General features: G+C 45.8%; 1 protein-coding gene across 1 annotated transcript; it reads right to left on the reverse strand.

The window, feature by feature from the left end:
- Positions 1-47779: 47779 nt before the first annotated feature.
- On the reverse strand, positions 47780-121694 carry FAM169B (Protein). The gene is made up of 9 exons (XM_012764517.3): positions 121592-121694; positions 103306-103436; positions 100270-100369; positions 76750-76835; positions 71021-71198; positions 62130-62312; positions 56976-57107; positions 52726-52826; positions 47780-51412 (listed from the first exon to the last, which is right to left on the reverse strand). The coding sequence occupies exons 1-9, from the start codon at positions 121620-121622 to the stop codon at positions 51224-51226; spliced, it is 1131 nt and encodes a 376-aa protein (XP_012619971.2). The 5' UTR covers positions 121623-121694; the 3' UTR covers positions 47780-51223.
- Between the last annotated feature and the right edge of the window lie 22237 nt (positions 121695-143931).

The raw sequence follows: 143931 nt of genomic DNA on the forward strand, positions 1-143931 counted from the left end.
ATTCTAGTGTTTAAAATGCAGATTCATGTGTCTCTTCCCCCTTTGCAAGCCTCCTACCTTACTCCCTGCAAAAATAAAACAAATAATAAACACATTCAAATCAATTGCCGGGGCCCACAGGATGGGGTGGGGATAGGGGCAGGAGGGCAGTGGGAAGGAGGCACATCCTCCACCCTGCTGAGCAGGCACTTGCCAGGTCTGAATCCCAGTTTAAATTCAACCAGGGTATCTTCCCAAGTGCATTTTGCACAATTTCTGCAGGAAACACATAATACTTTTGTAATAAGAAAATAGAAGTTAGTATCTAGAGAACAAAAAAATAAATAAACAAACGAGGAGAGGGAGAGACAGAACATCCTGCAACTTTCCTCATTTTCTGATTGGACAGTGGGAGCCCCTGAGGCGGAGACCAAGGTGGCAGTGGCCAGCTGGGCCGGAAGAACAGGATGAGACAGGAAGGGTGGAGTCGCTGAGACTCCCAAGGCTCCGCCCACAAGCAAGACATCCACACAATACAAGTCAGGATGTGGCTTCCTGCTCCAAAAGGAAGAGGAAGGTGTTTTTTCTGAGTCCCTATTTCTCCATGCATGAAATTGAAATGCAAATCTCCAGAGTCAGGAGGAGAAACAACGTGCTAGCAGAATACATCAAGACTCTTCCGCAAAAGCCCTCGGTGGTGCCTCCCTTTTATGCCACACTCCGTGCTTCTGAGTTCCTGCTTCAGGGAACCCCCAAGCTCCCAACGCCATCCACAGACTGAGATAAAGAAACCATCTGCAAAGTAGAACCGCCTCAGAGCACAAAAGGTGCGTCCTTGCTAATGAACAGGAGCCTGGTTTGACAGCCCTGGCTGCTGGCCAAACTCATTTGTTTCCAAACTTTCCATTTGCCAACTGAAGTTGTTGAGAATTAATAGGCCCCCAAAATATTTCCTTGGATGCATAATGTAAGAGCTGCCAACTCTAGTCACGTTCAATAATGTTAGAAGAAGCAAAGTTAAAATGTAAGGAAAAGAAAGAGCTTCCGTGCTATAAAGCACACTCCAAACGGAAGCCATTCCAACAGGAACCGTCTGTAAATTTGCTGCATTCACAGAGAGGCATATTTATTCAAAATTAAGCTTCTGATCTCAAGTGTAAATAGGCTACTGCTGACAGCAGGAGAAGGGAAGCCTCCTTATACTGCCCTAAATAAATAAATAAGTGTTCAAATTTATAGGACTATTCACTTAAAGTAATCCAGATAGTGTGTAATAACCTTCCTTGGGGGAAATTTTAGACAGTAAATTTTAACTGAAACATAGAATAAAAAGTGAAGTAAAATGAAAGGAGAATCCTGGAATCCTGATAAAATGTTAATTCTTTAATAAACATGAGAGAGCTCTTTTTAAAAATAAACTGTTTGAACTATGGTTTTGAGTCTGGCACTTAAGGAGTTAAGAAGTAAAAAGTTGAACAAACTGAAAAATCAACAATTTTTCCTAGATCTGTCAGAGAACCTAGTTTACAGGGCAAACCGATGCCTCAAAAGTCAGAAATATAAACAGATAGATACAGAAAATCACAACTTCCCAGAACAAAAGCCCACAAGCAGAAACCTCCATGGGAACCAATACTGGAATAAGAAGCCCATAACCATAACTGATGAATTATTGAAGGCTCAGTCTGGACAAATCTGAGAATTAAAAGCTGTAGAGGGACCCAGTCATTGGAATACAGTGGTGTGATCATGGCTCACTGCAGCCTTGATCTCCTGAGCTCAAAGCACCACTGCTTTTTAACATTGAACTGAAGTCCCAGATAATGCAGTAAGACAAGGAAAAAAAAAAAAAAAACAAAGGAATACAGATTGAGAAGGAAGAAATAGAACTGTATTTACTTGCAGATGACATGATCATCCATGTGAAAAATCTGAAAGAATTGATCAAAAAAATTTTTCTGAAACTCATAAGCAATTATAGTAAGGTTGCAGGATACAAGATTCATGTATAAAAGTCAACTGCCTCCCAACATACCAGCAATAACCAAGTGGAATGTGAAATTAAAAACACATTACTATTTATATCAGCACCTCAAAAATGAAATACTTAGGTATAAATCTTTAAAAAATGTAGAAATATGAGGAAAGCTACAAAACATTGATGAAAGTTATCAAAGAAAAAGTAAACAAATAGAGAATTATTCCATATTCATGGATAGGAAGACCCAATATGGTCAACATGTCAATTCTTTCCAATTTGATCTATAGATTCAATTGCAAACCTAAAAAGATCCCAGAAAGTTATTTTGTGGATATTGACAAGCTGATTTTAAAGTCTATATATAGAGGTAAAAGACCCAGAATAGCCAACTCAACATTGAAAGAGAAGAACAAAGTCAGAAGACTGATACTACCCAGCTTCAAGACTTACAGTAAAGCCACAGTAATTAATACAGCGTAGTATTGTTGAAAGAATAGACACATAGATCAATAGAACATAGAGCCTAACGTTAGGCCCACATAAATATAGTAAATTGATCTTTGACAAAAGAGCAAAGGCAATACAATGGAGCAAAGATCATCTTGTCTACAAATGGTGCTGTAACAACTAAAAAATTCACAGGCAAAAAAAAGTGAATCTAGGCAGACTTACACCTTTCACAAAAATTAACTCAACATGGATCATAAACATAAATGTAAAATATAAAACTCCTAGAAGGTAATATAGAAGAAAAATCTAATCACAGGGGGTGGAGGGAGAAATGGATGAATAGACAGAGCACAGAGGATTTTTAGGGCACTGAAACTATTCTGTATGATACTGTAATGGTGGACACATCATTACACATTTGTCCAAACCATAGATTGTACAACACTAAGAGTCAACCCTGATGTAAATTATGGCCTCTGGGTAGTAATGATGTGTCAATGTAGGTTCATCAATTGTAAAAATGTACCACTGTGGCGGGAGATGTCAATAGTGAGTGTGCTTGGGGAGGCAGGGACAGGGGTAATATGGGAAATCTCTGTACCTTCCACTGGATGTTGCCATGAACTTAAAACTGTTCTAAAAAATAAGGTTTATCAATTTTTTTTTAAAAAGACAGATTGACATGCATTTTATTGGCTGCAATTCCTTTCAGATTATATATTTTCTCATAGCACACACTTATCCAAAAAATATTAAGCAACTTAAACTCTGGACTTGCCCCACCCTCTGTCAAAATTCTGGAGCCAAGTCTATGCAATGAGTAAGTATCTATCTCCTGTTGATAGAGCTCACTGGGCTCACAGTACAGTGCTCAGCACTTTTATATATGTTATCACTGCAGTACTTAGGAATCACATTATATTCTCACAACAACCCAGAAAGGTAGATATTTTTATCTTCATTTTCCATGTGAAGAAACTGAATTTCAGAAATGAAGTAACTTGTTCTCTGATATATAGACACAGTCTCAAATGCACTACTATTAGAGGTCAAAACAAAACAATATGAAACTTTAACTTCTATATAAGTGTGTGTGTGTGTGTGTGTGTGTGCACATGTGAGTGTGTGTGTGTGAGCACATGTTGGGTAGTGTGGTAGAAAGCTAAGAATGTGTCTACAGTTACTTCTACCGAATTATTGAGAATTCCCTATGAGCTAGATTTTTAAAAGTGGCTGCAAAAAATACAGTTCTGTATTTACAGAAAAACCCAAAGAGAAATTTAGACATCATTAGAGAAAACCCTAAGAGACTGAAGACAGAAAGAGCTAATAACTGGGACCTGGGTGCTATCTTCATGCCTTTGTGGCTCCATCCTGAAAAACATAACTGTGTCAACCATCCTCAAAGATACACATAATTGTTATAGGAATCTCAAGTTAGAAGAGAATGTCTCCACCAAATCCTTACACTCATCCCAGAATATCTGGGACATGGTTTCTCCCCACTAGCCTTCATAAGATCCAATTCAGACATCTGTGTGTCAGGAAGCCAAGCAGCCTGTATTAGTTAGAATTACCAACACTAGCTACTGTATCAAACAACCCCCAATTTCTCATTGACAGGATAGACCAATGCAAGCTGGGCAGCTCTCCTCTAGGATGTGTTAGACTTCTTTCATCTTGTGGTTCAGCCAGTGGGTCTTGTTAAAGTCCCTCTGGATCTTCTGTATTCAAAGAATCTGCATCACACAGGACATTTTAGAAGCCAGGACTGAAAGCAGCAAGAATCACTTCTTCCCACATCACTGGTGCAAACTCACTGTACGATTTTATATGAGGGAGGCCTGGGTAGGTACAGTTTAGCTGTGCACCCAGGAAGGAGTACAAACCCGGATCTGTGCATGCGAGCAGCTCAGCCAACAGCCTCCTTGATTCCTGGGGCTCCACCAAAGGCAGGAATGTCTGGAGAGGAGCAGACAGCCACGTGGAAGCACAGAGGGAGAAGAAAGAAGTCACCAGTGAATTCAGCCCAGCTCTGCCAGAGAATAACTTGGTGATCTTGCCCCAGTACTGAGCCTCTTAGAAAGCCTCCGATTCTCATATATGACATGAAGCTAAAAATAACTAGCTCGAGGATTGTTATGACAACTGATTGAAGCATTGCATCAAGTTGAGGGCCTTACATGATTCAAGATCAAATACTGGACCCTTCGACCAAGGAAGGACTTGGATAGTGTGACCAAGGAAGGACTTAGATAATGTGACCCAGGAAGTGTGATGGAGCTGATGGCTCCTGCAGGTGGGAGGGGTGTTTTTCGAGAGGTACCCAGCCTCAAGTTTGTTCCCTGTTCAGACCCAGAAGTGCCCGCTCAGCACACGCCCCTGCACCCCAGCTCATGGCCTCAAGTGCAAGCCCATCACAAAGAAGGGAAACAGGCTGCCCCGTCCGGCTTTGCCTCGATCCAAACAGTGGCACTCTAAGAACAAGGAGAGCTGGTAAGTGGAAATCCAGTCCTCTGCATCTAGACAGTGACCTTTAGATATTTGCAGGAAGAGGAACTAAATGTTTTGTTTTTTTTTTTTTCATTTCTATTAATCTAAAGGCATTGATACCAGGATGCCTCATGTTCAACTCAGAATCCATCTAGAGCAAACAGAGCCGACTGGGGCCCTGGAGGCAGGCATGTGACACACTGAGGGTGACCGAGGAGTCCCACGGGGAACGAAAGAGCCACATCCCTCAGCCACATGCCACAGAAGGTATGAACACCTCCTCCTTCCTTCCCGTGCCCAGAGAAGGTGCTAGAGCTGGCACAGACGATCATCTAAGGGGCCAGGAGGCAGACACATGTCTTCTACCTCCTGGGAGGACAAGGAAGCCTCCCACTGAGTCCTCCCAATACACCCTATTTCTTTTGGCCGTATGCCTGAAATCAGGAAAAGGATTTTATTCTAAATCTAAACCTCTTGGCTTAGGGCTTGATCAGCTAAGATGCCTGATGGCAGAGTCCCCTCGTTCCCATTTGCTCAAGGAAATCACAAAGGAGCCAGGTTCCTTCCAGCTGCTGGCTCCCCCATCCTTAGGACAGAAATGTCATCCCAGTGGTTACAAAATGGCAGCCCAAGCTCCAGGCTTTCCATTGCTGTTCCAGGCAGGGAACAGAGTGGAAGGGAGGGCAAAAGGCAAAGGGCAACAGGCACATGCCAATTTATCCTCTCCCTTTTTATCAGAAAAAAAAAAATAGCTTTCCCAGAAGATCCACCAGCAGACTGCCATTTAAATTTCTTTGGCCAAAACCATGTCACACGGCCACACTTACCTGCTATATGTCTGGGAAATGGCATTCTTTGGTCTGTGCATTGTCTCCCAGGAAAAAAAATATTTGTTAATAAAAAGGGGAAACAGATATTAGGTAGGCAGCCAATAGCATTGGCCTCAGAGTATATCCAAAAGGCTGACAGAATTTCACTTGGGGGGAAAAAATTAAATCTAGAGTTGGGACTGAGGTGGCTACAATGCCCCATTTAGTGACCTCTTCTGACAGTTCATTTCTGCCGTGCCTCAACTGCCTAGAACAAGAGCAGTGACAGAACATCAACCTGGCTCACTCAAATAGCTCAAAATGTGTGCATTTCCACATAATTACTGATTTCCTCAACAGATTTAATGTCTAAGTTTATCTTCACTTTAATCCAATTTCATGCCTGAAGCAGAGGGATTCTAGCAGAAGGTCTTTCTTAACCTTCTGATATCATTAATTATTGCTACATTGGGAGTTACTGCACAGAACAAGCAAGTTTTTAAATAGAAATCATTTGTCTCTCAGCAGGGAGACTCCACGGCTTTATTTCCGAACATTCAAACTGCTGCACTTGAGTAATCAGGTTTCATGGTGATCTCCCTGTGCTCACCTCCAAGCAGAATAAATCCTTCCTCTTTGGTTCCCAGATCAGCCCAATTTGCCACCTGTAGCGGGAGGCATCCATTTCCTCCTTTAATTGTTGAATAGGGTTTTCTAGAAGGAAAGGCCGGCCTTTCCCCGAGCTCTGGGCACTTGGTCATGCTTCCTGGTGATTTTCTGCTAAAGGAAATCCCCTAACTCATTAAAAAATAATAATAATAGATTAATTGACCAGTTCAGTAACAAGTCGCTCCAGGACCCAATAAACTTTGCAAAGAGTACATTCCAATTACAACTGCGCTCAGCGGGAGCCCTATGGGTAAGCCAGCGTAATCTTTCTCAGCACGCAGGAATTTTTATGTTTTCTTCTCCACTCATGTCACTCTCTGCTTCAGCATGGGCTTCGGGTCCATCTGCAGTCCCCGTCCTGTCGACATACCTGCCACTGGGACTCTGGTGACTCTCGTGACCTAGAGCGCCCACAAATGACCCCGTCAAAGCAATGGGGTCTCAGGAAGGGTTACTGCAGGCTGGGGTTTGCAGAACCCCCTGAAGTGGAGCATTTGGGCTGAGTAGAGACCGTTGTCCCTGGAACACAAACATCTGGGGCGCTGGAAGAGTCCTGCCTGGCGGTGCAGCTGCAGCTCGCCCCCACACGGCTAGAAGGTCAGCAGGAAGCCGGGACTTTGGTAACTCGCCTGATTACAAAAGCAGGCAGAGGAAGTGTGGCCAAGTCTGACATCACGAACCTGCTGAGAGGCGGCAGCCGCAGAGGATGCTTCTCGATGGGGCTGCTCCCTCTTGGACAAGCTACACCGTCATTCGGAACCCTCTGACACCATAAAAACATTCCCCTGTGAAAGGGCAGCAGAGTGTACGAGATTTCATGCAAGATCAAATTCCACATCAACTCAACAAATGTTCAGTAAGCGTCTCCTTTGTGAGATGATGGATATGTTGATTTGTTCCACCATTTTACCACAAATATGTGTATCTTACAACATCATATTGTGTAGCTTAAATATAAACAATAATATTTATTTTTTAAAAAAAAAGAAAGAGAGAATCAACTTTTATGTGTCAGCTGTGACCTAGAACTCATGGTTGCAAAACACCAAGCCAAGGTCCCTTGCCTGTCCTGAGTTACTGCTGAACTTTCTCTACAATAAAATATGAACCTGAAATCAGCTTATAGAACAGCTATAGCAATTCTCAACTCAGCTTCTCTTTTTGACCCTTTGCCCTTGGGATTTTTTTTTTCTCATTTCAACTTCAACTTCCCCTCACCAGTCCCACTTTCTATGCAGGACGAACGAAAAGCAGCCCCAGGAGCGCAGGAAGGACAAGGCTCGTTTTCCACACAAGAAAAGGCAAAGCAAACGCCCTGGACCCGGGGCATCCTTGGCACCGTCCATCTATGCACAGACTTGGGGGGGGTTGGGGGGGTTCCTACTTCTAAAAACCCACAGAGACCTTCAGTGACCTCTGCCTGTGCATCTCCAAGCCTGTCGCTTGCTGTCCATCTCACGCTCCTCAAGGGCATGCGTCCACTCTGATTGGTCTGCTATTCCCAGTGACGGGCGCAGTGTCCTGAAGCTCCTAGGCATCACATCAGGGACTCTAAACCCTGCACTGTTGACATTTGGGGCAGGTAATTCTCTGCGGTGGGGGCCGTCCTGTGCACTGTAGGATGTTTAGCAGCGTCCCCTGGCCTCTACTCACCAGATGCCGGTGGCACTCCCACTCTGGTTGTGACAACCAAAAATGTCTCCAGACCTTTTGTCTGGTTGGGAAACCACCCACAAAATAAATATTTTTAAAATGAAATGCATAGATGGCCACTATAGTGACCAAGCATTTAGCTGTGCCAATGTTGCTCTTGAATTCTAATTTCCAATATTATTTTTCAGATATGTGTAACCTCACAATCTTTGTAGAAGACAGACCCAGGGGCAGTGCTGAATGGTGGGAGAGGGTGATTTACTTGTTTTGGGCAGTGGATCATGGTGTATTAAATAGGCCCTTGGGCAGAGTTAGTGAGATTTTCCCAGTGTCGATGCTATGGCCCGTGGGTTGTCTAGGTGTGTCATCCCACTGCTGGAAATAACCTCAAGTGAAAGTCCACCATCCTTAGCTCCACTTGCAAGTTCTTCTATGATCTCGAGTCCCTGTGTCTTCGCCAGGTTCCTCCCCCACCCCCCACTGCCTTCCATGGGTCTCTACCTGCTAGACACCAAGCCAACCTGGCAGCATTCCCCAAGCCTGCTCCGTCCTTCCCGCTCTGCCCCTGGCTTGTGGCTGCTCCTTCTGCCCAGCCCCTTCCCTGACCCTTTCCCTGGCTCCCTGCAGAACGCCTTCTGAGGGTTCGGCTCTGGGCTCTGAGCTCACCCCTGCCTCAGACAGGATGAAATACTCCCCCTCTGAACCCCACCTGCCCCAGCCCTGCAACCCCTGCAGCAGGGCTGGGGGGACACCGCTCGGCTCCAACACAACACAGAGCCGGAAAGCTGACAGGCGCTCTGTGCGGGTCTGATGAGGGACTTCATTCATGGTCAGAGCCCGAATCACCGCTGCAAAGCCCTCATCACCCCACGTTATGCTGAGTGACCCTCTCTGTGGTCGGAGGCAGTCACACAAAGTTCACTCAGGAGCTGTATCTGCCAAACCAGTTTTTCACATCATTTACAAAAATGTAACAACCAGTTGATTAAACTGGATTTGGGGTTTTTTCTACTAGTTATTTGGGCACTGTGAGTACACCATCAGAATTCTTGGTTCTCGGAGCCCTACAGTAGCATCCTAAGCATGCTACAAATATTCAAAAATTGCACTCTGCAGTGGGAGGTGTTTTTAAAAGAAACACATTAGTAAAATTGGATCTCTAGCACCAAGTGTTAGCAACGGTTTAAAATATTAATGCACATTAGATGCCAAGTTATTTTGAAGGCTCAACCAGACTTCTATTTGGCAGGAACGATTTCGCATAGACAATTAGATACACGTGCAAATATTTAACTGTAAGTTGATGCTTACACCACTGAAATACAGTGGTGCATCTACTAGCCACCTGGTTGGCAGAGCCCATTAAGGATTTGTCCATATTGCGACTGAATACTCCCCACCTTTTCCGCATTGGGGAAATACAAACAACTGGGGGAATTGTAGGGGAAGGCAAGAAAGGATGAAAGATACCCCTAAATTCTAAATTCTCAGTGGAGGCCAAAGTGCTGGAAATACACCAGCTGTATACATTTCCCTATACATCACATTTCATGGCTTCTAAGAGATCATGAATTGATGAGTTGGCTAAACACAGTTAAACTCATTCTTCAGTTTGGCTGTATTTTCAACAATTGTACGTTTCGTGTAAGACCATGAACATCTCCAAAAAATTAATTAGCAAAAATCAATCAATCACTATATATGATCAAGTTTCATTATATATATTCAGAGGTGATGCTGATGTATGTGTAAATACACACACACAGACACAACACACACTAAAGGTATATCTTTGGAAATTTGTAATAAAGCCAGAATTTTCTAATCTCTGACTTTATCACTTGTCCTAAAGAGCTAAATGATAGGAATTTCATCATAGCATGCAGGAGTGAGAACTGGACATGGAATCAGATTGGAGGATCCTGCCTGGCTACTTTGTTTAATAGTTTGTGACCCTCAACAAGTTAACTACCCGCCCTCTGAGTCTCCATTCCCTCAGTGGCAAAGTAGAGAAAACAGTATCTGTCTTACAAGGTTGTGGTGAGAATTGAAATTGATGAATTCAAATGCTCACTTTCTTCATTTGAGGAAGGAAGGCCAGCTCTCCAATCTACCCCTGGCAGGGCCTCCTGGTCTGCTGGGAGGCGTTGTTTATAATGCAGGGAGCTTTCTCTTGTTTTCCAAGAGCACACTGTCGGGAGCGGTCTTTAAAAGCCACGCGGGCATCCTGCAACGTTTCTAAATTAATATGACATTTTATTCCAAATTAGACTGACAATGGATCAATGCTTTGATACAGCATAATATAGAGTGAGACTAGACCCAATAACATGAACTGCTATTGTAGGCATTCCAATAATTCCAAGAACCAACATTTTTCAAAAAAGCTAAAGCACATTTTAGCAATGGTGCCCATGTTTCATGTTTCTAGCTTTTAAATATACCAGTCCCTTCAAATTCCCTACCCTAAGTCTATGCAAAGAATTTTCAGATATGTATATTCTTTCTCATGAAGCCCAACGAAGCAAACTTCTACAGTACTTTTTCTCTTACTTACACGCTGTGTGCAAAAAAATTCAATCCCAATACCAGAATGGACCTTACTTTTTAATGGTTGCTCAGGCATTTTCTAAATGACAATATGATCCTCAAAAATCTCAACATAGACACCTGTTAGTAGTATCTTCACACTGAGGACCTGGGAATTCATCTCATTTTGTTTCATCACCAACACTAGACCAGGCAAACTCTCCCCATGTTCACACCCTGTTCTTTGTAGCTCGGTTTCACCTGGAAAGCAGAACGTGGGGGTGAAAGGACAAATTGCCTGCCATTAAATAAGACCAATCTTGCTGGTTACTGACTATGTAACACTGGACAGTCACTTACCCCTTCAGAGTTTCTATCTCCTCGTACATAAAATACAATACAAAATACCTGTGACTTAGGATCATTGTACCTCACTGAGTGCAGGGCACCCCAAAAAAGCAAAGCACTAAACCCCTCCCTCTGCACAAATAAAATACCAAATACAATGTGCTAACCTTCTCCCTTGCTGCCATTACTGACATGGGACCATTTTTCTGATGAACAAAAGTTTTCTTTGGAATTTTCTCCTAATGTGGCAATGAGTGGTCTTTGATAATTCAGGAAACCTTGAAAGATTTTCTGGGAACATCCTCTTCTGATATCTCACAATATGACATCCTTTTGGTGGCTGAGTCCATGCAAAAAACTGATTCCTAACTTCTCTTTCATGTGTGCAATTTCATTAACATTTTCTTTTGAAATAATTATATACTCACAGGAAGTTGTAGGGAAAAGAATGAGTCAGTGCACTTGTGTAGCATGGAACTATATAACAGTGATCTCATACAGGACAGTAGAACAATATCAAAACCAGGGAGCTGACGTAGGTATACTACTATTAACTACACTACAGATCTTATTCAGTTTTCCCTTGTGTTTACATACTTTTAATATGTGCATGTGCGTGTCTCGGCAGTTTATTCCCATGAATAGATTCCTATAATCACCACCACCATCAGAAGACAGAATATTCCATTACAACATAGGAATTCCCTAATGCGACCCCTTGATAGTCACACCCCAATACTGACTTCTAAAATTGATTGTGGCTCACAGCAGCATAATTCACAATAGACAAAGGTGGAAGCAAACCAAATGTCCGTTGGCAGATGAAATGCATAAGCAAAATGTGATATATTCATACAATGAAATACTAATCCTTAAAAAAGAAGGAAATTCTGACATATGCTATTCTACAATATGGAGCAGTCAAATTCATAGTGACAGAAAGTAGAATGGTGGTTGGCAGGAGCCGGGGTCTAGGGACAAATGGGGAGCTGTGGATGGGCACAGTTTCAATTTTGCAAGATGAAAAGTTCTGGAGATGGATGGTGGTGATGGTTGCACAACAACGTGAATGTGCTTAAGGCCACTGAACTGTGCACACACAGATGGCTGAAATGGTCATTTTTAGGTTATTTTATCATAATTAAAAATAAAAATGAATTTTTTTTCATTTTTTTTATTTTGGCATATTATGGGGGTACAGATTTTAAGGTTTCAATAAATGCCCATTTCCCCTCCTCCCCCCAAAAGTCTGAGTCTCCATCATGACCATCCCCCAGATGGTGCACATCTCACTCATTATGTATGTATATACCCGCCCCCCTCCCACCTGCTCAATAATGAATTTGATTGTGATTATGTGGCCTGCAGACACTCCAAGTGGACTTTGGTGCCATCACGAGGAGAAAGTATGACATGTGGCTAAACACACAGATCCTGGGGTAAGGAAGGCCTGGGTTCAAATCCTAGCCTGGGCCGTTTACCACTCATTTGGCTTCAGCCAGGCGTGTAACCGTGCTGTGCCTCCATTTCCCCATCTGAAAACGGCAATAATTAGAGAACATACCTCCCAGGGCTTTCATGAAGATTAAATAAGGTGATGTCCTTAAAAAGTGCCTCGCCTGTGTTTTGCACTCAACGAGTGAAAGACTTTGGCCTGTAAGGCCACCGCCTTCCTCCTGGAGGAGGACTTCCCTGCAAGGTGGGGACCCGGGGCATCCTGAAAGGGATGGAGATGAGCTTTTCACGGCGGCCTCTCCCACCAACCGACCTGTGAACCCCAACTCACCCCAAGGGCGCTCCAACTACTCACCCGCCCCACTGTAGTTTTATCACATTTCTACCGATTTTAAGTCAAAACGGTTTTGTGGGGCTTTTTTGTTTCAGTCCTAAATCCCACTTGCCCTGGATTGGTAGCTCAAAAAATGTGAAAGGTCAAAGAAAATATAGGCCAGTGAAAATAACATTGCAGCAAGAAATTAATTGCAAAGCCTGTTTAATATGACAGGGGATTCCCCCAAATCCTATTATGCCGCTCCCTGCTTCCCTCTGTCGTGCGCACGGATTCCGTGCACAAAGGCCAGGCCAGGCTCCCCCGTGCATTGCTGCATTAATTTGACATTTCTGCCTCCAATTAACCTTACATTGCAGCTATTTTCTAAAGATTGTTCTTTTAATTTATGATAAGGTTATTTTTTTTTTCTGTTGGTGTTTCACTGGCTTGTGCACAAAGGCCTACTATAGAAAATCCAGCCCCGTTTCTCCGTGTTTCAAGGTAACACACCGTTGTTTAAATTCTGCCTGCTCATAAGCAGAAGAGTGGGGTAAGAGGCAGTTTCTTGCCATGCATGTTAGCACGGGACAGGTTAGGATTCATGCAGAGCTGACAGAGTGACCTTACGCTGGCTGAGTAGGCATTGTGAGCTAGGAGCCTGTACTCCAAGGCAAGTACAAGGAAATGAAAGTGTCAAAAGAATGATGGATTCTGACTCAGTAGATGTAGATTCAAATCCCACCTGCATCTCCTACCAACTGTGCTACTATAGGTGACTTGGTTGATGGAGCCTCTGTGTTGTCATATGCCAAATGGGGCAGGGCCACCTCCCTCCATGGAGAATTAAGTAAGAGCTCAGTAGGAAAGTGCACCTCCCAGAAGAGACCTTCAGGAATCTGTTCCCTATTTGCCTCTGCTATTGTCACAGACAGTTCCAGATCAGGGGCCAGAAAGCTATGGCCCATGGGCCAAACTGGCCTACTGCCTAGTTTTGTAAATAAAGTTTTATTCAAACACAGCCATGTTCATTCATTTAGTGTCTATGGTTGCTTTCTCACTAAAACAGTGAAGTTGAGATGTTGTAACAGAGACCTTATGGCCCCCAAAACCTAAAATCTTTACAGTCTGGCCCTATATAGACAAAATTTTCTGACTTCTGTTCTAGAGGAAGGAACGGGAGAAGAAAGGCCATAGTCTTGACACCATGGGACTGCTCCTTTGCCCCTGTGATCTAGCTTGGGTCGTGGCTGAACCCTGGAAGGTTGGAGGGCTAGGGAAGGTGCCTGTGCGTTTCTGCCATCTCTGCTGTACTACAGCCCCAGAACAAGCCTTCAGCTGGTACCATGCGTGGCTCATGCCTCCCGCTCAACAGAAGACATTGGATATATAATTCTTAGTTTCAATAATCTACTTTCTGAGCTCCCCCTAACTCTAAAAATTCCTCTTTCAAATGGAAGCCCATCATGGGACTAGAGTTGACCTCTGCAAATGAGATGTTAATTCCCATAAGATAGTTTGAGCATGGAGGCCTCCTCCTGCCTTCCTTCTATAAACTCTCACCTTTTAGCCCCTAGCATGGGAAAGGCACTGCGCTGTGTAGGACAGATTGGGGGGGCAACAAAAATGAACCAGATATGAATCCTTTTCTCCTCAATAGATGCCCAAAGTCTGGCTGGAAGACACGCTTATAAAATAAGACTTGTGGAACAAAGGGCCACACAGGGGTCAAGTGAATCTCACTACATCATGTGGGATCCCGGGAGCTGGTTAGAAATGGAGAAGCACAGGCCCATGCAGCCCTGCTCATCACAATCCACACTTTAACAGGAGGCCGAGGGATTGATGAGCAAGCATGTCAGTTGGTTCTCCCGGAGCAGATGCCCAACTGGAGTTAGAGGTGCAAGAGGTTTATAAAGGGGAGAGGGAACAGGAGCAGGAAGGGGGCCTTCAACTTAGGATGCAGAGCAGTCATGTGGGCACGAAGAGGGACAAGAAAGGAGAATTGGGAAGGAACAGCCTCTCCTTGGAGGCAACTCTGAGAAAGTCATGGCCAGTCTAGCGGAAGGTTCAAATGAACTTGGGCATGTTGAGATCATTTCAGCGAGGTAACCTGCACTTCTCCATCGCTGTGCTGCCTTTTCTTCCTTTAGTCCTGAATTCTTCAACTGTCCCTTCTATTTTTTCGTTTTATAAGCTTCAAAATGTATGTGTAGACATACATATTTTTTAAATTCAAATAAATCCATTTTTATTGATTGCATTTGAGTAATCATTTCCCAGAAGATTACCCTTGTCATAAACATTTAGACCACTTTTATACCAGACCAACACTTTGATGTAACTGTTCTTTGGCTGAAATGTTCAGGATCATTTCAAAGTGTGTCCTATAATGACAGAGAGACACAAGCATCCTGTCAATGCTGTGAGTTCCCCGCTTAGTTAAGAAAAACTTTCACAGCACTCGGTGCCCACAAAAGGAATTAAAAAGATGTTTTTTTTTTTCTTTTTCACACTTCAGGCATCAGATGCTGGGTTTTAAAATACCCTGCATGGTGTGAACTTAGCTTTCAACATCAAATGAAGCTTTTCCAAGTTTGAAACCAAGTGGCTGAGAAATAAAGATGTTGGGCAGCAAAATGCACATGTGCAGAGCATCATGTTGATAAATTGACATACGTGTGGGCAAGTGTGGCCGTTCGCATCCAAATAGACAGCTGGAGGTCCTTCCCGGATTCCGAGCCCCCACAGGAGCATGTGCACACACACACACACACACACACACACACACCCCACACACAGTATATCAGTTACGGGACACACCAGCTGAAGCATTGCGTGTCTTTTGCACTCATCTTTTGTCCCATCCATATGTGTATTTGACATCTGCATAAGGTAGAGGATGCTGTGGAAATCCCTGATGAAACAAAGTTACTCTTCTTCCTTCTCTTTTAAAAAGAAATAGCCCTGGTACACCTTAGATGCCTTTACGATTTTGTAACATTCTGATTCGTTACATTTGAGCAACCAAGAATGTATTACCTGAGCCTCTGCAGGATCTGGGCCTTGCCGGCTGCCTGGAGGCATACCAGAGCATGACGCGGCTGCTGATGTGTGTCCCTGGCTCCCACGCTCGCTCCACGTCTCCAAGGTTAGCCCTTGTGAAGGGGCCCGTCCTCGTGGCTGTTCTGATTTTGCTTCATGCTAAACTTCAAAGAAGGCAGGTAAGCAATGCAGCAAAAAGAAACCCAATTTTTCGTTGTAAGATCCGGTGCCAGTCCTAGCTCTTCCTCTGGCTCCCTCTGTGTCCTGAGTGGGCCTCAATGTTGACATCTGGAAAATGGGTCCACACCACTTCCTGGAGTGGCCCAAGTAAAGATTCCGGTCGTGTAGGTGAATGGACTTCATCCCCCATGCAAGGGCTGCAAATTAAGGTATCCATCCTCACAGCAGCTGTTACAAAATACGTAACTGTCACCAAGGAAAGGGCAGACCAGAGCCTGCCCACAGTTGCGAAAGCTCAGTGCTATGGTTTGAATATTTGTCCCCCCCAAAACTAGTGTCGAAATTTAATCCCCAATGTGGTAGTATTGAGAGGTGGGGCCTTTAAGAGGTGATTGGGTCCTGAGGGCTCTGCCCTCATAAATGGATTAATCCATTCATAGATTAATGGGTTAATGGATTAATGGGTTATCATTGGAGTGGGACTGGTAGATTTCTAAGAAGAGGAAGAGACACCTGAGCTAGCATGTTCACACTCTCAGCCCCTCACCACCGGATGCCCTGCGCCACCTCAGAACTCTGCAGAGTCCCCACCAGCAAGAATGCCATCACCAGATGTGGCCCCTCAACCCTGCGCTTAGTGTTCATAGCTGTAAGAAATGAATTCCTTTTCTTTAAAAATTACTCAGTTTTAGGTTTCTGTTATAAGCAATAGACAACAGACTAAGACATTCAAAAAGTCAAGTACTTCTCTGGATCTTTCCTTGACTCCCCTTCCAAAACGCTTCTTCCCAAGGAAAAACAGTTTTAACCTTGAATAAAGTATGGCAAGGCCTTTTCAACATGAGTGCTTCCTTCCAACCCTACCAGGCCCCAGCAAAGCTCAGCCTTTGGAGAAGTCAGGCTCCATTTTTGTCATTTTTAAGCCTGATCAAATTCATTAGTTTAAAATGTTTACCCATAATTTTATAGTAGCTACAGTTATTGAGAGCTCACTATAATGCCACAAGGCACTGAGTGCTTGGTTATGTCCTTAACCCTCATAACAATCCCTATTTTATAGATGAGGAAAATCAAAGCACAGGAGGTGAGATTCCTTGCTATAGGTCACAGAGCTGATAAGGGACTATGCTAAGATTCCAATCGACGACTGTGACATGTCCCTGTGTGCCCCTTAATGACTGAGCTCGACTGCCTTCCAAGGGCTTCCTCAGAGCAATCCCTCTTTGATACTGCTTCTTTATGCATCTTAAGCCCACAGGATCATTTCAGAGAGCACTTGAAGCAAATATCAGGACAACGAAGGTAGAACCAATGAAAGAAAAGGCCAAGATTACATTGGTACCTCGTTTCCAGGAAGACCACTCCTGACTCCCAAGGGATGCCGGTTGTCCCAGATTAATTATTAATAGCTTCCTCTTTCCCTCTTGGAAGTGGTCAGCCTGGGACAATAAACTACGTGGTCATCCTAGGCTTAAAACTTTTGAAAGGATAAATAGACACAAAGTGGATAATAAAAGGAATTCCCAGAGACAACCCCTGTGGAAATTGACTGCTGTTTCTTTGCAAAAACCCTTGGCAGATTTTATCTCATGCTTTAAGGTTCTTAAATCCCAAGTCCTTAAACCTCCACTGAATTATAAATTGGAGCATTTCTCTGTTAGTTCAAACACCCGATGTCTTAGTAAGCAATACCACTCCTGCAATTCCAGGGGTTCTAGGAAATAGAGAATCATTCAAAAATTCTGTTTTAAAACCCTGTCACTTGTTGTTTTAAAGTATGAGTATTTATGTGTGGCTCTGTATTGTTGTGTTTTGTTTAAGTTACATTCTGACTTCAGTTTACCTATTTCTTTCTCATTTGTTCTGTGAGCACAGCCAATAAATAAAGGAGACAATTATTGAAACCTTATCCCAATTGTCTAGTTCATTTTAACTATGTTTACACTAGAACTGATTAATGTGTATATTTAATTGGGTTAATAAAGAGTTCCATTTTATAGAGCTATTTCCAGTTGCCTCTGTACACTATAGCCAGTTGATAAGGAAAGTTGAACATAAAAATGTAATTCCCTATATCTTAGCTACTTAAATGTGGTATTTGGGTTAATAATAATTGAGCCATATTGACTCATCAGTGTGAGGAAGATTTCTGTGTTTAAAGGCATAATTTTGTGGAAAGCCCTGCTGTTTAGTCTCCCCAGAACTATGCCTACAGGAAGAGGTCACGGTGTCCATCCTATTGTTGTGAGGTACCAGGAAGAGAATGAAGAATTTCTGGGTGTGAACCTCACAATATAAAACTCCTGGATTCCCCAAAGACTGGAATTCTCTGCAGGGACCATGAGTTTGGTCCCCGAGACCTGGAAGCCAACCAATGCCCACCCATTCCTGGTGATTAGCACAGGAACAGAGGAACGTGGCGTGGCCTCCTCTGAGCTATGGCTCTGCACGGCTCTGTCACTGCACTGTCCTCTTGTCCAAGATGGGGAAATTGCAGACAAAATTGTTGGCGAAAGCGTTTCAACTTAATCAACCTTAAATAAACCATCTATTTTCCAAGAACAAGGATCTTTCGAAGCTGCCTTTTACATAATGAAATTACCCACGTTTCAAATTCTTTTCTCAGAGCCCCAGAGCTGGAACACGAGTTTCCTGCAAAATTGGGACCTCTAACCCCTTCAACGCTGAAGTGTATCCCAGGTTGGGCTACTGATTATCTCCTTTTTATTTGAGCTAGTCTCACTCAAAGGACAAAACATCCAGGCCTTGAGCACTTGACCCTTCTGGAAATATTTAACATCTGAATTAAACCGACAGGCTTGGCCAGAAGTGCTCCTCGTATTTTAAGTCTGAGGCTATTTCCCCCCAGCGTTTAATCACTAAAACATAAGTAGATAAAGACAGCTCTGATGAATTGTGTTCCCTGAACTAAATGCCATCAAGGAAATGCCTTATTTTCCCTTTTTCACAGCAAGTGTTATAACGTGTTCTACACCCTTTGTGTCCCCACCGGATTCAATTATTCTGGAAACAAACATTATTGTTCAAAATGAAGATCGGGGGCTATTAGTGTGATCCAGCAGCTGTACGAGGGCTGAACCCTGAAGCAATGAGGCGGAGATGCGGGTGGAGGCGAGGAAGGCTGCTCCGATGGAGGATCAGAGATAATAAAATTATACAGCCATCTTTGCTTACTGCCCTTTCGGGATTAATGCCAAAAGGCCCATTCTACCACAATTGACTGCAAAGAGGAATAATGGGGCTTACTGGCCATTTCCAGAAGGCATGTCTAGACCACCTTTTTCCTAGTGAATCAGTCAACAATATTTATTAAGCACTTCAGTCATATAAAACATGCTCAAGGTGCTATAGGCACATAGAGAAGAAGGAAAACATGGTGCCTTTCTTAAAAGCAATCCGTATTCTTTTCACTGAGCTGAGTACTTATTTCATGCAAAGTAATGGGCTGGACGTAAGGAAAACTAAAATCTCGCCCTAAGCTGCAGGAGACGTGTTCTGGAGGGCCTCCCCCACTCAGGTCCTTCGTGTGGCCTTGATGGCCGTGTTTGGGCTGGGTGGCTTTGGCCATAGCTGGACTCAGTAGGGCAAAACCTACCTCCCAGGTATAAAATTAACCCTTCTGAAATCTGGCACAAACCAGTAGTCATCTTTCTTGAGAAGCTGAGCCACCTGACTCAGAGTAGGCAGAGGAGTGGTCAATGCAGCAGCCCTAAGGCGTGCAGAGGAGGCCAGACAGAAAGAGGAGACAGATGCAGAGACCAGCAAGGTCCTGTGAAGCCTGCAGGACCAGAGCTGTGTGTGACCTTAAGGCCATGGAGAAACAGGGCAAGGCCTCAGAGGGTGACCTTGAGGATTTAGTTCGTGAGGTTCTCTCTTAAAGTGGGGCTTTGAACAGAGACTTGGAAGAGCCAGGCAAGGACCCCGCACTGTGGAGTGCTGTGGTCTGTGTCTGACCCATACCTGAGAAATCTAAGGGAGAGAGCCTGGAGCCAAGGCACAGGGTGAGGGACCCAGAGAGACAGCCACAGGCTGGAGCTTGTCTTGGGAGCTTGTCTTGACCACTTTGCAAGAGGTCATACCACCCAGAGGTCTGTGCAAGGTGAGCATTGTCCCTTCATGAGGGCCCTGGCCCCTGAAGGACCAGCACACACATTTGCATGATAAACAGGTGGCTCTGGAGATAGGCCAGACCCAGAGAGCTAACAGTACCGCACAGTGGCACGAGTCAATGATGGGGAGTGAACTGTGGTCCCAGAATTCGTATGTTGAGGCCCTAAGCCCCAATGTGATGGTATTTGGAGCTGGGGGCCTTTGCTACATAATTAGGTTTAGATAGGTCATGAAGGCAGAGCCCTTGTGATAGAGCTGGTGCCCTCATAAAAAGAGACACTAGAGAGCTTGCTCTGTCTCTTTCTGCCACGTGAGCATCCAGGGAGAAGGTGGCCATCTGCATCCCGAGGAGAGAGCCCTCACCAGACCAGGCCATGCTGGCACCTCGATCTAGGACTGCCCAGCCTCCAGAACCATGAGAAATAAATGTCTGTTGTTTAAGCCGCCCAGGCCAAGCCATTCTGCAATGGCAGCCTGAGCCAACTAGGGTGAAAAGTAAAGCTGTTCTTACCTCTTTTCTCTTTCTTTCTCTCCAAGCTTTAGCCTTGAAGGAGACAGAAGGCAGAACTAGCAACCTGCATGGGAGAGAAGCAGGCAAAGCAAGTGAGCTAACCCCATGCCTTCCCATGGGGCACAAAGCCAGCCCTGGGGGAGAAGGGAAACACTTTAACTTCAATCAGATTCAGAGTCACCCCCGCCAGGCATCTGCATTCCTGGTGGAGACTGTGTTTGCAGCAGACGCTGCAGGACCTTCTGTTACTTCAGAGGAACCCATGGGGTCACAGAGTCCAGCCACCATGGGAAAATCCCCGCCGAGAAGGGACAGTGGGGAGAAAACAGAGTCATATTTTGATCACATCCCCAAGTCATGCTTGCTCAGAAAACCAACCAGAGGAGACAGAACAAGAGCCCATCGGGTGGGTGGCCCTTGAGGGAGGTCATGAGGATGAACAGAGTTGAGAAAATCAGAGTGGGGAAGGGAGAAAGCCAGGGAAGGGAACTGGAACAGTAATTTGCAGCCGGAGTGAGAAAAGGTGTAGGCAGGGAGATGGCACGAAGCAAGCCGTGTTTGGGGCAGACCTCTCTGAACAGAAGGAAAGGATTAAATTGGAAGTGAGGAGATCAGTTAAGAATTTGTAATGCTTTAGCCAAGAATTTATTAAGGCCTGAGGAACAGAAGCAGAAACGAAGGGATGTGGACATGGCTAGGGCATTCAAAGGTGGACTCACGAGCACCTGGGGATGGTCAGCCACCAGTGGGAGGTGACGGAGAACAGTCACAAGCTTTCCAGCCCTTGAGACAGAGAGGGCAAGACACCGTGGAGCTGGAGAGAGAGAAGTTTGGGGGGAAAGATCTGTATATATTAAAGTTCTCCAGAGAAACAGAGTCTATAGGCTGTGTGTGTAGAAAGAGAGTGACCACAAAGAAGTGGCTCATGTAATCACGGAGGCTGCAAGTCCACACCCGCAGGGCGGGGCGGCAGGAGGAGACCAAGAGCTGATGGCGCAGACGACGTCTGAAAGCAGCCTGCCCAAGAATTCCCTCTTGCTCAGGTCGTTTCTCTCCCTTCAGGCCCCCCACTGATGGGATGAGGCCCGCCGACGTTATGGAGGGCAATCTGCTGTACCCAGACTCAGTGTTCACCAATGTAAACATTCACATCTCCAAAAACATCCTCCATGTGGACACATATAATTAACCACCACGAGAATCAACTGAACACCCATCTGGCCCCACTGCCCATGGGCAGGGTGAGAGTAGACCGCTTCCCTCAGTGCAGAAATGTCACAGGTCTCAGCCACCAAGGGCTGGGCACATGTTTTCTTGAAGAACCATACAAGAGACTCCTGTATACACCACCGAGAGCAAACCCAGAACTACCGGGGTCCACCCTGCAGCACGCAAGTCACATCCCTTAGGTGGGGTCTTCAGAAACCTCCCAGCTGCATCCATGAGCCAACCGTGGGCTTCATCATCAATAAGAGGGAAGATCCCAGCATTCACTCACACCACCAACCTGGCAAAAGAGTCAGAACATGGGAGATCGTCTGGATTTCTATAGAGGACAGGACTTTTTCTGATGAAGGAACACTGACTTACTTAGCAAATACGGAATCTATTTCAGGACCCTGAGTTATCCAAATCCCTCGGACCACCCCAGCCTGCAAGGTTCTGTGACTGGGTGATCTAGAGGGCAAGTGGGTGATGATACATCTTTCGTCTGTTTGATGTTTCACAATGGGCAAAATGTGTTCATGCACCCCCTCTTAAGGAATCCTTAACACAGCTCTGAAAGAACGTTGGATTCATTATTCCCACTTAGAAATTTGACAATGAGTTTGGGTGGTTAATAAATGAGAACAAGTAAGGATATCAATCCACAGCCCCTGGCTCCCAGCCCAGTGCTCCTTCCCAGACAGCAGAACCTCTTTGGAGGGGAAGCCCAGCGAGTGTTCACACCCTGGGGCACCCAGGCCCAGTCACAGCAGAGACGATTGCTGATCAGGGTGTGGTACCCCTAAAAAGGGGTTCAGGAGCCCGGGATGATGCCATCAGGAGGGAGGGGGGCTGGGATTTAACAGTGGGGAACATTGTGAACCGCTTCCCAGCAGGTCATCAGAAGACACACAAAGTGACCAAAGAGAGCACCTCGTTCTTCACGTCACTGCATCCCCTCTACGCAGGGGAAATGTCTAGAGGCACACCAGAGTTCTTCCGCCATGACGAGCTCCCCAGATAGAGCTGGAAGGATACACTTGTGATAACAAGAATTGCTGTGATACACAGAATGTTAACATGGTCCCTAATTCTTCCTCTCCCTAGTATAGACACTTTCTCCCAGATACTCAATCCAACACTAACCTGGGTGCTGCCATGAGGAATTTTTTACAGACATAATTAAGATCCCAAATTAGTTGGCCTTAAAAAAGGGAGATTCTCCTGAGTGAGCCCGACCTAATGAGCTGAGCCCTTAGAAGGGACCGGACTATTCTCAGCAAAAGAGACTCAAAGCATGAGAGGGACTCCATGCAGGGGGATTCTCCATGGCTGGTTTGAAGATTGGTGGGAGGGGTGTCAAGGGATGTGGGTGACCTCTAGGAGCTGAAAGCAGCCCCAGCAAAGACACGGGGACCAAGCATGGAACTTATTCTTCCCCAGATGCAGGGGGAGGGCCTGGCCGACCCCCTGAGCAGAGAACCCAGTCATGCCATACCTAAACTTCTGACTTGTTAGTAAGTGGGTCCTTTGAAGCCGCTAAGTATGTGGCACTTTGTCACACAGCAGTACAAAATGAGTGCAACTGCTAACTCTCAGTGCCCTCTCCGTGCCAGGCAGTTACAAGTTGGGCTAATACAATTAATCCTACAGCCCTACGAGGTACACGCTCTTACCACCCTGTGTTACTGCTGGGCACCAAGGCACAGAGCACAAAGCCAGTTTTTATGCACAACTTCTAACATTTAGTCATTGTGGAAATCCCAGGGGGCTGCCGGCCGCCCTCCACAGGGCCCTGGACCACTGAGGGGTACCTGCCACCCCTCTGCCATCGGCACTCCAGGCTGCCCTGCACGGCTGGCAGGGAGGCAGCGTGATGGGTCCTATGTTAGTCTGGTGGGGCAGCCACAGCACAGTACCACGGACAAGGGAACTTTATTTTCTCACAGTCCTGGAGGCCGGACGTTCCCAAACCAGTGTCAGCAGAGTTGGTTTCCTCAGAGTCCTGTTTCCTTGGCTTGCAAATGGCTGTCGTCTCCCTGTGTCCTGTGTCTCCAAATGATCTCCCCCCTGTGCACGTCTGTGTCCAAATTTCCTCTTCTTATAAGGACACGGGATTAAAGGTCCACCTTTCTGACCTCATTTAACCTCAAAAGACCCTGTCTCCAAATACAGTCACAGTTTGAGATTCTAGGCCGGTGTCAGGATTCCAGTGTATGAATTTTAGGGGCCCGCCATTCAGCCCCTAACTGGCACCAAGTCTAAAGTCAAAAGTTTGAACAAACTTGCCAGAGCCCAAGAGAAAGGCCACCTCAGCGTTCCCACCAGCAATTGATCAGCTGAGACCCAGCAGAGCCCATTCCTATCACTTCCGAGTCCCACCTGTACCCAAGACCCTCAGCACTGGGCCACCATTCCCTGCCCCGCATTCCAAGACTGGCATGCCCCGCAGAGCACCAGGTACCACACTGCAATCAGCTGGTCCTGCTGGAATTTCAATGGAAAGCAATATTTAGCAGTTCAAGCAGGGCCAAGGGCTGACATTAAGCAAATTTCAAGGGTTATTTGAAGTTAATTGAGTTTAATCATATAATGATTTTATAATTAGTCATAGTGTTCTTGTTTCTACTTGGGTGGACCCCAAGCTCTAAAGGAAAGGGCTGAATCGGGCAGGGAAGGGGCCCGGGCAGCAGAAGGAGGTGGAGGCAGGACTGGGGAGGAGGACATGGTGTGTGCCTGAACCCACAGGGTTCACTAGCCCATCAGGCTTCAAACTGCACCAGCTGAGAGCTGGGATCCAGCAGGGCTCCCACTCCATCTGCAGGAGATTTCTGCTTTTTTGCCCTCCTTGCCAGGGGGTATGTCCCCTCTGAGTTGAGAGGGAGCCCCAGCACCAGGGGCTAGCAAGAGGAAACATCCAAAGTGATCAGACTCATCATAAACTCCACAAATACTGCTCAAATCCAACCGTGAGATTAGTAGGGCTATTAGGTCAAAACCTGGCCTTAACCTGATGGATCAATATCTTTGAACTCCTGGGCAATTATTAGTGATATCTGTTTGCCAGGATTCAATCCCTGCAGATCTCTAAGGTGGGCACTGTGAGGGTCCCATGGTCCTTTCTCCAAACTGGACTCTGTTCTGGGCTGTGAGTTTTGCTGCCAATGACACAACATTTAGCTGCTTGGGACCTTATTGCACACCTAAGTGATAGAATTAAGAATGACCACAGGGAGTCCTGTGAAAGCTTTGCCAGGCTGGGCTTCTCAGAGAAAGCCCAAGTCTCGGGGAAGGGTTGGGGAGCAAGACTAGCCAGGTGGACAATGTCCACAGCCACCTTCTGGGATCACAAATAAACAGAGGCGTGGAGAACAGAGTCACCTAGGTTAGATCCCACATTCAGTTCCAGGCTATCTGACTCCAGCACCTGGTACCAGTCTACCACCCCATCCCAACTGGTGCATATAAACAAGGCCTGGGAAACCTGGGTGGATTAGTGCAGAAACACCCCCACCACATGACAGACACCTGCACCGCCATCCACCTGAGATGTCCACTCACTGTCCTCCCCAAGGGGATTCCGGGATTCCAGCTCACACAGGAAGTGAGAGGAGCTCATCAGAGACACCCTAATGCACTAATGCTTCTCTTTGCTTTCCAAGCCCTTTCCTCACAAAGAGGTCAAGTCCACCATATGAACAGGATTCCAGGGAAATGATTCAATGAGACAAAGGTATAGAAAACTCTGGGTGTAGACCCCCAACCACTTATTTAATTATTTGATTATGGAAACACTAACAATGTACTATACAACCCAAGTGCCCACCTATGGATGATTCAATAAACCATATGTGGTCTATACATATGATGGGGCTATTATTCCACCTTAAAAATAAAGGAAATTCTCTGACACATGCTACAACACGGTGAATCTTGAAGACATTATGCAGATGAAATAAGCCCATCACTGAAGGACAAATACTGCCTGGTTCCATTTACATGAGGTACCTAGATTACTCCAATTCATAGACAAAAAGTAGAATGTGGCTTCCAGGGACTGAAGAGAGGAGGAAATTGGGAGTTATTGTCTGATGGGCACAGAGTTTCAGTTTTACAAGATAAAAAGAGTTCTGAAGATGGACGGTGGTGATGGTTGCACAATGATGTGAATATATTTAATACCACTGAACCGTATACTTATAATGGTAAGATGAAAAATTTTACATAATGTATATTTTACCATGCTAAAAAAAAATTGGGGGGGAAAAAGGCACTGTGCACTTCAGGGCTGCACTGCTTCCCAGAGCTCCTGGGTACCCCTCAAGGCCAAGCACCCCCAACAGAACCTCTACTTCTAGAACAAGCAGGGTGAGGCCACAGGGCCTGAGGCCACTGAGCAGATCCCAGCCTTTTGAGCCCCTTCCTCACCCTGCAGAAGTTTGTCCCAAATGAATGCCGAGTCCCTGACTTGGGCTTCACTGGGACAGCTTATCTTGCACGAGTCCAGAGTCACAGTCAGGGACAGATCCTCAGCGAGTGGTACCACTGCCATGGGGCCTGCCCTCAACCGTCCCCAGCCGGCACCATCTCTCCTCCCCCAGCCTCCTGTTGCTGCTAGTCATTGAGTTTCCCCCTTCCCTTCACAGGGAACCCCAAGTTGGATAAAAATTGGGATGTGTATGAGCCACATTGTAGATGTTGTAGATGGTGCTGTGACTACACACATGTAGAAGATAGTGCAGAGTGGCATTGCCTTGCTTCCTCCCTCATACGCACACTCACAGGCACACTCGCACCACAAATTACTACACAGTTCCCAAGAGCCCATACCCACAACACTGAGGCAAGAGGGTGTCTGCTGGCCTCCCCCAGCCCCAGACTGCGATTGGTGCACTCAGTCCCTACTTACCGAGGGCCCAGTGTGACGATGAAGATGACACGGCTCTGTCTTCAAGGACCACAAAGTCTCTGAGAAGGCCCAGCAGTGAGGGGCAATGCATGGCAAGGGGCAGGGACAGAGGGAAGCCCCCACCACTCCTGAGCACCCAGGACAGCTTCATCCTGAACCCTGGAAAGGGGCAGGACAGGGTCGCTAGAGGTAGCCCTTGACTTGAATCTGGAAGGACAAGGAAATTCAGGAGGACAAGGAGGGAAGAGGTGCCCAGGACAGAGCGACAGCTCCTGGGGAGCAAGGCAGATGAGAAACACCATCCCTGCTGCCCGGACTCTCCCCTTCTTCTCACACTTCTCGCTCATAAGCTGGAAGGCAAAAAGCTTCCATTTCTTCATCGATTAGGAGCAGAAGGGTATTCTCTCTCCTGCTGGGGGATTTGTCAGGAGTCCACGAGATAGTGTCTGGGGTTGTGAACCCCTTCCCTCAAAAAGGACCTTCAGCTGCCATCTCACACGCCTCACACGCCCCTACCCACCTGTAGCTCCTCATTTCTCAGCAGATGGTGTTGCCTTTGTTGCTTTTTCAAATCTTCAGGCTTCTGTTGTTTCCCCCCTCAGCCCTAGTCTCTTCACACACACACACACACACACACACACACACTCTCACGTGTACACACATGCACACAGGAATACTGTGCACATGCGTGGGTGAACAGGTGAACGTACAAGCACACACTCACATGCTTAATCCCTCAACCAATCCGATTATTTCTTCTAGCAGAATCCTGTCATCTTCCCAGCGGCTCCCACCACTGCTGAGGCTTCAAAGCAATAGTCCCAAGACTTTAGCTTAAAAAAAAAAATCTGCTGAAAACAATTGTTGAAAGTCCAGTATTCTGAACTCCACTCAAGGCTACCGTACTTTCTGTAGACTTGGGGCCAGAAGTTTGCAATTGTAAGAGATGACTTTGAGTAAGGTAGGTAGGTAAGTGGTCCCGGATCACTCCTGCCTTCCCCTGAGATGAGTTTTCTTCTCTCCCTGTGCTTCCAGATGTGGGGCTCTGCTGGGTACTGGAAGGTGCCAGAGGTTGGTCTCTGACTATCTGAGGTTGTGCAGTTTCTTAGAGAAGAAACCATTTTAAGGCACCGCTGAGTGTAATTTCCATCAGTCATGTGCTCACGACAAATCATTAAAGCATGTCGCCTAAGTGGAGCTGGTATTGTCAACTGCTTTCGATCATGTAGCAACCTGCCCACCCAGGGCTAGGGCATCCAACACCCACGCTCCTCTCCTACAGGACGTGCCCACCAAGCCCCTCCAGCAGGAGAGATGGGATGGACCCCACTGGCTTCACTGTGGGCAACACAGGGTGTTTCTTTTCAGAACTTCTGTATCTCAAACTCCCTTCCCACACCCAGTGGCCCAAATTGTGGGTTTTATACTGTTCACCAGAGCCATGTGGTCAGGATTGAAGCTTATACCCATAATACCTACTACTGCCCAGTTTGGGTGTTTTCAACTACAAGCAGCAAAACTGGATTAGAACTGGTTTTAAAGTGTGGGTATTGATTACTTCCTACAACAGGGTATCCAGGGTATTAGGTATTTGCTTTGCCAACTCTATGGTGTCTTCAAAGATTGTCCATGGTCCTTAACTTCCCCTCAACCTGGTCCCCTAGAAGTCCAATGATGGCTGCCAGCAGCAGCCTTCCATCAAACAGTCAGGCTGTGCATCCAGGTGGGCCGGAAGGTAGAATGTTCTTATACCACAAGAGCAAGAACTCCACTCACATGAGGAGCGTCCGGTACTTTTCTGATTGATCCAAGGTAAGTCTATGCTCACCCCTCATCACCGAGGGTCTGCCACACGCTGGCTCCCAGCCCACTTCCTGCCTCCCACAGCTGTACCAGGGAGGGAGCAGAGGTTAACAAAACCAGAATCCCTTAGAAAGGAAGAAGGGAGCTGGATGCTGGGTAGCTGGCACCAAGAGCCACGGCAGCTCCTGTGTCATGGACTCATCTCAACACTAACCTGGAACCAAACGCCCTCAGCTGATGCTCAGTAAGGAGCTGGCGCATGCTCCATGCAGTGCCTCCCCCCAGAAAGGAGGAGTTCATCTCGAAGCTTCATGAGCAGATCCAGGCAAAGCCAACCTCCCCATCACTGGACCTTTTGTCAGTCATAGGGGTTTTCAGGAGTTTTTTTAACTGCTTTGCTCTAAGTACCTGATTAAATGTTAATAAAAGGTCATGGTCATGATGCTAGGGACCTCCTGACACAGCCACTCTCCTCTATGCCCCAGGAACCCTCCTGTCCCAAGGCCCTGTTTTCTCTCTTCCCCACCTCCCCACTTGCCCCATGGCTGTCTGAGGGCTGAGAGGGACGTGGACAACCCGCCTTTGGTTCCTCATTGCCTTGGTTTGTAGGAACATTTTCAGGATTTGGGGCATTTGTGGCTCTAGTTTAGAGAGTGTTGCTTCCCCACAAAGCAAGAAGAGACGGATGGTCAATGTGAAGGGATTTCTGCATTCAAGGCCACCTTTCCTGTAGGTTAGTATTATTGATCACCCACACTTCAGGGCCTGACAGGTAATCAATAGACCCTGTGACCCAGATATGTGACTTGGCCTGTGGGGGCTTTAAAAACAAGAAGTGAACATGGCAACTCTGGTTCACGCTTTTCATACACGAGAATTACATTTTTTTTCCCCAGAGCTGCAAAGCTGTTTCTGCTCAAATTACCCCAGCCATCTTAGGAGAGCATAAGCAGAAGCTTCTTTTCATTTTCTTTTTTTCCTGCCAGATAGTTCCACAACCAACCCCAAGCCATTAAGAGCAAGGGACAAGCCAAACTTTGGAAAAAAAAAAAACTATGTCCCCAAAAAGCTAGGATGCCAGACCACATTCTTTAGGAGGAGCCATTAACCATCTAGGTAAGAGAAGTGGGAAATAGTAATTCTGCAGTGGGGACAAGAGAACAGCAAGGGGGTGAGAACCTGCTGGGGCAAGAGCGTGGAATATAGAAGCCATTGATACTGTGACCTCCAGAAAAAGAAGGATCATGGCTGGTGACAGTGACATTGACCTTCAGGCTGTGAATGTAGCAGAATGTGGGTGGGAAGGAGTGTGACAGACTCTCAAAGAGAAATACAAGATAAAAACCTGTAAAACTATACATAATGAGTGAGATGTGCACCATCTGGGGGATGGTCATGCTGGAGACTCAGACTTTTGGGGGGGAGGGGGGAAATGGGCATTTATTGAAACCTTAAAATCTGTACCCCCATAATATGCCGAAATAAAAAAATATATATATATATATATTAAAAAAAAAACAAAAAACCTGTAAAACTATCATCCCCTCCAGGAAGCCAGGCCTAACACAACTCCACACCCTGTCTAGACCAGGAGCTACCTCCATAGTGTGCCCACACCTCCCTGGACTTACCTGTAACTTTCTGTGTGTATGTGTGTGTGTGTATATATATATATATATATATATATATATATATATAGTGTATATATATAGTGTGTATATATATTTATACACACACACATATATATATCTTGCTAAACCCCCAAATCTTTGAGTTCATTGAGGTTAAAAGCGGAAATTATAACCAGTTCACATCTAAATCCAAGTCCCAACAAAACCCAGCACCTAATAAGCTCTCAACAAAACCTACCAAATGAGGGAGGGAATGAATGAATGAATGAGTGAATCTGTGAATAAACTTATGAAAGAATGAACTTATAAATGAGTAAGTGAATAAATGAATGAATGAATTTATGAATGAGTGAATGAATGGAAATGTGGCATCCAACCAAACACACAATATCAAGGTGCTAATATCCTCAAGGAAGGAGCACCTTTCATCCCTCTCCTAGACGTTTGCAAAGGAGAATTGGCTAGGTGAATTAAAAAATAAAATAGACATTTGCTTCCAAAGTTGAGTCCAAGTTGTGGCTCCACTAGCAAAGTGAATTTAGGCAAGTTATTTAACCTCTTTGCACCACAGTTTTATCATCTGAGAAATGAGAATAATATATGTCCCACCTTATAAAGTTGTAGCGTAATTACAAATAAGGTATACTCAGTGCCTAGCACATGTTTGGCACTCAATCAGTGGTAGCCATCAGTATTCACCAAACCCTGCAATGGAGTGGCATGGCCAAAGCTGGAGCATCTGTTTTCAAGCCAAGAAGGATTAGCCTCACAAAATATACCAAGGTCATTCTAAGATATCAGACCACTCTGCCAAATGGCCAAAGATATTAGCCCACAACATCTCTCTTAACAACTTTGAAATGGATAGTAAATTCTGACCTTATAATAGGCCATCAGTGAAAACTCCCTCAAGGAATGTGAATGAATAAACCAAGAAAGGCAAAGACATTGCCTCTGTACAAGTGAAGCTACAGTAAATATTAAGTTGCCAAAAATGCCAACACACTGCATCATTTGGGATATGCTAGGTTGTGCTGCAGTAACAAACAACTTCAAAATCTCGATGGGTTAAAAATCAGGTTGCACGTCCTTTGCAGGTCAGCAAGGGGACTCTGCTCAGACATCCAGGTGTACTGAACAGTTATCATCTCAAATGGTAAGGACCACCACTTCCAGGGGGGAAAAGAGCTCTGGAGAGTCTCATAATGGCAATCAAATATTCAGTTTGTGGGTAACATGGTCCATGCACAATCATTGTCTTGAGCTAATCACTTGGCACCACCCAACTACGAGGGGGCGGGAAGTGCAAGCCCAGCACGTGACCAGAGTGGGAAGAGAGGGCAATGGGTGGTGAACAGCACCAGTGGGCACCACACACCACAAGAGAAGGTGACATCCAGTAAGCTCCATCCAAACCAGTCCTGGCAGTGGTGCCCACAAGAACCAACTGGAAGGCAAAGGAACCACACCCCTCCCAAGATCTGTTAATAACAACTCTGAGTGGAGAGGGGGTCATTGCAAAAGACAGCTCTGTTCTGCTTTGAGCAAGTCTGAGGGAACTCGGAATTTCCTTACTGCTCTCTTTGAAAGCCAACTGTATTCACATTAATCAGGAACCCGCGTCATATCACGATGTCGCCAGTGCTGGGCAAGAACAGGGCAGAACCACTCAAAATGGTGGATTCTTGCACAGGAGTGAGAAAGTGCTTCTCTCCCTCATTTGGAAGAGAGTTTCAAAATGCACAAAGAAGCAAACAGTCCTCTGGGCACATTACCCTGCCAGGTATGTTTGAGTTGAGTTATTAGCAGGAGCTCTGCCAGGCTTACAGGGAACTTAAGAAAGGACCTCATGTTCCAGGTCAAGATCATTAGGGAGTTTTATTAGCACCTTGGATTCAGACTCTATATGTAACCCATCCTCTGAGGCCCACATAAAATTAACTGGGGCCCCCCATTCTTTGCCAGGTGGAAGGTTCAGTGCTCCCCAAGATATCTTTGGCCTCTTGGAACTTACCTGCCCATGGGCGCCTACTTTGCTGCTTCCTTTCTCACCAGCTCTTCGTCTCACCTGCCAAGGGAAATATGAGCAAAGCACAAAAGTGGGAGCAGCTGGTGCGTCTGCAACAGCGAGGGGTACGGTGCTGCAAGGACAGGACATGGGAGTCTCGAGAGGACAGCCAGCTGGGGGCCCATCAGAGGGCCATGGCTTCCACAGAAGGAAGCCAGATTTTTATCCGGTCATTGGTGCAAGGCCAGGGAAGGATTTTAAGCCAAGAATGGACACAGTCAGATTTAGAGTTTAGATGGGTCACAGGGCAACTCCAGAAGTTGGTTAGGAAGGAGGCAAAGATGGGAAGAGAGAGCCAGGAGGGGAAGCTCTCGCAGGATTCTTGATGACAAGCCACAGGTCTGACCCCGAGTGGGAGAGGGAGAGAGGGCTGGGGAACTGTTTGTGAAATAATTGAGAAAGTGAAGTCAGCAGAGCTTGGTGATTAAAAACAGGCGTATGGGAGAGGCAAGAGTTCACAGGGCTGTGGAAATCAGAAGAGGCACAGGATGGGGGTGCATGGGTTGTGTCCAGGAAAGAGCCAGTTCCCTGGGCAAACCAGACAGTATACTCTCCTTTGGGGAGCAGGAGAAGACACGGCCAGAACGCTAGTCACCTTGAAGGTTGGGAGTGGCAGGAACTTTGTGCTGAGTTCAAGAAGTAATCCCTGAAGGTTTTTAAGGAAAGACACAGCACGACAGGGTGACTTATGCTGACCACTTGCCTGTCTAGATGAGGCAAACCAACATGGAAGAGCCTCATGGACTCAATGGCCTGAAAACACAGACGGCAATGTCTATACTAGGGATGGAATCGTTTTAAAATACGTCCACACATTCTTCAACACTGCTCCTTTCAAAGGGTAGAACCTAAGTCCCCTAAAGTGTGGGCTTGCTTCCAACAAATAGAGCATGGGGGAAGAAACAGTGTCTGGCATCCAGGACCAGGTCTTAAAAGGCATTGCAGCACCCTCCTTGCTCGCTCGCTCTCTCTCTCTCTCTTTCGGATCAGCTGCTCTGAAGGAAGAGAGTCACCATGTCATGAGGACACTTGAGCAGCCCTGCACTGCAGAGAGACTCATGCAGTGAGAAACTGAGGTCTCCTATCAAAAACTAGAGAGGAACTGAGGCCTCCTACCAACAGCCATGTGACTGCGCCTTCTTGGAAAAGCGCCCCCCAGTCAAGCCTTTGGATGACTACAGCTCCCCCCAACATCGTAACTAAAACCTCACGACACACCCTGAGCCAGAACTACCCAGCTAAGAAGTTCCCGAATCCCTGACCCTCAGAAAGTGTGACATAATAAACGTCTGTTGTTTGTAGCCGATGCATGTTGGGCTAATTTGTTATGAGGCAATTGATAACTACTACAATGAGATGCCCAGAAAATATTTGGCAGATGAATGATAAAATGGAAGGGAGGAAGGACACAGGTTAGACAGTCTTTGCCAAAGTTTAGAAAAGACACCTGTGGGGCTGAAGGAGGGTGTTGGGAACAGAAAGGAGGGGAACAGCCATGTCTGACGACAGATGGAAATTCTAGGAAAGTGGGCAACTGGTTGACCATGAGATGTGCAGGAAAGAAAGACTGCAAAGATCATTCCAAGATTTGAAGCCTGAGTGACCTGAGAGGGACCTAAGTGCCTTTGGAAATGGAAATTATGTGGATCCGTCATCATCATCATCATCATAAACACCATCATGGTCACCATCATTGGTTTTGGTATTTAAAACAGTTTTCCTTTTAAAGGATACGTTCTCAAAAATGGCATGGTCTCACTTAAGAGGGTCTCCAATCTTGCCATTTCAATTATGGAAACAGCCAAAGCATGTTTTGTAACACTAAAGTTTCCAAGTAGATGTTTTATTTTCTAAAATGCCCATAATTACCCCAAGTATTTGAGGAACTTGAAGCAGGTATGGCCTTTTTCAACAGTCAAATGAGCTAGCTAAAATCCTTTCCAGCAGCATCTCATAGCACTTTAAACCATTGTGCGTTGACCAAGGAGCTAGCTCGCATGCACACGGGCAGACAGCCACCCACCAGAATTCCCAGCTTGGACAAAATTGCAAGAGCAGCATCAATTGAGCCATCACCACTTTGGAGTGGAGCAGAGAGACAGGAACTTGGCTGGCCAGGGGGAGGAACAAGCAGGGGGTGTTGATGGCATCCTCTGTAATGGATTCTTGAGTCAGACAGTCCCCTTCTGCTGGATGTTAGGGCAGCAGATGTACATGCCTTGGCCAAGGGTCAGATGCAGCCAGACTTTTGGCAGAAGCTGAGGACAGTCCCCTGGATATGGTGCAAAGAAAGCCATTTGGACCCTTTTCTTCACCTGCCCATCAGGGGGCCACAGAAACACCGAGGGACTTCAAGGTCTACTCAAAAAGTAGAAACCCCTCCAGGTGTAGGCCTGCCAAAAAATGAGACTAGTAAGGATGGCCATTTTATTCTTTATCTTATTTACAGATTCCTCCACCTACTTTTGTCGATGGCACCAAAGCAGAGCACCCATGACAAGCCGCTATGACATTAAGACAGTTCCCCCTTGCTGGGGTTTTACCTGGAGCCTGTGGTCAGTTGCTTTCTCAATAGGCAGGTACTAAACCCTCCCATGAGGTCCGCTGCCCCAGACTCTGTGAGCGAGAGGAGACCCCCAAACAGACCCCACTAAGCACTTAGACCACATACCCAAGCTGTGCAGCAGAGGCTCATTTGGTGGACTGCCCCCCCCACCCCACTGGATCCCTGGTTCTCAACCAAGGTAACTGTGACACCCAGAGAACACTGGCCAATGTCTAGCGACAGTTTTTGTTTGCCAAAAACCCAAAAGTGGAGGGAGTGCTACTGGCATCCAGGGGATAGAGCCTGGGGTGCTACTGAACCCCTCACAGTGCACAGGATAGCCCCTCTCGGTGGAGAATTATCCAGCCCAAATGTTAGTAATGCCAAAGTTGAAGAACTCTGGTCTAGGTTATAAACTCCACACAGCAGGCACCGGGCCTTTTCTTGTTCACTGTTTTGTGCCCCAAACCTAAAACACAGGGGCCAGCTCAGAGTAGGCAAAGAAGGGAGGGAAAAAGGAAAGAAGGAAAGAAGAGAGGGAGGAAGAAATACACATAGTACATTCTCTGGAGAAACTTAAAGTCCAGGCGAGGCTGGGTGTGGTGGTGTGCACCTGTAGTCCCAGCTACTCGGGAGGTGGAGGCAGGAGGATCCCTCCAGCCCGGGAGTTGGCGGCTTCAGTGAGCGCTGATTGTGCCACTGCACTCCAGCCTGGGTGACAGGGTGAGACCCTGTCTCTAAGACAATAAAACATTTTTTAAAAATTTAAAGGCTAGATAAAGGGGAATTACTAATTTTGGCTTGACCAATGTGCTGTAGTTGCTGTGTCAGGAAGTTTTATCACCCTTCCAAAATTTTTCCAGTCCAAGCTCAGTTGTTGATGTCAAGCCAGATGCCCCTCCCAGCACATTAGGCAACACCACTCTTTTCTTTTCCAGCATATTATGGGGGTGCAAATGTTTAGGTTACCTGTGTTGCCTTTCCCTCCTCTTCTCCCTGGAGTCGGAGCTTCAAGCGTGTCCATCCCCCAGATGATGCACATTGCACTCATTATGTATGTATATACCCATCCCCTCCTGCCCCCACCCACCTGCTGGACACCCGATAAATGTTATTCCTATATATCCTGCAAACTAGTGCAACCTCTGTGGAAAGCAATACGGAGATACTTTAAAGAGATACAAATAGATCTACCATTTAATCCAGCAATCCCATTAACTGGGCATCTACCCAAAAGAACAAAAGACACTCTACAAAAAAGACATCTGCACTCGAATGTTTATAGCAGCACAATTCACAATTGCAAATATGTGGAAACAACCCAAATGTCTGTCAATACATGAGTGGATTAATAAAATGTGGTATATGTACACCATGGAGTACTACTCAGCTATAAGAAACAATGGTGATATGTGCAGCACCTCTTATATTTTCCTGCATAGAGCTGGAACCCAGTCTACTAAGAGGAGTATTCCAAGAATGGAAAATAAGCACCACATGTACTCACCACTCTTAATCAGTAGTCCCAACTCTCCAGTTCCACAGAGCCATGACAGTGGTCATTCTTCCTCCTCCACCTCCAGTCTGCTCCTGCTGCAGCCCATGAGTGGTCCTGCATGTTGATCTTCACCAGCACACTAGAGCTCACATAGGTCTGACCACTGCACAGCCTACACATGTGCACACAAGGGAACTAATATGCAGAGCCACTTGACTTTACTGCCCCCTGCTGGGGCTGGTGAGCTGAGATGGTCTCATTCCCAGTTGCAAACAAAACCTGGTGAGTTCTGAACCTTTACATTCCAGAGTGGTCTGTATGTTTCACTTCCTCTTCCAAGTTGCCATCAGAGAGGAGACAAACTCCAGTGAGACAGTGTCATGCTAAGCCAGCACACCACCCGCTTTCTAAGCGGTCAGTCCTTTCTCTGGGCATCCCCAGCCCACCCCAGGCAGGCATCTCCTGGTGCCCAGGAGCAAGAAGCAAATTGAAGAGAGGCTGTTGACAAGGCATCTGCACACACTGCTCTGCCCTCCAAGCTTCATGTAACACTGGAAGTACCTCCATTCCATTGAAAAGTCCAGTCGTTCTGAGCTCACCCAGGAAGTTTGTATTTGTGTCCGTGGAGCATGAATCCTTGAAGACCATAGACACAAGCCATGGCCTTGAGCAGTGGTCTCCAACCTTTTTGGCACCAGGGACCGGTTTCATAGAAGACAATTTTTCCACAGACTGTGGAGGGGCGGGGGGCATGTAGCAGAGCAAAGCCATGGACCTGTACCAGTCTGCAACCCAGGGCTTGGGGACCTCAGGCTTTGAGGGAACAGAGAGCAGCCTCACTGCAGGGGATCCCCAGAGTGAGACTTTTCTCCTTTCAGGGGAGGGAAAGTGCCTGTATCAACCATGCCTTTTGTTTTCTCTGTTCTAATGCTTTGATATTTAGGGCTTTGCTGACCCTGAAGGGACTGCCCCTGCCAGTAGTAGCCCATTCCTACAAATAGTCAACGACTTGGCCCCAGCCCTGAGTATGTTTTTCAGATGCAAACTGACCAATCCAGAGCCCATACGCCCCCACCTCTGGCCACCTCCATCACGGGGCTCTGGCCCTCCTGGGCCACCATCCACCCGTCCCACTCACCCCAGGGCCAGTAGCAGACAAGTAGGCACAGCCCCTGTGCCCCAAAGCCTGCTGAAATTATTCAAATTAGCCAATCCTGAGCCCACACACCCTGCCTTGTCCTGTCCTTCCCGCAGAAACCACACCGAAGGCTCTTACCCACATCCCGCACCCCACCTCCAGCACCAACCCTGGAGCAGGGCAGTGCCTCCAGTTTGTGGGAAACTGTAATGATAATAAGCCACTTCTTGGTGACAAGGATTTCCGTATCTGTATGTCTTAGCATACATGATGAAAACTAACCCAGTGTTTGCTTAAAACAGTGCCAAATGTGCAAACCTTGTCCATAGGGTCATATGGACAAGTGATGGTTGGCACTCACAGATGCCAACATATGGGCCTGCACTGTGATGGCACGGTGTCCCCGTGTCAGTGCCGGGGGAGCGGGAGAGGCCGTCAGGAGGCGGGAGCCAGGGAGGACGTGGCCCTGTGGACGTACTGACAGTGTGTGAACCCCGTGCCTCTACACACATTATCTCTGCTATTGTCACTACAAACCTGGAACCCAGAGGAGGCTCCGGTGCAGTTAAAACCTCACATCAGTCAGCGGTAGAGCCAGGACTCAAACGTGGGTTCTCTTTCCACTCTTCAGGCTGCCTTCCCAATGGACACTTTAAAGCATCAAAAAAAAGTGTCATTTTTCTTTTGTGAGACCAGCTAGTACCATGCAAAAGGGGTGTCACTACAAGATGTCACTGTTGCTATCAATCCCAGGGTCCATGTGCCCCCCTGTGGTCCAGCTCTCCACCATCTCTCCCCAGCGACACCCAGCTATTGGGTCATCTCCAATAGCCAATGGCCAGTAATAGTTTCCAATGTCCCCTCTTCTTGGGACATTACCATTTTTGCAGCAATCCAAGTGCAGGGAGGGAGGCCCAAGGGCAATGGAAGCTTCCAATCCCTTGCTGTGGCACAACACACGTTGGAGTGTTTTTAAAACCATGCAGCAAAACCACCACAGAGGTAAAAAGTAGATTGTTCCCAGCCCCAGCTGCTCCGTGGGGAGGACTTTATAGCGCAGCCCTGGCAGTAGGGACAGAGAAAATGGCATTTGGGAAGCGTGGGAACCGCCAGCATCACTCATGCCTAAAGTTGGCCTTCCTGCTAGAAGCCAGGAGGCTTATTAAGGTCTTTCAACCACAGCTGAGAATGAAGTTGTTTTCAGAGCCCACATTGAAAAGAGAGCCACCTCCTGAAGTTACAAGCATTCGCACTGATCCCATGATAGCAAAGAGAAACAGAAACAGCTTGAGCTGGGAGAAGTCACTTGACAAAGGTCCTGATTTTAAATCTGCTTGGAGATGTGACACCCTGAGAACGAACAAAATCACCTTTGCTATGTTCCTGCATAATTACAAAGGCATGCTGGACAAGCACAAAATAAAGAGCATTCTATATTTTTTAAGGGTACAGGTACTGTATGCTTCAAAAATGTCAATGTCACGAGAGACAAAGAAATGCTGTGGAAATGTTCTAGATCAAGGGCCCTAAGGAGACATGACAACTAAATGCAGTATCTGCCCCTAAACTGGATCCTATTCTACAGGGAGGTATGAGGGGAGGAGGGGGTAAAAGACATTATTACATCAAATCACAAAATTAGAATATGAACAGTGGATGAGATGAAAGTATTGTCTCCATGCAAAATGACGGCGTTGGTAGCTGCGCTGTGATTACATTAGAGGTAATCTCCATTCTTAGGAAATGCCCACAGGAGTATGTAGCAGGAAGGGCCATGATACATGTAATTCACCCTCCAATGGCTCAGAAGAAAAATTACACACAAACAAATCTGGATAAAAGATACCTTTTACTATCTGCATTTTTGCACCTCTTGTAAATTTAAAATTAATTCCAAATAACAATCTGTTTTTAAAATCTCATCTTTGAGTAACTGCAGGCAGAGTTGGAGAATGTTCCTCCCTTAGAGCATAAGCTGGGGCAAGTGTGCTCGGGCACAGGTGGGGATCAGCTGCCGCCCAGGAGAGGACCCGTGCCAATTTTCTCAAGTACCCGCTAGCTTCCAGAAGCTTCCCCAAGTCCTGGCACAGTGGGGATCAAAACCAACAGTGCCAGGGAGCTTACAGGCGGGAGGAGGAGGAGGCCAAGGGCAAACCAGAAGTCACACCAGTAAATGGATGATCACAAAATGTGAAAAGCTATAAGAGAGAAGTTTAAAGGGATCTAAGGCAGTAAACAGTGAAACCTATGAAGAAGTAAAATCTGAAACCCAAATTAGAACGTGGCCAGGCGTGGTGGCTCCTGCCTATAAATCACTGCACTTTGGGAGGCTGAGGCTGGAGGATCACTTGAGCCCAGGATTTCCAGACCAGCCTGGGCAACATAGCAAGACCCTGTGTCTACAAGAAATTTAAAAATTAGCTGGGCGTGGTGATGCATGCCTGTAGTCCCAGCTACTCAGGAGGCTGAGGCAGCAGGGTCACTTGAGCCCCAGAGTTGGAGGCTGCAGTGAGTTATGATCATGCCACTGCACTCCAGCCTGGGTGACAGAGTGAGACCCTGTCTCAAAAAATATGAAAAAAAAAAAAAAGTAAAGTGTATTTCAGGAAAACTTAAGAGCTGAAAAAGGCATGAGAAGCCAGGCATCCTGGGGGTGGTCTGCTGGGTTTTACTGATACATGAGCCCCGGAGAACACAGCGAGAGAAGGGCAAGGACAGATTCCAGGGGGTCAGGGCTTGAGCAATTAGGTGAGCAGAGCCCACTCACTGAGAAGAGACCACCACTGGGAACCCCACTCAGTGCCAGGATGCCATCCACATGGCTATTTCTTGCACTTATACTTCATGCTCATCCACAACCCCTCCTCCGGTTCCTGCTGACATGTCTGGCTCTGGCCTCCCCTGGTCTTGCTGCCCTGTAGCTGTGGTCCCACTCCTCTTCTTCAGAAGATACTTGATTCTAAAGCTGCAGCCCTCAGCAATGCCTAGCAGAGGCATTTGCAGGGGAGGGAGGAGCTGAGCCCTTTCTTTTAAATCTCCTAGGTGGAATCAAAGCTTCGCCCTTTGGGAGCCTGTATGATGTCTTCAGGCAGCCCAGGGCCTGCAGAGAGAGCTGATCTGGGGAGCAGGTGGGGCCTCCGGTGGAACAATCCAGATCACGGGGGCCCTGTGGCTCCTCTCAGTCCCGGAAGCCAGGGAGGAGACGAGAATCTCAAGAAGGCCCCCAGCCGGGGCACCCCCCTCCCTTAGTCAGGACACCACTACAGACCTGCAGCCCTTCTAGCTTGGAGGTGAGGAGGCCCTGGACTCGGAGGCCTGGTTTGGAACCCTGCCTCTGCCCTTCCTAGGTGCGTTACCTGCCTCAGCCTCCCTGTGCCTCCATTTCCCACCTATAAACAGGGACACAATGATCCCTCCCTCCTAGGGGGTGGTGAGGACTAAATGAGTTTGTTTTCATTGCTGCCTTTGTGTTTCTTACTATTTTACTAGGACCTCATCCTCCAAGGAGTCTGTCCCCTGGAAGAGGTGGGTCCTGGACGTGACCCTGCTGCGGGCAGCCTTGGGGAGCTCCCTGCGGTGAGTGTCTAGCAGGCATTCAGGCTCTCAGCCCGTCCTGGGCTCTGACCCTGTGTCCACCCTGCACCCAGTATCCCGCCCAGTCCTGCCAACCCTCCTCTGCCCCACAGTGCCCACGGGCCCACATTCTCATGCCCTGTGCTGATCTCCTGAAGCCGGGCAGATTGCTCTTTCCCTCTCCCATCCTCCTGCAGGTTCCTTGCCAATCTGTGGTGTTTTCCCTTTTCCTTCTTGTCACGGCTGAGTTGATGCTCAGACACTCTAAAGAATGAGGGATGCAATCAGATTAGAGACTTGCCGTGAGAAGAAAATAGCCTGTCGCCACTTTTATGAGCACCCCCTCCACCCGACGGATACTAGGGCCTGTGACCAGAGCTCTGCCACCCCAAGGGGACTGGGCTTGGGGTGGGAGAAGCAAGCGGGGCGTGGAGAGGGAGACTTGTAAACTCCGAAAGGGCTTTCCAGTTACAATCCCGCAGTCAGCGCTCCCTCCAGGCAAAGCCTCCCGGCTGCATATCATTTCCTGGACATCTCTGGGAAGCAGGTCTCAGCTCACAGTGGCACGCTGTTACTGCACTCCGGGGACCCTGGCGGGACGCAGGCAGCCGGGAGGCGGCGGCAGGGAAGTGCAACAGCGCCATCTAGTGGCCGCGCCGGGCGGCGGCGATCCGCGCTCCGCGACCAGGGATCCTCCACCGGGCAGGACGACGTGGTCCCTACGACCCGCGGTCACAGCGCAGTCACGCGGCCTTCCGAGCTTCTTAAATAACAGGTTAGCTCTCGCTGACACCTCGGTAAGAGCCTAGGCCACAATGCTTACAGGATTTTCATCTCCTCGGCCTGAGCGTCGCCGAGAGTCCTAAAGGGGGCGCTGTAGGGGGATTCCCGGGATCCCGCGCCCCGCACCTGGGGCCTGTCTGCCGGGGCCACAGCCGGCCAGCTCCGGGCGCCTGTTTGCGGCGCTTGCGGGGCTTGCCGGCCACAAAACCGTCACGAAAAGGCCTCCTCCAACGCGAGGGCGAGGCTCGTTCTCGGGAAGATACCCTAACAGAACAGAACGTAGGTCTTTGGCCCTGAGCACGCATCAGCGTCGCCCCGGGGGCGCCTTACTACAAGGATTCCTGGGCCACCCCCGATTCTTCGGCTCCTGCGAAGGTCTGGGGTGAAAGCCCAGGGTCTGCATTTCTATCCAGTCCTCTGTTGACGCTGGCGTTGCTGGTCTGGGGCATTCTGAGACCCACACCAAGCCTAATAGTTTTTTTATGTTGGACTGCTTCTTCCTAAATATTTGAAAAGTTCCCGTGGTCTACACCTGTCTTGCTCCCGCTTTTTTTAACAGAGTCCCAGGGCCTCAGTCTGCGACTCTTTTAGAAACAGCCGGGGAGGGTGTGGGGGGACGTGGGGGAAAGGATAAACGGAGCTGAACACCAGGCCTGTCCCCTCCTCACTTCCACTATAACTGTAACTGGAAAGCCCTTTAGGACTTTACAAGTCTCCCTCTCCACGCCCCGCTGGCTTCTCCCCACCCCAACCTCAGTCCCCTTGGGGCGGCGGATTCACCAGGCCAGATTCTGGGCAGGTCAGATTCACCAGGAGTGAACGCCAGACCCAGCCCCAGGCCTGCAGAGGCCCTCGGTCCCTCAGTCCCACCTGCAGCACTGACAGTGAGGTCAGGACGCTCACACTCAGGAGGGCGGGTTTGGGGCCCTCTCCGCAACATAAATGTTGTCCTAGGATTTCCACCACCTTTCCAGAAGGACTTGTATTAGGGGCATTTTATGCTAGAGATTTATCCACGCACAACTGGGAAGCGTCTGCGCTGGTATAACCAGCATGATTTCAAGAGCGGGTCCTCCTCTGCCCGCAGTGTGAGTGCCAGGAGGCTCTGGTGGACACTGAGGTTAATAAGACCACGTGTGCCCTCAGCCAATCAGAAGTCAGCAGTACTCTTAGTATCGGCCCATCACGTTCCAGCCAATCACATAGCAAATGTATTCAGCCAATCAGAAGCAAGCATTGTTCTGAGCTCCACCCACCCTACCACCTTCTTGTTCAGGTAAGTCAGACCAGAAATGCATTCGGCCAATCAGGAGTGACCCACAGTCTGAGCGCCACCCCCTCCACTAGGATCCACAATATTGTTACACCTGTTAACTCAAGAACGGCCTCTGTTGATGCGGCTCTTCATAGGCATCAAGATCAACTGAAAAAGTGAATTTGCCTGTAACTAGGAGCTAACTGTTCATCACAAATGCATGCCCACAACAAAAATGTATACAAGCAGGGGGAAGAGGTTAACACTCCCAGAGTTGACTTATTCATTAGGCACAATAGGCACCAAGGCCCAAGGAAGTAATTTATTTTAAAATGGGAAGAAAAATAAGTTAATACAATCTTTAATTGATAATATTTGTCTACCAACACAGTAGCAAAATATAATTTTTAATATTTTCACAGGAGAAGGGGCCCATGAAGGCAAAAGCCCCTAAGACCCACAGAAGTTATGCTCCAAGCAAAGGGTAGAATTAGATCATCCTGAAGGCTTGTACAGCTCTAACCAACTGTGGTTCAATGTAACCATTCTGTTTTCCCTCCGTTATTACCAAAGACAGAGTAAATTGGAGAAAAGGAATGTGTCAGCCTGGATGCTTGGTTTCAAGTGGCAGAAAACCAACCCAAACTAACTTAGGCAAAAGGGGAGATTTTTAACTCTTGCAAGTGAACAACCTAGGAATAGTTCTGGCTTCAGGCAGGACTGGGTTTAGGGACTCAATGATTCCTAGCACCCGGTGTCTCTCCCATCTCTCAGCTCCAATTCCATGTTCTGGCCCTGCTGGGTAGCCACAGGATGGCAGCAGTCATTACACACCAGTCTCCACCAGCCTGTTTTCAGGCATGCGAGACTCATTTTGCCTGGGCCAGCTCCAGCCAACTGGACACCCTGAGTGACTCCCTGTTCAGGGGAACCCATGCTCTGACTGGCTTAGGCCTGCGTCACCTGCTCCATTCTAAGCCTGTGAGGTGAGATGCAGAGGGAGGATCCCAGGCAAAAATCAGGGGCTATTCTGGAAGCAAAGAAAATGGATTTGGGAGGCAGACAACATCCCCAGGGCACACTGCCCTCTGATCCACACAGTGGAACCGCTGCACGTGCCTTATAGCTGAGAAGCCCCCACCTATGTGCTCATTGAATTGCCCAGCAGCCCTGGGGACCAGGATATCATATCCCCATTTCAAGGATGAGGAGACCAAGGCTCGGAGAAAGTTAAAATTCCCACCTAAGATCACCTGTTTTGAAAGTGGCAGAGCCAGAAGACAAAGCCAAATTCAGACTCCAAATGTGGGTTTTGTCACTTTACTAACTTCCCAGTTCCCTGTTGTATCTCAGGCCTAAGAGAAGAGCAGGGGGAAAACCAGGAAGGAAGAAAAAGGCCCCGTACTGGCCAGTTCATTGCAATCCATTTAGTAGACTTCCTCCCGGCTTAGGTCTTTTTAGTTGCTTATCAACTATATTCATTTCCATATCACCTTTGTGATTCTGCCACTTGTATTTTCGTTTACTTATTTTTCTCAAGTCAACTCTGCCAGTGACCACGGTGCCATTTAGTCTGCCACGTGCATCCTGCCAGGCATGCCTGCAGTCTCCCTTGCACGTTCATTGATATCCAAGTGAGGGAAGGCAGAGCTCCTCTGGAGCAGAAGGCCTGGACACGCTTACCCCAAATGTTACAGCCTGGTCCGCATCCTCCCATCACAAGGCCCCTGGTCCCTGGCACCGAGTACTCAGCCTCCCAGCCGGCTGGTGTTAGTCAAAGGAGGCCAAGCTTGCCCATGAGCCCCAGGCAGCCACACCTACGTCTGTGCCACTGTCATTCTGGCCAGCTGTTGCTCAGATGTCCGCTGGTGCCCTAACTCCATAGGAAGACAGGGGAGCTACCGACTCCAAGAGCAGGAAGGGCCTTAAAGAGCACCGGAAATGAGCCACTCACTGTACAGACAAGGAAGCCAGCCCTGAAGGCTCGTGTCTTCCCACATTAAACCTCCATCCCGGGCAGATCCATCTCACTGTGAAAGCTAAATAAACATTTTTTTCCCTAAAAAGATAAAGACACTTGAGCCCCTCTTAAGAATACATCTCAATTGTGTTATCTGTCTTGCCACATCACTGAAATTTGGGGTGTGCCGTGGCCAACAGGCCCGTGTCGACACAGATGGCCTCTGTTGGTATGGAGGCGACAGGCAGGCAGGGGTGAGCAGCCTGCGCTGCTCTCTGTTTCCTTCACTTGCAAAGGGCAGAGTTTCTAGCTGCAGTTAAAGACGCCCACTCGGGCCGGGCCGCCTTGGTTTGTGCAGGAAGGCGGGCGGGTGGCCACCGCCTGGTGACAGCGACTTCACGCGGCGGACCTCTGCGGCGCCCGGGCGGGCCTCGGTCTGGGCGAGGCTGCCACCGTGTGGCCGCGCGGGGAAGTCCTGGGGAGCTGCCGGCCGCGCATGCGCGTCTCAGCGCCTGGCCCTCCGGACTCCCTGCACTGCAGTCCTCCGATCGCGGTTTGCTCCCGCCAGCCGGAACGGGAGCTCGAGACACCGACTAAACCCAGTTAGAGGACGATCGGGTTCTAAAGTTGCCGTCCGGGTCCGAGTCTTCCCCAGCGCACCTCCCGGGCGGAGCTCTGAGCCTCAACGGCGGCAGGCGGTGATTTCTCCTCTGAGGCAGGAAGAGCTTGCCTACCAGTCTGGACAGTCCCAAGTCCAAATGGTGAAGCACACCCGAGTTGGGCCTGGTCTCTCCCAGGCCGTCTTGCCAGGCCCTTCCCTGAGCGCTGCCCTCGTGCCAACTGGACGCGGCCCCCAGAGCTCCTGGAACCCTCTTCCTGCGGCCGTGGCCCTGCGCGGAGCAGGCGCCCACGAACAGCGGCGGGAAGTCGCCCCGTCTCCCGGGAGCCGGCCACTTCTCGGCCCGCTCTGACGCCACCAACTCAACCAAAGTTGAGACTGCCTGGACGTGCAGACACCTAGAATCTGAGAGGTGAAGGGAACTGTTTCTCCACCTCGGCCCGACATTTCAGGCTGGCTTATTCTCTGTTGTGGGGGGCTGTATTTGCATAGTAGGCTGTTTAGAGGCACCCCTGGCTTCCACCCACTAGATGCCAGGAGCACACCCGCTCACCCAACTGTGACAACCAAAGGTGTCTCCAGACGCGGCCAAATTGGAGGGGAGGGGCAAGTTATGGAGCTGAGAACTTAGGGGACCCTGGACAGGTGCACTAGTTTCCTATTGCTGCTGCAACAAATTGTCACAAATATAGTGTCCTAAAACTACATGGATTTATTACCATGCAGTTCTGCAGGTCAGAAGTTCAAAATATGTCTCGTCTCTCTGGGCTAAAATCAAGGTGACAGCTGGGCTGGCTCCTCCTGGAAGCTCTAGGGGAGAATACATTTCTGTGCCTCCTCCAGCTCCCAGAGGCCACCTGCACTCCTTGGTTCATGGCCCCTTCCTCCGTCTCCAAGGCCAGCAATGGCTGATTGAGTCTTTCTCACACTGCCCATTCTCCTGTAGTCAAATCTCTCTCTGCCTTCCTCATAGAAGGACCCACGTGATCACACTGGAGCCCTCCCAGTTAATCCGGGATAATGTCCACATCTCAAGATCCTTAACATATTCACACCCGCAAAGTCCCTTTTACCACATAAGGTAACACACTCACAGGTTCTGAGGATTCAGATGTGGCCATCTCAGGAGGGCTGTTACTCATTCAGCCTGCCACAAGATGATGTGTAAATAGCTCCAGGACCGGGGAGCCAGTGCAGATGAGTCACAATGGCCAAAAAAGGGTGGAGACACACCCCTGAGCCCCCAGGAAAGAGACAGCAACTTCTGGATCCTGTGTGGCCCAATGTTCATCTGTAGACTGATGTGAACCCTCCAGCTTGCCAGTTTACAGACCCTGACTCACCAGACGCCAGGCTCTTCCCAGTCCTGGGACACAAGTCCACGTCACCCACCCGCCCCCTAAGGGAGACATTTCTAACAGTGAGATTTCAAGCTATGCATGAGGCCAGTGAAGTGTTTGTTCTCTAAGACTTTCTGGAACAAAATACCCAATGCTGGGATACCCTTAAAACCCTGAAAACCAGCCGGGCGCGGTGGCTCACGCCTGTAATCCTAGCACTCTGGGAGGCTGAGGCGGGCGGATTGCTCGAGGTCAGGAGTTCGAAACCAGCCTGAGCAAGAGCGAGATCCCGTCTCTACCATAAACAGAAAAAAATTAATTGGCCAACTAATATATATATAAAATTAGCCGGGCATGGTGGCGCATGCCTGTAGTCCCAGCTACTCGGGAGGCTGAGGCAGCAGGATTGCTTGAGCCCAGGAGTTTGAGGTTGCTGTGAGCTAGGCTGATGCCACAGCACTCACTCTAGCCTGGTCAACAAGCGAGACTCTGTATCAAAAAAAACAAAACAAAACAAAAAAAAACCCTGAAAACCCTTGAAACCACTTCCTGAAAGCAAACCTGTTTGAGAGCCTGGTGCATAGCAGTGAGTATCCATCACCACTGCCAGACCATGAATCCAGATGCAAACTTCCAAATGACTATGCATTCTTGGTGTTGTTCACCCTGCCTGAGCCATTCATAACTCCATTTAGATGGGATGAAAGGCCAGGCATTTAGAAAATGCAACCATTGCTACTGTAACACTAAAAGCTCAAACAACCAAACAGAAAATAGATTAGATTTGTCAAAATTAAAAATGTGTTTCAAATGACACCAACAAAGTGAAAAGACAACCCACAGAATGGGAGAAAATATTTGCAAATCCTATATCCAATAATGGATTAATATCCATAATAGAATACAAATGGCTGATAAGAACATGAAAAGATGTCCAACACCATTTGTCATTAGGGAAATGCAAAGCAACACCACAATGAGACACCCACTAGGTTGGGTATATCAGACAGATGGACGGTGACAGGTATTGGCTGGGATGGGGCATAAATCGGAAACTTCATATGTGGCTGGTGGGAATGTAATATGGTACAGCCACTTTGAAAAATAATTTGTCAGTTCCTCAAAATGTTAAATGTAGAGTTACCATATGATCCAGAAATTCCACTCCTGGGTATATACCCAAGAAAACTGAAAATATATGTACACACAAAAACTTATGTAGGCATATGTATATATTCATAGTAGCATTATTAATAACTACCAAACACTGAAATCAATCCAAAAGTACATCAGCTGATGAAAGCCTAAATAAAACACTATACATTCATCCCATGGAATATTACTCAGCAATAAAAAGGAAAGAAATACTGACGATACATGCTGCAACGTGGATGGACCTCAAAAGATGCCAGCTGCAGGGACCCCTGTTGCATATATGACATGTCCAGCAGAGGCAGAGCTGTACAGGGAGAAGGCAATTAGTGGCTGCTGAGGGTAGGGGCAGGGGTGAGGGGAAAGGGAGAGACTGCTAATGGGTACAGGTTTTCTTTCAGGGGTACAGATGGTGGTGGCAATTGTACAACTCTGTAAATATACTAAAAATCATTGAATTATGTACTTTAAATGAGTGGACTTTATGGTTAGTAAATTATACCTCAATAGAGGCAGGAACATAGACAAACTGAATAATAAAAATGATTTCATAAAGACAATAACATGCAAACACAAGCATTACGGACAGTCCCTGAACACACTGCATGGAAGGGGCCCCTGCACACAGCTCAGAACCGACACAGACTACGCCACGCTGGGAAGGGGTGCCCAGAGCACCAGGGTATCTCCTAACTCTGTGAGGTCAGTTTATTTGTCCTCAAATGAAGCCCTCAGAGCACATCGTTTTTCTTCCTTGAGAGGCTTGTTTTATTGAATAGCAACTTCATCAAACCTCTGAGACACTTTCTCATGTAAACACAAGACACCAACCATCCACTCAAAGAGCACAGTGTTCACAGCACGTGCGTCACACGGGAAAGGTTATGTGTGACATCGCACAGGCAGCACCCTCTCGGCTGCAGGCCTGACTTCACTTCTATGGCCTGTGCCTCCTTCACAGACAGCTCACCTGTAAGGGGCAGGGAGGGCTTCATAATATCCCCGCGTGGAGTTCTAAACTCTATTTCTATTTGATTAAAAACCTTTCCCCTTTTGTAATGGGTGTAAGAGAGATTAAAAAAAAAAGAAAGAAAGAAACTCCAGTAGAATGTTCCAGAAGAAACCCCTACAGAGAGAACAGAGTTTCCTTGAAGCCACTAACCACACCTCACTTATATCCCCAGTACCTGGCATAAAGCTTGTCCCTGAGAAAGCACGATGAATGTTGTACGACAGGATGGATGGCTGGATAGATGGGTAGATGGATGGATGGATGGATGGAAGATAGATAGATGGATGGAGGATAGATGGATGGATGGATGGATGGATGGATGGATGGATGGATGGATGGACAGACAGATGGATGAACAGATGGACAGACTAGAAGATGGATGAACAGATGTATAGATAGGTAGATAGAAGGATGGATAGGTGGATGGATGGATGGAAGGGTAGATGGAAGGAAGAAAGGTGAGGAAGGGAGGGAGGGCAGATAAATGGATGGGTGATGGATGGATGGAAGGGTAGATGGATGGAGATATGAATCACGGGAAAGATATATAGATTGAGAGGTAAATAGTTGGGAGATGAGTGGAAGGAAGGAAACAGGGAGGGAGGGGAGATGGATGGATGGATGGACAGACAACTGGGTGAATAAGTAACAGAGGTCCTGCATATGTGTCCTCTGACTACACGGGAAACAGCAATAAAAAGGAAAGAAATACTGATGATACATGCTGCAACGTGGATGGACCCCAGAATTTGGGGCTTCTGGTGTCTCCTCACCACCCCAAGGCTCCAGGCCCCAGGAATGGCTTTATTACAGCCCTAAAAAGGTAAAAGCCTGTCCTCTGTCAACCTCTCCAGAATCCAGCTGCAAAAGAACAGACCCCTCAGTCCTGAGATGACCCCACCCTCCATTCCCCACAGCTAATGAGGGACAGCCCCACGCTGGCACTGGGAACACAAGGGGCAGCCAGGCAGGCCCAGAGCTGACCCTGCAGCTGGAGTACGCCAAGGACAGTCAGCGGGACCCACTGTAGACAGGCCCTGGCTTCTCCAAAGTCGGTGACAAGCCATAGAGGGGATTGAGGCGTCTGTGCTGATGTGATCACATTTGTATTTGCCCCAAACCAGGGGCTGGAACGTGTGCTGTCTGCTTCAGGAGGGCCTGACCAGCTCTCTCTGGAAAAATCCTACTACACGTCAGCGAGGCTGGGCCCCAGTGCAGAGGGAGCACCGCCCCAGCTCTCGGGGAGCAGGCTCTGGGGCTCCACGAAGGGCCTGGACTTGTGCCTTACCCTTGTGGAGGGCAGGCGGCCTGGGGTGGGGTCCCCGGCTGGGCTTTGCATCCCCTGAGCGGCCGAGCACACGTCGCCAAGCCAGCCTCGTGGGTATTTGAGAAGGGGGAAGCCAAGGTCACATTTGAGCCAGGCTGTCATTTTCAGTTACTTTTACTACCACATACCTTTCTGCTCAAGGCCACCAATAGGCTAGAAGGGCCATCAGCCCAAGTTCTCACGCAGTGGCTTCCCATCTGAATTAGGTGACGGCTGAAGCTGGCCTGGAGCCAGCTCTGCCTCCTGCACAGCAGGCCTGATGTGAGCTCAAGGCCTGCAGTGGGCACCAGCCAGCCCCAGCCCCTGCCCTCAGGGAGCTTCTGACGTGGCTGAAGCTTCCCTGGGAAAGGAATGTGTCTCCCTGGAAACCTCTTCGGTGTCTGTGTTCCCACAGTAACACCAGGCTGGCGTGCACGAACCTAAACGGGGTTTTCCTGGATCCGACAGGCACGGCCCCTCCCTGAGCTTGTCCCACTTACATAAGGAAAGAAGTAGATTCAGGAAAACATTCACGTGGTTCCAGGACAGTTGCACCAATTCTTTCTAAGGAACAGAAACCCTACTGGGCTTTGAATGAGTTTCTGAAATCTCTTGGAACTGCCAAGAAGTAACTTGAGAAAATAACTCCTCGATCCTATATAGTGTTTCATGCTTAACCTGGAACATTCTCAGGCTTTCTAGAACCTGAGCCCCACATAAGAGGACTGAGGTAGGTGGAGCTGATGTGGTCATTGTCTCCTCAAAGATGACAAGGAAGGCACAGCAAGGACAGGAGGCCAGCTCAGCTCCTGGCCACACACTGGTACGGGGAGCCCAGGCCAGGCCTCTGCGCCCAGGCCAGGCAGGTGTCTGGAGGAGTCAGGAACTGGGCCGTGGGAGCTTCCGCCATGGCTTCCCAGCCAGCCCCGCCACGGCTGCTGTCCTCTTGGCTTCCTGTGCCTTCAGCTCAGCCTGGCAGGGTCTCTCCAGCAGCCCAGCTTCCTCCTCTTTCACTCCACAATCTCGATCATTCTTTGTGTTTTCCAATTCTTCTCCACGGGTCCCTTCCTAAAGTCAGAAAAGAATTCACAAGGCATTCCAATTAAGCACTGTAACGTAACAGGTCACCCCAGACCATCCGGGGCTGGAATTCAGGACCTGCCGGTATCCTGGCTGGCTTGTCCATGCTGAGATTCAGAACAGATAAGCTGGGTTCAAAAGCCCCTGGCCAGCCACATGGAAACCATGTATTAAACATAAGAGTGAGTATTTAGTGAACAGAACGGAAGGACAGCTCAGCTGGGGGAGACCGGAAGAACGGGGCAAGGAAGTGTTAGTTTAAAAGTTGGTGCCCTGTGCTCCAACATGCAGGCTTCTCCACATACACACCCATGGCGTTACAAGACACCAGACACCTCTGCTTCCTCTAAAAAGCTTCCAAAGCTTAAGAGGAAAGTCAGGGGTCAGCGGAAGACGCCAAATTCAATACTCTGTTCAGTGCCTGGTCAGGTCTTAAGTTAGCCCATCTTTCCATGGCGACCCAAAGAAAATGAAAGCCCTCGTCTGCCAGATGGCTGGTATCAGACAGGAAGCAGCTTTCTAAAATGATCCAGCACTTACTGGGCTATTTTATGCCTTTGATGTTAAATATTCTATCCCAGAACAATTTATTTTCCAAAATAAGCAGTATTCCCCCACGATGTACAATTGTAAGTTTTGGAATTTAAAATAATTATCAAATCTTTAGGGATTCGAAAGCAAAGACCCTTCTGTACCAGAGGATTGTCACAATTACTTTGTGTGGATGAGTGCCCAGCTTGGCTTCAGGAAAACTTAAAATCTTATGAAGGACTGAATGACAACAAGCCACCAAGAAATATTCAGTAACCCTTCTTCCCCAGGACCTACTCTACAATCACTCTGGATTATACAGAAACCTAATACCATATGCATTTTCTTGCAATTTGAGCTTGCAGGGTGAGGGAGGGAAAAAAGACAAATTAGTCTTGCTTTTGTTCTGCTTGGAAGACACTGGTCCATGGCAGAATTTGAAATTCAGATTTTTCAATATTTCCTTAACGATGCATGGTTACAGCCAATTCCCATGTGTTCCCTGTTTCATTTTGGTTTCATTAGAGTTTGTCTAGCTTAGAGAAGAGAACCATGAAAAGTCTAATTACAAAGGCCTCTCCTCACATCACCCCTTCTCCCTGCATGGCCCAAATATTTCTAGTGTAAATCAACAGCCCACGACCACGCTGAAATCCACAGCCAAGTTGGCCAGGAGCTGCCTTACAGGTTCAGACAGTGGCTTCACTAAGCAAAGACAACGTGATTACTAAGAAAGCAAGAAGCTCATGGATGACACTTCATCACCGTACCTTGTTGCTTTCTCCATTAGCAGACTGTCTGGGTCCGTCACCCTGAGAAGGCTGTCCATGACCGTTCACGCCCTCCTCCTTCTTGGAATGTCCTGGGTGTGCTGCCCTCCCCAAGCAAGAGAAAAAGATAAACAAATGAGGGTGTCATCCAAGGAGCTGGACAATCAACAGGTTAATAATACACTGAGGACCCTTCTCAACATGCTGATGGCCACCACCCAATTTTATCCTTGACCCGAACTATGACACCAGCTACAGTTCTCTCCAGAGGAGGGGAAGACCTGCCAGATGTCAGGAGATGCCAAGTGGACGTTCTGCTCCAGCATGTCTGAGCTGGAATAGTGATCTGTTCTTCTCATGACTCAGGCATTCAATGGAGTGGGGTTTCCAGTTCGATTCCTAGGTCCTCCTCTGCTCACTGGGGTTTTTACTCACGAGAGAAGCCATAATGTTAATTCAGCCTCCTGCCCCTCCTACCAAATCAGTACCAACTTGGAAGAAAAAACCTCCTTGTCCTACTGTATGTCTCCCCACCCCCCACCCCCAAATCCGGCGGGGGGGGGGGGGGGTAAGGGGGGAGGGTGTTCAGATCCCTAAGGAAAAAATATGCGGTTTTGCATTTGAGCTGAAAATACATATGTAACACATTTTGTTTACTAAGGAACAAATGTATTATTTAGTTGTTATCTATGTAAGTAAATTTTTAGGTTATTTACAGAACTGTATAAATTAGCAAAATGTGGTTTGGCAAAATTTAATTGCAAGTACTTAAAAATACCAGCATGCTTTAGTTCTCTCCGCTATGTAGGGTTTTTATATCAAACAGTAGTTGCCCATGCACTTAGCTCATAGATGAGTTCAGAAGCTTGGTCAGCTTCTTTACTGCTGCATCCCTAACACCTAGGACTGTGCCCAGTGCATGTGTGGGTGCAAATGAATGAAGGAATACATGAATGAATGAATGAGAGAACAAAGTAGGTATTGATTATCAATTTTCCACCTTTCCTGGTGTTTTTGTTATGCACTACATCATGTTAACAGCGGTCAAATATTTGTTTGTATTTTATTTCTAACCAATTAATATTTAGTAAATCTTTTAAAGTGAATGCACTAATTTGGAAGCGCAAGTGTTAAGTATATGAGAACCAACCACACAGGTTAAATTAAACATCCAGAGCTGCAGTCGACCACAATGGCCACTAGAGGGAGCAACACAACACGTCAAAGAGCAGCACCAGACAGAAAAAACAAGTCCAATGTGATGGTTTCACCCTCAGCACTTCCCAGCATGAAATTGCTATTGCTGCAAGACTGTATAATGCACGATTCACCAGAACAAGCTGAAACAAAGGCAGAACCGGAGTTTGCTAGGCATAAGACTCATATCTCAAAATTTTCACCTCTTTACATACAATCCCTCTGGTTTAAAAGTTAAATGTAAATGGAAGAAAAGATTTTTATCATTCCTGTGGATGACAATTAAATCCACCAAAAGTTCATCTGGAGGAAGAAAGCAAAACTGTGACCAATAAATTGGAAAAATAAAATTTTAAAGCAGTACTCCATTATTTCCTGCCTCCAGCAACATTTTTGTAAAAGAACATTTCACTGTTGATATACTCAATTTCATTTTCTACAGTAAAGAAACTTAAAGCGTATGCAGGCTGACTGGGAAATCACATCGAATGGAATTATGATCTCATTGGTCAAGTTTCAAAGGCATTGTATGTAACCGAGTGTAGGAAGAAAGAAATTTCCCACAAACTCTTCTCGAGAGGTCTGAATAATCTGTAAATATTTTCAGGGCCATGATAAGCCACAGATGTTACCAACAGCCAGGATCATGCAAACTTTTGATGACCTGGTCCATCAATCAGGCTGCTTCGAAAATAGATTTTAAACCATTTGCAAGGAGCACAAGTTAATTTCCCTTTGAAATGTTGTGAAATGTTTATGCCTTATTTAGAGTGAGCAATTGGTTCCACTGGGCTTCTTGCTTACAGTTCTATTTCTAAGGCACATAAAATTATAGGAAGACACAAGAGAAAGAACTCGAAAAACAGAACAAGTGAGGAAAGCAACTCTAAATAAAGACTAAGATCAAATTAAGTGGCCTAGTGAGATTTCCAGGGAAGAGAAGATTCTAGAATTGGCATTGCTTGGTGACCCGTGGGAAGTTCTAATCCACTAACACTTGCTGATTTCCATGAAGGGACAAAGAGCCTGGAAACTGAAGAACTGCAGAGCATCTGGGCTGATCCATGACCGAATCTGAAGCCCCTGCTCACCAATTTGGAAAAAAATCTGGGATGTCAGCACTAACTGTCATAATGGTTGCAAGATGAAGCTGGTTGGCTGAAAAACCTCCCTAAGTGAATTAAAATTCTGACTGCAGGCCCTCGGGGAGACAGAACGTGTGGGTGAAACTGGGACCTCGCCATGATTTGAACAGGGAGTGAAAAGTCCATAACTTAGAATTACTTTCTATAAAGTAGAGAGTTTTAGTAATCTAATTATACCCTAATTATAATGATGACCCTTCTTCCTTCAAGGGACTCCAGCGTGCTTCTGGAACATTCTCTGCGCAAGTCCCCTCATTTGCTGTTTTAAAGTGAGAGTTGGTGAATCTCAGAGTGAATTAAAGTGACAGGTTTGGCATGTGACTTCCAGCTCAGTTTCCTCTGACCAGACCACACTGACTCGCAGCTCTCAAAACAACCCCCGGTGGAATTCTCTGGGAGGCAGCCATCCTCCCAATTAGGGGGAAGCCTCCTCCCCCTGCTCACCCCCTCCGGCCTGTGCGATTTCCACATTCCGATATGCAATCCGTTTTCTTTTTCCACTCCCTGCCAAGGAACTGCAGCGTCCAAGCACAAAGGCCTTGCATGGGGGCCGCAGCCTCATTTGTGAAGCGGGTCCATAAACCTACACAGCTGGTCAGCTCGTGCCCGGGGTCTGCGCTCGCTCCCCTTCCTAACACAACGCCACAGGGCAAGTCACTTAGCCGCCTCATTAGGATCAGAGTCGCAGCCCCGAGAGGGCCCTTCCTGCCCCAGTGCCTGGTCCCCCCATTAGTGTCTGTAAAGATCCATTACGCTTTCTAGCTGAAAGGCACCATAAAAGCAAAACTGATCACTATTATCATCAATAAACTCCAAGCCACTCTAGCCTGTCACCACCTAAGGTACATCAGTCAGCACGTGGAGAGAATGCCTGGCACCTCCACTGCCCATCAGCCCCCTAACGAGCCACCCACGGCGGCAGAAATGGCATTTGATACTGACAGGAGCTCGCGTTCCAGGAGGGAAGGCAAGCCAAGGCTTTAATTTGGACAGTTAATTTAAACTGTTAGAACCTCCCGCGTCTCCCACCCACAGGCAGCACCTGCAGCCCGGGGGTGTCAGCTACCCCGGGCCTGGCCCGGCCTCACCTCTAGCACTGAGCCGAGGAGGGTCTGAGATCAGACCCTCAGACTGTCAAAAAGCAACTTGTAAATCCAGAGAGGATCCTGGCTGCATTCCCCTCCGGCCATTTAAAGGACTTCCCACCTGCTGCCTCCTCTTGAAACGGGCCACCTAAGTCCCTGTTCTCCTGCCTCGAAAACACCCTCCAGAGAACCCCCGCAGGCAAACCCACTGGGCCACTGTGTGGATTGACCAGAAACTGAACATACTGCTTGCATCTGTCAACAGGGAAGTAAATAACAACACGTTCATACAACTCCCATGACATCATACTATGCTGCCCTTAAGAAGGACACAAGGGATGAGGCAGCAACTGGCAGAATGTCGTCTATGCAGCTCTGCTGTTTACGCAAGTGCGTGTTCCCCCAAGAGAGGGACGGGAGGCTTGCTTGTCACAGTGACCCCTTGTGTGTGTGTGTCTTTCAAATTGTCGGCCAAGTGAACATATTACCTATTCAAAATCATGCTTCCAAATGATCTTCAGTCAGGCAGAGGAAATTGGTCTTCTTTCTGTTTCAACAGTCCATTCTAATTGTAAAAGGGGAGCCCCTTGGTCCCGGGGAGCTTCTAATTGCCAAATTGGGAGCACTTCGAGCAAGAGGGCGGGAAGGTGTGCTTCATTCAGGACAGGGTGCCACCCCGACCAGGGCCTCACTCCTCCTTTGTTTGCACAACAACAGAAATAACGTCTACGTGGGTCTCATTTGATCACAGTGAACTCATCTGCACCAGTTCCTGACACTAGAAATGACGAGGCCAAAGTGCACTGTTTGCAGCCGGACTCACCGTCTGGAAGTCCTGCCCGGAGAAGGTGAACCTTGAGCCAGATGCTGTCGCGCTGGCCCCAGGCCCCCGGGGGCTCCACCTCCCACAGGCGCCCTCGCTCCTCCGGCCGGGCCAGCAGGAACTGCCTGCAGACTGAGAGGAAGGCAGGCATGCGTGAGTTGGGAGGACCCCCACCCAAACCTGCTTCACACGAGGCCAGCCCTCTGGTGTCCCCAGACTCGGCCCACTCTGGTCCTTCCTGCAGCAGCCCTCCAGCCCCGCTCCCTGCTGGGACCCCCGAGGCACTCCAGCCCGCCGCGTGGACACACCCTGGTGGCCTGCTTACCTGTGCGTGCCCCTCCAACATCCCATCTGTGTGCGCCTGCTCCGGCTGCTGTCACAAAATACCACAGACCGGGCGGTTTAAACAACAGAAGTTTATTTCTCACAGCTCTGGAGGCTGGAAGTCCAAGATCAAGGTGTCCCAGGTTGGTTTTTCCTGAGGCCTCTGTCCTTGGCTCGTGAATGGCCATCTTCCTCTTGTGTCTTCACATGCCGGTTCCGTGTGCACATGTCCCTGGGTTTCTCTGTCTCTTCTTTTAAGCACACGAGTCATATTGGATTGGGGGCCCACCCTTATAACCTCATTTAAGCTTGATTATCTTTTTAAAGACCCTATCTCCAAATACAGTCACTCTGAGGGCTTCAACTTATGAATTTGGGGGGACACGATCCGGTCCATAGCACCGTCTCTCCTCCTTCCCAAGCCTCCTGAGCCCTCTCTCCCACGGAACCTTCCAGTTTATCCTCTGCAGACTCCTTGATTTCTAGAGACCCTTGAAGGCTTGTAGACTTTTATGCCCATGTTCTAGGGTGAACATTTTCACGTGGCAGTGTCCCAAATCCAGGAGAGTGGGAAGCTGCTCCTGGTCCTGCCGGTGCTGCCCGCGGGGACTCCCTCAGGCCTCTCTAGCATTTGCAGGGCCCAGAGCAAGAGCACAGACGGAAGCCTGCAGAGCTCCCTGCTAAGCACAGGCAGACCTCGGAGATATTGCAAGTTAGGGTCCAGACCACTGCAATAAAGCAAGTGTCACAATAAAGTGAGTCACGTGAATTTTGGGGTTTCTCAGTGCACCTAAAAGTTATGTTTATACTACAGTGTAGTCTCTTAAGTGTGCAATAGCATTATATCTAAAAAAATGTACATACCTTAATTTTAAAAATATTATAATTTAGTGCTCAAAAAAATGCTAAGGATCATCTGAGCCTTCAGTGAGCCCTAATCTTTTTGCTGGCAGAACATCTTGCCTTGATATTGGTGCTGCTGACTGATCAGGGTGGTGGTTGCTGAAGGCTGGGGTGGCTGCGGCCATTTCTTAAAATAAGACAAAATGAAGTTTGTTGCATAAATTGACACTTCCTTTCACCAAAAGATTTCAGTAGCACGTGATGCTGTTTGATGGGATTTTACCCACAGGAGAACTTCTTTCAAAATTGGAGCCAGTCTTCTTCAACCCTGATGCTGCTTTGTCAACTAAGTTTATGGAATATACTAAATCCTTTGTTGTCATTTCAAGAATGTGCACGGCATCTTCACCAGGAGGAGATTCCATCTCAAGAAACCGCTTTCTTTGTTCATCCAGAAGAAGCAACTCCTCGTCCATTCAAGTTTGATCGTGAGATTGCAGCAATTCCATCGCCCCTTCAGGCTCCGCTTCTAATTCTAGTTCTCCTGCTGTTTCCACGGCATCCGCAGTGACTTCCTCCACTGAAGTCTTGAACCCCACAAAGTCACTCATAAGAATTGGAATCAACTTCCTCCAAACATGTTAATGTGGATCTTTTGACCTCATCTCATAAGTCACAAATGTTCTTAATGTCATCTAGAATGATGAATCCTCTCCGGAAGGTTTTCAATTTACTTTGTCCAGATCTGCCATAGGAATCACTATCTATGGCAGCTACAGCCTCATGGAACGTATCTCTTAAATACTAAAACTTTAAAGTTAAAATTACTGCTTGTTCCATGGGCTGCAGAATGGATGTTGTGCTATCAGGCACGAAAACAAGATTCATCTCCTTGTACATCTCCATCAAAGCTCTTGGGTGCCCAGGTGCATTGTCAATGAGCAGTGATATTTTGAAAGGAATCTTTTATTCTGAGCAGTAGGTCTCTACAGGGCTTAAAACATTTGGTAAACCATGCTATAAACAGATGTGCTGTCATCCCAGCTTTGCTGTTCCATTTCTAGAGCACAGGTCTAGTAGCTTCAGCATAATTCTTGAGGACCCTAGGATTTTGGGAATGGTCAATGATCATTGGCTTCCACTTAAAGTCACCAGCTACATTAGTCCCTAACAAGAGAGTCAGCTTGTCCTTTGAAGCTTTTAAGCCACGCATTGACTTCTCTCTAGCTATGAAAGTCCTAGATGGCATCTTCTTTCAATAGAAAGCTATTTCATCCACACTGAAAACCTTTTGTTTAGCGTAGCCACCTTCATCCATGACCTTAGCTGGATTTTCTGGATGACTTGCTGCAGCTTCTACATTAGCACCTGCTGCTTCACTCGCAAGTATCATAAAGATGACTTCTTTCCTTAAACCTCATGAACCAACCTCTGTTAGCTTCAAACTTTCCTTCTGCAGCTTCCTCGCCTCTCTCAGCCTTCACTGAATTGCAGCGAGTCAGGGCCTTGCTCTGGATCACGCGCTGGCTTAAGGGAATATTGTGACTGGTTGGATCTCCCATCCAGGCCACTCAAACTTCCTTCATATCAGCAATAAGACTGTTTTGCTTTCTTATCATCTGTGTGTTCACTGGAGCAGCGCTTTTAATTTCCTTCAAGAACTTTTCCTTTGCATTCACAACTTGGCCAACTGCTTGGTGCAAGAGGCCTAGCTTTCAGCCTATCTTGGTTTTAGACAAGTCTTCCCTCACTAAGCTTAATTATTTCTAGCTTTTTATTTAAAGTGAGTGACGTGTGACTATTCCTTTCACTTGAACACTTGTAGGGTTATTAATTGGCCTAATTTCAATATTGCTGTCTCTCAGGGAGTAGGGAGGCCCAAGCAGAGGGGGAGAGATAGAGGGAACGGTCAGTGAGTGGAGCAATCAGAACACACCACATTGACCTACTAAGTTAGCCGTCTTATATGGGTGCAGTCCATGGCATCCCAAAACAATTGCCATAGTAACATCAAAGATCACTGATCCCAGATCACCATGAGAGATACAATATGACCAAAAATGACCAAAAAGTTTGAGATATTGAGAGAATTACCAAAATGTCACACAGAGACACGAAATGAGCACATGCTGTTGGAAAAATAGTGCCAAAAGACTTGCTTGACTCAGGATTGCCACCAACCTTCAATTTGTAAAAAACGCAGTATCTGCGAAGCACAAATAAAACGAGGTATGCCTGTATTTGAAAGGTATAAACCAAGCTAGCAAAGTCCTAGATCGTAGACACATTCTGCCCTCCTATCTGGATAAATATAGCTTCCTGACAACAGGGAAAGCCAGTTTCAAATTTAGAATTCCTGGACTCCTTGAAGTTTTGCACCAGAATGCAACAATACCATTGAACTGGCCCCCAGCCAACAGCCCACCCCTCTTCCCTCCCACCCCAGACTCCCCACACCCCAAGGGGCTGCACACACATGTGGCTGGAGCACACACACTCCATCCACAGCCCACCAACAGCTGTCCCTGGGCTGTGCAAACCGGCGGTGTGGCCCCCTCATGAGCACAGATGCAGGAACAAGGTCCCCTCACGCCCTCAGCAGCCACTGGCAGAAATCTGGAGTCCCAGTACTCTGAGCCTATTTAGGAGTGCCATGGACACAGGCGGACACATCCCTTGGGTCCATGGAGAGGGACACAGCTGAAAGAGGGCTGGAAGCACGGAGCCCAGGGCAGGAGTCCCTCTTGTGCAGTAGGAAGGCAGGACTGCACTCAATCACTAAGCCTGACAGGGACACCAGGGTGGCTGAAACCCTGAGAGAAGAAGCCTCAGAATCAGCACCTTCACATCTTCCTTCTCTACAGGCAGAGACTGAGAAGGGACAGCCCCCGAACTTGCAGCCTGCTGTCCCCTGGGGAAATGGCTCTTCAGCTCCCTTGACAAGACAACCCTAACCCCTAAGGCAGCCTGCAGAGGGGGGCAGGGGGCGCAAGTCAGTCAGAGCTCTCAGAACTGAATCAAGAACACAGGGACTGGGACTGGCGGGCCACTGGTATGGACAGGGACCGGCCGCCTGGGCTCTGGAATGCTCCAGCACCTGAGAGTGAGCTACACGGTGCGGCAAGCCTCAAGCACTCTTTGCAGAAACTCAAGGCTCTTCAGGGTTTAATAACAGACTAAGAGTTTGAAAATATAAAGAAACGACTAAACCCACTTGAGGAAAAGTATCTTTTCATTTTGACTTCAGAGCAACAGAAGGCTCCTTGCCTTTCCTAACTTTTTGCTCCAATCTATTATACCAGAAGGACACTGGAAACTCAATAGGAAGGATTCAAAAGCACCTGCACACCAAGAAGCGAGGCAGGGCACAAAGCGGGGTGGGTGTTCTTCCGCGATCCCGGAGAGCTGCTCTCCAGGATCTCCCGCCGTGTGGCCTGGAGTGTGGCGTTCAGCGTCAGAGTTTTGATCCTCCTCTGGCAAATGCGTTATCAGGATTGTGGGAGGCAGCCGTCTCGGGCAGTAAGAGGTGCTGGGAAACTCAGCACATTCAGAGCTTGCCTTTCCGAGCGGTTCCTGCCTTTCCTTCAGTTCCCGGGCTCTCCCGCAGCTTCAAGTTCAAAGGACAAAGTGAAGAGCCATACGCTTCAAATGAAAGAGCGAGGACACTCCGAGGCCCTGCAGCAGCCTGCAGCGTGCCAGCAGCTATCTGGAGTCACCTCCTCTCTGAGGTTGTTGATTCAGCTTTGATTGTTTCTAAATCCAATTATTTCTCAGCTTGGGAAAGCTTCTTGCGATCAAACATGAAGTCTCGGCTTGTGCTGAACCGATGGGAGATTTCTCGGAAGGAAGGAAAACCCCGTGTGCGTGTCCCCATGCCAAGGCCTGCATCTGCCCACAAGGGCTCTCCGGAACCTCCCTCCCCTGAATGCACACGTGCTATCCATCACTGTTACCCAAATGCTTCCACGCAACACCAGGTGGGTTTACCTTGGTACATGGCAGGAGAAATCGGGCAACTGATCCCTAGGGCCTCGTCCTCTGGGAACGTCTCGCAGAAGTCCTGCAGCATGACCATCCCCAGGCCTTGGCGACGGTGTTTCCTCCTGACAAACACGGTATCGAAGACAGGCAGCAGGTAGCACGCACCGGTGCCATCGCCACACAGGCTGCCTGCGGGGAAAGCAAGGCATGCACGCTGTCCCCTGGGCCTGCTGCTGACCCACCACCACCCTGCGGGGCCCCTGCACAGCCAGAGCCATGCGTGGCACCTGGAAGCAAGGTGAGCGTCACAAGCTAAAAAGCCGATGCTAAAGTAGCAGATCATTTCAAACCACCAGTTCTCCAGTTGGCTGATGAGTTTTCTTTAAAATCTCATGTTATTCATTGCTACAAGGGCAACCACTACATCACTGGACTGAAATGAGAAACGAACCTGGGAGGCTAAAGCAGAGCAAGGCCGCTCAGGCACCTGCCTCCTCAGATCCCTCTCCTCACCGGGCGTGGCTGGCTGAGACCCTTGGGGCCAAAGAGCAGTATCTGGACGACACCAGAGGTCTCCCTGCAGGAGTGAAACCTGACATCAGGGGATGTGGGCTAGGAGGCCATCCCGGCCCATCATCTCTAGGGTAGGAACTTGTTTCAGTAGCTCTAACAAGGGCTCCCTGTGTCCAATTCCAGCACCAGGCCCTGCTTCCCATGAAACACGGATGACCTTGCTGAGCACAGCAAGAGAGGTGACAGCTGGCAGCCTCCTGGCCTTTCCACCCTGAACCTGACCACAACCAAGATCAACACCAGCACAACTGCCATTTCTGCAGTGGGAACTTGGCCTCACTTCTGTCATCGCCCTAACCAGAGAATCAATTCCCAGTGAAACCTACTACCTCACCTTCCACTGCACAGGTGCCCGGGCCCTGGATGCAGAGGAACGGGAAAACGAATATGTAGCATATTCAGCTCCTGTGGGGAGAGATGGTGTTTGTCCCTGCCAAGATTCAGAAAGTGGCTAACTTCCAAAACAAAACAAAAAAAAATGACTCGGATTCTAATAAGCCAAACTGAATTGCAACAATACGTACTACTACAGTAATTTGTGTGCAAAAACGGCCACAATTATTTCCCTCCTGTATCCACAAATGATTTTGAATCTGATTTTGAAGCTCCTCCCATCCAGAGATGGGGTCGGTTTCCCCTCACCTTCAGTCTGGGCTGGCCTTGTGATGCGCTTTGACTTTGGCTAACAGAATGAGGCAGAGTGACCGCATGACAGTTCTAAGCCTGGGCTCCATGGGGTCCTGTGCACCTCTACTCTCTCTCAGATCCCAATGACACACCACGAAAGCCAGCCCAGGCTAGCCTGCTAAAGGAATGTGGCCCAGGCACTCCTGTAGTCCCAGCCAACATCTAGCCAGCCCCAAGAAGCAGAGCCACCTACCTGACAGGCAGGTCCCACAGGCACACGGCAAGTCCAGCTAGACTAGAAATACACCCAGCTGAGCCCAGCCCAAACTGCCAACCAAAAGAACTGTAAACTACATAGACGATTATTAATTTATGCCAAACATAAATTTAAAAATAATCTATGGCCAACAAAGAACCTCAATTCACTTGAGACAAAACTATAGTGATGGAGAATAAACCGGTGGTTGCTAGGAATAAAGTTTTTTGGGGGGCGATGGGAGAGAATGATGAAACTATTTTTATTTTTATTGCCGTTGTGGTTATATGGATCTATACATGGATTAAAATTCATAGAACTTTAAAGCCCCCCAAGAGTCAATTTCACTCCATGATAATTTTTTTAAATAAGATTTAAAGTCGCAGGCACATAAGAAAGGAATGTGCTAAGATGCTTATAAACAATGTACACTCGTCAGTAGGTAAAATCTGGCCCCTGTGATCCTATTTATGCAATGAATTTGGACATTTTGTTTTCCTCACAGGATGAAATTATAAATATAAACCTATATATTCAGCCTAGCCCAAGCTAAGTTAACAGATATTCTGAATCATATGGATCTAAATTTAGGAAAAGAAATTGTCCTGCTGAAACGTGGAGAAGGATGCCATGTGCTGTGCCCATATCCTAAGCATCAACATATTATATAACACTGTGACAAGCACCAAAAACAGAACCAGGACTGCAGAAACATCATTAACAGCTCCGAACTTCTGAATGATGAGCCCCTCCTATAGTCAATTAAACCCCCGTATTCAATAGTGAATTTTCATAAATTATACATGCAAACTAATAAAATATTATAAAAATATATCTAACCACCATCTAAACTAGTTTTGTTTAATTTACCTGCATGCCACTAATAGCAAGCATTTTTTAATTTATCTAAAAAATAAAGCGCTCTCTCAACTTACAAAAACAGATGGGAAGGCAAGGATGAAATTCTATGACCTGTATCTAATCAGAATCTCTCTTAGGTAATGGTAGTGGAATGAAGTGGTCACGCAAACCCTCGTATGTAACAACTCTTTTAAAATAAATTAGAAAAATGTTTAAAGACACTGCAAGGCATCCAAAAGCAGATAGAAGCCAGGGGAAAATTTAATTTCAGAAAATTGCAACTGGAATAGATAAAATTTGTGAGTTTGCGGCTTACCAGCCACAGGGTATAATTCCACCCCCCAATGCTACAGAAAACATTGCTGTGAAAAACCACAGCCTTAACAGCTAAATGTGTCAGATATCAAATTCAGCACTGAGAAAGAAGCAGAAATTTAGAGAGGAAGTCCTGGCAGCATGAGAACCACACAACGAGTGAGACTCAAACTCAGAGCATAAACTTCCCAAATCCTTGGCTTATAGCTAACCTCCAAGTGAGTGAAGGAGACCCCAAGGGACCCAGCAAAAAAGAAGTCAGAGACCAGAGAGACATCCATTCTTGAAAGATGGTACTACCCAGGATCAGATCTGTGAATTTGACACTTCCTTTAATCAAAGATGTTCCTCAACATGGACAGTTCTAGTGGCACAAAGCTGAAGCCAAATGGTTTGAAGGGTCAGAGTACAGAGTTCAAAACTGGCAGAAACAAGGAAACTCCAGAAAAAGTCAGCCACATCCATGTCCAACTCTTTGTCTGACCACCAATTCTGCAGGCACAGGGAAGAGCCATACGGGGCCATGTTAAAGCAGCAGCCATGGGGAGCCATACAAACAGATCTCAACAGCTGCATATCACAAAGGAGACCAAGTTTGCAGTTTGAATCCAGGCAAGTTAAATGCCTACTAGAACAAAAGTCCAACAATCCTCAGAAAACACAAAAGAACTCAGTTGCTTCAATATACTGGCAACAATTGGTTTTCAACCGAAAATTATTAAACATGCAAAGAAACAAAGAAAAGGTGTGACCCATACTCAGGATAAAAAGGTGATCAAAATAAATGACTTCAAATAGGCCCAGATATTACCAGGTAAGGACTTCACATGAGGTTTACAATTATGTTCAAGGAATTAAAATAAAATAATTCAAAGAGTTAAAGAAATATATGTTCAATGAATAAATATATAGAGAATCTCAACAAAGAAATGAAAACCATACATACAATAGAAATTCTAGAGCTGAAAAGTACAATAAACTAAATTTTTCAATGGGCTCAGCAACGGATTATAAATGACAGATGAACCTGATTGTAGATCAAGAGAAAGTAGCTAACCAAAGGAGAGAGAAAAGTGTTTAAAGAAAAATAAAATTTCAGAGACCTGGAAGACAATACAAAGCACCCAACATACATATAACTGGAACCCCAGAAAAAGAAGAGAGTAAGTGGCATAAAAAATGTTTGAAGAAATGATGGCGAAAATTTTCCCAAATTTGGTAGAAAACAATGATTTGCAGATTCAAGAAGCTCAACAAATCCCAAAAAGAACAAACAAAAAGAAAAACCACTCCTACACTGCTATGGTTTGAATGTGCACCCCCTCCAAAATTCATGTGTAAACTGAATCCCCATTGTGACACAATTAAGAGGTGGGAGCTTTCTAGGAAGAAATTAAAACATGAAGGATCTGCCCTAATGAGTGGATTAGTGCCAGCAACTTGATCTTGGACTTCCCAGCCTCTAGAACTGTGAGAAATAAATCTCTGTCACTTATAAATTACCCAATGTCATGTAATTTATTTATAGCAGTATAAATGCACTAAGACATAGACACATCACAGTCAACTGTAAAAAAAAAAAAAAAAAAAAAAAAAAGGACAAAGTCTTGAAAGCTGTCTAATAAAAATGACACATTGTATATGAAGGGACAAAAATTAGAGTAATGGCTAACTTTTCACCAGAAATTATAAGGCGGCCCCGGGCATGGTGGTTAATGCCTGTAATCCTAGCACTTTGGGAGACAGAGGTGGAAGGATTGCTTGAGGCCAGGAATTTGAGGCCAGCCTGAGCAAGAACGAGACCCCACTTGTACAAAAAATAAGAAAAATTAGTTGGACATGGTGGTATGTGCCTATAGTCCTAGCTACTCATGAGACTGAGGCAGGAGGATCTCTTGAGTCCAGGGGTTTGAAGTTGCAGTGAGCTGTGATGATGCCACTGCAGTCTAGTCACAGCAACAGAGCGAGACTCTGTCTCAAAAAGAAAGAAAGAAAGAAAGAGAGAGAGAGAGAGAGAGAGAGAGAGAGGAGGAAGGAAGGAAGGAAGGAAGGAAGGAAGGAAGGAAGGAAGGAAGGAAGGAAGGAAGGAAGGAAGGAGAGAAAGAAAGAGAGAAAGAAAGAGAGAAAGAAGGAAAGGAAAGGAAAGAAAAGGAAAGGAAAGGAAAGGAAAGGAAAGGAAAGGAAAGGAAAGGAAAGGAAAGGAAAGGAAAGGAAAGGAAAGGAAAGGAAAAAAGTTATGAAAGCTAGAAAATATCAGAGCAACATATTCAAAGTGCTGAAAGGAAAGAAACTATCTCTAATAATTCCATATTCAGATAAACTATCTTTCAAGCATGGAAGTGAAATAAAATAAAAACATTTTCAGTAAAACTAATAGAATTTGTTGCCAACAGAACTGTACTACAAGAAATGCTAAGCAAATTATTTTAACCTGAAGGAAAATGACCACTGGATGGCAACTTGGACCTATACAAAAAAAAAAAATTTTTTCACAGTAATATATGCAGTAAAGGTAAATATTTTTAAATTATCTGTTTTTTCTTTTTTTAAAATATCTTTTAAAAACATGACTACTTAGTAAAAATTATAAAGCAGTATTGATAGGCTTACAACATAAACAGAGATCTAATATATAATAATAGCTCTATGTAAATAAAATAGGGATAAATAAAAATACAATGCTGCAAAGGCTTCTATATTTTACCTAAAGTAATTCAATATTATCTAAGTAACTTGGTATAATTTTATGAAGCATATGGAATCCTTAGAGCAAACAACTTTAAAAAATGCAAAAAGATAGAGCTAGACAGGAGGGTCACTTGAGCCCAGAAGTTCAAGGCTGCAGTGAGCTATGAAAGTAAAATGAAATATTAAAAATATTTGATTAAAACAAAAGAAGACAGAAAAAGTGAAACAAAAGAACAAAAAGATGACATGAAATAAGTTTCAAAAGGGATGACCTAAGTACAACCATACCAATAATTAAATGTAAGCAGACTAACTTCCAATCAAAAGATAGAGACTGTTAAGACTAGAGTCACAATCTAAGACCCAATTGTATCCCATCAAAAGAAAAATGCTTTGGCTGGGCGCAGTGGCTCACGCCTATAATCCTAGCACTCTGGGAGGCTGAGGCAGGAGGATTGCTCGAGGTCAGGAGTTCGAAACCAGCCTGAGCAAGAGCAAGACCCCGTCTCTACTATAAATAGAAAGAAATTAATTGGCCAACTAATATATATAGAAAAAATTAGCCGGGCATGGTGGCGCATGCCTGTAGTCCCAGCTACTCGGGAGGCTGAGGCAGCAGGATTGCTTGAGCCCAGGAGTTTGAGGTTGCTGTGAACTAGGCTGATGCCACGGCACTCACTCTAGCCTGGGCAACAAAGCAAGACTCTGTCTCAAAAAAAAAAAAAAAAGAAAAATGCTTTAAAAGACATAAGTAGACTAAAGGTAAAAAAGTAAAAGCTGGAAAATATATCTCATGTAAACAGCAAGCATAAGAAAAATGAAGTATCTATATTAATAAGACAAAGTAGACTTTATAACAAGAAATATTATTGGAGATAACTGGGTATACATCATGATGATAAAATGGTCAATATATCAGGTAGCTATAACAATTATAAACATAGATGTGACTAATAACAAAGCTTTAAAATACATAAAGTAAACTTGACACAATTAAAGGAAGAAAGGGATGAATCCACAATCACAGGTAAAGACCTTAACAGACTTCTCTCAGAAACTGACATAACTGGACAAAAGTATTGATAAGAATGTAGCTATGAATGACACCGTCAATCACCTTCAGCTAACTGACAGTTCTGGGACACTACACCCAAGACCTGGAGAATATACACACTCTTTTAAATCCACATGAGATGTTCACAGAGACCACATACTGGACTGTAAGATAACTCTCAATAGTTTTCAGAATATTAAAATACAGCCAACTATACTCTGTCACTGCAGTAGAATTAAATTAGAAATCAACAAAAAATAAAACACCTGAGTTAGCCCCCAGATATCTGGAAATTAAAAACTCACTTTTAAAGACCCATAGAAATCACAAAGTAAATTAAAAAATATTTTCAACTAAATAATAATAAAAAATTGATAAATTAGACTTCATCAAAACTAAAAACTTCTGCTCTCTGAAAAAAAGAATCACCAAAATAAAAATCTTTTCAAACATATATCTGACAAAGAACTGCTAACTAAAATATATAAAGAATTCTCAAAGCTCAGTAATAAGAAAACAAACAACCCAATTTTAAAAATGGGCAAAAATATTTAAAGACACTTCATCAAACAAGATATATGAACAACATATAAGCACATGAATACATGTTCGATAGCATTCATCATTAGGGAAACACAAATTAAAACCCAAATTAGATATCACTTCACTTTGTAGAATGGCTAAAATTAAAAATACTGACAATACCAAGTACTGACAAGGAAGATGAACAATTGGAACTCTTGTACATTGCTGGTGGTGATACATATAATGATTCCAGGGAAATATTTTTATTTTGTCTCTCCAAATATACGTTAATCCAGAAATAGACAGTAAAATATTTTAAGCTGGCAATTATATATGAAAAGTGTATTTTCTTTATTTAATTTTGTATAGGCTTGAAACTTTTCAAACCAACTACATCATCGAGTAACTAAAAATCAATTGTCACTTTTAAAAAACAGCTCATTGATGTAAACAACGTGACTTAGCTAGCAGCTTCAGAGAACTTTCCACTGAATTTGTGGAATTCATCGGAAATGAAGATGCGCAAATTCAAGCACCTAGTCTGATCTGCCTCAGCTCAGCACCTTCAAGTCCTCCTTCCACTGCCAGGCTCTGAGTTTGCCTGAGGAAGAACAGGGTAGGCACAGACCACCTCTGCCTCCTCTCCCCGGGCCCGGGAGGCCTTGGTATTGCTGCCCCCAGAAACAGCAGCAGGAACAGGCAAGACCACAGTCAAGCTCCTTCTGCGCCCTCCATGCCCGTCGTTCCCACACACCCCGCTGGAATCTGTTAACGGTTTTTGTTACTATTAGTAGGATGGTTCTGTTACAGATTCAAGACCAGCCATTTGGTAGGAAATGACAACTAATGAGTCTCCCAGGAAGGAAGAATTACGAAAAGGTTCCCTTCCATTTTAATTATTCTCCAGGCCAGTTGGTCTATCTTAACGACTGCAGGACATGACCACTCGGAAAAAGTGGAGTGGCACATCAAAATCAAAGGGCAAGTGGCTACCATGAAGAAAGGAGGTGAAAGACTCAGGTGCCTCTATGACCGAACTTGACAAATAATGAATAATGAATGAATAATAAATATAGACACTTTGAAAAAAAGTGAGACGTGCAGATTTAGTCCATCCTAGACAGGTAGAGCATACACACGACGTGAACATGGCTCCAAACCAAGCTCAGCCTCTTCCTCCCCTGAGAAAAACACGTAACTCAGAGAACAGTTCATCCATGGTGGCTTACTGGGAAAATTAATTTTTGCTAAAACTGACAAATTTATAAGAACCAAATGCTAGGGCTGGGACCCGCTGGGTGAGAGATGTTGACAGCCTTTAAAAATTACACCTGTAGACCCAGCTACTCTGGAGGCTGAGGCACAATGATCACTTGAGCTCAGGCATTCAAAGCCAGCCTGGACAACAGAGCAAGACCCTGTCTCTCAAAAAAGAAAAAAAAAAAATTAAAGAAAGCAAATTTTAAAGAGAGACCAATCCCTTCAGTAAAATGGTACTAGTTCCACATTTACCACTTGTCACTGACCCTCAAGTCACAATCTTTTACCCTAACATCGTTATTGCCGGACTCCCTCTCTTCTGAGGTAATGTCTATAAATCTTGGCATCCAGTGTGCTTTCGCTCCACAGGTCAGCTATTAGCGATAGTATTTTTCCTGACAGCCAATTAATAACGTTAAAGGAAAAAAATGAAAGAGCAACGTGCTTGCAAAGCCAGTTTACATCATTAACTGCAGCAAGTTTCTAAAGGGGGACATGGCACTGTCTGGGAATCAAAGGGACATGCTTTTCACCCTGTTTGCCAGTGAGATGAGAAATGTGGTGAACATGAAACCCACACCTTGGGTTTATCTACACCACAGCTTCATTAGTGATGCTTGCTGCGCCAGAAGATTCCCTGCATGTAGCATTTGCGCTAAGGGAGCCCTCCAAGCCCAGGCTCTCTCTAGAGAGCCCGCCCTCACCCCCAGCCTCAGATGGCCCTGGCCTGTCCCTCACCTTTCATTTTGATTGTGTAAAATCCAACAGCTGCTCCGTGTCTCCACAGAATTTTAGCTTGCTCCTTCGCAGAGTGAGGTAGAAAAAACATGTCGTCATCATCCAAATTTCTCTCCAATCTTCCAAAAATAATGACATTCAGGATGAAAAGCACAATCCTTTCCCCAAATGACTGAACCTTTGAGGAGGAAGAAAAAAAAAAAAGGAACAACAACAATCAAGTGAGACCAGAGAGGAAAATCAGACACGATAAATTTTGTGCTTGGATTGAACCCACATGTCGTCGGGGCCAGGTGTGTGCTGCGCCATCAGAGGACACTTTTTGTGCTCAAGAGCCAACGTGTGAATCATGGTGTCTCTCAGAGTTTTCACACCACTGACCGGAGCGGCTTCCAGGAGCGAGGAACGATGCCAGAGGAGGCTCCCGGGTCCCCAGGGCCCTGGACATGGAATGTCAGTGCACAGAGGACAGTCACACGCTAACGAAACAGGAGGTTAACGGCAGGAGGGCCAGGGCATTTCCCGCATTTCAGCAGATTCTCACTGGACATAAGTCCTGAAATAAACCCAATCTGCCATTTTTACAACAGCAGGGGCCCGGCCCTCAGGAGGTGGATCCACAACTGGGGCGATTGATTTTCAAGCAACTGATTTTCAATGGCTTGTGACAGATTTGGAACCAACACTGGAGTCCCCATTCCAGAGAATCACCAGGACCCAAGGCCCACCCTGTTCTAAGGCTGTGAAATGGAACCTTCTCCGGCCCACAGCGACATCATCACAAGTGAGGAAATTAAATTGTGGTCAAAGTCAGGCCCACACAGAGTTAAAAGCTTTCTCCTTCACAAGCCGAAACGACTCCATGCTTCTGCCTGTTAAAGTTCTCTGCATTTGTGTAGCCCACAGATGGCACTATGGGGCAGAAACCAAGGCCCCCGGCTCCTGTCCTCATAGCAGACCTAGCTCTCTGGCTGAGCCTAGACATGGTCTCAGAATCCTCCTAAATGCAGCCCTCCAGGCAGCCACGAGCAACTGCTAAAATGTGGCACGGTAGATGAAACCAATCAGCCATTTGCAAAGTGACAATACTATCGAATTGGAGTTTACTCGAACAACACTGCCATGTGACAGTCTGTGCGTTCGTGTGTGTTTGTCACCTCATCCCATGCATCACCACCAGATCAACAATGCCACTGACTGGGCTGTGACTTCCATCCCCATGCTACCATTTGATTCTCACCACCCACCGGGGAGGTCCCGGCTCATAGGTGAGGAAATTGGAGTTCAAAGAGTTAGGGAAGTGATCGCATTTATTGATTTCCCTGCCTCATTGCAAAGAGGACTTGAGGCAGCTAGAGCAAGGCAAGCTCAGGACGGTAGGCCAGGGCTCCTGTGTCCGGCCAGTGGCTCCCCTCCTCATCTTCATCCACCAGAAGTGAGATTATGGGAAAGGGGAAGTTTAATACAAATATTAATGCTTGGTTTTATATTTAATAGTTGGCCCTTGATCAGGTACAGTGGCTCACGCTTGTAATCCTAGCACTCTGGGAGGCCGAGGCAAGTGGATTGCTCGAGGTCAGGAGTTCAAAACCAGCCTGAGCAAGAGCAAGACCCTGTCTCTACTATAAACAGAAAGAAATTAATTACCCAACTAATATATAGAGAAAAAATTAGCTGGGCATGGTGGCACATGCCTGTAGTCCCAGCTACTCGGGAGGCTGAGGCAGCAGGATTGATTGAGCCCAGGAGATTGAGGTTGCTGTGAGCTAGGCTGACGCCACGGCACTCGCTCTAGCCTGGGCAACAAATCGAGACTCTGTCTAAAAAAAAAAGAAAAAAACAATACTTGACCCTTAAATATCATCATCATCATCATCACTTGTGGCTGTGGGTTCTTAGTGTGGATTTGCTGGGAGATCTTCAGCAACTCACAACCTCTGTGAGCCTCAGTTTCCTCCACTGGTCAAGGGAGAATATCACTTAAGTGGTTTCTAAAACACTTGCATGTTTTTCAAATGCTCTGATTATAAAAATAAGGCAGCTTGCAGTCCCCTAGCAAATGGCACAAAGTGTTCAGTGCCAATAAACTTATGCATCAGCCAGAGTATAAAATATTTCACCTTCATCTGGAGCTAAATCTCAGATGAGAAAAAGATTTGGGGAAACCACACCAGCTCAGCTCTGAGAAGCTGCCACATTTTGTATCTCAGACAGTGGCAGCCAAAGCAAGTTCAGCCTTTCAGAATAACTAGCTAGTCACAAAACCAGATCGGTGATGTGGGAGGTTATATTTTTCAACTTATAAAACCAAAACGTTCAGAGGAAAGCCAGAAGAGAAAAGCAGACTGCATCTGGCAGAAGGGAAATATCCAATCAAAATCTGGCAGGAGAAAAAGGAAAAAAAAAAAAGAAAATGCACTTAATTTGTCCAATTTCATTACAGGGGAAAGAATGTGCAATGTGATTTTGACTTAGAAACCTTTCTGAAAACACAAAACTAAAATCCAGTTCTAATCCCTCATAAGGACAACTAATTATGTTAACAGAAAGAGCATTAAGAAAGCTTTTTTTGGTGGTAATTTGTGAAGAAGAGCTGGCTAAGAAACATAATGTAATTAAAAGGAAAAGAGAAAAATAGTCTAGACCCAAAGTTCTACAAATGGAGAGGGTAAATATCCTCATGCATAGCTGGGGAAGGATAGATCTTTACAACATGGTTCATTAAGTGGAAATAACATCCAAGTTTCTTTCTGGTCACAACGCAAGCCACATTTTCAGAAAATGTGTGCAGTTTCCTCATCTAAACTTAGAAGAGATGACAAATGAAAGAAGTAACCACTCTGGTTCCAAAAAATTAAAGAGCCAATCACGTCCTTCCTAGCACGCAGAATAACCAATCATTAAACAGCTGCCTGGCCCCCCTGTAGCACAGGAGCTGGGACAGCAACACAAATGGTTCCACAGGCACCACGCTGGGTACATCATGCTCATCTTGCGAATCTCAAGCCATCATTAATTTGCCGGAAGAAAAATCTTTTCAAAATAACATCTACTGAGTCAATTAAAACCAGACCTAAAAATCACAACCCACAGAATGGGAAAAAAATATTTGCAAATCACGGATATGATAAGGGACTTGCATCCAGAATGCCATATATGAAAAACTCTTACAACTTACCAGTAAAAAGTCAAATAACACAATTAAAAAATGTGCCAAGGATCTTAACAGATATTTTCCCAAAGAGGGCATATAACTGGCCAATAAACAGATGAGAAGATGTTCAGTACGCTTAGCCATCAATGCAAACCAAAATCACAAGGACATACCATTTCACACCCACTAGGATGGATAGCATAAAGAAGGCAGACAATCATAAGTGTTGGCGAGGATATGGAGAGATCAAAGCCCTCAGACACTGCCGGTGAGAATGTAGCATGGTGCAACTGCTGGGAAGACAGTTGGGCAGTTCCTCAGTATGTCAGACATAGAGTCACCATGTGACTAGCAATTCCACTCCTAGGTTTATACCCAAGAGAACTGAAAATACATGTCCTCACAAAAACTTGTACACAAATGCTTATAGAACTATTATTCATAATAGCCAATAACTGGAAACAACTCAAATGTCTATCAAATAGTGAATGGATAATAAACAAAATGTGTTATATCCATACAATGGACTATCACTCAGCCCAAAAAAGGAATGAAATACTGATACATGTCACAACATGGATGAATCTTGAAAACATTACGCTAAGTGAAAGAGGCTAGTCAAAAAATACCACACTCTATATCAATCCATTTATATGTCATGTCCAGAATAGGCAAATCCACAGAGACAGTTGCCAGGGCCTAGGGAAAGAAGGGAATACAGGGTGACCACTAATGGGTACAGGGACTTCTTTTTGGAGTAATGAAATGTTTTGGAATTATAATAGTGATCAGTATACAATTTTGTGAATATACTAAAGGTTACTGAATTATGCACTTTAAGAATTACATTTATGGTATGTAAATGGAATTACATTATGGTATTTGTACTGATGAAGTTGTTTGTTTAGGGGGATAGGGAAAAAGCTGAATTTTATAAATTGTTCAGCAAGAAAAAAAAATGTATTGTCAACTAATTCTCCAGATTGAACCTGAAAGAATACTGATATTTGATTCAGTATTTACAGAACCCATGAAGGAGACAGAATGGCATTCCATACAACTGTGGACAGACTCACGATTTCAAGACTGAAAAGAAGCACCACTGTCTTTCTTCCCACCAAAGAATTAAGATAAATATACTACTCAAATGAAAATAGATGTGAGGAAAACAGTCCACACTCTCACCTGGTCACTGCCTTCCTCCTTAGTCTCTTCCCCTGCCAAAGTTTAATGAAGAGGACTCTGCCTGGACCCTGATGAGCTGCTGTGGCGCCTGCCTTCACCCTTGCCATCCCAGGGCTCTGCTTTACAACCACTCTACAGAGCCACAGCTCTTCGAAGATGGCCAGGCCTGATGTCAGAGAGATGGAAGTTTGTACCCAGCTAAATCACTTACTGTCTATGTTCATCTGCTCAACAAATACCTCGAAGATTCTGAAATTAGATAAACCCTATAGTCTCAGGTGGTGCATAGGGTAGTATCTGACATAATTCTGACTCACAATAAGTGCCAGCAAATGTTGTCTGAACACACCAAGCAGGACTTTCCCACAAAATAGAGTTAGTAAAGTTAATAAAGTTAAAACATAATAAAGTTTTAAAACTTAGACATGAGTGTCCACTCAAGAAAGCAAAACAGACTTACCGATAGGCAGATATATGTTGCAGACAGCCATTTCTTACTAATTTCCTTGCTGGCAGAGTGTTATGGATTGAATTGTGTTCCACCCACCTAAAAGATGCTTCAGTCCTAACCCAATTGTGATCCTATTTGGAAAGGCGGTCTTTTGTTTTGTTTTGTTTTGAGACTGAGTCTCACTTTGTTGCCCAGACTAGAGTGAGTGCCATGGCGTCAGCCTAGCTCACAGCAACCTCAAACTCCTGGGCTCAAGCAATCCTTCTGCCTCAGCCTCCCGAGTAGCTGGGACTACAGGCATGTGCCACCATGCCCGGCTAATGTTTTCTATATATATTAGTTGGCCAATTAATTTCTTTCTATTTATAGTAGAGATGGGGTCTCGCTCTTGCTCAGGCTGGTTTCGAACTCCTGACCTTGAGCAATCCAACCACCTCGGCCTCCCAGAGTGCTAGGATTACAGGGGAGAGCCACCGCGCCCGGCCTGGAAAGGAGGTCTTTGCAGATGATGAAGTCAAGATGAGGGCACTGGGGTGGTCCCTAATCCAATATGACTGTGTCCTTATAAAAAGGGAGGATTTCGACAAAGATAGACACAGGAAGATAAGAAATGGTATAAAGGCAGAGGGAGAAACCGTCTCCAAACTGAGGAACCCCTGGGGTTACTAGAAGCTAGAAGAGAGGCCTAGAATACATTCTCTCTTACTGCCCTCCAAAGAAAGCAACCCTGTTGATTCTTTGATTTCAGACTTCCAGCCTCTGGAACTATGAGACAATCAATTTCTGTGTTGTAAGCCACCCAGTTCCTGGTACTTCGTTACGGGAGCCCTAAGAAATGAATACACAAGGGTAGACTGATTTAAATTACTAACATGATATTAAGTACCGTGACTTTTAAAACTTCTTTCGCAACATTCATTTAAAATGACATCGACTCACCTTCATCAGCCCTTCTCTTGCGGGATCTGAGGTTCTCAGTACATCTTCTGTAAACCACCAGGACTTCTTTATGTAAACAGCCACAACTAAGGAAAAAGCCAGACAGTGACAATGTGCACACAGAAAATGGCCAACAGGGGGCAGTGTTCACCTCTGACAAGGTGCAAAGGAAAGGAAAGATCATTTGCGGGTTATGCAGGTGACATTTTTAGAGCTAACATTTTCTGAGCGCACTGACCAGGACATAGAGTGACCACTCTCACCAGAAGGGGACTTCACAGATGTTTCATAGGTGGCCTGTTGTTGACTCCAAAACAGGATATACTTGATCTTATTGGACAAAACAGGATACACACCAATATTGACAAATTCAATGGGTAAGAATTATTATCTCCTTTTCATGTTACAGACATTTATCAAAGTCCAATCATGTGCCACAAGTCAGAACTCCCCAAATTTAGTAAAATGCAACATTATCTAAGGGCATGGAATGAACCAACTTGGGTAACAAGCATCACCATAGTGCTAGGCCTGGCGCTGCCTTCTTTTACACGATTATCTTCCATTTTCACAGTGAAACCAGTATTGGCATTTTTCAGAGGAGACGCAGAAGCTCTGAGAGGCAAAGTAACTTGAAGGCAACCAGCAAGGGGGGCTGAGGAAGGGTCCTGGGCCACTGGACTCTATGTCCAGTGTTCTTTCCAAGAGGCTGGAACAGGGTGGATCATACAGGGCTGGTGGGCCTGTCTGTGGATAAGAAGTTTCCGCAGCTAATATTTATGGGAGGAGAAGGGTAGGGACAACTCTCCCACTCCTACTCTCTCCCATCCCCATCTAGACTATCTCTGAGACCTGTTGATTCCGCCTCACAAACACCCCTTGAACCATTCTGAGTTTAGACACGGGTCCTGCTGTGCAGAATGGGCGACCTTGGACACATCCTCAACCTCACTAAGCCCAGGCTCCCATCGGAGCTGCCCAAACTGATCACCGGAGGTGGCTGCACAGTTCCAATGAGGACCAGGTTTGAAATGCTCAGCACAGGGCCAGGCACACGGCAGTGCCCGGCGTCTGCTAATCCATGGGCCGATTCTCTCCTCCTCCCCCTCCTCATGTTGCAGTCACCACGTCCCATCAACTCCTGGGGCTGCCTCGTGACGGGATCTGTCCACTTCGCTTCCAGCCCCAGGTGCCAGGTGGGACCAGGCCACCATCATCTCCACTGATGACTGAGGCAACGCATCACCTGGTTCCCTGCCTGGGTCCCCCCCAGCCAATCCCTCCCAACTGAGTGGTCACCCCAAAGGCAAATCCAACCACAGTCTCTGCCTCTTGTCACTTAGCAACCCTCCTCTCCTTGCTTAAGAATTGCATTTTAACCACCAAAATTACTTTGGTTGTTTTCTGGCATCCTTTTCCTCTACCCTTTTTATCCTCATTTTTATACCTACTTCTCAAGCCAGGTATCTGAGCCTGAGAGTTCCAGAAACCACAGAATTAAAAGACACCTATTCCCAGTCAAACCCTTTTAGTTGAAGATTTGGAGGAAAATGTTAACATGGAGTAGAAAACAAAAGCTCTTGAACACTTAACAGAAGGCTCGAGACTTTAAATTTTGCAGGCCACTTGGGGTAAACTGTCGCAGTCTTCTTCCCCATTCCTCTCTGCCACTGGAGGAACTTTCATAGAAAACTCTGTGAAGACCAGGCTACGATTGCATTCGCCAGGTATTAAACATTAACTCTGCAGAACCGGCCTCTGCTCCCCAGAGAGCAGCAGCATCTAACCCACTGTGTCAGTTTCGTATCAGTGAACTGTATCATCTCTGACAATGGTTCCAAAATTGACAGAGCCAGCTGGGAGAGAAGGCCAATTAAATGCTTGACATCTGCCTTCATTTATTCAATTTAATTCATTTCCAAAATGGCACCTACCAGAACTTACAGGAGCTTTATAAAGCCATAAGGATTATTTTCCTGCTTAACAAGGTGAATCAATAAAAGATGTTCAATTTACTAATACGGTGTATTCCCTATAACACAGATGTTCAATTTACTAACACAGTTTCAAACAAGAAACGTGCTATGATTTGGTGTTTACGTGGTACCTTGCGAGTTTCACGGTGCACTGCAGAGCACTAATTAGTCACACACACAAATTGTCACAAAATAGGCTGAACTGTTCTTTTTTCAAAACTCATCTCAAACTGCTAAGTCTATAGCACATATAGCACATATCAGTGGAAGTGAAGTCCAATCAGCTTTACCAGTTTAAAATGAACTGCTCTCAAAAACAACTCCTGAAAAACAGAATCAGCCTTCTGGAGACAGGCAGCTTTTGATCAATAAAGTATCACACCCAGTCCAGAGGAAACACCAAGGGGAAACGGGGGCAGAGAGGCTGTCCCCAGCTCAGCAAGGACAAATGATGGATCCTGGGCAGCTGACAGTGCCACAGTGCCAGCCGCAGGGCATTACTGCTGAGACCCTGGAGCCAGCAAACTTGAAAAGTTAGAAGATGGAAACCACGACATCCATGTTTTTAAGAAGGAAAAATATGATCCTGACTAGTATCCTCTGGCCTGCCACCACCTAAGGACCCGGAAGACACCGGACAGCCACAGAGTGCTGTGCTGTGCTGAGAGCAATCAACAGGGCGCTAGAAAGCGCCAGCCTCACTGTGCCAATTTAATCTCCCTGTCCCTGTGAGTGACAGGTGACTTGGACCACACGGAAGATGTTGGTAATGGATTTCATTCTATGACACTCCAGGGTTTCTTAAACAAGTTAAGACAGCGAGGTCCCTAAGGCTAACTCCCAGTGGCCTGGATTCATCCGAGGCTCAGCAGGACCGACTGAATTCAGCTCTCCGTGGCCGAGTTCCCCTGGGGCTGATGATTAAGCCCCCATCCTTGCCCGGGGAGCTGGGAGCCTGTCGGGGAAGAGAGAGCTAAACAAGCTGCCCCAGTACAGGGCAGGGCGTGACAGGGCGTGGCATCCAGTGTCATGAGAACCCAGAGGAAGGGTTTGACTCTGCTGAGGGGAACCAGGAAAGTGTCCCCAGAGAGCTCCACTGGCTCTGGATCGCTGCGTTAGGTTTCAACAGGCAGAGATGGTGGACAAGGCCGCTGCAGGCAGGGGCACAGTGACCTACAAGTACAGGGCCACATTTGGGGCACCCCAAGTAGCAGGCATAGGAGGGTGAGGACTGAACAAGGAGGAGACAGGGCTGCAAACAGCATCTCAGCAAAACATTAGCTTCATTCATTCACAAACCTCTCACGGACTTCAGCACCAATCGGGAGCAAGAAGTATAGGCATTTTAGGTACAGCCCTACGTACTGTGCCTGGTGTAGGAAAAAAAATTTGGACCTCAGAGCCAGGCAGGGCTCAGATTCTGGCTCCTCCAATAACTACCTGCATGGCCTTAACCCATTCTCTCCCCAGCCTTGATTCACCCACCTGACAAACAGAGACCACAACGTCCTCTTCTCTGGTTATTTATGTAGGTTAGGTGAGAGTTCACCTCACCAAACTGCTTTTCCTAAACTGTTTGAAGCTTTCCAGTAGTTTCTAGAAACTTCCTCCACCTGTTTCATGCATTGCTTTGGGATTACAAAGCAGTATGAAAAGGCTTTGCTATTCCCATCGCGGGTGAGACAGCAGAAAGTGTTCTGTAACACTCCATCTCTCCCCGGGAGATCCTTCTCCAAGCCGTCTTTCTGCTCCGGTTTGCACAGCTTGAGATCTGCCGTCCTGCCTGTTCCCTCTGGTGGACAGATGCTTCTCACACCCATTTCCTCATGACCGCTCCTTTTACTACGAGAGACGGTGAGCTAGCCACGGGGTTCCCCGTTTTCCTCTCCCAACGCAGTGCACCCACAGAAGTGCCAGATTCAGGCACACACGGGATGTCCCAGCAAGATTTCTAATCCTTTTATCTTGCAGAAGATTTTTCCAAAGAGCTAAATCCTTTTTTATCTGATTTTTAAACCAACATATAAACAAAATAATCATTTGAAAAAGTTAGCGTGATTTTTCCACAATACAGGTCCGAGAGACCTGGTTGTGTCACCTGTCACCTTGGATGGATGGGCTGTGACAGCCAGGAGTGCTGCCCTGAGAAGGACTTTGAGGCCACAGCAGAACTCAGCAAGGAGGAGTGCTGTGACGAAGTAGCAGGGTCCAGCAGGTGACAGTGCACCTGGGGCTGTGCTTGCCACCCTCTCCACCTGCCTCACACAGAGAACAGCAGGAGGCACTAGAGTGGCACACACTCTCTCCAGAGGTCGCAATTCTGTAGCACACGCTGCTTACTCAGCCCACATGTAGATCAGCTACTACATGCAAAGCACATATTACAGCCACTCAAGTAATCAAATTAGACCCTGGCTTAAGAAATCCACAACTTAGAAGAAAAGCTAGTGCCAGGGACATGAAGCAGAATAGACCATAGGCTGTGTGCTGCGGGAGGGAAGGGATGGGGGAGAAGGTCATTTGGACTGAGGGACTGGGAGAGTGTTCAATGGCGTCTGCCCTATGCAGGTGGGAAGAATGAGTCAGGCCACAGTAAGGGAAGAAGGCAACCAATCTCTCCCTCTCCCTCCCGCCTCCCTGCCCTGCCCTGCCTCTACTAACCACTATTCTACTCTTTACTTCTATGAGCTCAACTTTCTCAGCATCTACATATGAGTGAGAGCACGTGGTATTTATTTTTCTGCACCTTGTTTATTCCACTTAACATAATGTTCCCCAAGCTCATCCTTGATGCAGCAAATGACAGGATTTCATTCTCTTTTATGGCTAAAGAGCATTCCATGTGTATATACTACACTTTCTTTATCCGTTCACCTGTTGAAGGACAGTTAAGTCGGTTCAGTATCTTGGCTATTGTGAATAGTGCTGCAATAAACGTGGGAGTGCAGATTATCTCTTCAGCATACTGGTTTCATTTCTATTTGATATATAGTCAGAAGTGGGATTGCTGGATCTCATGGTAGCTCTATTTTCAGTTTTCTTTTCTTTTCTTCATGGTATAACACAATGAACCTTTTTTGAAAAATTTCAGGGTAGTACAGGGGTACTCACATCTTGGTTACATAATTTGCTTCTGTACAGTTTTAACTGAAATTATAAGTGTGTCCTTAACCCAGATAGTATGCACTGTACCCATTAGTGTGAATTTTCCCATCCCCTCCTCCCCCTCCCACCTGCTTGATTTCCGTTGAGTTTTACTTCCATATGTGCACATTAGTTTTGATCAATTAGTTCCAATTTAGTATTGAGTGCATGTGGTGTTTGTTTTTCCATTTTTGTGATACTTCACTTAGAAGAATGGTCTCCAGTTCCATCTATGCTGTTACAAAACATCCTAGGTCACCATTTTTTTTTTACAGCTGAGGTGAACTCTGTGTATGCATATGCCATATTTTATTAATCCACTCCTGTATTGGTGGGCACTTGGGTTGTTTCCACATCTTTGCAATTGTGAATTGTGCTGCTATAAACATTTGAGTGCAGGTGTCTTTTTTATAAAATGTCTTTTTTTCCTTTGGGTAAATACCTAGCAGTGGAATTGTTGGATCGAATGGTAGGTCTACTTTTAGTTCTTGGAGTTATCCCCATACTACTTTCCATAGAGGTTGTACTAGTTTGCAGTCCCACCAATACTATTTTTTGATTTTTGAAGGAACTTCCATACTGTTTCTCACAATGGCTGTATACTTTACATTCCACCAATAGTGTACCAACATTTCCATTTCTCCACATCCTCACCAGCATTTGTTACTTTTTGTCTTTTTCATAATAGCCATTCTAACTAGGGTGAGGTGATATTTCACTGCAGTTTTGACTTGCATTTCCCTGATAATTAGAAATGTTGAACATTTTGTCATACACCTATTAGCCATCTGTATGTCTTCTTTTGAGAGATGTCTATTCAGTTCATTTGCCCATTGTTTAATCAGATTATTTGGGTTTTTTGCTGTTGAGTTGTTAGAGTTCTTTATATGCACTGGATATTAATCCCTTGCTGGATGAATAGTTTGCAAATATTTTCTCCCATTCTGCAAGCTGTCTCTTCACTTGGTTGATTGTATCCTTTTCTGTGCAGAAGGTTTTTAGATTGATAAAATCTCATTTGTCTATTTTGCTTTTGTTTTTTCTTTTGTTTCGTTTTGCTTTTTGAGACAGAGCTCATAGCAACCTCAAACTCCTGACCTCAAGTGATCCTCCTGCCTCGGCCTCCTGAGTAGCTGGGACTATAGGCACACACCACCATGCCTGGCTAATTTTTCCTATTTTTAGTAGAGACGCGGTCTCTTTCTTGCTCAGGCTGGTCTTGAACTCCTGACCTCAAGTGATCCTCCTTCCTCAGTCTCCCAGAGTTTTACAATTACAGGCGCAAGCCGCCATGCCCAGCCTATTTTGCTTTTGTTGCCTGTGCTTTTGCTTTTGAGATCTCCTCTATAAAATCTCTGCCCAGATCAATGTCCTAAAGCAGTGGTCCCCAACCTTTTTAGCACCAGGGACTAGTTTCATGGAAGACAATTTTTCCATGTTCCAGGGCACGGGTTGGGGGGATGGCTTCCGGATAATTCCAGTGCATTACGTTTATCGTGCAGTCAAACCTCTCTGCTAATGATAATCTGTACTTGCAGCTGCTCCCCGGCACTAGCATCACCACCTCAGCTCCACCTCAGATCATCAGGCATTAGATTCTCAAAAGGAGCAGCAACCTAGACCCCTCACGTGCAGTTTACAGTAGGGTTCGAGTTCCTATGAGAATTTAATGCCACAGCTGATCTGACAGGAGGTGGAGCTTATGCCATAATGCAAGGGAGGGGAGTGGCTGTAAATAGATGAAGCTTCACTGGCTTGCCTGCCGCTCACCTCCTGCTGTGTGGCCCAGTTCATAACAGGCCATGGACCAATACCTGTCTACAGCCCAGGGATTGGGGCCTCCAGTCCTAAAGCATTTCCCAATGTTTTCTTCTAGTAGTTTCGTAGTTTCCGGTCTTACATGTAAGTATTTAATCAATTTTGAGATGGTTGTTGTATATTGTAAGAGACAGGGGTCTAGTTTCATTCTTTTACATATAGATATCCAGTTGTCCTGATACCATTTATTGAAGAGATTTACTGTCATTTACTGTCCTTTCCCCAGTGAATGTTCTTGTTCTAGTCAAAAATGCATTTGTCAAAAATCAGTTGGCTATAAATACATGGACTTATTTCTGTGTTTTCTACTCTGTTCCATTGTGTCTGTTTTTATGCCAGCACCATGCTATTTTCCTTACTATACATTCGTATTATATTTTGAAGTCTGATAGTTTGATGCCTCCAGCTTTGTTCTTTTTGCTCAGGATTGCTTTAGCTATTTGAGGTCATTAGTGGTTCCATGTGAATTTTAGGATTGCTTTTTCTATTTCTATGAAGAATGTCATTGGTATTTTGATAGAGAATGCATTGAATCTATAGATCACTTTTAGTAGTATGCTCATTTTCATAATATTAACTCTTCTAATCAATGCACATAGGATGTCTTTCCATTTTTTAGTGTGTCCTCTTCAATTTCTTTCAGCAGCGTTTTATAGTTTTCCTTGTAGAGATCTTTCACTTCCTTGATTAAATTTATTCCTAGTTATTTCTCTTTTTTTGTAGCTATTGCGAATGGGTTTGCTTTATTCATTTCTTTTTCCTCTAATTCATTGTTGGGGTATAGAAATACTACTGATTTTTGTATACTAATTTTGTATCCTGCAATGTTACTGAATTTATTTATCATTTCTAAGAGTCGTTTGGGGTAGAGCTTTTAGGAGTTTCTATAAATTATATAAGATCATATCATCTGTAAACTGGGACAATTTGATCTCTTCCTTTCCAATTTAGATGCCCTTTATTTCTTTCTCCTGCCTAGCTGCTCTGGCTAGAACTTCCAGTACCACACTGAATAAAAGTGGTGAAAGTGGGCATCCTTGTCTTATTTCAGATCTTAGAGACCAAGCATTCAACTTTTCCCCATTCAATACGATATTAGCTATGGGTTTCTCATATATAGCCTTTATTATTTTGAGGTCTGTTCCTTCTATTCATAGTTTGTTGTGAGTTTTTATCATGAAGAAATGTTTAGTTTTATTGAATGTTTTTCTGCATCTTTTGAGATGATAATACCGTTTTTATCTTTGATTCAGTTGATGCAATGTATCACATTTATTGATTTGTGCATATTGAACCATCCTTACATCCTGAGGATGAATCCCAGTTGATTATGGTGAATAATCTTTTTAAAGTGTTGATGAATTCAATCTGCTAGTACTTTGTTGAGGATTTTTGCATCTATGTTCATCGGTGATACTGGCCTATAGTTTCCTTTTTCTGTTGTGTCCTTGAATGGTTTTGGTGTCAGGGTAATGCTGGCTTCATAGAATGAGTTTGAAAGAATTCCCTCATCCCTAATTTTCCAAAAGAGTTTGAGAAGAATCAGTATTAGTTCTTTAAATGTTTGGTAGAATTCAGCAGTGAAGCCATCAGGTCCTGGGTTGACTGGAGACTTTTTATTACTGATTTAATCTCATTACTTGTAATTAATCCATTCAAGTTTCCTTTTTCTTTTTAGTTAGATCTTGGTAGGCTGTATGTGTCCAGAAATTTATCTATTTCTTTGAGATTTTCTAATTTGTTGGCATATAGTTGTTCATAATAGTTTCTAATGATCCCTTGTATTGCTCTGGTTTCAGTTATAATGTCTTCTTTTTCATATCTGATTTATTTGAGTCTTTCTCTTTTGTTCTTGGTTAGTCTAGCTAATGGTTTGTCAATTTTATTTATCTTTTCAAAAAGCCAACTTTCACTTGTTGATCTTTTGTATTTTTTAATCTCAGTTCAGTTTACTTCTGCTCTGATCTTTATTATTTCTTTTATTATACTAATTATGGGTTTGGTTTGTTCTTTTTTTTTCTAGTTCCTTGACATTGTTAGGTTGTTTATTTGAAATCTTTTTTATTTATTTATTTTTTGATGTCGGTGTTTATTGCTATAAACTTCCCTCTTAGGACTACTTTTGCTATATCCCATAGGTTGTAGTGTGTTGTGTTTCTATTTTAATTTATTTCAAGATATTTTTTAAATTTCCTTCTTATTTTCTTCATTGACTCATTGGTCATTCAGGAGCATGTTGATTAACTTTCATGTTGCACTATTTTGATGTTCCTCTTGTTATTTATTTCTAGTTTTGTTCCATGGTGGTCAGAAAAGATACTTGATATGATTTCAATTCTTTTAAATTTGTTCAGGCTTTTTTGTGGCCTAACAGGTGGTCTATCCTGGAAAATATTCCATGTGCTGATGAAAAGAATGTGTATTCTGCAGCTATTAGATGAAATGTTCTGTGAATATCTGTTAAGTCCATTTAGTGTGAAGTACAATTTAAATCTAATGTTTCTTTGTTGATTTTCTGTCTAGACAATCTGTCCAATGCTGAGAGTGTGATGTTAAAGACCCTACTTATTATTACACTGGAGTCTCCCTTTAGATCTAATAATATTTGCTTTATATATCTGGGTGCTTTGGTATTGGGTGCATATACATTTATAATTGCCATATTATTTTGTTGAATTGCTCTCTTTATCATTATATAATTATCTTCTTCATCTCTGTTTACCATTTTTAATTTAAAGTCTGTTTGATGTAAGTATACTTATTCCTGCTTGCTGTTGTATTCCATTTTTATGGAGTATCTTTTTTCATCCTTTCACTTTGGGTCTATACGTGTCTTTAAAGATAAAGTGAGTTTCTTGTAGGCAGCATATATTTGGGCCATGTTTTCTAATCCATTCAGCCAGTCTATATCTTTTAACTCTTTGCACTCGCTTGCTTTTTTCTCGATTCCTTTATTCTACTCAGGATTTAATTTTTTAAATACCCCATATTTTACAAAGCACAGCAGTAGAATAAAAAACTGGAGTTTCTTTTCATACAAACTCATTTATTTGGATTTTTTTATATTTCAAATTATTGATACATTCAAAGAGTAATTTTACTCTTTGAATAAAGAGCTCCACTTCCACTTGGCCCCACAGGGATTGGTGTAACAGCTACTGGCAGCTCTGCATAGGGACATCAAGCTAGCAGCTGAGATGGTTCTGTGGTAGCGTAGCCTCAGGGACATATGGGAGCCATGGTCACTCACCCCTGGAGCAAGACACACTCCAGCCTTAGTCCCAATTCCAAGATAGCATAGCGCAGTAGCCATACAGGCCACAGCAGATGAGGCACAGTGTCACAGCCTTCTCTCAGGGAAGCACAGCTATGAAGACTCCAGGCAGCTCCCTCAACTGGACTTAGTCTTATGAAGACTGCAGTGAGGTCTTTCCTCATCCCAGGTGGGGACGTGGGTTGCTGGGCTCCTCTTGCTCTCCTTGCCACAGGAAGAAGTTCCTCCTGACTCCTAGCTGGTCCCAGTGGGGACAGGATGGTGGAGGCCTAGTGTTTCCTTCCATTCTCTGCACGGCCATCCTGAGTCTCTGGGCTCACAGAGGTTCTGTTACTGCCCTGATGCCCTGCAGCACTCTCCTTCAAATATTTTCATTAAAATGAAGTTGTTTATTCATTGCTCCGGCTGTCTTCATGAGGGGACAGGAGCTAGGGGCTTCTAGCTGGCCATCTTGCTGATGTCACGCCAAGTACTCCAGTATCTGATGCAATGGTTACCACAGTAATTCCTTTCTCCAGTGAGGCTCAGGGGGGTTTAGAAACCTGCTCAAGGTCATGTGCCTGTAAACAGCAGGATTGGAACTGGATGTGAACCCGAGTGGGTCTCATTGGCTCCAAAGCTGCTGTTCTAAGCACTATGCCCAGGTGAAGAGTGAACAGAGAGACAAGAGGGCAGAGCCAGGGCCAGGCCCAGGCAGGAGGCCGGCAGAAAGAAAGAGGAAAGTGAGAGACAGGCGGGGACACACCAAGAGACTGCGCTGAGAAAGCTGAGGCCAGCAAAGGAAGACCTTAACAGAGGTCCTGCCTCCATACCCTGCTTCACACTGTGGGATGGGGAACAGGCCTGCCATTTATTCAGCAAACACTAAGTGCCAGGCACCGTACTTGGCACAAGGGACCCAGGACAGAACACACAGTCCAGCAGGGGCAGCAACAGGCCACCTGGCCATGACCACACACCATGACAAGCACTCTAAGATGTAATCAGCAATCAGGAACCCGCTCAGGGCTGTTTCGGGGGTCTGCGGGCAGAGTTCCAAGACCAGGCCTGGGCCAGAAAGACGGGTGGCCAGCCAGGGACTGGACTGTGGCAGTGGAGGTGGCTCCAGAGGCCAGGCCAAGGCAGCGGGAGTCATAACAAATCACTATAAGAATCCGAGCAAGTAAGAGGCATGATCAGAATGGTGTTTTAGAAAGAGAACAATTGGGTTATGTCCAGGTGGGAGGAATTAGCTCTTTTGAAATTAAAGAAGAATTATTAGAAAAGAAGGACCATATTCTATGTGATACCATATGGTAGATACATGTCACTACACATGCGTCCAAAACCACAGAATGTACACCACCACCAGTGAACCCTATGTAAACCATGGGCTCTGGGTGACCGACAATGATGTGTCAATGAGGCACATCAACTGCAGCGAAGTCCTACCCTGGGGTAGGATGCTGATCACCTAGGAGGCTGCTCCGGAGGTGGGGGGAGGGGAACACAGGAAATCTCTGTACGTTCCTGAGCTTGCAAATGTGAAACCTAAAACTGTGACCCTAAAACTGCTCTACAGAGGTGAAGTCTTGAAAGGAAAAAAAGTAGGACGACACTGACCGAGGATGGAGAACGGATCAGGGCTGCGGGGATGCCGCCTGGAAGTGAGGAGGGATGGCTGCAGCAACCCTGCTGGTGCAGAGGAGAAACTCCGGGCGGCGGCCCAGCTGGGGTTGGACTAGTCCCCGGCAGGAGAGAGAAGGAGGTAGAGGGCAGCCTACCCTCAAGCTTTGGTGGAAGAAGACAGGCGCCTCACCCAGGAGGAATGGAGGAGGAGGAGGAGCAGGGGGGAGAAGAGTACAGGTTTCAGTTTCCAAGCGCCTCTTAGAGACAGCAGAGTGAGAGTGGCCCAGAGCTGAGGAGAGAGAGAGCCATGCCACATGCTACCACGGGAACCAAGGAGGGACTGTCACTCACATACATCTTATCTCCTCAAACTACCTGCAAATTGCCCTACCCTGGCCCTGGTCTGTAGCTCTTCACCATAGCTGAAGGGCTTCAAGTGCCCTGGCTGCCCCCCCCTCCCCACTCTCTCGCTCCCTTGGAGTCTAAGTCGCCACTGTCCCGTTACAAATCTAAGAAATATGTAGTTCCACAAAAGAAAAAAAAAAAAAAGCACACAGTTAAACCAAAGTGACAGGCCATCTTCCCAAAAGCAAAATACACGTAGGAAAAAAATGCTGAAAAGTTCTGGCAGAGGCCGGCACGTAAACACATTCCAAGGCATTGCATGACTTTTATGCAACACTGACTGAGCTGGTCAATAATTTAAGGGGAGGGGAAAATCTGCGAGTTGACATAGCAACTGTCACATCGCATTACTCGGGCTACCATTTCCATACAGATGTCTTCCTTAAAGACAAACACTTCCCCAGATGCCTGGTGAACTTGGGTGCCTCTTTGCCGTGGAGAAGGAGACATCTGGTTTGCAGTAGATTTGCATCAGCCTCCCTGTGTTTCTCAGGCCTTTCTTGCCTTAAGCAACTTTGTTTTCATGAGTCTAGATTTTAATTGAAGGAAGATGGAGCGAGGTGGGGTGCCTGGATCTTGAGGTACAACCAAACTGCAAGGTGCTGGGGGCTAACCCACGCCAAGGCCAGTCCTCCTAGGAAAGGAATTCCAAAGTCACCAAGCTCAGCAGGTTTCTCAGGGTTGGGGAAAGCACAAAGAGACATAAACAGCCCCGCAGGCATGATGATAAAACCTTGAGCATGCCTCAAGCCGGCAACCCACCCCCACTGCCTGCCCAGCTCCCCCAAGACAAAATCTCCACCCTTGACACTCGGAATATTTTCCTTGGAGCTTCCCTGTTTCTAAATACCGTTAGTCCCTTGGTAAGAATGACAAGTCTTTGTTTATGGGATGCTGTTTTCTCCTAGGTTGAAATCTAACTCACAGTAAGTGCCATAGTTAACAGGCAAGAAAGAAGGAAACCCCAAACCATAGCGGACACGTGTTCCCAAAACACACTGCTGCCACCGTGACTAGCCCTTCAGTCTGCACCTTTCATGGCCCGAGAAAAACACAACTCTCCATTCCAAGCATGGAGCTCCTCCAGGTTGCGTGAGAAGTGGCCTGGGTCACTCAGCTGCCCAGAGAAGCAGATGTTTAAATGGAGGCTGAGTTTCTCGCCAGAGCTCTTTTCCCCTCAAACTGTCGAACCTGCTTAAGTGGGGCTCTAGCAGTGTGGACAGTGGGATGATTGTATCAACTTCAGGCCGATGTTTCGCTTTGCATTCCCCAGGAAGAAAGCACGGGCTGAAACAGAGATACTGGGTCCATAGGACCACGGGAGGCATGTTCACATGCAAACGGGGTGCCTGCTACCCAGGTGGTCCCTGCAGTGGGCTCAGGGGAACCCCACTCCGCATCCTTTGCGTCCATGAGTCTGCAGGGACATCACATTTGAAAGCCAGAAAAATTGCAATCGCTGCTCAGACTTTACTAGGTCAGCAAGCCTCTCTACCTCCACCACCCTAGCCTGTTTCTCACTAGATACTGCCCATTTCCTTCAGTTGATAGGCCCATCCTGCTGGACAGAGCTGGGCTGAACCCCTTCCAACCCACCAGAGGGCCCAGCACCTCTGTTCTAGGCCCACAAGCAGGCACCAGGAACTGCTCTAGCTGGGTCCCTTTCTGGGAGTCAGAAACTCACACCCCCGCCCCTTTCTGGCCTTCCATCCCTGATCCATCCACAAAACCGGGGCAGCCTGCACCGGGGTGAGGACCACCCCAGAAAGGGCCTCTTCGTTCGAGGTGCTGGGGGGTGGGGGGGCACAGCCCCCTTTCCACCCTCCCACCCCACCACCTGCCCCAAACACAGTCCAGAGACCAGAGAGGCTCTGGCCACAGGCCCGCCCTGTCGCAATCCCACCAGGCCCAGGACAGCCACTCAGAAGGAGTGGCCACGCCACAGCTCCGGTTTCATCTGAATGTTTGCCTTGGCCCTCGCTGTCACTGCAGGCTATAACGGGCATGCTTTTCCAGGAAAAAAATCATCATTTTTCGATCCTCTGCTTGTTTTTCTCAGGGTGCACATGATGTGCAATCACCAAAAACTGTAAATAAATTAGCAGCAATTTGAAGGGTGAGCGTTACGCTTGGTCACAAAACGTCCTGAAAGCCGGCTGGAGGGTTGGATGCACTAATCAGGGCAGTCAACAACTGCAAACACCATTACTTCAGTCTTCCTTCTCCCTCAGCGTCCTGCTGTCTGTTTCTCAGCCCCGTTCCCTCTCCGTTCCATGTCCTCCCTCCCAGCCATGCAGAGCGATGTGCCCACAATGAAGGTGCCCCATGGTCCACGTTCCTACTCAGATGGAAAATCCAGGGCCAGACCCCTCCTCCAGGTGCCCAATCTCACTTCCCTACCATTGCTGTCCCACAGACCCGCCAGACAGGAGCTCAGGCTGACCTCACCCCAGGCTTTTTCTCCTAAATTACCCAGCATGGTTAGCACCACCACCAAGGCACACTGAAACCTTCCTCAGCCTCGCTTTCAGTCACCCCATGCTTCTCCAGCCGGTGTCCTCCCTTTGGTTGCTAGCTGCCTCCAGCTTCCATGGCTCATCCCCCCTCCCATCCATCCTTCTTCCCAATCCCAGGTAAGGCATTCTGCTAAGGGCTGAAGCTCTAGCCAGGGTCTCCATCCTCCTAACTCCCCTTCAGCGTGGCCTCCCACGCAGCAAGGGCCAATAGCACAATGGGAAGATTTGGGGAAAGGAAATTCAAAAAGTTTAAAGATGGGACTGATGTGACTCATGTTCAGACTCCACAAGGTGGAGCAGTTTGGGAGGCAGGGAGGGGCTGCTGCTGCAGGTGCAGAGCCCCTAAGCCACAGGGCAGGGAGCCACAAGAGCCAGGTACAGGCACTACCAGTGAGCCGGGGCCAGGAGGCAGGGCCAGAGGTCCTGAGAAAGTGGGCAGTGGACAACTTATCAGGCCTCACATCCCCTGTGTCAGCCAGACTGCCACTTCCCAGCCAAGAACCAGGGATGGCACCTCCCTCTTCTGAGCAATATCCAAGAGTTTCCTTATTCTAGAAACTTCTCAGTTACAATTTGCCATCTTTAATCAGCCTCCAGGACACTCTTTGCTCTGTCCTCCGATCATCTGACCACTGGGATTTACAGGAAAAACAGGTATCAAACAGATATTGTCAGAAAGAGAGCCGAAAGGAGACAATCTGGCAAGACATTCAGCAAGTTTCCTGACAAGGACAACAGGAAGGATGGTCTAGAAAAACTAAGGGTGTGGCCCAGGAGCTTGCAGAGACGGCTTCCATCAGAAAGCGTCAGATGTCACCAAGATGTTACAGTGCCAAGGATGGACAAAGGCGCCCCCAAACCAAGGACAGATCCTCAGGCCTGGCACGATTCTGTAAGCACGCAGTGGGGAAGGCCGGAGCACCGGTGAGCTCAGGCAGGCTAGAAAACTGCTCCAGGAAACAGGCTGAGCTGCCTGGGCAGGCTGGCTGGACTAGCAGGGGGAACCTCCAGGAGGAGGCACGCATTGGCCAGGTGCTCCAGTGGTCACAGAGGACCAACATCACTGGAAAGGCTAGTGGTCTCCAAATTAGAAGCAGAATTGATAGCCGGAAATAGTGGAAAGACAACAGGAGTGCATTAGCTACTTTTAGAAAAGCTCAAGTCTCTAGAGCCTTCTAGGTGAATTTACCTCCCAGGGGCCAGAACCGGTGAACACAATCCTGATGTTGAAACCTCTACCCTCCAGGAGCATACAGTACCAGCAACGGGCCAAAAAGACCAAACCCAAACTAGTGCTGCCCCAGAGAAAGGGGGAAATGTTGGTCTTAAAACTAGTGCCTGGTTCACCTAGCAGCCTAGAGTGAATTACGAAAAATGATCTATAAGAGCCCAAAAAAAGGAAGACTGAATTTAAACTCAGCAAAAATTCACCAAGATCAGAGAATACAAAACTGGCCCCACTTCCTTTTCTGAGAGTGTTCCCAGGCTAGCATTAGGAGAACAATTAAACACAAGTCATCTCAATTTCAGCAGCTTAAATTCCATTCTTAATTTCAAGTGTGAATTTCATAAAGTCTCTTGAAATATCTTTGTGGATGAATCAGAAATGTGTGCTAAATAATGGATTGGGTATATTTTTAAAGGTGTAATACTTGCATGAATAAAAATCAGCATTTTTTTTTTTAGTTACTTGGATGACAAAGAATGCACACCTTCAAATGACACGAACTATGCAGTCAAAAGGAAGAGTTAATATAACTGGATACAAGGACATATTCTTTAAGCAAGATGAAATACTAGACCCAAGTAAAATATAATGGGAAAACATAGGCATAAATCTCCATGACCTTGGATTAAGTAATGGTCTCTTAGACATGACATCATCAAAAGCACAGCAACAAAAGAAAAAAATAAAGTGAACATCATAAAAATTAAAAAAGGTTTGTGCTTCAAAGGAAATCATCAAGAAAGTGAAGACAATCCACAAAATGGGAGGAAATTTTTACAAATCATAATATGATAAGAGACTTGTATTCAGAATACATAAAGAACTCTTACAACTCAATAACAAAAAGACAACCCAATTTAAAAGCATACAAGGATCTGAATACACAGTTCTCCAAAGAAGATATACAAATGGCCAATAAACATGTGCAAAGATATTCAATATCACTAGTCATTAGGGAAATGCAAATGAAACCACACTCAAAGACACTACTTCATGCGTACTAGAAAGGCTATAATCAAAAAGACAGCCAATAAAAAGTGTTGACAAGAATGCAAAGAAATTGGAACCTTCATACATTGTTGGAGAGAACATAAAATGGTGCAGATGCTTTGGAAAACACTCTGGCAGTTTCTTAAAAGGTTAAGCATAGTTACCATATGATCCACTAATTCTACTTCTGGGTTCCCAAGAAAAATGAGAATATATGCCCACACAAAAACTTGTACACTGGCTGGGCATGGTGGCTCCTGTCTGTAATCCTAGCACTCGGGGAGGCTGAGGCGGGAGTATCACTTGAGGCCAGGAATTTGAGACCAATCTAAGCAAGAATGAGACCATGTCTCTACAAAAAATAGAAAAATTATCCCGGGCATGGTGGCATGCCCCTGTAGTCCCAGCTACTCAGGAGCCTGGGGTAGAAGGATTGCATGAGCCCAGGAGTTTGAGGTTGCTGTGAGCTAGGCTGACACCACTGCACTCTAGCCTGGGCAATAGAGCAAGACTCTATCTCAAAAAAAGAAAAGGTAGAAACAACTCGAATGTCCATCGATTGGTAGATAAACAAAATGTGGTATATCCATAAACTGGAATATTATTCAATCATAAAAAATGAATTGAAGTACTGAAACATGCTAGAACCTAGATGAGCCTTGAAAATATTATGCTAAGTGAAAGAAGAAATCATACACAAAAGGCCAAATATTGTATGATTCCATTCATAAGAAATGTCCAGAATAGGCAAATAAATCCATAGAGACAGAAAGTAGATTAGTAGCTGCCTAGGGCTGGGGAGGGTAGAGGGTAGAAGGAGGTCATGCATAAGGGGAGTGAGGTGTCTTCTGAGGGTAATGGAAATGTTCTAAAGCTGACTGTGGTGATGAATGCACAACTCAGAGAATGCACTAAAAGCCACTGAATTAGACATTTTAAATAGATGAATTATACAGCATGTGAATTACATCTCAGTAGAGATGTTTATTTATATATAATGGGAATAAAGGTAATATTCTTCCTTTAGGCTTAAAACATCAACTACACAAATTTTTAAAGAGAGTCATGTCTTAATAACCAGTCTGGGCCGGGCGAGGTGGCTCACGCCTGTAATCCTAGCACTCTGGGAGGCCGAGGCGGGCGGATTGCTCGAGGTCGGGAGTTCGAAACCAGACTGAGCAAGAGCGAGACCCCGTCTCTACTATAAATAGAAAGAGATTAATTGGCCAGCTAAAAATATATAGAAAAATTAGCTGGGCATGGTGGCGCATGCCTGTAGTCCCAGCTACTCGGGAGGCTGAGGCAGAAGGATCACTTGAACCCAGGAGATTGAGGTTGCTGTGAGCTAGGCTGACGCCACGGCACTCACTCTAGCCTGGGCAACAAAGCGAGACTCTGTCTCAAAAAAAAATAAAATAAAATAAAATAACCAGTCTGTGTGAACAGTCCGGGGCCAGGCGTGCAGGTGGCGGGCTGGGTGTCAGGTGGAGTTGAGGCAAGCTTGGCTGCGAATGCCAGGGTGAACCAAGGCCAACTTTGTAGAAGCAGAGTGTCCAGGCCAAGAACATGAGCACTTTCACCATCCACCAGTCTAGCCTCTCGGTTCCTTAGGCAAGCATTCTGCAGACTGCAGAGTGCCGGCAAATCACCTGGGATCTTGTTAAAGCACAGAATGTGACCGGGCAGCTCTGGGGCCCAAGATCCTGCATTTCTAACAAGCTCCCCAGCGATGCCTTGCTGCTGGGCATGGGCCACCTGCCTGACTATTGAGGAGTAAGGCAGGAAAGTGAAGCTCAAGACACACTATGTAATTTCACCCAAGCCACCCATTCCTAAGAGGCAGAGACAGGATTTGAACCCAGGTGCAAATAACTCCAAAACCCACATTCTATCCATGATAGTGCCCATGGCATGGGTTCTGACACCATGCTCTAAGAGAAGCCTGGGTCTGAAAGAAAGACCCAGGATATGATCAGCTTTGGAGCCCACCTCCCAGGAAAAGCAGTCAGAGAACAAAGATGTATGATCTAAAAAAAAAAAAAAACAAACAAACAAACAAAAAACCACTTTGGAGACATGGCAGCTGGCTCACACCTACATGGAGGAGCCGTGCCCACCTACCTGGATGGCCCCAGTGGGGGGCACGTGGCCAGTGGGGAGACATATGGGCTCAGCCTGAGCTCCTCACTAAGGATGTTCTAAGAGTCAGAGCTGTCCCAACATAGCAGAGGCAGCCCTGGGCTGTGGAGGCCCAAGATGGGAGGCCAGTGTTCCCCAGAAACCACCTTCATGATTCGACACATCTGTGCAACACCTGTCATCTCAGTAGCCCTACCAGAAATGAGGCATCATTTGCTATGGTCATAAAAATAAATCTTACGAAGACAAAACATTACATTCCAGCAAAGGGTGCTCAGCTAGGAGGCCTACTCTCTTTTTTCAAAAAAAAGAGAGAGATTAGCAAGTGTCAATCAAGCATTAAAGGCATATTAGCAGGAAAAAGAAACATTTTCCTCAATACGTTTAGAATTAAAGTAAAATCTTAAAGATCTTCCTTTTTCTCCTTCTGAAATTCAGCTGCATCAACTAAAATCATCTTGGAAGACACTAGACCTAATGATCTCAGTGCCCTTCCAACCGTGAGCTTCCAGATGCCTGCGTCCCTTCTCTGAAGCTAAGGTCCCTCAAGCATTGCTCAGAAGCCCCAGGTCCCTCAAGCATTGCTCAGAAGGTTTCAAGCCTTCTCAGCCGTCACCGCCGGGACTCGCCGTGGATAAGCACCGGTTTGCTTCAGTCCTGGTTTGAGCAGCACCAAGAGAACTGAGGGGTGACTGAGCCGGAATGTTATCCTTCCACCAACACGGCCCAGACCGCGTCCGCTCTCCTGCAGCCCCTCCCTCATGGGTGCTCGCTGTGCCTGCCCGCCTCTCTCTAGCCAGGCGGCTTCAGCTTCGAGATCTGTCGGTGCCTTGGGATCGACTGCATGATATTTACCCAAGGAGGCAGTTTTGGATCAGTGTAAGAAACAACTTTCCTACTATTAGTAAGAATTCAAAAATAGTAGTTCAAAACCAGATTAGGATGGCCTTGTGTGACATGGCCTTCCTGCCCAGGAAGTCCCCAAGCAGAGTCTGTCGGGGAGGTGATTCCAACTGCCAAAGTGCCACCAGAAGCTACCAAGCAGGGCCCCCACCCTGAAACCCGTGCTTCCCTGACACAACACCATTCCAAGTCAGTCCCAGCTGGCGCCAAAGTCCAGGCGCATTCTATTACGCCGCCCAGGCCACGGGAGGAATTGAGAAAAGCAAAAGGCCACCAGTTGATGGCAGTCTGAAGGCTAGGATAAGTGGTTTTGATTTAATACAGAAGATCAGAAAAAGGACACAACTTTTTTGATGAGAGGAGTTATTTTTTCATCTTGAGCTCATAATTAACAAATGAGAATAAAAACAGGGGGAAATACATGAAATAACAAATAAGGGGGAATAAACGAAAGGCAGGGCCCTTGGGAAGTGCAGAAGCAACCTAGAAAGCAGCTTTCTGGCAGCGTCAGCCATGTCCCCTCAAGGGACGTAAACCAGCCTCTGTCCAGAGAAGTCCAGAAACAGCCCACAAGGAGCACCGGGGACACGGACACCTGTTGCTCAAACCAGCTTTATGGAAGGTGCACTCGCAGTCCCTCAAAGGGGAAAGGTAGAAAGCTACATCACTCACATCCTACAACAGACTGCCAGGCGCGATAACCGCGTGCCACCGGGGAATTCGCCGTTTCAGGATGTTTCTCATTTGCTCACAGGGTTATCAGAAGTTACTGCGATGGATTCAACCAGCTTATCAATAATTAACTCATACGCGGAGCTTATCAAACAGCTTCTAATCCCTTTAGCTTCCGGGTAAACGCACATACCCACAAACGCACACAGGCCTTCACAATCAGAACTTCTCCCAGAAAATGACAAAGGAAGTAGCAGCGACAGCATTCTCCACGGTCACCGCTGAGCATGGAGGTGAGGTGACACGTTTGTCACAGCTGTGAAGAGGGTCCTTGATACCATCGCTGCTACAGAGTCCACATGGTGCGAGCCACAAGACAGGCTTTGGGAGTGTGGGTGTGTTGCGCAAAGAACTCCCGTCTGCTTCCGAAAATCGGATTAAAGATCATGAAGTTCCAGCAACACCTGAGTGCTTTTTTGAAATCATGCAGAATCGCAGCCCACACGATAGAGCCCACGGCAGTGGGAAACATTTGGAAACTTTATTTAAGGCGCTATTATATATAAGGAAGGGTCTGTAGTGAGAGTTCTTAGAGCTTATGAATATTTATTATAGTGCATTCTTGAAAACAACAAAAAAATTAAGTCCAGTATAAATGGGAAACAGATTTATAAGAGTCAGTCATAGGTTTACATTATGCAAATTGTAGTTAGAGACCTATAACCAGAATATAGTTAAATGCCTAAAAGGGGGAGAGGAGTGGCTGATATTTGGACATTTTCTTAAAATGCGCAAACAATATTTTTAGAGTTTTTGACAATCTGTGCACCGAGGGGTTCCTGTGGGCACAACTTGTTACTTTCACTAACCTGATAGTGGAGTCCCAAACTTAAGGTAATATCAAAGGCCTGAGGTTATCACGGCTTCTTTGTTCATGGCAGTCAAGGTTCTGCCAGACAGAGACATGAGACACCCTGAACCTTGACCGGAAAGTTTTCATACAAATCTCAGCCACCTCCAGCCCTGAAGCAATGAGGTGGCTTTGCCAACATGCCAAACCTCCAGGACAATTAACATAGGCACACCTGTGTTTCACATGCAGCAAAAAGGGAACCATTACTGACATGCTGAATACCTCGCCCCAGAGATGTCACCTTGGGCTTTGTGATACCAATCGAGCAGGGCGTCCTCTGAGTACAAACCCCAGACAGATATGCCAGTGACAGTCAAAAGTCTGTCTCTAAGGCAGAGGGAGAGCTAAAGGAGGCCCCCTTTGCAAATGTAGTTAAATACTCATAATCCCATACCACATCATTTAAGGTTTATTATTATTTTTTATTAGGAAATAATGATCTTTATTATTTTTTTTCTTTGTTTAGAGACAGGGTCTCGCTCTGTCACTCAGGCTAGAGTGCAGTGGCATGATCAAAGCTCACTGTAACCTCGAATTCCTGGCCTCAAGCAATTCTCCCACCTCAGCCTCCTGAGTAGCTGGGACTACAGATGCACATCACCACGCCCTGCTAATTTTCTTTTTTTTTTTTTAAGAAATGAGGTCTCGGCCGGGCGCGGTGGCTCACGCCTGTAATCCTAGCTCTCTGGGAGGCCGAGGCGGGTGGATTGCTCGAGGTCAGGAGTTCAAAACCAGCCTGAGCAAGAGCGAGACCCCGTCTCTACTATAAATAGAAAGAAACTAATTGGCCAACTAATATATATAGAAAAAATTAGCCGGGCATGGTGGCTCATGCCTGTAGTCCCAGCTACTTGGGAGGCTGAGACAGAAGGATCCCTTGAGCCCAGGAGATTGAGGTTGCTGTGAGCTAGGCTGACGCCATGGCACTCACTCTAGCCTAGGCAACAAAGCGAAACTCTGTCTCAAAAAAAAAAAAAAAAAAAGAAATGAGGTCTCACTATCTTGTTCAGGCTGGTCTCCAAGCAATCCTCCCACCTCAGCCTCCCAAAGTGCTGGGATTATAGGCATGAGCCACCCCCACACCCAGCCTATTATTATTTCTTATTATAGTCATTGAAAGAAACCTGTAAAACATAGTATAATAAAGGAAAAAATTTCTAAGTAGGTTTAAATGTAAAGTGGGAGCCCCAACAGGTCAGAAATGAGTTGCTTCGCCTCCAATCACTGGTGCCCTCAGCTCAGGGGGGACTGGCGGGCTGCAACCCTTCTCTCCTCCTGACATCACACTGCCCACCGCCAAAGGCCCGCAGGCCCCGCCCAGATGCCACTGACACGGCCACGCCTCGTCTCCAGAGGACTCACTCAAGGAGCTGAAGGCCTGTCACAAATGGTGTCTCCACAATTGCAGAGGAAGAATAAGTGGGTTACAGTTTACATATACTTCACCACCAGGAAGAAAAACCCCACTCAACTGTCACCCTGCAAAAACTCCTCTACCATGTCCCCAGCTCTGGGACCTAAGACAAGTCACTTGACCACTCAGAGACCTCCTGTCCTCATCTGTACGGGAGGGATGAGAATGGTCCCTTGGCTTCACAGGGCTGCAGTGGGGACCCCACCCAGTGCATGCAACTCTGTGCATTGCTGTTAATAAAAACGGCAAGTGCTACCCTCAAAAGCAGCTCTGAGTGCCGCCATTGTGGGCAAGAGTGTCCTTAATACAGAAATCGATATCTGTGTCAATAAAGATAAATACTAAATCCCCACTATTGGATCCCTAAAAGCTGAAAATAAACCAGTTCTGCCTTGATGTTCTTCTAAGTTCAGCCTATGAGCACAACTCTCATTTTCTAGATATTTGGTTCTATCTGTTGCATACAATGAAATCAAGACCCCTGTTTTGTTTTTTTTTTAATCCACTGGTAACTACCAACCTGTCTTTGTGTCCTGGGGATTAACCAAAACCAGTATCTTATGCTGAGGCTCGTCACGGTACACAGTGCAAAAGCAAACAGATGAAGCTTCAAGTTTAACCTGAAAAAAGAATTCAAGAAAACCATTTTGTTCTTTCATGATAGTAAGGGCACAGGAAATCACTTAACAATTAATTAGCACAGTACGCAATAAAAGAACACTGTTGCACAGACATTCATGTGACAGGACAAAGGCAACACAAAGATGGAAACCTTACCCATTCTGATACCTACTCTGCTGACCAAATGCCCTTCAGATCTCCCTTCCTTACACTCATTACAGCAGTAGCCTTCTTCATCCTAATCCTTAAAAGCAAAAGGCCACATACCCACCTCACGCCCATGCCTGACAAATTGACCTCCTTTGTCCTCCCAGGACCCTGGTGGCCATTCTATGGACACAGCCCAGGATGTGCCTGCCTCCACCCGGGATGCCACTCAGCCTGCCTGCTGCCCTGGCTCGTCCTGGCAAGCAGTCTCAAGAAATGCACATCTTTGCTGAGCCCTGTGGGCCCAGCTCCAGCTCCTGTCAGCCCCGGGGCAGAGAAGCTCAACTCCAGGTGCCTGTTTGTTATATGAGAGAAGAACCAGGGTCTCTAACGCTGGGATTGTCCCAGAGCCTTCCCTTAAGCACCTACATCCAAAGCCCTCTCAGTGGCCATCAAACCCACCATTCCCAGATTCCAAAGCAGAAGGTAAATGTGTCCTGGTGAAAAGTGTGTTTTGAAAACCAAGGAGGATATAAGAATATTAGAAAAGAATGTGTGGACTGAACTAGGCAGGCAGGTTGTTTGTAAAAGTTTACAGCAGGCCTCCACTGTTTCGGAGAACCATTTCATAACAAATCCTGAGACCTGTAAAGGACTTGGTGCCACCGGTCTTCTGTGTCACTTTAATGAGGAGGCCCCAAGCTGGCCCTCCCAAAGAGGTTATGTGAGGCACAGTCTACCCAGGAGCTGGCTTTTATAAAGCCATTAAACCCAATATTTACAAAGCATCATATTGACATGGAAAGATGCTTATGGTAGACAACATTGTACTCAGAGAGTGGTCTCATCTGTGTTTAAAAAGTATGCAAAAAATGTTCATGGTGGTTAATGGTAGATGATTCTATTTTCTCTATCCTTGGTTATAGTTCTCAAATGTTATGCAATGAGCATGTTCTGTTTTGCAACCAGAAAAATCAATAAGCATTATTGTATTTTAAATGTAATAGTATAATTTCAAGACTGGAAAAAGAGTTAATTAGTGAAACGAAAAGACTTTTGGGAAGACCAGAGTGATATGACATGATATATCCTCAAACCACTTCCTCATCTTTCTTTTTATTTTGAAAAACTTCTCTGGTGTCAAAAAGAAAAGTTAAACGTGCTAAACGCAATGAGGAGGCCCCAATATTCCAAATTAGAGTATTTCAGCATGCTCATGGTAGGACACCGCGCCCATTTCTTAATTAACTGCTAACATGGTAGGAAACCAAACAATTGCTTTCACAAAACTTTCTTTTTTTAGAAAGGGAAGAGGCAAAGAGGTGTAAAGTCATTTCAGCACTTCCATCATATTAAAATAACTTAATTTTAGTAACTGTCTTATTTCATTATGTTTTTGCCAATAAGACTGAAATTATTCACTCACTGAGCATACTACATATAGAAGGGGAGGTTGAAAGTAATGTAATCCATAAATGTGTGTGAAATAAAAGCAGGTGGCTGAAACTGCATGTAAAGTACTTCAGGGCTAACTCTTGCATTTTGCCCCCTTCTCAGACGCCCTAGCACCCCCACACTCCACCCAATCCTGGCCCTCCCCCACCCCCCAGCTCACTAAGACCAAGCCTTAATTAACAGAGCTTGCTTTCTTTTCTGCTTTAACCGCCACTAGGGGGCGCCGAAGGCGTGTGGGGACTGCGACCTCCCTCTGCAGATAAACAGCGTGGATGTTACTCGTGGGAACTGGATTCTTGCGAGAGTGACTGCGAACTAGCATTCCCAAATCTCAAGGAAGCCACGCTATAAACTGTACAAGCCATTGTTTTCATTAACTCTGGAACAACTTCGGTACCAGGAAATAAAACCCTGTCTTCCTCAACCAACTGTGCATGCCAGATAGCAACGATTTCGGGTATGAGTAAAATCTTATATGTATGAAACAAGAAAAGTTTGTCTCTTTCAACAGATCAGCTTCCAGTCTGAGAGGTGACTGATGTACGTACTGCTCAAGATTCACATGTTCTTTTTACTTACTGTGGGGAGGGGGAAAAGGTCTTAAAACTGACACAGATTTAATATTTCACCTACAATCCCACCATCCTAACAAATAAATAATTTTCATTTCTCTGTTCCTTCAGTCCCTGTTCACAATGAATAGAATCTTATCAGTGCCAAAAATTATCATCGATTTGCACTCAAGTGATATGCTAAAAAAAAAGAATAAAAGCAAATCAAAAAATATAATTTATAAATAAATTATTTATAAGTAATATAAATAAAAAATCAAAAATATAAATAAAACAAAAACAAAAAAACCCCAAAATTATCATTGATATAACTCCATTGCAAATCACAAAATTGTAAAATTGAATCAAACCTAGAGACCAAAGACCAACCTTTCCAAATGGGGAAACGGAGTCCTAGCCAGGCATTACACACAGTATCTCATTTAATCCTCATAACAACACTACAAAGTAGATCCTGTTATTGTCTCAGTTTTACAGGTGAGAATACCAAGACCAAAAAGGTTAAGACATCAGCCCAAGGTCACACTGCTAGTAAGTGGTAGACGTGGGATTCAGCCTGTCTTGCTCCCTGCCTGGCAGAACTGGATTCGCACTCAGAACTTCCGAATCCCAATCTAGGATTCCTTCAGCTTCTCAAGATGAGCTTATTCTAGTATTCACTCCAGAAATTGTTTTGTTAAAATCTATAAAACTCTTTCAACAACGTTCGACTCTCCAAATTAGATTCTGCAGAGTTCTCCACTTAGGAGGATCGTGCGTACCTGCTCCCCACTGGGAAGAGAGAAAATCTCAGATGAGGTCGGAGCTCCTTCCCCGAGCGAGGCGTAGTAAGCCAGAGTTGCTTCCTGATGCCCCTCGGGGTCATCTTCTAAAATATCCACTGGGTAAATGCCTGCGAGGGGGGGGCAAGAAATGACATTAATTTTATACTCTTTCATTAAAGGAAAGTCACTTATTTCTTGAAGATTAAAAAAAATCAAAAACAAATTGAACACTTGCTCTATAAATTATGTTCACCTGTTTTCAAAAAATGAAAAAGAAAAAAAAAAAGCACAGTAGGAGGCACTAGAGGAAACAGATGACATTCCCAATGGCAGGGTTGGAACCAGCCCCAAGGACATGACACGTGAGCTCTCGTAGATTGTTGTGGAAACTTCCTTTCATGCACCCAAACTAGCGAATGATTTCCTGAGCACTTTCAGTAGAGTCAGCACAGTAGCCGCATAGACGAGCAGAACCTTGAGCACTGAGAAGAGCTGGTGAGGACCTGAAAACTTTGCCAAAATCCAGCTTGCGCTGTTATTACCTTGCTCGCTTACCTTCGCCACGCAGGTTCATAAGGCTGTGCCGATTCTGCCCCTTTCACTGGGCTACGCTTTTGTAAGAGACCATAAGTGCCCTGGTCAGTATAAATTGTAAACTGCGTGTCCACAGGCAGATGCACTATTGTGCATGTCCATTTGCAGGTTCTTCCTGACTCTTCCTCAGCATCCCTTTCCTATCACACACTTTTGGAGGAAAATTATATCCTTGAATAACCATACACACTGATAGCATCCAATTTCAGCTTAGAATTGGTACTCGGTTGCCCCCTCTGTGGTGACCAAAGCTGCTGGCTGGCATCTGGCTAGCATGTCCCCAAGCAAGGAGGGGGCTCTACCCCTGTTCTGTGGACCCCACCTCTGCCTCTAATTCACCCCTGAGCCTCTTTTAAAGGGAGCTGTCTGCTCCTCTTCCCCCTTCGTCCTCATGTGCCTTCGGCTCCCCCTCCTCAAGACAGGGATGCATGCACATAAACACCCACTTGTGGCTCCATGGGACATCCCCTGCCCACCCATTTCTCGTCTCTCGGAAGCGCTGTCCCTTCTGCTAGCCGTTCTTCAGGAACCTGAAGCCATGGATAGCAGCAAAAGTTTCAAGTCTTCGGTCCACCAAATTTGCCCAGGATGCATTTCACTGCTGTTGATTAGCTCCTGCGGGGAAAGGCTCCGAGAAGCCCCGCCGCCTCTCCCTCACTCCCCTGGTGAAAATGTCACGAGCATACAGGCTGCTAAATAGCTGAGTAAATACATTCTTCCACCATTCCATTTTTTTTTTTTAAATATTTGAGTGCATATAGCAGCACAGTTCATAATTACAAGGCTGTGGAAACAGCCCAAGTGCCCATGAATCCAAGAATGGATTAATAAAATGTGGTATATGTATACCATGCAGTACTATTCAGCTCTAAGAAACAACGGTGATATAGCACATCTTATCTTTCCCTGGTTAGAGCTGGAACCCATACTACTAAGTGAAGTATCCCAAGAATGGAAAAACAAGCACCACATAACTCACCAGCAAACTGGTAGTAACAGAGCAGCACCTAAGTGGACACATAGGTACTACAGTAATAGGGTATTGGGCAGGTGGGAGGGGGGTGGGTATAGACATACATAATGAGTGAGATGTGCACCATCTGGGGGATGGTCATGCTGGAAACTCAGACTTGTGGGGGGAGGGGGGAAAAGGGCATTTATTGAAACCTTAAAATTTGTACCCCCATAATAAGCCGAAAAAAAATTTAAAAAATAATAAAATAAAAATAAAAATATTTGAGTTCAATTCATACATACACACAAAATTGCTATTACAAACGCACTGATACAAATGTTTCAAATAAAAGACATGAAGAAGTGACAGGTTATTTAGTGTAGTCAGTCAATGAAGAACTTTGGGATGTGCCTAAAAGAGACCTTGCACCTCTACATAGCCAAGACGTTCTGCTGCACAAGACGCACATTTGGGGGCGGGGGGATGAGCCTGTGTTCTCTCCGCACACCCGTACTCACTCAAAGAAGCCCACGCTCCTCACCACAATGAGCCAAGAGGCCTCCAGCCCCCAGCCTGAACCTACAGCCCTTCCCCCTTCTCACCGGGCCTAGAGGGTGGGCAGCTCGGGAGCCCAGTGGAATCCAAGGTGGCATCCTAGTTCCTCACTCGGGGACCACTTCAGATGTGCCTCCAAGACCACGTTGAAGCTGCACCCCCTCCCCGCCATGGTGCTGAGGTTCATCCCTGCCCTAGCCCAGGGCCTCGGCACCCCTCGCAGCCTTTGCCCTGCCTTCTCCGCCCATTCGCCCTCCACCCGCTACCCAGTAAAACAGCAGCAGTCTTGGACATTCTGCGGGCTCCGATGTCAGCAGGATGCTGAGCGTTCCACACCCGTATCTCACCACGCCCGGCCTCTCACAGATGAGGAAACTGAGGCCTCAAGAGGAGAATGTTTAGCTAGTAAGTGGCAGCCCCGCAGCATGAACCCAGGTCGGCCTGATTTCAAAATCTGTGTGAAACATTCAGATTATGTGAGTGGCCCAATCAAACCCTCCCCTCTCCCAAGCCTTGAATGCCGCTACAATCCCAGGTCCCCTCTGCTCCTGCACCCAAGTGCTTCCACGGGTCCTGCTGCCGGCACCTCCCACCTCTCCCCACTCAGCCCATCTCAAACGCAGCCAGCACCCTGGGAGCCTTCCTTGAGCCCCAAAAGGCAAGAGCAAGGACTCTGCAGGCCATTGAGCCCTGTGTTCGAATCCCAGCTTGGCCTAGTATAGGAATTAGCACACACCTGCCACCTGTTCTTTCCTGCACGGCCCCCCCGGAACTCACAGCTCAACTCTGTCTTGCAAAGTGGTCACCCCCACCCCAACTAGACAACAATGAGAGGAGCTGGGATATGTTGAGTCCCACACAGCTTCCGTCCTGTCCCCAGCCCACCACGAAGACCCCCTCCTGTGCCTTGGTAAATTTGGGTTGTTCAACTGAGCTCTCTGTTGAAACTGCTATTCCTTTCATCTAGTTGTGCAAGTGGCTTCCCACAGGTATGAAAAAGATTTGGTAAATGTTCAAATAAATTAAGAAAAACAAACTGGAGAAAGTGCCACTGCCACCCTGGGGTCCCCACTCATGCCACACGCTCCTTCCACGGAAACCAACTCCAAGAGCCACCATCCTCAAAACACCCCCAGCAACACCAGCTACGGAGCAAATGGAGATCCGACAGCAACTTTTACTCTCTGCTGCTGGCCCTGTGTTTTGGGAAAGATGTTTGTCAGATCTGGACATCATCGGTTCACTGCGGTGAGGCAGCATGGTTCACAGGAGAGCCCCCTGGAGAAGTGACCTCGGCCCCTTGCAAATTCCCCTACTGCCAGGAGGACACTGTGGTCATCTGAGTTTGCAGAGAGGGGGCATCTTGCCCAGGGCCACCAGGCCAGAGGCCTGGCTGCTCTGGGGGCCCAGGGAGGCTCCTGCCTGGTGTCCGCAGGCTGCCAAGGGTTGCCTGGCATCGTTTCTGGTTGCATGTGGTCAGGAGAAATGTGATGAATGTGTTTTGCTCCTTCCACACCATGAAATCATTTCCCCTGCAGGTTATGCTGCTACGGCTGTCAGACCCCCTCAAAGAACTCAGTGGGCTGTGTCCCAGGACACCCGCTGCCCCAGGGCACTAGTGCCTGGCCACCCCAAGGGGCCATGGGGGCAGGTCCCTGGGGATCTTTAAGCCACCAGAATCAGCAGACTCAGCCCGGCTTGATGCTCCTGAGAGTGGGGGCTATGTCATGCCCACCACTGGGGAGCAGGGTCCTGAGGCCACATTAACTAACCCTCCTGGACCACAGCAAACCAGAGCAGATCTTAACGCACACAAAATAATGTGGCATCCACGCTTGGCTCCAAACGATCTGAAGCAGGGCACAGACTTCTGTGCCCCAGGAAATAGAGCCACCAAGCAAGCACCAGGGTAGCCCAGCAACCCAAGCTGGGGGACAGAGGACTGCAACTCACCAGCGATTGGGATCTGAATTAGTCCTTTCTCTTCCCTCTAAGGGAAACTTCCTGATTGGAAAAGCTGGGCAGCTTCCCTCTTACGCAGAAAATATTTGGGTTAGCTTTCTGGAAAACAAGGGGGGGGCGTGAAAATAGGAGTTGCTTAAGGTAGGAGAGGGGAGGGGTGGCCCATGTCCACCAGGAAGGAAGATCCCTCCCCACAATGCAGGAGGAAGACACAACCCCCTCCCCAACCCAATAAGAAGGAAGATCCCTCCTCAATCCAAAGAAGGAGCACCCCCTCCCCAGCCCAGGAGAAATGAGGACTCTCTGCTCAATCTGAACAGGAAGAAACCCCTCTCACAACCCAGAAGGCGTACACACACACACACACACACACACACACACACACACACACCCTGCACCGCCCTGAGAAGAAGGAAGCCCCTTTTTCCGCCCAGAGCCCCACACCCCCACAAAACCACAAGGCCAAGGCCGTGCCTTGGGAAGTAAACAAGTCCCGGGCGTTCATGCAGCGCTGGAGGCCCAGCCAGGCGGCCACACTCGCTCCGGCTCCGCTGCTGATGGGAGACAGGCTGGGGCACGCGCTTCCAGATGTGAAATGCTAACAGGCTTTAATGGCTTGAACTGAACAGGAAATATTTTTCCCAAGCCAAGAGAATATAATCTTTGCAGTACAATGTAAAATGCTTTTATGAAAAAGGCACACAGTGGAAACGATAATTCACTGCAGACTGTAAAGAAATTGAAATCTCCCAGCAAGCCCCAACGTGAAGAATTCCCTTTAAGCATATGGTGGCGTAGTCGCCTTAAAAACAAAAATAAAGGGACATCTTTGAAAGGTGGTCTGACGCATAACCTAACAGAGGAAAATAAACTATCAAACGGAAAGTAAGAGAAATAAACTCACAACACAACTACCCTTTGTTTAATTAAAACATGCGTGGCCTAACTTGTTATCTCCGAGTTCTCTCTCAGCCTTTAGCTAAAGTTCCCGAGCGCACAGGAGTGCGAGCTTCCCCTGCTTCCTCAAGAAGAGACAGTACCAGGTGCCTCCTGCCATCAAGAAAGAAGAAACTGGTTTCTGCCATCAATCTGATGCATGAGAAACAGAAAAAGCCAACACACAGCAGCTTCACAGCCACTTTTGTTATCAGTCCCCTGAAACAGAGCAGGGGAGGGGGAGCCATTTCTACCCTTTAAAAGCACCAAACAACTTTTTGCAAAGCCCCACATTTCTTTCCTCCCTTTGTGAGTTGTGTCCCAGCAGCCACCGCCATTCATGTTCAAGGCCCTGGCCAGCACTTTCCAGTCCTTTCTATGTAAACAGCAATGCCAATTAATCAAGACCTTGAAAGGGATCAATGCTTTGCACTTAATCATGGATTCAGTATCACTTGCGGAATATTCTCTTCAAAGGTGACTTTACCATGAAGATTAGGAAAATTCTTTCATTTTAACGAAGTGTAATTTTTCTCATACGCAACTATTATTATGAAAAACATTAACAAAGATATTTTAAATTTTACTAGCCCTGCTCTTAGGAACTGGACTATGCTGAAAGCCACTATCTGGCAGTAACTCCAGGCCATTGTGTCATTGGAAAAGTTGGCCGTAATCACTTGACTTTTTTTAGTGATGTGGGTTGTCATTCTTCAATTATAGTAAGAACAATTCTTGCTCAGGATAATGTGAAAAAAAGATTTTTAAGGATACAAAATTATAAAGTAGCATTCAACTTTTGTTTTTTAAAAAAATGGGTAAGAGTAGATAATGCTTATACAGAATCTTTTTGTTTTTCTTTATTTTTCATACTCGTGGTCTGTTTTTTGCTTCGCATATCAATTTTCTTCTAAAAGGAATTTATCATAAAAGGAATCCTCATTAGAGAAGAAATCTGCCAAGTGGGGCTAAATGACAAAATCTAGGCTCGACAGAGAGCATGAAGACTAGTTTCTCACCAGAGAAGAGAAGGCACCAGAGAAGACAGGAAGCATGGGGCAAGAAGTCTCTGTAGGGGTCGAACTCAGTGGGGCAGTATCTAAAAGGCAGAGAGTTCCAAATGCCACCTGAACTGCTCAGAATTCAGAACCAGGGGCCCTGATTTCTAATGAGGCGTATGCTTCACTGCACAGCCCAGTCCCCAGAGTTGTGCATCCTTAAGCTGCACGTTTTAAGAAAACTCAGTGTTCACAAACACAAACTTCACCACAGGATCCTTTAAAACTGAGAGCTACTGTTAACTGAAATTATAATTAATTAAAAAAAAAAAAAAGAGGGCTGTTGCATTCAGTAAGGACTACCCACAGCTGCATGAGGCAGCGCCTGGCATCTATTTCATATCAGAGAATCTGAGGTTTGTGCACACATCACAGCTTTCCTGATAGCATGCTGGCGTCTTCCCAAGTGCATCCCGCGGAACGCCAGCTCCACAAGATATGTTTGTGATATGCTCATGGAAGGGGGTTTATGATGCCAAAAGTTTAGAAAAGGGTGGCATACTGCACCTACCCGAAACCAAGGGGTTTTATCTATAGAAATCCTGCAGCTACAGAGTTTGCTTAGCTCAGCATTTATTTCCCAAATGTATTTAACCACTTCGGTATGAGCGGCGACTGTAGTCGATAGCCACAGATGAACACGCATGGTGACTTTAGCCGACAGCCGTGATATGACTTTTTTCATTTTTCATTTATCAAAATAAAATTGTGAACAGTTAAAAACAACATAATAAAAACATATATGGATATGTCACCTATTCTGATTTACATTACAAGTAAAGCTGCCTGTAAAGTAAAACAAGCTTTCAGTGCTTCCAAGCTCTCCTCATCACACAAGAGCAAAATGGATCCGTCATCAGTGCACAGCACACACTACCGTGCGGACTATGAGTGCCGGCTGTGAGCAACGTTTTGCGGCCAGTGAGCTCTGTACCGAGTGGTTAACTGGGGGCCCCTTGTCGCAGAACACTAACTGACAGATGACAAAACACACGTTGGAGAAGGGTGCTTTGAAATAATACCAGGGTAGAAGGACACATCACACCACAAGACAGACAGCAAACAGGCAAGTGCCTGGAGCTCAAGGTCAGCGCTTGAGAAGCCACCGCCACGAAAGACGGCCACCGTGTCAGCACAGCAACCCTCTACATACAGGAGCAGAGAACAGACGGTAAAGCAAGTAAACACTTGGGTATTTTTGTTGTTTTTGAAGAGCATCTGATTGCCAAAATATTCTTAGCAAAGAATCTTTAAAAAAAAAAAGTTGGAAGGCAGAATGTAGAATATGTTAGAATTTTTTGAGCAGATGAGCAAAATTGTCAGGGAATGAGGAGGCGCTGCGGAAGGTCTGCAGGTGGTGGCAGTGAAGGTTTTATTACCCAGTAATTGACAGGCAGCCTGTTGCTCTGTTATCACATATTTAGTACTGGCCAACTTGCAACTTGTCATTGCCTTGGCTGAGAATAAAACACTTGCCCTAAATCTAAGATGGTAAAATATGCAGATGACTTTCTGTGCCACCCACACAAAAGTTTATGTAATCCTAATTGCTTTTAATATGAAGGTCTTGTAATCTGAGCATTGGTGCCTCTTACTTTTAGGCACCTTTATAAGAATAAAACTATTATTTCCTCCTGAATCATTCAAAAGGATATGAGGTAGAACTAAAACACAGTGTTCTTTTTGCATTCAAAGGGATGTCACATTAGGGGACAAATGTGTCTCCACATATGGGGCAGACAGGAGGAAATAATATCTCAACTATCTGCTTCCTTACCAATGATAGCCAAAGAGAGGTCCTCACCTTGACACAACTGCAGGAAGCTCAGGCTTTCCTGACCCCTGACCGAGAGCCACCCTGTCCCATGTGGTCACCATTAAGGTTCCCTATTTGTCTAACCTTTACCAGGAGGGAACAGGGATTTGGCACATGCACAGGACAACACGGAAAGCCCAACTCTTCGTATCCTGAATTTAATCACCCAAGAACTTGTAAAAATACCAAGCCTCAGTGTCAATAATCCCACAACAACACGTGGTGGCCCTGAAACTGGTGGGAAAATGCCATGGCAGAGCAGTTGTCCAGCATGGATCCAGAGCCCCGAACCACACAGCACACACAGGAAGAAAAATAACCCCTCGTGGCTGTAATGCATTTACCCATTAGGCAAAGAATAACATTTCTCAGAACTTACCCCCAAATTGTGGCTGTTAATGGACTTTATAAACTTTCATCCAAAAATCACATCCCTGTATGTTCATTTATTACATTTCAAACAATAAAACGTCTGAAGAAGGAAAAAATAATGGGTTTCTATCTGGCATGCCTGGCTCTGTGCAGAGCAATGAAGGGAGCCGAAAACACCCTGGTCCTTGTCTACACAACCCGGTTCTGGATTAAGCTGGTGCACACTATTGAAGTACTTAAACTCATCCCCCAGATCTGCTGCACTCAATAATGAATGGAGTTAAATGTGTTTATCTTAAACCTAGACGATGATTTACTTACAGAAAATGCAGTCACTTCCAAATAACTGGAAATGTATTGAGATAACGACATGTTTACAAGGGCACTAGTAATGGGACTCGGACTCACACCCAGATCTTGAGATTTCCAGCAGAGTCTTTACTGACTCACCTTCTTACTGATTTCTACTGTGCTAACCATACACTATGCAAATGGTGGCCAGAGCTCAACACAGCGCTGTTGAAAATGCCACTGAACTTGTACACCCATGTTCATGGCGGCATTATGTACAAGAGCCCAAAGACAGAAGCAACCCAAGTGTGCATACTGCATGATTCCACTTACATGCAGTACCTATAAGAGGCAAATTCACAGGGACAGGAAGTAGAATAGGGGCTACCAGGGTTGCACAACGATGTGAATGTGCTTAATGTCACTGAACTGTACACTTTAAATGATTAAAATGGTAAATTTTATGTTATGTATATTTTAACATAATAAATAAAATTAGAAAAACACTGGAGATGTGGTCCCTGCCCTCAAGAGTTTTGTTTTAGATGGAAAACATGATACATACCTATAATTATTTTATTAAATAGATTGTTATGTGTATTTTACCACAGTAAAAACAAAGTTTACCATTTTAACCATTTGTAAGTATATAGTTTTGTGGCATTAAATTCATTCACATTGTTGTGCAATCATCACACCATCCCTCTCCAGAACTTTTTCATGTCACCCACTAAAATTCTGTATTCCCCATTCCAGACACTAACCACCCCTGCCCCAAGCCCCTGGCAACCACCATGCTACTTTCTGACTCTATCAATTTGATTACTCTAAGTACTTCATGTAAGTGGAATCAGTCTTTTTGCATATGTCAGAATTTCCTTCCTTTTTACGGCTGAGTAATACTACAATATATGTATATGCCACGTTTTGCTTATCCACTCATCCCTCCCAAGACATCTGGGATGTTTCCACCTCTTGGTTATTGTGAATGATGCTGCTATGAACATGGGTGTGCACATCTGTTTGAGTCCCTGCTTTTAATTAATTCTTCTCAGTAAATGTCCAGAAGCAGAACTGCTAGAACATATAGTCGTTCTATGTTTAATTTTTGAGGAACCACCATATCATTTTCCATAGCAACTACACCTGTAAAATTCCCATCAGCAATGCACAAGGATTCCAATACCTCCACATCCTCAACGACACTTGTTATTTTCTGTTTTCTGATTGTTATGGTTTCATCATAGCCACCCTAATGGGCGTTGGTGGTATCTTTTGTGGTTTTGATTTGCATTTCTGTAACAACTAGTGATATTGAACACATCTTTTCATGTGCTTATTGGCCATGTGTACATCTTCTCTGGAGAAATATCTATTCAAGTTCTTTGCCTATATAGTTGTAATTTTTTTTTTTTTTTTTTTTGAGACAGAGTCTCACTTTGTTGCCCAGGCTAGAGTGAGTGCCGTGACGTCAGCCTAGCTCACAGCAACCTCAAACTCCTGGGCTCAAGCAATCCTGCTGCCTCAGCCTCCCGAGTAGCTGGGACTACAGGCATGCACCACCATGCCCAGCTAATTTTTTCTCTATATATTAGTTGGCCAATTAATTTCTTTCTATTTATAGTAGAGACGGGGTCTTGCTCTTGCTCAGGCTGCTCTCGAAATCCTGACCTCGAGCAATCCTCCCGCCTCAGCCTCCCAGAGTGCTAGGATTACAGGCATGAGCCACCACGCCCGGCCTATAGTCGTAATTTTTAACATCAACTTTGAAAAACTTGCAAGAAGTAGAAAGATAGACATTTATGCAGAAGGGGATAAATGGCAAGGCTGGTGTGTGTGTTTCCCGCTTCCTCTAGAACACACTGCACCAGGAAACCGAATCAGAAGCAACGCAGAGTTCAGGCAAGCAGTGATGACCCCTGGAACGAGTGATGACAGTGAAGATGGTGAGAGAGAGACAGGGCAGACTGGAGCCAGGTTTTGGCAATGGACATGGCAGAACTTGCTAACTCGATATGCAGGGTGAGGGCCCAGGCTAACCTTCTACTTTAACCCCTCCCCTCCGTAGAAATCAACAGAATTCAACTGGAAGCTTTCCAGTTGTGACAGACTTAGACTGTTTCCAATGTTAGTTTATAAATCTGTTCAGATCTTACCCTTCCCAAAGGATTAAACTGATGAACATTCCAACAGAAGAGTAAGATGTACGTTACTCTAAAATACTAAATATTTTTTAAGATATTATAAACTGAGTGACTATGCAAAGACAGATGAAACACCCACAGAAGGATGGCTTTCATATATTAGATTGAAACCTGGGGAAACCCAAAGAACAGTCCTGTGACTTTCCTCAACATTAGGCCACACAGGTGTGTGGGCTTAAGGGCAAGCATATAAGCTTTGAGGTCATTCAGACCTGATTTCAAAAATCTCTGGACATAGGATAAAACAAACTGCCATGAAAGAGTCAGCCCAAAATGCAGAATCAGACTCATAAAGACTGCAGATACTGAAATTATTCAGTATAGAAGATAATGATATCAAATATGTTTAAAGAAATTTAAATAAAGAACTTAAAGGGCCAAGATTTTTCCATTTGTCTAATATGATTCTAGGGGGAAAGAATGTAGAACTTCTAGAAATGACTGTTTTAAATAGTTGATGAACTGGAAAATATATCTGAAGAAATTATCCAAAAAGACACACAGATGGAAAACTTGAAAGGCAAGTTAAGAAAGATGGAAAACAGAATGACAAGGTCCAGTAAACATCTAATTGAAGTTCCAGAGAGAGAAAACAGAATAAGGAAGAGTCAAGATTTGAAGAAATAATGCTTAAAATTTTTCCAGAATTAATAAAAAAACACCTACCCTCAGACTCTGGAATCCCTAAAGCAGGGAATATAAAAGAAAAATCCCACCTAAACAAAAACTGTAGTCAAATTGCAAAACAACAAACACAAAAAGATGACTATAAAAGGGGCCGGAAGAAAAAGATCCTTCTAAGAGAATGGCACTTAGGTTGACAGCTGCCTTCTCGGCAACAAGTATGGAAGCCAGGAGACAATGGAATCTTTTAAGTGCTAAAGAAAAATAACTTTCATCTTCCATCTAGCAAAATTCCAAAAATGAGGCAAAGTAAGGAAATATTTAGAAAAACAACACACATAGGCGTTTGCTACCAGCAGATCCCCCTAAAGTTGTTTCTAAAGGATACACACACATCAGGGGAAAGGAAAATGGATAGTCAAGAAGGAATGGGAGCAAAAACAAACAAACACATGGACAAAACCTAAGGCAATGCTGAGTGTAGGAAACAAAAACACCTAATTTGAGGAGCTAAAAAAAAATCATGATAGAACTAAGATGCTGCCTAACAACAGCATATAAACAAGGAAGGGAGTAATTGGAGTGTAGACATTCTAAAATCCTTATATTATTCGAGAGAAAGTTTACAAAATCATTAATTATGGAATAAATTAAACATGCATATTAAGATTGCTAAGTTAACCCCTAAAAGAATAGAAACAAGGATATTAAATTTCAAAATAGGAGAGAGAAAAAATAGAATTGGGGCAAGGGTAGAGGGAATCTCGATTAATTTAAAAGAAGAAATTAAAAGAAGATAATCTGACAATAATCATGTTTAATTGTTATAATTAAAAGCAGATATTTAGCAATAAATAACTAGATTCTTTTTTTGCAGGACAGATTTTGTGTTTTTACCCCAAGTATTTAAAGATATTTTAATAATACTTTCATTTAATATTCATGTGTGATGACAAAACAGAAATAAAGCAATGCCTTTACCACACATAGCTTAAAAAACTTTTTTTCAATATATTCTAGTAGCCCAAATGTGGGCAGCACAACGTGCATTGCACAAATCACTTGTTAGAAAACCTAAAAGTCAAAAACAAACAAACAAAAAAACAACTGTAATTCACTGAACATTTATACAGCTCTACCAGATACACGCACACACCAAAAATAATCTAAGCACCAGTCTAATAGCGTACAACTGGGAGGGGCGCAGTATTGAGAGGAGGATTCAACGAAATGGTGAAGTCTCCACAAAATCAACTTCTCACGTACTTGCCACTGAATGAAATTATTCAAGGACTTTGATTAGAGTTTATTTCAGCAAAACACGATGAGGAAATGAACCCGGCTATTTCTCTGTTAGTGGAATTTTCGAGTCGTGGTTAGAGACTCGGTTTCCAAGAAAAACACATTTATCTTAATTTCTACAAGTTGAGGAAACCAAGTGGTCTAGGAGGGTTTGGGCCACAGGATCCTTCCCCGCCCCGCACCCCCCCCCAACACCCCCCAGGGAACTCCCCTTGTGCCCTGGCAAAAGCTCAGCCCAGGCTGCCCCAGGCCTCAGCCTCGGGGCAGTTCTGATGCCCGTGTGGCTGCCTGCTTTGGAGGAGCAAAGCAGCATGGAAGGTTTCTTGACACTGGCCTTGATTTAAGCAGGTTCCTCTTAGGAGGGAAATGAGACCACTGCCTTGGGATATGGAATGTAAATGTTTGAAATGAGAGGCCCTCTAATGGCCCAAGAACGGGGCAGCAAAGAAAGAGTGAGAGAAGAACAGTGGGGCTGGGGACATGCCTGGATTTCACCAGACAGTGGCCTTTGGATTCACATGGGCTTCATGCCCCACCCCTGCCCAAGCTTGATGACCACGGGCCTTGGAAAAGCAAACCCAAAACTGAGGATAGGCATGCTAAAAGGCATGACATTTCTAAACCACAGCTGTCGTGTCCTGATAAGCCTTAATCCAAGGGCCCAGACCTTCAGGTGCTACTGACAGTCACTGAACTGCAACTGATCCTCCTGAACCCCAGAAATTCTGACCTTTAAAGTCACGTGACCTCTGGGGGCTTCTGACCAAGTGCTTGAGTTTTGCCCTGAAGTTGCGCTCTCAACCACAAAACTCTGCCATTTTTTTTGCAATCCTATTTGGAACTTTCCAGAGCTGAGCTACACATCAGAATATCAGAGAAGCTGGGAGCCAGCCAGCTGGTGCCAGAAACCCAGTCAGCTAGTCACCAGAATGGGTTTCAGCACCTCAGCGCCCACTGCCTTCCCATCACCCAGACCAAGTCCTGACCACCCAGTCACTTACTCTGTCCTGCCAGAGTATGGCAGGACCCTTGTGCACCGGGTCAGAACACCAGGCATCTCCAGGCGGGCCTCATGTCATGGAGCTCCCCATTTAGCACAGATATAATATATCCCTTGATGTCTAGAAGTGGAGTGAACAAGAACCACCTATAGTGTAGCTACCACTATACGGCAAGGAATCCAACACAAGAGGGGTATACAGACACCCAGGCCACCACGGGGACCCGCTCTGCACCCAGCCCTCCCAGGAAGAGCAAGACTCTTGGAAATACATTCCAAGAGATGGACTGCCCAGAGCCCTTGCCGGGGTCACTCTGCCCGGGGGGTGGCAAGCCAGCTTGCTGATACCCTCAGTCTGCAGAAAATTCCCTCCAGCAATCCCTAATACCGCCACACAGCCAACGAGGGTCTTTAGCAGCACCTAACAAGAAATGCTTCCTCCATTCCCCGCTCCTGGAGCTCCTGCTGTGTGTGCCAGGCACAGGTAGGGGACTGGGGCAGGAACATCAGCAAGGACACTGCCCTCAGAGAAAGGACTGTCTGCCTGGGTAGGAAGTAACTGACACCCTTCAGGGCCAAGCAGGCTTTTGGGAACCACCTCACCCTTTCCCTTCCCATCCTCCCCACCGCCCACCCCATGAAGGAATGGAGGCAGTTCAGGGAGTAATGTGTATCTGGACATCCAGCCCAGTTGCCACCCACTATCCCCAAACAGGCTCCCCTGAGGGACACTTACACACCGTGACCTAGAGAAGATCCAAAGTGGCTGATGAATACATGATCTTTTTAAAGTTTTATGTTAATATGAGGCCATCTCTGAAGAAGGAAGCCCTTTAAAAACTGGCTCATGAATTATTTCCCTCTTCGGCCTCCACTTTTTGGGGCAAGGGTCCACTGTGAACCTCAGCCTCACGACAGATTCCTTTCTCTAGGGAGTCAGTCCACCACCAACTCTGACTTGAATCCCAACACTGCCACTTACTAGCCAGGTGACCTTAGGCAAGTTACTTCCTCTCTACGCCTCAGTTTTCTCACCAGTGAAATGGGGATAGTAACAGCAGTCCCCTCTTGCCCACAGTTTCATTTTCCTCGATTTCAGTTATGTGTGGTCAACCGCAGTCTGAAAATATTAAACGGAACGTTCCAGAAATGACCAATTCATAAGTTTATAATTGCATGCCTTTCCAAGTGGGATGATGAAATCTTGCACTGTCCCACTCCTGCTAAGAACTTCTATCCATGAAATAGGGAAGGAAAAAGAAATGCATGCACAGGATGGACGGGGCACAGGACTACTGCAGGTTTCAGGCGGCCCCTGGAAATCTTGGAACGTATCCCTGCAGTTAAGGGGGGACTACCGCATCCACATTTAATGTTTATGGTTAAGATGGGTTAAGGTGATGCTTGGAAAGGTCTTAGCAAGATACCTGGTATACAGTTAAGTGCTCCTGAAGGTTAGTTTACTAAACATGTGTTCAAGCCTCCTACACTCAGAAACACAAGGGGAGAGTCACGTTTTCTCACCTTTACCATCTCCTCCAGCTCCACCACCCCCCTTTTCTTGTTCCTGCAAATTCTTTAGAAATGGCAGGTATGCCAGCCCCCTCCAGCATCCTGACCCTCCTGCCAGGCCACTTTAGACCTGCACATGCCTCAGCTTCCCTCGGTGTCAGGCGCAGCCCCTGGCTTCTTTTCTTTCTCTTTTCCCCTCCTTTGGAGCCATGTCTCAAAACTGGGTCCTCAGCATGTCTCCCTCTCGGAGCCACCTGCCTCTGTCCTCAGGTCCTCCCCTCGGTTCATGTCCTAAGGGATAGCCTTCTTGGGCTTCCATCTGCTCTGCTGTCCCTCCACTAAGTACCAGAGGTGCCCAGCAGAGCTGAGGCACAGGCACTGGCCTTTCTAGAACTCTCTGCTTGAATTCCTCCTACGCTCCGGAGTTAGTGTTTCTGACCAACTGACCACATGTCTTACGGGAGGCACGTCCTGAGCACTCTGAAATCACTATGTCTCCACTGCATCATGTTTTGCCCTCCTCAGAGTCATGTTATGGGCATCACCACTGTCTCTGTCCCCTCCCAACCCCAAGCTTGAGTCATCCTTGGTTTTCCTCCTAACTTACTTGCTTTCCTGCTTATCAGCCCTGTTTTAGTACCAGTGCAAACTGTCAGAACACCCAGCTTTTCAAAATTCAAACACTAATCCAATTTCCTAAATGAAGATCATAAAATACACAATTCTTGCAAAGGCTTCAGTTTTGCGCGTAAACAGAAGGGAGGGGGTCGGAACACATGGCCTTCCCCGTTAACCATGGGCCCAGCGATTGGCTCTTATGCACACAAGGTCTCATCTAACCCTTACACGCCAGGTCAAGTCTTTATTTTATAGATGAGGGAAGTCCAAGATAAAGGATGAGGGCAGTAACAGAATAGGGCTGTGTCTTTTTCTTTCCACTGTACTCCAAGCTGAAATGACAGCAACAGATGGTCCAGTGGAACCTAAGAAGGTCTTCGGCATCAGGGAAATTAAAAACACATACACGCTCTCTGAAATAGACAGAGAAGAGGAATGTGTGTGGCCCTGGGGCACATACAGAAGACTTGAATTATTGCGGACACCCCCAAAGCCCCTTCAGCTTGTATGCCCCAGCCCCTCCCAGAAACCAGACACATCAATATTAAGAAGCCTCATGCAGATACAGAGCATGGCTCCCAGGGGATATCCCATGCCTTTTCCCTGTGGTTCAGCACTAAAGTTCAGTGGGGACAAGGATACAGCCTTACCTGAAGGCATCATTCTTAGTTTCATGCTTCCTTGCTAAACGAAATAGGATTCCCAAGTAGAGATGATTTGCTCAAGCCCTTTTTGGAAATGGGCTATCAAAGTGTGGGCAACAGTTCAGCTATGCAAAACTCCAATCCATTAGGATCTAGCACATGTGGAAATGATTAATGTGCAACTGCTGTGTGTCATCTGGGCCATCAGTGACCATCAAAGCTGCAGCAAATGTTGAAATAAATACAGGAGAATCCTTAAACTGTATTAAGCCAACTATACTTTTCCAGAAGATGAAATTACCACTACTTTTCCCATTAAAATGCAAGGAGACTGGGCAGAATAAGAGATTTCTAAAGCAATAGTTGGGAGGAACCCTCTGACTCGTGGAATCACCCCCAGGAGGAAGGGAGGGAGGAACTTCGGTGAGGCCTCTGTGAAATACTACTGTGCCATGAGCCCCCGGGTGGGCAAAATCGCCTCCATTTTGGAGATGAGGAAGATGAGATTTTTAAAAGTCAGTCACTGGATTTCCTACGCTGTTCTCCAACATGTAAACTGGAAACAGCAATCACTATCCACAGCCATGAAGACTAACTTTCCAGAAAGAACCACGGGGAACAAAAATCAAAAAAGAAATAGTATCTCCCTCTCCACAACAAAAGACAGAACCCTTTCTCAATCTTTAAGACCAACTAAAACGCTCACGATGAATGTGACTAATCTGTACAACTGGCTAATAGCTACCTCCTCTCCTTCACTGGCCTAAAATCAGGAGAAAAACAACTCAAAGTCGCAGCTTTCAAATGCAGGTCATGCCTTCCGATAAAAGGCAGAGAAGTCTTGATACGACTTGCTTTTCCCTTACAGAGCTGCGTGGCAGGGCAAGTGGCCGGCCTGCGGTTCCACCTCTTCTGGGGAGGGACGGTCACCTTAGGCCACGGCACCCCTCAGGAACCAGATCCCCACTCCCACACTGTCGCCCCAGGAAGGAAGGAAAGCGGCACTTTCTCAGTATCCAAAGCCCCTGCTCCTGCTCTTATCCGATCACTCTTCCTTCCGGGCTCACTGAAAGCCCTCGTTTTCTTCCACGTGCTTTCAGATTCACAAGTTGCACCTGCCTTCCCTGGTTCTCTCCCGAGAGGCCAGGCATAACACCGCCTGGGGCGCGGTGGGCGCGCTCCAGGATCGGAACTGGCACGCTGCCCGGGCGCCAGCTACCCTCCCCTGCCATGCACCCGAAGGTCGCCCGACGCCAGCTGCACGGGGTCGGGGCAGGTCATTCCCGGAGCTGCTGTACTGACTTCTCCCTAGCTGTGTGCTTCCCATTTCACAGGCAGGGCCACCGAGGCCCTGGGAAAGCAGGGGGCTCGCCACGCTCCCGACCCTGGGGAGCAAGCCCAGGTCAACAGCCCAGATGCCGGTGGCCCCGGAGACGGAGACGGCGGGCAGAAGCCGTGACAGAGGTCAGGTCCCAGGTCCGGGCCGCGTGTGGAGTTCAGGGCCGGAACTCCTCCTAGCTGCCCGATCATTTCCTCCCCTTTCCGGTTTGCTCAAGACTTAAACGCTCCAGGGGGTGAGCATAGGAACCCCTCCTCGCCCAGCCCGCCCCGCGTGCACTCTGTCCCCGAGCAGCTGCAGGTGCGCAGCTCGGGGCACCCTGTTGCCAACTCCGTGCAAAGTTTCCCTGGCCGAGGCGCGCTGTTTACCCGCTAGTTTTGCAGCGCGGTGGCCGGGAGCTTTCGGGCTGGCCAAGCCATTGAAACCCGAGACGCGGGGAGGGCCCGGCGCAGCGGGCGGAGAGGCCAGAGGCCCTGGGCAGGCTGGCTGCGGTCGCCTTACCTGCAGCTCCGCGGGGGGCCTCTGCCTCCATGCTCTCGCTTTGTAGGCGCCACGCCCCGCCCCGCCCCGGGGACTGTCCCAGTCCCCCCTCTGGTCCTTCTCCCTCGGAGTCTACTCTCCCATCCGCTCCCCGGGGCTGCCCCCGCCCTGCCGCCTCCCTCCCATCCCCCTAGGCTCTACCCATCCCGTCCCCTCCCTCGGGGCAGCCTCCCTCCCACCCTCTCTCTCTCACCCCAGGCTGTCCCTGTCACCACCTCCCCCCCAGGCTGCGCCCGCTCCCCGTCCCCTCCCCCAGGGTCACCTCGGGGCAATCTTCCCACTGCCAACCCCAGGCTCCCTAAACAGTTTGCAAAGACCTTTGGCTCCACCTGCCCGCTTGATCCACCACTCTCAGGTGTATTTATATTTCCCTTCATTTGGGGGGAGAAGAAATTGTTCACGCCCCACACGCACATACACACAACCTCTCCAGTGTCCTGGGCCTGGACTGGGCACCATCCAACCCCGTCCCACGCCCCTTTTCACTTCCTTCTTTTATTTCTATTTCTATGAAGGAGAATCCTTTGCATTAACTAATTCTTTTAGAAAATTGACACAGTTGAAAAATAGCTCAAAGAAGTGAACGGCACCGGTAACAAAGGGCATCCAGTAACTTTTTTTTTTTTTTTTAACTATTTCAAAGGCTTTCCAGTTTTTTCCTGACAACTGTAATATGCCCACTTTTGCTGATACCTAACACTTTTATTTATTAAATATTCAAGCCGATATTCACTTAAAATAGAAAAATTCAATGGCAGGCCATTTTTTCTCCAGTATTTTTTCTTGGCCTGTTTCAAGGTGTTATCTGTGGGGAGGTGGGACGCAGAAGTGGCTTTATTAATGAAATGCCTACAGGTTAGAAGCCTGAGGGCATCCTCCATTGGTGCCTCTTTTTCCCCTGTTGGCAGCTCTGAAGCTTGCCTTTCTGGACTGGCCCTTCAGGATGCTCTGCATCCTAAGCACCTATGGGCCTCTACCCCCAGGGTGGATCTGGGACTCATCTGCATTCCTTATCCCTCCATCCCCACTCCAGCAAAGATCTGCTCAGAGGACCCTCCCAGCTTCTCCCCACTCTGCACCCCCACCTTTACACCACCCAACCTGCTGAGGACCAGGACGTCTCCTTGTATTAGAGTAGGAGACTAAGGGACAGGGCTGAGCCCAGATGGAGGGCCTTGAAGATCAAGTGTCAAAATAAACAACTAGGTAGGTGGCTCACTCCTGTAATCCTAGCACTTTGGGAGGCCAAGGTGGGAGGATCACTTGAGCCCAGGAGTTTGAGATTGCAATGAGCTATGATGGCACCACTGCACTCTAGCCTGGGCAACAGAGAGAGATCCTGTCCCAAGATATAAAATAAAAATAAACAAACAACTCTTAAGCAGAAGCAAACTAGAGGGGCTGATAGCCACAGGCAAGAACCCTCCTTCAATCGGCTTGACAGTTATCTCTGCCACCTTACATGACTTTAGGCTAATTACAACATCATTTACATTGTGGTTTTTAAAATTTCTCCACCCTTGAAATCACCTTGACAGTTCTGAAACAACCGTATAAAGTATAAAATGGGAGGAAGCCCAATTCTAGGAGTTACTACTCAAATTCTTAGTAAAAACCAATCCCTTGGCCTTGAATATTCCTCCCACTCTATTAATAAGACTACAAAAGATCTAAAACCACTTCCTTTCAGAGCACTGCTCTCTTTCAGAGCCTGCCAGCTCTCCTCCCTGTACTTTCACTTTCCATAAAAAAAAAAACTATCGCTTGCTTGGTTTATGTGATGCATGGTGCATCCTAAAATTGATTTCCTGATGAACACCAAGAACTTGGAAAAACCTCCACTCAGAGCATGGTGACACTTGCACGAGGTGAAAAATGACCCCAGCTCAGCTGCCATCACACCCTACTGCAGGGCTCACCCTCGCTGGATCCTGGAGCTGGATGGCCTACTTAGTGTGACCCCTGCGTCACCTCATGGAAGTTTGAGATCCTATTTTCTACAGTAATGAAAAGAAAGAGCTCCCTGGACAATGGCATTCAGGACACTTAACTCCTCCAAGCACTGCGTCCTCATTCAGCACTTTTATTAGGCTCCTACTATGTGCCCCAGAATGCTCCATATTCTAGGGACTCAGCATTGAACAAAATGGACAGATGGATAATATCTTGCCTTCATGGAGATTGCTTTCCAGTGGGCAGACGATAGAACGTAATAGTACATTAAATAAAAGCTGAGGGAAAAAATAAAAGAGAAAAGGGATGAAGGGTTGCAATTTTAAATAAAACGCTAAATGTAAGCCTCCCTGAAAGGGTGACATTTGAGCAGAAACATGAAGAAAACGAGGGGGCGAAGCATGTGGAAAGGGAAACTGGTGAAGATTACAGCAAGTGCAAAGGCCCTGAGGTGGGAACACAGCTCTTTTTTGGCCTTTGAGCCTTTGAAGAGCCCCTTATAGTCATGGGTGTTACTTAACCTTATTGGCACATAGGACTAAAGGTTTATTAATCTTGGCTGCAAAACATACTTCTTTGAGATATGCAGACGTATTTTTCTTGTATACATTTTTGATACTTATTTTAGTTTTTGTGGTTTTTTTTTTTTAAACTACACACATAGTACCTGAACACATGCTCCTTTAAAATATGTGTGTATGCATGTATATACAGTGAGGATAAACAATTATGGACTGAAAAATTCGCTGCTGCTCTTTCAACTCGTCTTCCCAAAGTCAATATTTAGTCAAATACCTCCTATTTTCCTTTAAGTTTCTGAGGTTTTTTATCTTGCTTGAGCAGACAGAATGTATCCCAAAACTAGAAAATAAATTCTTCTAAATTTCCTTTCAATATTTTTATTGTTTTGATTTTCAAATTTGAATTTTTAATCCAATCAGAACGTATTCATGCATATGGTGTAAGGAATGGATCTAACTACATCTGGTTGTTCCCACTGTACTTGTGAGAGGTACGTTCTTTCCCCACTAATTTGAATTATCTTCTCAACCATATATTAAATTCCCATATATATTATAGCCCTTGTTTTTTTTTGACAGTTTTACTATTTCTACAAGAATACCCACTGTATTAATTACCATAGCTTTAGCATATGTTTGGTTATCTGGGAGGGCTAGCCTTTCCTCACTAAATATTAAAACCAGCTGGTCAAGGATACTGGGGTTTGATGGGATTGTATCTAGTCTCTAACATTAATTTGCATTAACATCTTTAAAGTTTTGACAAAGAACATAACATACTTCCGTTTATTCAGGTCTTTTGTGGTTTTTTTGTTTTTTGTTTTTTGGTTTTTTGCTAAAATTCCACAGTCTCCTACAAATGGATCTCAGACATTTCTTGCTAGGTTTATTCCTAGATATTTCTGATACTTGATGGCCACAATGAATGGGTTCTTTCTTTTCTCCAATTACATTACAATTGGTTATTGATGATATTTAAGAAAACTGTTAGCTTGGGTATATATGCCAGTCTCATATCCAGCCACATTTAAGGGTCCCATAGTTTTTCAAAGTCAATTGTCATAGATTTTCTAGGCTGACAATCAGATTATCTGTATGTAAATTGTTGGATTTCTAAGCCTTCCTCAAACTTCCTTTAGCACTCACTTCTGACACCAAAATTGCCCTTAGCCCTAACCGAGAAAAAAAGAAACTTGCCACTTATTATGTATATTGGGAACAGGGGGCCCTCAAAGGCCTGGGGCATGTTACAGAATCTTCCATTCCAAGAAGACATTAAGTTTAAGTGCTCCGCTGAATCTTCCATCTGGCCTCATTTATCTACACAGGAATTTCCTCAGTGTTAAGAACACAAACGTTCTAGCCCTTCCAAGACATTTGTGAAATTTGAAAGAAAAATCCAGTATTTAAACAGTAGAACTAGCAAACTACTGGATTTTAATAAGTAAACAAATTCCTATTGCAACAGTTGTTACTTTTCAGTCAAGGAGATGTAGTCCTTAAAAAAAAAAATGAATAAGGCTTAACAACAATTGAAGGGAAAAACATAAGATAGAAGAAAAATACAGGCAAATCTTTAGAAGATTGCCAAGAATTTTAAAAAATTAATTTGCACGCTATTCATTCAGAATTCATAGGTGAAGTTATAAAATCCAGTATCTTTTATACCAATCTCCAATGGAAGGTTGAAGAGAATCCCAGTATTGTAATGTGGTTTCCCACATGTCAATTTTCTGATTGTTTTAAAGTAGTTTTAAATGGTTGTTTCAGAAAGTTCTAAAAGTTTTAAATTCTTGATTTTTAAATAAGTAAATGCTGTAAGCTTTTGAGAGGTATGCTCCAGTAGGAAGTTTAAAAACATGAGTGCATGACATCTTATACCTCCAAGGAGGTGAATTAGAGCTTCAGGCTCCTTGTCTACTTGGGTGCTTGGGCCAGATCCCACCTTGAACAACCAGCAATTGCATGTCAAGGTTGGGTGGGGGGTAGAGGAATGATGCCAGCATTTGTTCTTACCAAATAAGAAAAAAATATTAATTGGTTACCGTTTCAGTTAGTCAATACCTGGTAAAAACCATAAATACTATAGTTATGAAAACGAAAATGTTGGTCACGTTTATTGAGAATGCTCTTCTAACTTCACACCAGATGAACCTAACAAAAAAGCAAAAGCAATAGGTTTTCGGATCAAATATTCAGAGTCATTTAACCCTTGTTCTTATTTTAGTTATAATCTATGTATTTACCTAACTGAAAATTTGTTAGTGTATACTGTAAGGTCCCTATATCATATCTTCTGTAAGAGAAATGGTGTATTCTAGTGCAGGATTTTGCAAACTACAGCCCACAGCCCCAATCTAGCCCATGGCCTAGTTGGTTCAGCTGAGGAGCTAAGAAAAGTTTCTACACTTGTAAAACGTTTTTAAAAAAAAATCAAAAGAAGAATATTTCCTGACATGTTGGCATTTTATGAAATTAAAAATTCGGCATCTATAAATAATTATTGGAACCCAGTCACACCCATCCACTAACATATTATCTATGGCTGCTTTCACACTACAAATGTCGCATTGCATAAGAGACCATGTATGGCCACAAAGCCTAAAGCATTTATTATCTGGCACTTTATATAAACCATGTGCTAGCTGGCTCCAACTGGGAGCTAACTGGAGTATGAAGCTATAGGGGCAAGGGAATAAGGGGTGGAGATGGTGAGCCCCAAATACTGCCTTGGTAGGGTGACATCTTTGAAGAATCCCCTAGTGCTTTGGCAAGAAGCAAGTTGGCTGTGGGTTGGATGTTTTACAGTTGGTGCTAAGTAGCTGATCTGGAAGCAGTGATGTTTGACATAGGGAAAGACTTATATTATCATTATTCTGGAAATCACAAGTGCTTCTTGTGAATTGATTTATCCCCCCCAATCTCCCAAAGGAATTTGACCCATTTGATTACATTTCATCTATGTCAAGTGTACAAAATGTGTTGTAAGAGCTGTTTGTGTCAGAGAATAAACAAACCCCTTTAATCCTTTTTCTTGCTTAAGCAGGAAGTCACCACTTGCCAATAAGAAATTTAAAACAAATCCCACAAAGCTTTATGTTTGGTTCACAACATGAAATAGTTTAGGTCTTGCGATCCTGTCATCTTGGCAACTCACACTTGCTGTCTCTGGTGAGAGCACATGTGTATTGTTGCTTACTTTCCGGTTCACTAAGAGGGACACTCCTTGCCCTCTTAATCCCTGAGTCAAATATGATTACAAATATTTTCCTCCTGAGAATCTAACTTGTAAGGAAGATCACTGTGCTTTCTGTTAAATAAAATATATCCTTTCAGTTGCCTTATCCGTTCTCAGGCTTACTGTATTTCATCAGCCCAAAGATTGTATTTGACATCGGCAATTGTTAGAGACCATTTGTTTTTACAATGGAAAAAGAAATAAAAGTGCAGATGTCAGACCTCAAAATCCATAGTTCTCTGAGCTATTTCCATTTTGGAGAGCAGGAATGTGTTGGGTTTTTGGGGTGAGGCAGCAAATGAACACAGTAATGGGCATATCACTGTGACTAAGTAAAACTATTTTATGCCTCTTGTTTTCTTTTGGTATTAGGAAATTAGAGAAAACTTAAGAACAGGAGAAAACAAGTGAATTATGGGAAAGTGAAAACTCTAGGACACATTCCAATTTAGCTAAAATAAGAGTGGCTCATGTGAGATTCAAAAAAACAATAAAAATGGCAGCTTCATTATCAGAAAAATAGTATTGTTAAAAACTGGCAGTCTTGGCAGTTAAGGAGTCTGCTTCCTCCAGGCATAAGACTTCCACATTAGTAAACACAGGATCTGATCCCAGACCTCATTAGCTCATGTAGATATCAGAGTTTGACCATAGCAGCAAACAACTGTACAAATGTGGGCGTTTCCTGGTGGCCTGATCTTCTCCTTTACCTGTGATGGATAAGCAAAGCCCTCCTGGTAGGTAAGTGACATGAACCAGGGGAGCTGCTCCCCAGAGGGAGTTGAGACTAAGTCCACAAGTGCCCAAGAGAGTGTGAGAAACTGGGTAACTTCTTTCAAATAAGGCGCAGTACAAAGGCCTGTGCATCTCTCTCAAAAACGAGGTGAGCCCAGCTTCCCAGGGCAGGTGTTGGGAGGCCAGTGGGGACAATTGCCACTTCCCACCTGTTCTTGGCTGTAAAGAAGCCTGCGGCCCACACCAGGGGCCAATTAAAGGGAATGGCAGTTGGTTCAGAGTCCCAGGAAGGCATCAGGTGGGGTCTGGTCCTTGGCAGTGATCCCAATTAAATGGGTGTCCTTTTTTTTATCAGGGGGCCAATTAAGGAGCTGGAGCCACATGGTTCTGCTCTCTAATACACAGCACTCTGAACTTTCCAGAAGTAGCACGGTGCTGAGGAGCTCTGGCTGCCTCCCTAAAGGGAGCTTCTCATGACCACGCCCAGCTGGGGGAAGAGAATTATGGGTTTTGTTCCCGTTATTACACGGCTTTTGAAAAATAGTATTTTTAGTAAAAAAAAATAAATAAAAAGTTTTTTTAAAAGTATTTTCTGAAAGGTCAAGATGTTGCATAACACGGCTTCCTCAAGAGAGAAAACAGCTGCAAATGTTAGCTTTTTCCATTACTCTGAAACAATTAAAAAGGAAGAGGACAGCCTACGGAGCCAGGTGGCACGCTAGGACCGTGGCTAACACTCAGTGGCACATTTAAGGAATCGAGCACAATGTGAAGCACTTTTTGCAGAGCGTGGGGTGGTGGGCCACAGCCTGGCAAGCCGGCGCAGACGCTAGCTAGGTGGCCGGCCTCTGCCCCTCAGGGCTGACGGGGTTGGGGACAGCGCGTGGGACACAGTAACAGTCCTTATGGGACAGGGCGCTGAGAGCCCCATTTCACAGAGCAGGAAACCGGCGCACCCACAGCTTCTGGGCAGAAGCTTGCCACCAATACTGTACCGGCGGGATCAGAAGTTTCATGTATGGTTTTGTTTTCTTTGTCTTTATTTCTTCACTTACATATTTTGCAGAATCAATTTCAAGAGCAATCAATTTCAGCAAGTCACAATGGCCCAACATAAGGAGGGGCTCTGGCTGCGAGGAGGGTTACTAAAGAGGAAAAACAAGGTCTAAACAACTTATAGGGTGGCCTCACTGCCCTGCCTTGCCCGGGAAGTTACCCATTAGAGCAATTAGTCTAGTCCCCTGTCCCAGGCACCCCTCGATCCCAGGCAAACTGGGACAGGTGGTGGCCAAACCCATGGCTCACCTTAGGACCATCCCGAGCAACAAAATGACCCAGACCCAAGTGCCCAGAAAGTCCCTGATGGCATTCCGGTCCCCTTCTGCTTGTCAGTTGCCAGCAACCTCTTCATCCTGAGCTGGCTATTTTCTGCCTTCAAATGGCATTGGCTTACCACCCTCCCCGAAGACCTCGCAGAGCCTTGCCAGCCGCTGCCACCCAGCCCAGGCCCAGGGCGCATGGACGGACGGACGTGTGCTCCCCAGTTGGCTTTTATGGATCCTCAGCCCAGCTGTGTGGTGGTGACCGGTAAGACTTTATTCAGCTGCTTTCCCATTTGCTGCTGCTTTTAGCTGGCCCCTGGAATGCACTGGCCTGATCCTGGTTGTAAACAGTCCCCTGAGGCAGAAAACGAGTGGCAACTGGTAGTGCTAGTAATTCCAGATGGAAGCTGACTTCCTGCTGTGCCCTATTAATAAATAATCGGGAACAGAGGCTTTTCTGCTTCTGTTGCTTGCTCATTCGCCTCAAATGAGTGGCGTGCACAAAGGTGTCCACTTGTGGCTTAGGCTCAGACCTTGCTCTTCAGCCCAGCAGGGAGCAAGCCAAGGCTGGCACCTGCTGTCCCTGAGTCTGGAGCCAGTGGGCATACAAGGTATCCATGGGATTATGGACTCATAGAAAGGAAGAGGGACCTGCTGGCCCAGAAACGACAGGGCCCTCACTCACACAGCCCGTCTACCACGGCCCCACTCCCAGATCTCGGGAACTCTGAAGCACCCCATGAGAGCACAAGTTGGAGACTCTGAACCCCAAAAGGCCAACTTGCTCACTCCTGCATTCCTCGAGCACATCAGGGTCACCCCTAGCCACACACACCTCACCTAGTGTCCCAGCTGGTCCGTGGGGGCCTGATCATCTCAAAGCTCTTTATTTTTAGTTAAATGCATTTGGCCTATTTTAAGTTTTCTGAATTGTGTTGGATGAAGGAAACATAGAAGAGATGAGGATTCCTGTACGTGTGGAAAATTGAAAGTTGCCTATCTGTGTATTTTCAGACTATAATTCAAGCTCCTATCAGCCTTCTGAGGAAAAGAAAGTTCTTTTGAAAACCTTTTATCTCCCTTTCTCTCATTTGTGTTTTTTTGGGGTCTAGAGATTGAGTGGTTCAAATGACTCTTGAATTCCTTTACTCCAAATAAATGCAATGCTTGTCACGAATGAAATATGGACATGGAGGCGCCATCTTAGGATCACATCAACCTCTAGCTTTGTCTTGTCAGCCTGTGGTTTGCTGGCAGACTCTCGATTGTTTGATGAAGTACCTGGTAATCAGCGGCGATGTGGGAATGCCCGCTGAATTCCAGAGCGTGGCCTTCCTGTTATTAGAAATGCTTTCAGCTGCCAGGGGCAGTCTCTTCATTTAATTGGATTTGCTTCGTGTGTAAATCTCGCCAAGACAATTGGCACGTAGACAGATGGTGGGAGAACCAGGGCTCTGACAAATGGCCTTACGATCAAGGTGTTCCGACTGGCACCAAAAATAGCTGGGAAGGACCACGTCCCTCCAAAGGGCCTGTCTTGGATCCAAGAGAAGATTTCTCCGGCCAAGTTGAAAGTAAGGTTTGACCCTGCAAAGCCAGAGCATCTGACCTTCACTTGCCAGGTTGTTTTTTCTCATTTAAAACAGATCAGGCCGGGCGCGGTGTTCACGCCTGTAATCCTAGCTCTCTGGGAGGCCGAGGCGGGCGGATTGCTCGAGGTGAGGAGTTCGAAACCAGCCTGAGCAAGAGCAAGACCCCGTCTCTACTATAAATAGAAAGAAATTAATTGGACGACTAATATATGTGCAAAAAATTAGCCGGGCATGGTGGCGAATGCCTGTAGTCCCAGCTACTTGGGAGGCTGAGGCAGGAGGATCGCTTGAGCCAGGAGTTTGAGGTTGCTGTGAGCTAGGCTGACGCCATGGCACTCACTCTAGCCTGGGCAACAAAGCGAGACTCTGTCTCAAAAAAAAAAAAAAAAAACAGATCAGAGATGTAATTTTTGCTGATCTGAATATGATTCTAAAGCAGCACATGATTCTTTTGTGAGTCACTGCATTTTTATTATCCCATGAGGTACCTGATTTCTCAGTGATTTTTTTTTTCTTAATCTCAATATCTTCTGAAAACTGTTCTTTTCTTTTTGCTGCCAGTTCCCAGTGGCAGCTAAAGTTTTAGTTATTCTATAGGATTCAGTCAAATCAGAGGACACCACAGGCTTCCTGGGACTTCCTGTGCAAAACCTTTTCATTCCCTGAAGTTTTACCCCTTTGTAAACCGACCCGGTTAGGGGTTCTAGACTCGGACATTGAGGAATTGCAAAGGCATCGGGGTTCCTCTGCGGAACTGGCTCCTACTCTAAAGGCCTGGGGTCCAGGGATTTGGGGTTTCAGAGGCTGATATTTAATCACAGCGCTTTCCCCGTGTCAGAATTTGTATGAATCGAGAAATACATCCCAGGAATCAGAGAGATAGAACACAAAACCCCAGCTGCGTTCCGGGTGAAGCTGAGTTGGAGAATGCCGCCTGTATCTGCAGCCCCTGAAATGAGCACCCACTTCCTCACAGGCCGATCTGCCAGGGGCGGGCCTCCCCCACACAGTGATAACATTTTTTATTTTCAAATAATTATACATTCATAGGAATTTGCAAAGAAATATACAGTGAGGTCCCCTGCACCCTTTACTCAATCTCTCCTGGTGTTAACATCTTCAATATGCAAGCCAGGATGTTGACATTGGGATAAGCCTGTGTGTGTGTGTGTGTGTGTGTGTGTGTGTGTGTGTGTGTAGCTCTATGCACTTTCATCACAGGAGTAGCTTCCTGTAAAACCACCACAATCAAGATATCTAGCTGTACCCTGGCCACAAAGCTCCCTCAGGCTACCCCTTTATAGCCTCACCCATGCCCTTCCCCATCTCTAACTCTCTAAGCTGTTCTCCATATCTACAATTATTTTATTTACAAATATATTAATGGAATCATGCAGTATGCATCCTTTTGAGATGGGCTTTTTCACTCAGCACAATTTCTTTGAGGTTCATTCAAGTTGTATCAATAGTTCCTTTCTTTTTTTTTTTTTTTTTTTTTTGAGATAGGGTCTCACTTTGTCACCCAGGGGGGGAGTGTAGCAGCGTCATCATAGCTTGCTGCAGCCTCCAGCTCCTGGGCTCAAGGGATCCTCCTGGCTCAGCCTCCCGAGTAGCTGGGATTATGGGTACATGCCACCACACCCAGCTAAATTTTTTATGTTATTTATTTTTTGTAGAGATGAGGTCTTGCTATGTTGCCCAGGCTATTTCCTTCATTTTAAAAAAATATTTTTTTGTAATGGCTTCATTGAGAAACTATAATGTACAATTCAGTAGCTCGTAGTATAGTCACAGGTTTTATACATTCATCACTACAATTTTAGGACATTTTCAGCACACCCCAAAAGAAACCCCAGTCCCCTTAGTCATCGTCACCCATGTCCCCTCAACATACACATCCAGCCCCTGGCAACCACTAATATACTTTCTGTCCTTATAGATTTGCCTATTCTGGCCATTTCATGTAAATGGAATCATGCAATATGTGGCCTTTGTGACTGGCTGCTTTCACTTAGCATGTTTTCAAGGTTGGCCGACGTTGTAGCAGGTGTGTGTCATAATTTGATTTCCTGTTTTATTGCCAAATAATGTTCCATTGCATGGATTATACTGCATTTAGTTTCCATTCACCAGTTAACGGATAGTTGAGTTGTCTCCACTTATTTCTTTTCACTGCTGAGTAGTATTCCATGATGTGGATGAACCACAGTTGTTTTATGTTAACCCACTGCAGAACATTTGCATAGTTACCAGCCTTGGGCTATTACAAATAAAGCCACGGTGAACATTCTTATACAAGTATCAGTGTGAAAAGAAGTTTTCTTTTCTCTGAGTTAAATATCCAGTAGTGCAAGCACTGGTAAGTCTACTTTCAATTTTGAAAGAAGCTATCAAACTATTTCTCAGAGTGGCAATACCATCTTATATTCCTGCCAGCAGTAAGTGAGTGGCCAGTTTCTCCTCATCCTTGTCAACATTTGGTGTTACCAGTATTTCTATTTTATCCACTCTGGTAAGTGCGCAGTGACATCTCATGGAGATTCTAATTTGCATTTCCATGATAGTTAATGATGTTGAACATCTTTTCATGTGCTTATTTGCCAACTGTATATCCTCTTCAGTGAACTTAGTGTCTTTTTCCCATTTTCTAATTGGATTGTTTGCTTTTTAGCACTGAGTTTTGAGAGCTCTCTCTCTTTTTTTTCTTGATACAGAATCTCATTCAGTTGCCTGGGCTAGAGTGCAGTGGTGTCCTCATTGCTCATTACAACCTCAACCTCCTGGCCTCAAGAAATCCTCTAGCCTCAGCCTCCCAAAGCACTAGGATTATAGGCATGAGCCACCATCCTGGCCAAGGATCCTTTCTATATTCTACATGCAATGCCTTGATCAAATATATAATTTGGAGATATTTTCTCCCTGTCTGTAGCTTGTCTTTTCATCTTCTTAACAGGGTCTTTCGCAGAGCAAAAGTTTTTAATTTTGGTGAAATCCAATTTGTAAATTTTTCCCATTATGCATCATGCTTTGGTTTCAAGTATAAGAACTCTTTGCCTAGCCTAAGATTTTTTCCCTTCTCCTCCTAAAAGTTTTATAGTTCTACTTTTTACACTGAAGTCTACGATCCATTTTGATCACCAATAGGCCAGAAATGCACCCTGCAACCTAAGTCTTGCACCTTAGGTATGGGGTGCATTTTCTGGCCTATTGGTGTCCAATTGTTCCAAAACCATTTGTTGAAAATCCTATCCCTCCTCCACTGAATTGCTTTTGCACCGTTGTCAACAAACAATTGAGCACGTTCATGCGGATCTGTTTCTGGGCCCTCTGCAAAGCGTGCATTTTAATCAGACATCTGTACCACATGCTCTCCAGCCCTCCTAGCCTGGCGGTGGGTCAGCCTTACCTTCTCTTTGGGCTTCCCTGCAATGCCTCACATGAGAGGCCTCTGAGAATGCTCCCGGACTGGCGAGGTTGCAGGTCTCCATGAGAAAGGGGACATGCAGAGATGCCTAGAGCCCGAGGTAGTCTGGGGAGCAGCAAGAGATTCTCACAGAGCACAGCCTGGTGCCTGAGACAGCCGGGAGTGGAGGCCCCCACTCCCAAGGCCTGGCTTGAGCAAACCTGAGTGTCTTTGGTTTCAGGTTTTGGGCCCTTCCGGCAGCACCTGGTGAATTCCAGCTGGGAAGCCGTGAAGGTAAACACCCTCCAGATCAAGACCCAGGAGCGCAGGGCCCAGCCAGCTCCTGTTGCTGTGGCTGCCGAGAAATCCCAGTGTGCAGGCCCCTTGGTAACCAGATCCACAGCGGCGGAAGAGAAACAAACTCACGGGCCCCTGGGAGAACCACGGGTCTTCAGTCCTTGGGTTGCAACTTGTCTGCCTTCAGACGCCCCTCCTGCCTCTGTAGTAAAGAGAGGAGGCTAACGGGACAGTCCTGGGAGGGACGGAGAGTGCCCCATGGCAGGATGTCCTGGCCCACAGCTGGGTCCCATTGTCCCCACCCCTCTGGCTGGGGGCCCTCGGTTTCCTCATTCATGTCATGGGGGAATATGAGTGCTCATGTGGCAGAGTTGATCCTAGGACCCAAAGAGGGAAGTAGGTAAAGCAACTTTGTACAAGCAGCCTTTGTAAGCACAGTGCCTGGCACAGGGTGAGCACTTGGCAAATGGTTATTATCCTAAACAGCAGGCTTGTTTTAAAGAAAGCAGCCGACGAGGAGAAAGCGTGTCCTCAGACAGTCTGTGAGGAGGGATGACGTCTCTTCTGCAACACAGACCTCTTCTCCTTGGGGCCTGCTGTCTGCTGTCTGTCCCCACACAGGTGTCACTTAGCGCCAGCTGTTTATTCACGCTGGGCTATCAATTTCATGCCTCTGTTAGGTCAAGGTGGGGTCTTGAGTCTGTTCTCGGAGTTCCCCAGTCAAGCTGAAAATGCAGCCAGCCTCCTTGCAGCATGCATTTGCAGCGACTGTGGCACTGATTTGCTAGCCTGTCAGCACAGACGCGGTCAAGGAAACTCTTGACTGTTCAGTTAGAATTTGGATTTTTTTCAACCAGGAAAAAGCTCAGAGAACCCCAGACCCAACCCGCTGCCAGCCTCACCGTAGCTCACAACATACCAGAAAGGCCAGCTTCCATAAGCTTCCGGGTGTCTGCAGCCAGTTCCTCACAAAACAGGACTTTTCCTGCCAACTCCTGGATGGTCCTGAGCCCTTCCATTTCTTTTTGCAGTCATGAGAAGGAAAGAGCGAGGCTGCCTGGGTTTACCTCCCAGCGCCAACAGGCGCAAGATGTGGGGCCTGACTTTCCTGTGGCTGAGTTTCCTCATCTGTAAAACGGAAAGTCATGAAGACTAAAGGAGTTAACACACACAGACCCCTCATAACAGGGTGGGGCACACTGCAGTGCTCATAAATACAGTTTTGCTATTATTAGAAGGCTATTCTATCAGCCAGGGTCTCAGGTGCAGGCAAACAGGATCTGATTCTGCCCCATTCATAGATAAGATAGCAGAGCTTCTGAACATCATGGGCAAGCAGGAAGTAAAGGACAGCTCTGAGGAGCAAACATGTACTCATACACACACATACACATGCATACACACATATATACACATGCACACACATTCATATGCACGTGCACACATACATGTGTCCACAGACATACATGTATACACATACACAAAACACACATGCACACATACACACGTGCACACACTCACACACATGCATGCCTGCACATACATACATGTGTACATACACATGTACATGCATGCATACATATACACGTGCTGAGAGCTGCAGGCTGGGGGAGTGAGTTTTTAGCACACACACAAGAGGCAGGTGAGGGCAAATTCCATGATCAGCATTGTGGGCAGAAAGTGGGTTGGACATGAAACCAAGGCTCCTCCTTTAAGTCAGACCCTTGACAAAGGCCCCTGTAGTCTGAAGCACCTCTGACTCCCACAGAAGCTTATGCTATCTTTCATGTGGAATTAAAACCTCAGATCTTTCACAACTTAAGATGAACTAAATGTCAGTTTCCAATCAAAGATCACCAAACGACCACTAGTAAAAATCAGTGGATAGATTTAGAACCTCAGGGACTTTAGCTACTAGAATGATCAGAATTAGCATAACCATATATGAAATATTTAAAGGTAGAATCACAAAAATAAGCAACAAGAGACCATCAAAAGATCAGGCAAATTGAAAAAAGAAGAAATAGAACTTATAGAAATTAAAAACACAATTGTTAAAGTAAAGAATTCAACGGATGACTTAAAAGGCAGTTTAGAATCATAAGTGGAAGACACCCATTGCAAAAGATTACATATTTTATGCTTTATTTATATGATTGTCCAGATTAAGCAAATCTATTGAGATAAGAAGTAGATCGACAGTGGTCTGTGGTATGTGAGGAGGAAGAGTGACAGTTAATGGATATAGGGTTTCTTTTAGGGGTGATAAAAAGATTCTAAAATTGATTGTAGTGATGGTTACACAACTCTGTGAATCTACTAAAAACCACTGAATTTAAATGACTGAATTTAAGACTTTAAATGGGTGAATTGTATGGTATATGAATTATATCTCAATAAAGACAGATATATAGATACAGATACATGCATGCACATATATGGTGGTTTAGAGAACATTGAAGAGAAAATTAGTGAACTAGAAGATAGATCTGTAGATTTTACTCAAAGGGCAGCATAAAGAGATGTACAAGGAAGTGGAAAAAGAAATTAAGAGATATGGATGATGAAATGTGGTAGTCTAACCTATGTCTAATTGGAGTTCCAGGAGGAGGGGACAACAAGAATGAATGTGAAGCAATATTCAAAGAGATAAGAGTTGAGAATATTCCAGAATTGATGAAAGTCATGAATCCACAGAGATTAGAAGCACAAAATATGTAAGCAAAAGGAAACAAAATCCACACCCCTACACATTATAGTTAAGCTTCAAATACCAAAGACAAAGAGGGCTTTAAGTAGCCAGAGAGAAAAGACATATCACTTGCAAAAATTGACAGTCTAGTTAAGTAAGAGTAAAAATTTCTCAAAAGCAACAACAAAAGCCAGAAAACAGTAAATATCTTCAAAGAGCTGAAAAAAATTGTCAACCTATAATTGTGTACACATAAAATTTATTTTTTAGGAACAAAGAAGAAGTAAAGGCATTTTCATTTTAAAAATACCAAGAATTTACTATTAAAAGGCAAAATACTAAGGGAACATCTAATGGCTGTCCTTCAAATGATCCCAGAAAGATGTATGAATTACAAAGACGAACAGTAAGCTTGTAGGTAAAATCTAAGCTAGCATTATTTGTACAAAATAATAATAATATGATAGCTAATTTTTAGGCTTAAAAATGGACTGAACTAACATATAGGACAATGAGACTGTACAGGCCAAGAGGTGTGATTGAAGTTTAAGTCTTTTAAGGTCTTTGTATTCTGCAGGGCAGGCATTCAGATATCAGCTTTAGACTTTGTTAAATTATTATGTATGCATGGAAAAATTTCAGAAATGACTATTAAAAAAGTAGAAATAGGCTGGGTGTGGTGGCTTACATTTGTAATCTCAACAATTTGGGAGGCCAAGGCTTGAGGCCAGAAGTTCAAGACCAGCCTGGGCAACATTGCAGGACCCCATCCCTACAAAAAATTTTTTAAAAATTAACCAAGCATGCTTGCATACACCTGAAGTCCTAGCTACTTGGGAGGCTGAGGAGGGAAGATCACTTGAGCCTAGGAGTTCAAGGCTGCAGTGAGCTATGATTGCACCACTGCACTCCAACCTGGGTGACAGAGCAAGACCCTATCTCAAAATTTAAAAAAACAATAATAACTCAAATGCACTTTTGTTATGGTTGCTCAGAAATGGAAAAAGAGTGTTTGTAGAAGAAGGAAAACATAGAAAAATAATATAAATGCTAAAGGTTCACAATGAAAAGAGGCATCTCCTACAAACTCCTAGAAGAGTGACTTCATGCTGTTTACCAACAGTATGTGCCAAAGTATTTAGCCTTGAGCCAGCCTGTGGTGGACTCACTTCCCTTCTCAGTCACAAGTTTTATGTAGCGACTTATGTAGTGGCTTCATCATTATCGCCTGGTTTCTGGATACTCTAATTTTGTAGCCACTACCACCCCATATTCATTCAAAAGAAATTACATCCTTAGCTCTTCTAGGAGTGCCTGAAGCCTGGGAAGTCAGCAAATGAAAGAAGGGATTTGTAAAATGACAACATTTTTCTAACCTAGGTGAATACAGACATATATGTTTGACAGACGTTTCCCAAGATAGTCCACAGTGAGTTGACTTTCGTTTTCTTGATTAAAATGGGAAAGGCCTCAGATAAAAATAATCAGGATGAGGATGAAAGGAGACCCCAGAAATCTCTCTGTAGTCGACAGGGACCTCACCTACAACAGCAACCAAACTCAGTGCCAGCCACTTCCTGGGCAAGCACAGCAATGGGCCGTCTGGACATTGAGCGCCACCGTTGGATACCCCAGACTCACTGGAACCCTTTTCCACGATCTCTTCCACCCTGTCTCTTCAGCCTGGTAACTGCAGTGTGAGCCCATCCTATGGAAGAGAAATAAGTGACTATGCACAGTTCATACCGGCCCCAGGACAGCATGAAGTAGGACTGTCCCTACATTCTCATTTTACAATGGCACAAGAACACGGGGACTGTGTGAGCCCATGACAAAGAGGCCAGGCCCTGGGCAGAAGGCTGGGTCTGTAAGGGTAGCAGCCCACGCAACGGGCTGAACTGCAGACATCTCCTGGGGATAAAAGCGAGTGAAGACAAAACCCACACCTTAGAGCGGAGGCCCCACCGCCCGTGTTCACGAAGAGCATCTGCTCAGGTTCCCAGTCCTCCCATCAACGCCACGCTCTCAGCAAACACTCAGGGAAGCACATTTATTTGGGGAAAAGCTTGCTATTCATAGACAAATGAGTCAAATGTTTAGTTCCAGCTAAGCCCTAAAGCCATTCCCACACTGACGGGATGACAGACCAGAAAAACCAGAGCAGGATGACAGATCTTTCAGAATGACACCAGCACCTTTCGGGGGTGTTGCAGTGGGTCCCCTGTCCCCAACACCACCCCCGGCAAAGTTTAGAGTCCTCAGTTCGTTCCTTCCATGGTGCTGCACAGAGAAGCCCTTCCAGCTTGTTTCCTGTTTGTTTTTTTAAATAAACTTTGTGTTGTTTAAAAATACATTTAGATGTACAAAAAAGTTCTGAATGCAGTACAAAGAATTCTCATGCATTCCACACTCAGCTTCTGCTAGTGTTCACCCTTTACATTCGTGTGGTACATTTGTCACAGTGACTGAACCAACATCGATATGTTATCGTGAAAGAAAGCCCATAGTTTATCCAGGTTTCCTCGTTTTCCCCCTACCGTCTCTTCTCTGCCCCAGGATCCCACCCGGGACACCGCGTCCAAATGTCATCATGCCTCCGTAGGCTCGTCTTGACTTGTGGCCGCTTCTCAGACTTCCCTAGTGTTCGATGACTTGACAGTTTCGAGGGGCACCGGCCAGGGATTTTACGTTTGTCCCATGTGGGATTGGCCTGCTGCTTTTCTCAAGACCAGAGTGAGGTCAAAAGCTTTGGGGAGGAGAGCACAGAGGTGAAGTGTCCTGCTCGTCACATCACATCGACGTGCCCCACCACTGTTGATGCTGACCGTCTTTTTTATCTCACCTGGCTGAGAGGGAGTGTTTGCCAGGTCCCCCCCATCATAAACTTGTCTCCCTGTAGCCTGTACTCTTTGGAAGGAAGTCACCTTGTGCAGCCCAATATGAAAGAGTGGGGAGTGATGCCCCGACTGAGGGCAGAGTGTCTACATCAATTATTGGGAATGCACCTGCCTGAGAAAGTTCGCTCTCCTCCCCGCCCACTTATTTGTTTATTCATGAGGTCATTTCGTTAGATCCGTATGGATATTTTTTTTTATTTCAGCACATTATGGGGGTACAAATGTTTAGGTAATGTATATTTCCCTTCCTCTCTCCCCCCTCAAGTCAGAGCTTCAAGCATGTCCATCCCCCAGATGGTGCGCATCACACCCATTATGTATGTATATACCCAGCCCCTCCTCCCCCTCCCACCTGCCCGACGCCCAATAAATGGTATTCCTATATGCACACTTAGGTGTTGATCAGTGAAACCAATTTGTTGGTGAGTACATGTGGTGCTTATTTTTCCATTCTTGGGATACTCCACTTAGTAGAATGGGTTCCGGCTCTAGCCAGGAAAATACAAGAGGTGCTATATCACCGTTGTTTCTTATAGCTGAGTAGTACTCCATGGTATACATATACCACATTTTATTAATCCAGTCATGTATTGATGGGCACTTGGGTTGTTTCCACATCTTTGCAATTGTGAATTGTGCTGCTATAAACATTCGAGTGCAGATGTCTTTTTTATAGAGTATCTTTTGTTCTTTTGGGTAGATGCCCAATAATGGGATTGCTGGATCAAATGGTAGATCTACTTATATCTCTTTAAAGTATCTTCATATTGCTTTTTTTTTTTTTATACTTTGGGCTATGGCTCATTTCCTTTTGAAAGTCCATCTTCTCTTGAAACTTTTCCCTCCTCCCTTTCCTGTCTCGGGGTGATGCCTCCTGATCATTAAGGTTCCTCTGCTCCAAGGGAAAGGCATGATTCCTACTTGGTTTTCTACCACTGTGTGCTTAGCTAAAGTTAGACTGAGGTGGGCACTTTTTAAATAACTGCACTACTTTTATATATAAGTCTGTGTGCGCGTCCTCCTGTTCTAGTTCTCCTTGCCCACCGTATTCCATTGATGCTGAGAGCCACTTTAAAAAAAAATTTTGGCATCCTGAAATCAGATGAATCTCACCATCAACCGCATCTTACACTTTGTCATAGTTGGGTAGTGTTTTCGCTTTCTTGCTGGTTCATACAATAGTGCTTGGTCTTCTATCTCTGGGACTTAGGTTTGATGAAATTCATCATGTCCTCTCTGGAGACATGCAGGTAGGGTCCTTACGTCGTACTCTGTCAGGATGGAAACCCTCTGAGCTGTCAATTTTGATTTGTAGAGTTCAGATCAGAATCTTGGGGGAATCAGGGCTACATTGGTGCTGCCATAAATATGATAAAAATATATCCTGCAACACACACAGTCTAACATCTAACACCAGAGAAAAGTGCACAAACAAGCGTGATCCTGGAAATCATGCAGGTTACCTGGGGCAACAGGATGTCCGATTTGAACTGGGATTCAAAGGACAACGCTTAGTTCCTTTTCATTCTGGATAGAGCTTTGGGGGAAACAAATAAGAGAGGGAAGGCTGTTAAGCATGCCTCCTCTCATCTCCACCCTCACATCCACTCACATAAGAAGCATGCTGCAAATCTTGGAAAACATCAGCATTCACTGGAGCTGCCACACCTGAGATACCAAAATCTGTGCAGACCTCCTTAGGCCTGCAGGCTGGGAGCCAGTTTGAGATGGGTTAATCAGGTCCCCGTTAATCAGGTCCCCAGCCTCTCCACTGACATATGCAATCACAGCAGGTTACCCTGCACCCCAGATCAGCCTTGAGAGGTTGCGTCTTTCTGGGGTGCTCCCAACTCCCCCAGTTTTTGGTTCCACTCTGGGCCCCAGCGCTCACACACTGCACCTTCTCTTTGGGCAGGAAAGTGTACATAATGCTGTGTTTCCTCTCTTGTAGGCATTTATGAATATTTGAGAGAAACCCCAAAGATCTCTGGAGGTGAAATTTCAGGCATAGGGTCCCCCAGAGAAGGGGCAATGATTAGGGAGCCACAAGAGGCATTTTGGGCAGTAGCTCTCAGCCAACAACCTGCTGAGGTCACCCTCTCTGTTGCCTGCTTGTAAGACTATTCCTGACCCTTATCTGTCTTGGTAGCTGTGTCTGGAGCTCACAATGTGAAGTTAGAAAATCATGTAGCAGAAAGGGCACAGTGGCTCATGCCTGTAATCTTAGCACACTGGGAGGCCCATGGGGGAGAAGCACTTGGAGTCACGAGTTTGTGACCGCCTGAGCAAGAGTGAGACTCTGTCTCCACAAAAAAATAGAAAAATTAGCCAGGCTGGTGGCGCATACCTGTGGTCCCAGCTTCTTGGGACTCGGGGGCAGGACAATCTCTTGAGCCCAGGAGTTTGAGGTTGCAGTGAGCTATGATGATGCCACTGTACTCTAGCTGGGGTGACAAAGCAAGACACTGTGAAAGGAAGGAAGGAAGGAAGGAAGGAAGGAAGGAAGGAAGGAAGGAAGGAAGGAAGGGAGGGAGGGAGGGAGGGAGGGAGGGAGGGAGGGAGGGAGGGAGGGAGGGAGGGAGGGAGGGAGGGAGGGAGGGAAAATCATGTAGCATCAAGGTCAATTAATAAAGAGGCCGTAACAGCCCTAAACATTCTTGCCACTAATGCTTCCAAAATACATGAAGCAAAAACTAATAGAATTGCAAGGAGAATAGACAAACACTCAGTTATAGTCAAAGATTTCAATACCCTTCTCTCAATAACGAATAGAACACAGAGGCAGAATATCAGTGAGGACACAGCAAGCTTGAGTGACATCACCAACCAACTAGCTCTAACAGACATTTATAGAATACTCAACAAACAACACAGAACATACACTTAAGTGCATGTAGGACACTGACCAAGATAGGTAAAACAAGTCTGAATCAATTCAAAAGGATTCAGGTCACACCATGTGACTCTATTCTCTGGCTATGATGAATTTTAATTAGAAACCAACAGTGGAAAGATATCTGGAGAATCCCCAAATATTTGGAAACTAAATAATATACTTTTAAATAAGCCATGGATGAAAGGAAAAATCAAAAAAGGAAATTAAAAAGCATTTTGAGATCAATGAAAATTAAAACATACCATATCAAAATTTATGGCATGTTGCTAAAGCAGAACGTTGGGAAAAATTTATAGCACTAAGCAACAGTATTATACAAGAAGAAAGTTCTCAAATCAGAAGAAAGAAAATAATAAAGATCAAAGCAGAAAACTAAATGAAATAGAGAGAAGAAGCATAATAATGAAAATCAAAGGAACCAAAAGTTGGCTTTTTGAGAAAATCAATAAAATTGATAAAACTCTCACCAGACTGATCAAGAAAAAAATAAAATAAAAGGAGAGAAGAGAATTCCATTAACTTTTAAATTTATTTGCCACTGCCTGGCCTCCAGCCCTGGTTCCATGCTCCAACTGCTCTCATCAAAGTCACTATGGACCTCTTTTTTTTTCCATTTTACTTTAACTCTTGGGTCCTAATAATATTTACGGTAGACTGTTATTGCTCACATTATGCAGGTGGGGAGACTGAGGCCCAAGTTGACCAGACCCTCCTTTTTTCATTACTTCTGAAAGGCTGCTATGATAATTCAGTGA

Source organism: Microcebus murinus, chromosome 7, assembly GCF_040939455.1.
Source record: "Microcebus murinus isolate Inina chromosome 7, M.murinus_Inina_mat1.0, whole genome shotgun sequence".
NCBI lineage: Eukaryota > Metazoa > Chordata > Mammalia > Primates > Cheirogaleidae > Microcebus > Microcebus murinus.

What these genes read in the sequence shown, in the direction of transcription:
- FAM169B (XM_012764517.3), bottom strand. Translation starts at nt 121,622, where the DNA reads ATGGAGGCAGAGGCCCCCCGCGGAGCTGCAG. An exon ending in TCCCCAGGACACAAAGACAG is followed by an intron (nt 76,836 to 100,269) that starts GTTGGTAGTTAC and finishes CTTTTTCCTTAG; the next exon opens with TTGTGGCTGTTTACATAAAG. An exon ending in CTAATGGAGAAAGCAACAAG is followed by an intron (nt 51,413 to 52,725) that starts GTACGGTGATGA and finishes TTCTGACTTTAG; the next exon opens with GAAGGGACCCGTGGAGAAGA.